Below are 144,179 nucleotides of genomic sequence, written 5' to 3' on the forward strand. Positions count from 1 at the left end.
CTATTATACATTCATAATATGTACAACTACAACAAGTATAGATAGATAGAAAGAAAGATAGATAGATAGATAGATAGATAGATAGATAGATAGATAGATAGATAGATAGATAGATAGATAGATAGATAGATAGATAGATAGATAGATAGATAGATAGATTCTTTATTTATCCCGAAGGAAATTTAGGATATGAGCATGTGTTCAGTAATTTAGGGGATGTTGAGCTACAGCATTAAAATATGTACAATTTATTAATTCAGTACATATTAATTATTATGTAATTAAGATGTAATGCGTAATTTAAGTTGAAGGAATGAAAGTTCGGGCCTGTTATGTTAAACCACATTGCTACAAGGCTGCAAATCTCTAAAACATGCACAGGGAATTGATCACTTGGAAACAACAGTGAATTCTCAGGTGGTTATCACACTGTTTTCATTACTCCTGAATGGGGTATGAAGGAGGAGTATGAGTTTTCATCTGGTTTGTGCCCTGTTAGCACTTTCAGATGCACTTTCCCCCAGTAAATTACTTGAGAAAACAAATACTTTGCATTTGATTGAATTCTTCACACAGAAAAGTAGTGTAATATGAGAGCATATTGTTTTCATCCATCCTTAAGCTGGGCTTTCTATTCTGTAGTGCTCGTAGTATTGAACAGTTCTTTAGTCAGCAGAACTTTGGAGCTCTGACAGCCATTTCCAAACAGCTTGGCTTGGATTCCTCCACATTCAGATCCAGGACTTTTCTATGTAGGTCACTGCACTTACTCTCTCTCTAACATTTTACTAACAAGGAAGAGCCCTAGCGGTCTATGCCTACACTCAGTTTTGAGTGGCTGCTGGTTTTGCATAAAGAAAAAAATTATGGTATGACACTTGTTATGTTTTGCATCTAAACATGAAAGCAAATTTGACTCAAATATTAAAATACATGAGCTTTTCAAAACACTTTATTGTTTCTTGTTGCTACAATGTAATATGTTTACATTTAAACTATGAGTACTATATATTTATGTATTGTGGTACCATCTGGAATGGCAACACCCACAACTAATTTCATTGGTTACTGCTAATGAATTTCCTTATTACTTGCCTTATTTTTTAGACAGTGCAATCTTGATTAGTAAAGATCACACTTTTCTCATTGGCTTGTGGCACTATCTATTTGCATAGTGGCTGTGTGTTTCTTCCCTATTGCTCACCATCAGAGTTTTGTCATTCCCTCCAGGTTATCATCCCCTATTGTTTTATTATAATCTATATATAAGAGCAAGTTACCATGTACTGTGACATTAGGTTGGCTGAATGCTACAGTAACCAAGTATGCACTAATGCAGATTTGTGCCATGAGGCGTTATAGAGGTGGCAATAGATAATATAGCTAATATGTTAGTTATTAATGTTTTTGTCACAGAAGGGTATTTTGTGTACCTAGAATCATTTTGAATTTAATTATGTGGAACCACTGTCTATCAATAAATTCAATTTGTTGAAATATATATTTTCTAATGGCAGTAACTCGTGCAATGAGGGATGCTTCCCTGTTTCTTTTCTGCTTTTGTGTATTATTGGGGACCTTGTTTTTTGGTCACTTCTCCAAAAGTAACTGGTTCGGTCCTGAAAGGTAGGCCCCACTGATTGTATTATATGCTGAGTAATGCACCCTAGTTATGCTGCCTAAGCAAGGCCTTAGAGAAGCAATGACTTTCAGATATTATCACGTGAAATATTCGAAAATATCGAAAGCACAAGTAAGATGATATAGATATGCTAAGTGTCTAAAAGATTGTGGAAACCTGATCATTCGTTATTATCATTTCTATCTATTTGTGTCTCATTAAATCAGTCATACACACACTACTGTCCAACTTCTATCTGTGGAAATGTTTTCAGGGTGTTCGGAAGAAAAAAATATGAAAAAAATGATGAAAATTAAAAACAAAGATCCAAAGGAATCAATAGCGAACTGGTTTTAGCAAACATTTTGAAAATAGTATACAATTATTGGAAGTTTTACCTGGAATGCAGTCAGCCCAGTTCCAAAATCAGATTTGTGAAGTAGAGTGGAGTCAGCTAAAATGAGACACTTTTTGGTAAAAGATTTATAACACCATCAAAAAGGTCTGTATTTGATATAAGGGGGAAAACTTTATTTGTTTTGCAATTATAGGAGTTAGAGTATCAGTAGGTTTCCTGTTGAGCTATGACACAATGTTCAGATTAGTTGGGCCAGCTGTTTAGTTTAGTGAAATTTGGTATGCCAGAGAGAGAACAATTGGCCATACTCTCTCTGGGAGGGTAGATGGTGCTCTCTCCCCACATTACTCCTATTGTGATACTGGCACAGGCTTCAGTTGGCTGATGTATTAGACCTGGAGATCCGACACTTTCCTCTGAACATGCTGACTGACTCGTCAGTCAAGTGAATCAGTGTGTTTATTGAAAAACCTAGGACTAGCTCACAAATTAGATTTTGCATATTATGCTTATTTGCAAAAAATAGGCAGTCATTTATGACTCTATTGGCATTTTTAGTTTGTGATGACTGAATGAAAAAGAAAAAAATTACTATTCAATAAAAATGTTTGATTATGGGATCTTGTACTTGCTACTAATTGACCAAGTTTCATGTCTCTAGGCCTTACAGTTTGGTCTGTGCGTTCCATTTAAAGGCAGAAAGGAAATAAGCATAATAAAAAAACCCTAAAAAATCATTCTGTGCTCAAGCCCCTAATAAGTGAAGTATCTAATGAATTGGATTGCAATTTTATAGCAATATACCAAAAACAGTCCAACACAAATCATCAACCTCTAGATATCACAGGAATCCTCTACTACTAGAAATCATTACCGCCTCCTAATTTGAACACCGGCCCTCATGTGTCCACACATGTAGGCCTCAACACTCACTGGCCTGGTGAGTTGAATTATAAGGTATTATTTTGTGGTTGATGGTTTAGTCCCATTACCCTTTCCTAAACCACTAAACAAAAAGAAATGACCCTGTGAGTATAGCTCATTGTGTGTGGTGGTCATGATCATTTGTTGTTCGCCTTTACATGCAATGACACCTTACGCTGTGGTTTTAGATGAAAAGGAGCGGATTATCTGGTCGGGTTCTGCTACTGGGGGACTAAAAATACGCTGAGGGTCACCTCTGAAATCTGAAAAATAAAAACAAATTACTCAGACACAGTGACTGTGCTGTTTGTTGCTCTCCAATGGCATTGTACCTCAGTGATTTGGCTCCTGGTGTGCTTCTTGGTCACGTGACCTTATGGATCATATGTCATTTGTTCTAGTTTTATGTGATCTGCTTGCCTGGGCTTGCAGCAGTCTGCAAATTCTTACATCTAGAGTTTAAGAACATGCTAAACATCTGTGTGTTTGATGCTTATTTTGAGTTTATTTCTATGTAAAATCGCTAAACACGGTCTCCTTTGCTTTTGCATCTGTTTGCTTGGCACTACCATGTGTTTACTCCTCCAGGTATATCATGTTTCTTCCAGAAGAGATTAGGCCTCCTAATCTGAGCAAAGTAAACTCTTGAATATGGACGAGATCCAAGCGAAAAGAGACATTACACAGGTGCGCAGAAATCAATACAGGTCAATACAGAAATCTGCAGAGTTCATGTGCTGCTGTGGCAGTGACTGAGACAGAGGCCAAACAAACCCGTGTGTTTGTGACACTGGAAGCCGCAGCACACGAGCAAACACAGGTCATGTGGTCAACCACTAAGCCTGTTAAGAGTGACCAAGCTCAACGGGGCTATAGTGCCGAGTGGAGCGGACCACACAGACAAACACAGTGAATCAGTAAATGCTTGTTTGAGTTATTATGAATGTAGAATCTGGAATTTCACAAAATACAGGACTGAAGGAACTCTGAACCATTACAAACACATTCACTCACACACTCACACACTGGAGTCCACACAGTATAGGCAAACAAATCAAAGGAGCTTCTGTATTCAAATCACCAGTTTATAAGGAGAGGGCTGTTTCTGTTGAGTCTCTTTAAGTGGTGTATGTGCGAGTACAGTAGACTACAATACAAAGGCCTACTGAGGTCTCTGAGGAGCTGCTGGGTGAAGTCCATTATCTGCACCAAGGGAATTTACTTGTCCAAAAAGATTACAGTACATACTATATATCATTTATAAAATACTGCTACTGATTTTTATATGTAGGAGAATTAAAGAGGTTGTTACACAGAAGATCAGTATTTCCAGTTCCCATCCAGCCCCTAGTTTATCTAATCAAAGCTTCATTAAAGTACAAATCGGGTGAGCTGCTGCTGCTGGAGCAACTGAATAAACCCATAAAGTGCATAGAGTTCCCGAAAAAAAAAGAGTTTTTTTTTACAGCGTTCTCAGTTCTATGCAAGTCAAAGACCACTGTTTTACATACAGCCATTACATACAATACCAATTAAAAGTTTGGACATACCTTCTTATTCAATATTATTTTACAATTCGTATACATAATTTTTTTATATAATACATTTTAAATAAATAAAAAATACAGAGCATATCAAAACTATGGAAGAACTATGGTGAATTTATGTATTAAACACTTAAAAAGTGTTTGTCCACCACATTAATCCCCTAATATAAACCTGATCAACTTGGGCTGGACCTTCACAGTGTGAAGGAAAAGCAGCAACTATTGTACAGCACCTCCAGGAACTCCTTCAAGACGCTGAGGAAACTATTCCAGGTGACTCTCCCTCATGAAGACACTGAAGATCACTGCAGATCTGTCCTCAGAGATACATGTGGTACTTAGAAGAAACTAAAGTATAAAACATATTCTGGCTTGTTTAAAACGTTTTGTTTACTAAATAATTCAGCATGTGTTCCTGTATAGCTTTAATCTAGTCTCTATAATTAAATTTACAATGTAAAAAAAATCATAAGAAAACATACTGAATGAGAAGATGTGCGTCCAAAAATGATAACTGGAGCTGTATATTAAATAAATAAGAGCATTTGGTGCATTTAAACTTAACTGAAATTGGGTGGATTAACACAACTGGGAAGTATGCTAAAAGTCTTGAGTATGAGAAAATGTAGTTTCGGGGTGAAAGGTGAGTTATGGAGATGTTTATAGTCTCTCTCTCTCTGAGTGCTGCTGTTATCTAACCCTCCCATCTGTCTGTCTCTCACTGCAGTACCGCCGCCGGCCTCCAGGCGCCGCTGTACACACCGCGCGCGCCGCCTGCACAGATCATGTAAACACGTGCACGTCAGCACTCCGCGCCGGGTCTGAGAGCGGGGAGCATGCGGCTAAGCGCTAATGCTGCTGTTTATTAAACATTTAATGAACGTTTCTGCTTAAAATGTCCATCAGGAGCAGCGAGCAGCCCGAGGACCCAGCACAGGAGGAGCGCCCGACCAGAGAGGAGCTCAACACCAAGGTGGGGTAACCAGACCACGGTGCTTCAGATCATTCAGCCTAGCTAACTAAATAGTGTCGTTCCAGAGTTTGTAGCCTGGCATAGCTTAGCTAACTAACTAACTAATCAACAAGTGTCCAGAGTGTGTAGCCTAGCCTAGCCTAGCTTAGCTTAGCTTAGCTTAGCTTAGCTAATTAACTAACTAACTAACTAACTAACTAACTAACTAACTAACTAACCAATCACTGTCCAGAGTGTGTAGCCTAGCCTAGCTAACTAACTAACCAGTGTCCAGAGTGTGTAGTCTAGCTTAGCTAACTAAGTATCTAAATAGTGTCCAGAAGGTGTAGCTTAGCCTAGCTAGCGTTAGCTAACTAACTAACTAACTTGTGTCCAGAGTGTGTAGTCTAGGCAAATGACATAACTAAATATCCCTTTATAAAGTTTCAGGGTTTATTTATCACTTGCTCAACAAGTCAACTCAATGATAACTTTTACGTAGATGATAAATTACCCCAGAAATAGTTATAGTAAACCTTAATATTGAAATTTTAAATAATTATCATTTATTAGCATATTAACTAATACATTTATATGGAGGTGTGAGAAACAAAATGCCCACGACTTATAAAAGTGTGGGAATGAGAACCTAATGCGTGGGAACGGGATAAGGCATGGGCATTTTTTTAATACATGATGTCACCTTAGGGGCTCCATACATTTACATAAAAAAAATTAATGAAACCTCTGTTTTTAAACAAATTCACTATTCTGGCTATTCTGGACTAGTGCAGTTAGATCATTTTTTAGAGTACTGAACTTTTAATTCCTACGAATGTTCAGACATTTAAATTGAAATACAATGTTTATAAAAAAAAAAATCACCAGTATATCGGCGTATGTTTTGAACTTCTGATTTCACTTTGCAGATTAAGGAGCAGAAGGTTTTAGTTGATGAGCTGTCGAATCTGAAGAAAAACAGGGTAAGAAAACCTGCATAAGTGGAATACATTATATGTACTGCAACTGTAACATGTAATGTAATGTTGGCTTCTTTTAAGCACCAAGTAAACATATGTTCTCTGGAACAACATTTTTTTTTTTTTTACAGAAAGTCTACCTTCAGCAGCCCAACAGCAACATATTCTTCCTGTCTGACAAAGGAGAGACCTTGAGCTCCTGTAAAAGTAAGATTTTCATCCTTTTACAGCTGTATGTAGAGATAGCATCACATTTTCATTTGAAATACCAAAACATACATCAAAACTCTGTGTATACACAAAAAAAAGTGTATACATACTTGTATACACCGAAAACCGCATTTACACACAGTGTTATATAGGGCTGAGAATCGCAGAGCATCTCACAATACAATTTTATCACGATATGTTGCTCGTGATAAAAATGATGTCATGATATTGTGATTCTTTGTTACTTGATGTATCACAATACAATCCTCTACGCTGATTAGCGCCACCTCATAGAGGAATGAAGCACTAACTTTAGTAAATTAAATTGGCGGGCGAGTCTTAAGGTGTTTAAATCGTCTGAGTTTCAATAAAATAAAAATAAATAAAATTTGATCCTATGTATACGATACAATACAATACAATACGTTGACATTGATGCATTGTCCCACCCCTAGTGTAATATATGTGTGTACTTACACTAATGTTGCATACATAAATGAAGTAGTAACAGTTGATTGCAGTACAGTATATAGCACACAGAATGGAACATAATGCCAAGTTTCATTTTTCCTTTTCCACAGAAGAACTGGACAAAATGAAGAAGGATTATCAAGATATGTAAACCTTTAAAAAAAAAAAGAGCTGTATTCCAGCCAGAATGTGTGGGATCTGCTGTGTGGTGAACCTGAGTGCGTCCTCTCAATGTGTACTTCAGAAACATGTGCGTGAAAAGCTCCAAAACAGAGGACCCCACTCTAGCCGTGATATTACAGAAACAGCTTCACGATACAGCTGCCTTTTTTCTAGCCATGTGCTTCATATGAGGGGAGTGTTGACTCCCCAGCCTCTACAAGATGATGATGGTAATACTCTCCTCTGGAACGGTGAGGTGTTTGGTGGGTTACCAGTGGGAGCTGAGGAAAACGACACTAAAGTTGTTATACAGCATCTGTCTCTTTGTAAAAACCCTTCAGACTTATTATCTGTCCTCTCTCAAGTTAAGGGACCCTGGTCCTTTATTTATTACAGTAAAGTTAATCAATGTATCTGGTTTGGAAGGGATTTCTTTGGGAGGAGGAGCCTGCTGTGGAGCTGTGGGTCTGAGGAGGGCTCATTTACACTGACCTCAGTGTCTTCTCGCTTGCCAGATTCTGATTCGTCCAAGTGGCTTGAAGTACCAGCAGTTGGTGTTTACAGGTTGGACTTGAAAAGCTGTTCACAGGGTGGGAAGTTGAAACTTGAGCTCTATCCATGGGTTTATCTTGGAGATGAGCCTTCAAATGACTTCAGCTCTGAAGGTCTTCCCAGTTCTGTCTCATTGGTTATGAATAATGCTGGACTCCAGCTCAATTTTCCTGTTAATCCAATGAATACATCCATACAAGCAGTTGATTCTAATGATGAACCTAATCACACATTTTCTCTGACATCCTCTGATGACCTAAAAGAGTTTCTTCTAAAAAGCACAAAAAAACAAGAACTTGTGAGGAGCCTTATAGATGTCCTTAGTGAGGCCGTCCGCAGAAGAGTCCAGTCACTGCCCTATACTGATAATGTTAGTCCAACTGAAACACCAAAGTCAGATGAAGCACAAGTTGCTATACTCTTCTCTGGTGGAATCGATTCGATGATTCTGGCTGTTCTCGCTGATCGCCACATCCCTCCTGACAAACCAATCGACCTTCTCAATGTTGCTTTTAAGCTTCAGGAGCGTAAAATGAATCAGGGATCCAAAAAGAAACAACACAAGAACAAGAACAACGGCGAGCATGTCAATGTCAGTGTGAATGACATCACATCATCAGATCAGCGCACCTCAAACTGCTTCGACGTTCCAGACAGAATCACGGGTCGAGCTGGTCTACAAGAGCTTAAAAAGATCAGTCCTTCACGAAAATGGAACTTTGTTGAGATTAACGTCACTCAGGAGGAGCTGAAGGAAATGCGGGAGAAGCGTATCTGCCACTTGGTGCATCCTTTAGACACTGTCCTGGATGACAGCATTGGATGTGCTGTGTGGTTTGCAGCTAGAGGAACTGGAATCGTATCAGAGGGAGCAGAAGAGAAGGATCACACTTCAAATGCAAAGGTAGCTGCTGTTAATTTTTCCATAACATGTTAAAAGTAAAACCCTGTTGATGTCGCACAAAAACCTTGTATTGTCAGAATGACAACTGTACAAAAAACAAATCCTAATTTTCACATAAAAAATAAGTGAAAAAAAAAAGTCTTATTGGAGCATGTTTATTAGTTATTTAAATGTGAATTTGTGACACAAAAAGGAACAGTTCGGATTAGGGATGCATGCAGGCTTGAAAAACATTAGCAAGACATTGCAATAATTATTTTTCTGCTATGTGTATTGCAATTTTAAAAATACAAGAATTTTCATATGGCAGGTGGTTCTGACTGGAATTGGAGCAGATGAGCAGTTGGCTGGCTATTCCAGACACAGAGTACGGTTTAAGAACTCAGGTCTTGAAGGCCTGGTCAAAGAGCTGGCCATGGAGCTGGGCAGGATATCTTCCAGGAATCTCGGGCGTGATGACCGCATCATTGGAGATCATGGAAAAGAGGCCAGGTAAATCTGACAGCAGTGATTTTGTTTTTAAATTATGGTTTTAAATTATTATTCTTTACAATACCCTGCATATTTCCCATAAAATATATTATAGACCAAAATATTTTTGCAAAACAGTCCAATAAAAGATCTCTGGCACGAGTTATAGTATATGTAACCATGTCGTGCAATAATTTAGTGTGATGTAATTTCCGAAGCAATAAACATCTGGTTCAGATCACACTGGTTCAGACTGCACTGTGGACAAGTTTCACTTGGCAAGTTTCACAGCAAACCACTCTTAATGCCTTCACTTGTATTCTAACCATTTTGTGAAAAATGTGTGGAATTCCTCTTAAAAAAAGAGGTATTACACACATATATATATGTGTAATATGTGTGTGATTATCATACACAGTAATATCATTATAATTTTGGAACAAAACATAAATCAGTAACATGATATTTTGTCTTGAAAGTGGTCTGTGTGCATTTGTTTTGAAGCTTAAATGCTATTTTTGTTTAACTGTTTGTTTGCATAAATATGTTGCATGTTTTCACACTATAAGGCTCAGTAAATAAAATTATGTATTAATTCTACCAGTCAGGTATTAAGGAGCAGTAAAGCCATTCCGCTAAAGTACAGCATTATAAAGGAGTTTCAGTGAAATTTCTCCAGCTCCAAGGCTGGAGCATTATTAGCATTAGCTGCTAAATGAAACATGGCGACACCCCTGTTCCTTACTAGTGTCGCTTAATGCTCCTCATAATCCTGTGCACCTTTCGTATAAAAATATCAAAGTGTGATAGTGTGCTTTATAATCCGGTGTGCATTATGTACTAAATATAATACAAAGTGTTGGGGTCGATTTTTTTTTTTTTACATTACATAATCTTTCACCTTTTTGTTTTGTCTTATTGCCAAGAATATTCTTTTTGCAGAAATATCCTTATCTCCCACCCCAAACTCAAAATAATCTGAAGTGTAGAACATAATCATTAATATTTCTGTGCTTCTGAAATGTCATAAGCGTGTATTTTGTGTGTCTCTCAGATTTCCGTATCTGGATGAGGACGTGGTGAGCTTCCTGAACAGTCTGCCGGTGTGGGAGAAGGCAGATCTGTCTCTGCCCCGGGGAATCGGGGAGAAGCTGCTGCTGAGACTGGCCGCTGTAGAGCTAGGGCTGGGCCCCTCTGCTGTTCTGCCCAAGAGAGCCATGCAGTTCGGCTCCAGAATCGCCAAGTTGGAGAACAACCATGAAAAGGCATCAGATAAATGCAACAGACTGGTCACCAGTTAGCGCAGGCTTTCAAAAATCATGTTTATTACACAAAAACTCAATCTGTACATGTTTATAAAAAAATATTTTCCCCCTAAAGCTGCTTGTCATCAGTGAATTTGGGTTCCATTGTTCTCCATTCAGTTCTTCATTTACAGGAAGTTTTTAATCTGTTTCTGATTGTAATGAAATCTATAATAAATAAATGTCTGGATTTTTAAGTTGTTCCTTGAAGTATTTGTCACATTCTATGTAAGATGGAAGATTTCCCACGTCAAAACGTCCAGATATCCTGTAGACGTGCACAGGCCTCCTGAAAAACAAATACAGGTGGATTAATGCCAGGATGTGACTACTACTACAAAAAGTATATTAAAGTTTTATTTAGAACTTTTTTCATTTGGTATATAGTTTCATACCTTTATTAGAAACAAAAATGTATTAACTTAAGCAAACTCGGGATCTTGATAAGTGTAACAAAATATGTACCGAAAATAAAGTGCAACATATTTATAATAAATAACCTACTCTAACATGAACCATATTCATAGAAACTAATGTGATTAAGCACCTCATATTGGATATGTTGGTAGGTTCAAGAAACGTTAAAATATACCTTGGTATAAGCCATGACAGAAAGGTTCCTGGTGCGTCCCTTTCTTCAATTGGCCCAGCCTGTGAGAAAAGAGTTGATTTGTTTGCAGCAAAGTAATTAAGTAAACAGCATTCAAGCAAAGATCTTCCACTGAATCAGCTTAAAAGGAACGAGCACTAGAACAAGAACTTCAATCTTCCAGGAACTGAAATGTTTTTTTTGCCCTTGAAATATGCAGCACAAGGCTTTTAGTTTATTGCAAGGTATCTGCAGATGCTTAAAAAGTTTGATTAACTAAAATAAAAAGGATGTGATTTCTTAAAATGTTTTAAATGCAATTTTATTAATATTTAATTTCCAAATTTTATAAACAAGTTATAACCTTTAATCTATGTTTATTTGAAATTTTGATATTGTTACATTCACGTTTTACGTCTACAAGTGGAATTACAAAGTCTTTTAAATCTTACTTTTAATTTACACTTATCTGCAGATGCCCTGTATTAGCAAAGTAACTGTCAGTAGTTGTAGTTAGCACAGGCTTTATATAATGCTGTTTGAGTAAAGGGCGGTTATAACAAATGCTAAGACTCCATTACCTCTTTCTCCTTCAGGAACGTGTCCAGCAGTGGAAGTGTTGATTTTGAAAACAAGTAGAAACAAGGACACTGAAGAAACGGACACAACTGAATTAGCACATCTAAACTATTAATTTCGCCATGCACTATCAAAGATAAGTGGAGAAGAGACTGATGTGGGGATGTGAACTTACAGCACTGCGGGAGTTTGTCTCAGTTGGGAGAGGTTTCTCTCTCATACGCTGCACTCTGAGATCTGGATCCACTTCCAGGATGCCGTACTTTGATGTTTCTGAGGATGTAAATGATAAGAACGTTTTATTTGTCAGTTTGCACTAAATTAACTAAATTAATATTTGAACATAATGCACAGTCCTATCAGTATATATTATGACCACCTCCTTTTTCTGCAACCATTATTTTTTTTTCAGCTCCACTGAGTATTTAGAAGCACTCTGTTGTTCTATAATTACAGACTATAGTCCTGTATATGTTTCTCGGCATACTTTATTATTCTCCATTTATCCTGTTCTTCAATGATCAGGACCCCACAGGACCAACCACCACAGCCCAGCTATTAATTTGGGTGTTTGGTCATTATTCTCAGTACTGCAGTGACACTGATTGGCATGGTGGTGGTCTGTGAGGTATTAGTATGTGTTGTGCAGGTATGCATAGATCAGACAGTGCAGCTGGAGTTTTTAAACACTGTGTTTAATCACTCCCTGTCCTCCACTCTATTACACACTAGCTAGCTGCCAAACCCTGTCCCACAGTAACACTAAGGTGTTTAAAAACTGCTGCAGCAGCACTGCTGTAGAAGAAATGTCATGTAATTATTCAGGAAAAACCTGAAGCTTAGTGTTTCAAACAAACCAGAAATATTAGAGTACAGTGTTCTGCATCAGTAGACTTTTCAGAAAAGTAACAGTGCCAATCAAAATGTTCCCTGAAAAGGCTAAACATTTGATGGGCAGTGTACACCATGCTCACCCTCATCCTTGCACTGATATGACAACACCAAGTTGCTTTCTTTATCCTTCCTCTGCAACTCAGCGAAGCGCTCTGTGAACGCCCTCAGACTGAAGTCCTCTTTAAACAGCGTGTCACTGGAGAAGAACACAGAGATGTTAGTTGTATTAAAAAAGTGGGGAAACTAATTACATTTACTTAAATACAAGTACAAGTTGTTTTCAGGGATTTATACTTTCATATGTATTTTTTATGAAATACATCAGTTCAATTGTCTGTCCATTTATGCCTAATTTTGAGATAAAATTATTTTTTTCCCCTATTTAGTTTAGGAAAGTACAAATTGTGTTTTCATCCATTTTTCCAGTACAATTTTCTTTTTATTTCTGCCGTTTACAATTTGAATTCTGGGAAAAAATAGAAAATTAATCTTTAATGGATTTTCAGATTTTTCCATCTTTTAATGCTGCATTATATATGCTGCATTATGCATATATATGTGTGTGTAATATTATTTTTTGGTGGCCTGTCCAGGGTGTATACTGCCTTCAGCCTGATGCTCCAAATCCACCTAGTTTTGGGCTTTAGGTGTTTTAATGCAACTTCACTTCAATCATGTCACAGAATTACTTTTACTAATATATGTGTTTAGATTGCACTAAATGAAAGCTTTACTGAGAAGACTCTAAAGAACATACCCTCCAATCACCATGACATCATCATCCAATCCAATGTGCTTCACTGCCAGCTGAAGGCAAGCAACAGCACCGAGACGTTCCTGCAGAAAAATAAGGACAAGGACACTTTATCAGAAACACCTGTACACCTACATATTAACATGATTATTTGTTTAAGTGTGGCATTTCTGTTGGTCCCAGAAGGGCTGTTAAGTGATGTGCAGAAATAATGGAGGACATGGGCCCTTAAAAGAAGTGACCTTCACAATTTAACGGATTTTTCTCTAACACACCACCCTTAACTCAGGTAGGGTTTGTTAGTTAGCTGATGGGTAAAGTGTGTTGGGTGAGCTGGGTAAACACTAAAATGTGCAGAGCATGGGGTCCCTCGTAAGCAAGGCCTCCGCACTGCATTAAAGCTCCAGATTCTGTACCTCATTCTTCCTTGTTCCATCATTAAGTGTTTTCACATTGGGGAATTCCTGAGCCCACTTCTGGAAAGCTTCATGGTACAGGTCATTGGTCTGAGGATTAAAGAGGTCATTGTATTAAAGCAGTGGTTAAGGAGAAACTACATAAAACCATACCAGATTACATGTTCATGTGGGGCCTCAATATAGGGCTGGGTGATATTAATAAAAACAAATAATAAATATATGAGCGATTTAGAATTGTTTTGTTTAGTTTTTTTTTTGTTTTTTGTTTTTTAAGTGGAGATGTGCCATAAATTGTTGTCTCTTTTACATTTATGTTCAATGGAGTCAACAATAAAACAATAAAATCTTTTTTTCAGGTATAGCAAGCAACCCCCTTTAACTTTACAAGTGATGTTTATACATAAAAATATTGAGTTTACAAAAGTTGTACGAAAAAAGCACTCAAAAAATGCACAATGTAATGCTTTTATGTTGTGTTTTAATATAGCTGAATTACAACTGAAATACAGCTCTGGACCACTTAAGTTTCTGAATCAGTTTCTCTGATTTTGCTTTGTATAGGTATATATCTGACTAAAATGAACATGGTTATTTTATTCTATAAACTAAGAAAAATATTTCTCCCAAATTCCAAATAGAAATATTGTCATTTAGAGCATTTATTTGAAGAAAATGAGAAATGGCTGAAATAACAAAAAAGTGCTTTCAGACCTCAAATAATGCAAAGAAAACAAGTTTATATTCATCAAGTTTTAAGAGTTCAGAAATTAATATTTGATGGAATAACCCTGGTGTTTAATTACAGTTTTCATGCATGTTCTTGGCATGATCTCCTCCACCAGTCTTACACACTGCTTTTGGATAACTTTATGCCACTCCTGGTGAACAAATTCAAGAAGCTTGGTTTGATGGCTTGCAATCATCCATCTTCCTCTTGATTATATTGCAGAGGTTTTCAATTTGGTAAAATCTCTTTGGTAAAAACTAATAATTTTTAAGTGGTAAGTGATGGTAAGACAGAGATGAAGCAGCAACTCACAACCACACAGACTGAATGAACACCTGCGGTGTGGGACAGAGCCCTGAGCCAGTGGGACAGCAGGGCGCAGCGGCCTATGGGCAGCAGGGGCTTGGCGATGCCCCCCAGGTGCTGAAACTCTCCAGTCTGGTCCATCTGGATGTCCCTCTGCAGCCGAGTCCCATATCCAGCTGCTAGGATTACTGCTTTCATGCTAGCTAAAGAAGCTAAAGCGCCAGCTTTTCTCTCTTACTCACGATATAAGACGCTCCCCGCTTTATGAGCGCGTCTCTCGAGCCGACAATATTCTAACCTGGGCTGTAAAATCAGTACAATTTGTAGATTTAGTGTACAACTCATGCAGATCACCGGTTTGTGATGCACTTTGGCCAAAGTTTGACGTCCTTTACACGCGTCACGGCGTAAAACGCGTCCCATTCAGTTACGTTCACCCTACACCCTACACCCTCGATCCCTAATGCCTTCACCCTAAACCCTTGATCCCCAATACAAACTCCGTGTTTTAAACCCTAGTCTTTTTAAAACACATTCAAACATATTTAAACACATGAGTTTTCACGTTAATAACATATTTGACTGATTAAGGATAAATATAAAATTATTTATAAACAATATAAATATTTATATTGCCTAATATAAGCCTAATATATTCATTTTAAAAACTGGACGTACTTACGTCACATGTACAGCCTCTAAAAGAGGATCTGGGTCACACTCACGCCACTATTTGGTTTTCTGCGCTACAAGTCAACACTCTCTATGCTTTTTAGACTCTTTGGCTCATTTTCCGTGCTACAACTGAACACTGTTGCCGCTTTTAGACTCTTTGGTCTGTTTTCTGCGCTACAACTGAGCACTCTCGTCGCTTTTAGACTCTTTGGCCCGTTTTCAGCGCTACAACTGAACACTCTCTCCGCTTTTAGACTCTTTGGCCCGTTTTCAGCGCTACAACTGAGCACTCTCGCCGCTTTTAGACTCTTTGGCTTGTGTTCCGCGCTACAACTGAACACTCTCTCCGCTTTTAGACTCTTTGGCCGTTTTCCGCGCTACAACTGAACACTCTCTCCGCTTTTAGACTCTTTGGCCTGTTTTCAGCGCTACAACTGAACACTCTCTCCGCTTTTAGACTCTTTGGCTTGTGTTCCGCGCTACAACTGAACACTCTCGCCGCTTTTAGACTCTTTGGTCTGTTTTCTGTGCTACAACTGAACACTCTCGCCGCTTTTAGACTCTTTGGTCTGTTTTCTGTGCTACAATTGAGCACTCTCGCTGCTTTTAGTCCGTTTTCTGTTTTTCTTAAAAAAAAATATGCTTAATTGCGGGCCAACTTTCATTTTATTTCTAAAGTATCTTGCGGGCCACTCCAAACAAGGAAACGGCCCAAATATAGTTTGGTCACTGAGTATTTTGGTTTGCTTAACAATTTTTAAGTTACTACATGATTCTTTGTATGTTATATCTATGTATATTCTGGTTGACTTCAATATTAGAGGAAAAATATTACATTTTGTATATTACTATTATGAGATTTTATGTACTGCTATCTTTGCCATTTCTGCACATTACTACTGCAATTCTGCAATCCATCATGTGCTGGAAAGGTCAAAACGGCTTGGTTATGCTGGTTGTTATTGACATCCATCATGATCAAGCTTGGCTACTGACCAGCTAAACCATCAAACATAAATAAAAATAGACCCTGACCTTATCAAGAACCAAGCTTAACCAGCTTGACAAGCTTGACCTGCTTGAGCTGTAAGTTTTTCTATTGTTTTTAATTGATTTCTATTGTTCATTTTTAATCCTATCCACTACATCTTTAATCCTTTCCACAACATCTTTAACCCTTTATGGCATATTATTGCCCTCAGGCAACATTTTTTTTGGTATTACACAATACCTTATTTATTTTTTACATATGTATTTGTTTATTTTTTTATAATAATGTTACAAAGCATATATACACCAATTACAATGAGACGTACAAGTGGGTAATAAAAAGAAGCAGTAATTATATTTGGCTTATGGTTTATATTCTTATATATATTATATATACTATATTTTCTCGTTGTAAACTTGTTGCTAAAACAGTATTTTTCAGATCAGGTACAACACTCCTGTATGTTTTGGTGAATTATTGCTCTAAAACATCTGATTTAAAGAACATAGAAAATTTCTATTAAAAATTGATATTCAAAATATAAATATATGTTTTATTTTATTTTATTTTATTTTATTTATCCACAGGGTAACAAGGGTCTCAAGCTTTCAAAAATGATATTTGTCTTCCCAAAAATGTAATTAATGCCATATAGTGTTAAGAATCTGAAGACACTTTTACATATTATATTTTTCATTGGATGTGTTATTCAAAGCTGATAAACGGCCCCTACCTGTATTAAGTTTGATGAAACAGTGAACCCTAGTGGCGTCTCTCAAAAACGCAGCCGCCCAATCAGCAAAGCGCGTCCTTGGTTACCAGGTGCAACAGCGTTCAAATCACGCCTCCTTATTTAACTTGTTTAACGACCTTTTTGAAGATATTAAGCTATTTATTATGGGTTTTATAGATATGGGCACCACGAACTGTAGAACTAACTAAAATACATATATATACTTTATTTTGACTACTTTACATTAGAGGATAACCTTCTGCATTCCATTACAAACCCATGGAGAGCCAACAGTTTAATTCCCATCCATCAGTCAGATCTACAGCTCAGCCTGGACCAGGGAAGATCACCAAAAACCTGGCTGCTCTGACTGCTCAGAGGAACGCCAGCACCTTCTTTGAGAAATATGACTGTAGGGAAATCCAGGAGCTCCTCAGTCTGACTACACACAGCTGGTTACTGGGAGCTGAAGACTTTGCTGTACCAGTAGACGTGCCCCCTGGCATCATCAAGCAAATGAAGAACTTCCCGCACACCAATGCCATCATCCTCGTGCCCTGTGACTCGAGTGTGCCACTCGATTACCAGGTTGTTCACCAGATTGTGAGGGAGCTGACAGTGGGAATATACTGCTTCAATCAGGTGCCAAGCATCAGCCTTGAACCCAACTTTGACCAGAGCACCTCCTGCCAGCTGTCACCTGCTTACTATGATACCAAAGTAGGGCAGATTTTGGTGAATATAGATTATACGATGAAGTCTCTCTGGCATGGGGCGTACATCCCAAAAGAAAAGCGCATCCATTTCACTGAACTGTGGAGGTCCAGCATGGGTGTGGACTCCAATGGATTTCCTCATACCAGAAAAGATATTCTAGCTGAGTTTCTGACAGCAGGTAAGGATAGTAGTAACCAGATTTTAAAATCTCAAATTCAAATAATTTAATTCACATGTTTATTATTACAGCCTATGCCTTATTAATGCTGAAAAATCAGCAGAAGGGCTCCAGACTGACATCGTCCCACTGTCCTGAGACTGATAAAACCAGTTATACTGTAAAGCTAACAGGTTTTTTTAAGGAGATCAGCATGCTCGTTAAAATATAACTGAGAGTTTTTCTATTGCTTATCATATAACATTTTAAACATTTTAAATCCTTAATAAAACTACTATTGAAACCATTGATTTTCATGTTTTTACCTTTAGTAAACCTGTAAACTGAATGGGTTAGAGAATTAAAACACTAGTAAGTTACTATTGTTTTATCATAGGCATGTTTTTTTAACTGCTTTAACTCTGAAACCATTTATAACCCACTTTTTACATTCTCTATGTATTAAAATATTGTATTATAATTTTAATTTACTGTATGTCTATAGGACTGAATGAATGTCTTTTTATTGTTAATAAGAACCATTGTGCCATATTAAAATGTGAGAAAAAAAATCTGCAATAAAAAAATATAAATGTAAAAAAATAAAAAAAATAATTCTCTAGCAGCACAGGCTCCAGAGAAACACTGTGTAACAATAAATTTTTGTGCATTATACAGTTTTCTTTCATTTGTAGTGGGGTTTTTGCCTTGTCTGCACTGGTTAATTTGAATAATTCTTGGGTACGTGGTTAAATAGCACATATATATATATATATATATATATATATATATATATATATATATATATATATATATATATATATATATATATATATATTATATATATATATATATATATACCTTTTGAGAACAACAGAAGTATGGCGTCACATCAATGTCAAAAGTCGAGGGTGCAAAGATACTAGGTTAAAAAAAATTAACCAGCATGTTTTAACATTTTGCATGTGTAAATTTCCCTCACGCGCTCGAGTTTTGAAAGGGGTGGTTTTGACAGATTGGGGGCGGAGTCAGGGTCACCTCCCTCAGCGAACGCTATTGGCTGATATCTCCAGGGTTTGTGACGGACCGCCTACCTCCATGAAAGATAGACGGCAGGAGAGTTAGCTAACTGGCTATGCTAACCTCCAAACAACCCGCTCTCCGGCGCGTCGGAGTTTAGTTCCTGGAGCGACCCGCTCTGTCTGCCCGGGCTCTCACCTGCTGTTCGCTCAGAGAGCCGGTTGCTCTAGGCGCTAACTCAGACAGACAGAGGCAGAGAGAGCCGGCGAGCGATCGCTCCAGGCGAGAGACGGCAGACAGAGCGGGTCGCTCCGGGCAGTAAACCCGTGCAGACAGCGCAGGGTTGTTTGGAGGTTAGCATAGCCAGCTAGCTAACTCTCCTGCCTGTCCTTCTTTCCCCGCCCTCCGGCTCGTGGAGGAAGGCGGTCCGTCACGAACCCTAAAGAAGCCAACTACTACTGACTGCAGCCTGCAGGAGGGCGGAGTTGGACGTCCAGTGCGTCCAGCCCCGCCGACATTGTTAGCGTCATGCCGTTCAGTCCCGCCCACTTTGTCAGCATCATGTCTTAGCTCCGCCTCTGAACGGAAGTAAACAATGAAATCAGAGTTTAAAGCAATAATCAAAGACGGGGTTAAAAAATCTGGCAGGACAAATGGGATAAGGAGGAGAAAGGCAGGCATTTTTATAACATACAAAAAGAGGTAAAAGAGGAAAAACAGGTCACTATCACGGCAGGAGGAAACCTGGTCCACCAGGCTAAGGTTAGGACATACAGAACTGAATAGTGGACTTCACATTATAGGAAAACATGAGAATGGAATGTGTCCTTATTGTAATGAATTAGAAACCGTAAATCATGTACTTCTTACATGCAGATATTATTCTAAAGAGAGAGAACGTTTTAACAGGGTAACGAAGAACTCAGTTACATTGGAAAAATTATTTAGTTTGTGTGGTACAGAGGCTACAGTTAAGCTGTCATAGAATTTATAAAAGAAACACAAATTGCAAGAAGACTTAATTTTTTTTTTTTTTTTTTTTTTATTATTTTATTATCCAGTAGATGGCGGTAATGCAGTAACATTGCAAACTGCCATAAAACAACTACAGAAGAAGAAGTAAACAATGTAAAGGGCAGTTAGCGGACTTTAAATATAATGTGCCGCATCGTCCGGCTTAAATACTGTGTATACACTACAAGCTTGCCAGACTGACAAGGCGTGGCGTGGACAAAGTGGGTGGGACTGGACACGCTGGACGTCCAACTCCGCCTTCCCGCAGGCTGCAGTCAGTACCCTCTCAAAGAAGCACCTAAAAGGAGAAAAATGAAGCTTGAGATCAACATTTTCTACAGCGCGCACACCATTATCTTTTTTGCTCCCTAATTTCACATTTGTGCTCACGAAAAATTCATTTACACACGCAAAATGTTAAAACACGCTGGTGAATTTTTTTTCACCTGGTATTTTTGCGCCCCCTCTTGTATCTTTGCGCCCTTGACTTTTGACATTGATGTGACACCATACAGAAGCTGTTATTTAATTATGAAGGTGAATAACTGTAATGTGTGGGTCTGCTATCAACGTTAAATATATATTTATTCTTTCTTAAATTTAATTTCTGTAGGTTTACAGGATGTGTCAGATGACCCGAGTTACCAGGGTATTTATGACAGAGATTCAGGAGACACTGACCCGACCTATGACCCTGACAGTGCAGAGGAGCAGAAGCTGTTCTCTCAGTTTGCAGAAAGTGTCCTACTGAAGATCACCTCCTACCTCACCTCCGTCCAGCAGCACGAGAACCTGTTCAGCTTTGAGGGGGCTCTCTCCCTGTCCAGCGTGTTCCGGCTGACTGAGGACTCGGTGGAGCTGAGCACCTACCAGCAGCTGCAGCAGAGACTGGCCAGACACTCCAGGCTGGTGAAGAAACACCTGGGACGCAAAGTGGAGCTGAGCCAGGACCTGGCCTACCTGAAGCTCATCAGCTGCCTTGTGCCTTTACTGGTGGCCCTGAGGAAGAAGATGAGGATTCCTGACCTGTCTCAGATGCTCCCTCCCATATCAGGTCTGCTCACGTGGCTCCACACCAGATATGTGTAGTCTAAGTAGTGGTGTCAATCGATTAAAAAAATTAATCTGATTAATCACAACACAATTCTATGATTAACTGTGATTAATTGCACTTGTTCTTTTTAAGACATTCGTTTTTTTTAGTGGATACTTAAATTATATTTATATTAGTGGTGTCAATTAAAGTAATAGTATGTACTTGTTTGTTTGAGGTGAGAAAACACCAACATGGGATAAACAATAAACAATAATACTAAATAATACTTACCTTTTCAAAAAAAAAATATCTTTAATATTAATTTAATATTGTAACATGATTATTAATTACATTATAAATTACATTACATTACATTACATTTGGCAGACGCTTTTGTCCAAAGCGACTTACAATAGTGAGGTACAAAAGTAATAGAAGGTAAAGTTAAAAACATCTTTAGATAGGGCCTAAAGGAGGTCAAAGGGAAATAATGGGATAGAGGAGTGAAGGAGGGGAAGAAGAAAGGAGGTTAGAAGTAGTTAGTCCAGTTTAATGTTGAGAAAATTAGGTAACATCATACTTTTAATTAGTCAGTATAAATATAGTATACAATTTCAGTTATCAAAGATCTAGAGTGAGGAAATTGATAATTTTTTCTCAGGGTCCTCAGTGTTGAGCTGCAGTTGGACTCCTCGTAAACAACCCATATTAATATGGTGCTCTAACAGCAAATTAATGTTATTTTCACAGAAGACAAGGTAAAAACCGAGCGAGAGCTTCCTCCTCTTCTCCTCGGACCAAAGTTCTCCTGCAGACACTTCTCATACCCACCTGACCAGTACTTTCACCTTCACGGAGGAATCGAGTTCGACACTGGGACTCCTGAGCTGGATGACATCACTGAGGAGATAAAAGTAAAGATATAATATGCATAATCGCTGTCCAGTGAAAAACACTTATCTCCATTTTTGTTGATTTTTAGTTTAAATCATAATTTGAACAGACAAACTGTCCCTTACGCTGTGCAAAAATTTCTTGATGAACGGACCAATAGAAACTCTTCAAAATTACCTGAAATAAACTCTTTTTACATTGACTTCCATTGAAAGTTTACAATGTTTTTTCTCTCTCCTGTAAAGTTGCTGTTTTGGAGAAAAGTGTTTTTCATTGAACAACGATGATATATAAATATATATTGTCTAGAATTATATATACACTCTAACAGAGCTTTTAACTCCTGTTTTATATAATTTCTTTTATGTTTTAACACAGCTGGCTTTATCAACGCTACAAAATCAAGCGTCAGGATATCTGAAAGACTTACTTTGGCAAGAAAATGCATACAAAAAGCAATTTCCTGTTCCACTGAGTGAGATTAATGGGAAAAGGTAAGATAAGAACAGCTGACAAACTTTCTAATAAATTTCTAGAACCTTGTATTCACTGACAAGCCAAACGTCATGAGATAGTAGATGGATGGGACATTCAGTTTCAAAAGTTGTGTGGGCATTTAACATTCCTCAATCCATAGCAACACATATGTACTGAGAATACTTAATAGAAGGCATTACCACCCACAGCAGTGCATGGTAATTGATTGTAAACAGCAGCATCTGGCTAGAACTGTCCATGCAAACATACAAGTGACTCTGTCAGAGATCACCTATATCCCACAGATTACTGCAGGGATATTTAGTTTCTATAGGATGTGGCAAAAGTGATGGGACATGACATTTCTTCCTGTTGTTTTGTAGGTACTGTGTGATCTGCATTGAGCTGGCATCCTTCTATCCTCAACACAACACGGTTCAGTGGTGGGAAGGCATGAGCACGGTTATAAAAACCCTGCGGGGGGAGAAACTTCCCTTAACAGACATTCAGCTGCATGAACTGTTTAAGAAGACATTTGGCTATGCAAAAGCCATAAAGTGCAAGGTAATGGCTTATAAGTGACCTTAATAATGTACATTGATTATCAGAGTTTTTAATATAAGATTTATTAATGCCATTTAAATATTTGGGTAACACAAATAACAGTATGTATGACTGCAACAAACATTGTTAAATGGCATTGTTAAGTAATGTCTCAACTAACTAGTAATAAACACTACTTAAGACATTATTAAACATAAATAATACATTTTAATGCAGAAGATTTGATTTTGAATTGTAAATAATGATAAATTGATCCATTAGTTGTAAAATGTTGTAATGATTAATATTGTCTTAACTTGTGTCAATGAATAATTAGTTACATACATTCTGTCATAAGTACTGTTTTAATTAATATACTTTTAATGTAAAGTGTTACCAGTATGAATAACTGAATTCATAGTGTGTGTTTTATTATTTCATCTTAGTTTCAAGTCTCAAATTGTTGATAGTGCTTGGTGTGGCGCAGTGGATAACACCACTACCTGCCAGTGAGCTACCCCATATCCATACCCAAATATCAAAATCACTTGTTGTAGCTAATCTTCATCAAATTACATTATTGGCTTTAGACATTGACCTGATATCAGTGCTCTGATAAATTTTGGTCACCTGACATCATGCCCTACATCGAACCAAATTACAGCATCTATCAACACCAGAGTCTAGCTGAGATTAGCCATAATTCCATCAGATCAGACTCAACAGATTGAGTGTTTGAGCTGAAGTGTTCTTGATCCACAGAGTGTCCTGTATGGCCTCAGGGCAGCAGCGGAGCGTGGTCTGTCAGCTGCGTTTCACACTCTGACCCGTAAGAACTCACAGTCCCACCTGATGATGCTGGATGAGCGTGGCTACTCCCTGCTTCACCACGCTGCTGTCTGTAACCACGCACATATCATTTGCCAGCTGGCAGCTGCTGGAATTAACCTCAACCAGGCACGCAGGTCCAGATTCAGTCACTCTGGTATGTTCACTATAGAAACACTCATCAGCATTTTACACACCATTCACAAAGATGCTAAAAAAATTTCCAATGATTTTATATCTATACACTCTTTTAAGAGACTAACAATTGCATGCCTAAAGTCATGGACATGGCAGGGAACTAGAAACTAGGCGAAGAATGCTTCATTTTCAGTCTTAAGGATGGACAATTCTGGCCTGATGCTGTCTGTCCTGATCATTACCTCCCACTGTGCTGTCTACTGGGGGTGGTAATACCTTTGTGAGCTATGATATGACACTGTTAAATTATTAATTATGAGGACGCCGAGTGGTCCAGCGGTCACTATGAGCGGGATGTCGCAGGTTCGAACCCACGCTCATGCAGCTTTGCCATCAAGCTGCCGGCGCTCAGAGGGAGAAAAATTGGCCCTGCTCCCTCCGGATGGGTAGATGGCGCTCTCTCCCCACATCACTCCAAGGGTGATGTCCACAGCACAGTGCGTCTGTGAGCTGATGTACCAGAACCGAGTCACTGCGCTTTCCTTCAAGCACGCTGTGATGCTGCTCGGTAATGCTGCATCAGCAGCAGCTCGAAAAGAAGCGGTGGCTGACTTCACATGTATCGGAGGAAGCATGTGTTAGTCTTCACCCTCCTGGTGTGTTGGGGCATTACTAGTGATAGGGGGAGTCCTAATAAGTGGGTTGGGTAATTGACTGTGCTAAATTGGGGAGAAAATGGGAAAAAAATAGAAATAAAATTATTATATAAAAAAGAATTAATAATTATAATCCATTTTATTGATGTTCACTGAAGGATTAACTTTTACTATTTGATTTTATGACTAAGGTAAATTGTAAGGCTGTTTTGCAAATGTGATCATATAAAGAAAAATTGTGTTTTTGTATAATGTTTCCTATGACAAAGAGAAGTTGCCCATACTCTTTATTCTCCTCCTAATAATCACAAGCTGAAATGAAGAAAAAAAAAAAACATGCATTCATTAATGCCTGTTCTCATTTGTATTATATTTTTTTATGTATATAATAACATGCTCTCGTTCCCCCAGGGTTCACAGCGCTTCACCTGGCAGCACAGTGTGGCTCTCTGGAAGCTCTGAACTGCTTACTTGCTCTAAAAGCAGACTACAGGCTCGTAGACCAGAGAGGATGGACGGCTGTTCACTTTGCAGCCTTTTATGGCCAGGTCGCGTGTGTTCAGGCCCTGTGCAGGAAAGATCCGACCCTGCTGGACAGACGCACATCTGCAGAGTAAGTTTTATCCACTCAATAAACATACAGGACCATTATCAAACCAATTGTTTTGGTTCATTTGTTTTCAATGTAATGTAATAATGAAAAATATTTCACTGAAGAATTAATTAATGCTCCTGGTCAAAAACAGCAGGTTTTAGGTAATTAAGCTTAAGAGTTTAGTTCTTATGTGTGTTTGGAAATTTAAGATTATTCAATTTTGAAGCATAAGTACAATAGTACAATAATAAAACAAAAGGTACAATAGATATATATATATATACATATATTATATTATAATATATGTATATATATATATATATATATATATATATATATATATATATATATATGACTAGGAACCCAAATAAAGTGGGGATCAGATGTGAATATGTGATTAGTAAGGAGATATGAAAAAATAAACATTGCTCAGCCATTCATGTGTTAGTTTATACTTATATTTATATGAATTCATTTGTTTTAATTTCATTCACTGCCCCAAACAAAAAACACATTTTAATAATGTTAAATTATTGGCTAATTTGAAAAGTAAAACTACATGTATGACACATAATTACTGCATAATTATTTTTTCAATACTGTGTAAATGGTTCTTCCACTTCAAGGATCTGGATTGTAATATACTCGCTCGCTCACATTTAGCAGGCTGAAAATCCTCCACAAGGGCAGCCCTTTTAAAATATTGGTCTAATTTGCACCAACATTTTCAGATTACATTAAATAATCAAACCCTGCAATAGAGTGGCATCCTATCCAGTGGGTATTTCTCCCCTCCAGACCCAAAGAGATCATGATAAAAAAAGTGCATAGGACGATGAATGGATGAATCGATGGAAAATGCCATTCATTTCATGATTCTCTCAATAAATCTCCCCCTTCTGCCTGCTCCTGATTTACTGTCCAGCTGATGTGTTGCAGGTATCACACCACCCCCGTGTTACTGTCAGCCACATCAGGCTCTGTGGAGGCGCTGGATTACCTGCTGTCCAGCGGTGCGAACTGGAGAGAGACGGACAGTAAGAGCAATAACGCCGTCCAGCTGGCAGCCCTGTATTTCCACATCAACATCCTGAGACGTTTCATAGAGCTGGATTTGGACGACCTTCCTGTGTGGAAGATACTTGTTGGTATGTCCACTGTTGGGGACAGAAACCTTAATAACCCTAAACTGTGTAACACAATACCAGTCTTTCCTAATCTGCTCTTCTGCTTTTGTTTAAACACTCAAAACTGTCTTTTTTCATCAGTACTTTCCACATACATAAAATTGACCTTATCCTGCAATCCCTAAAGGACATATTCATGTCCTTGCTTGTGTTTTGCGAGACTGTCTGTCCTGTTTTAAAGCATGTCTATAAATATTAGAAAAACAGTCATTATTATGCTGCAGTACATCTGAAAATGGCTCTGCTATGGCTATTAATATTAGTCCACTCAGTTCAGCACCATTACTTTCTATAATTATGGTTATAAATAATGGTTATGAATCAATGAGTAACTACTACAAATTATGCATTGTCTACTTCAAAATTATTCTGTAACTATAATGAAGTATTAAATATTATATATTCAGTAGTTGCTTTGATCTATTCTGTATCCTCCATGAATTATTAAGTGTCGGTTATGAATTATTCCCCATTCACTAGAAAATTATTCAGTAGCAGCTTTTATTATTGAGTATCTACAATGCGCAGTCAGTATAAATTCATTATAAATTACTCAGTATCCCCTATGAATTATTCAGTATCCACTATCAGGAACTCAGTGATCACTGTGACTAATGCAGTAACTACTATGCATAAATCAGTATTAGCTATTATCAGTATCCACTATGAATTATTCTGTAATTACTAGGGATATTTCTGTGTCCATTATTATTTTTGTCAGTATCAGCTATGAATTATTCACTATCCACTTTCAAGAACACTATAACTTATTCAGTAGCAGCTATGAATGACTTGGTATCCCCTATGAATTATTCATTGTCGACTATGAATTATTCAGTGTACATTATGACTTATTCCGTAACTACTATAAATTATTCTGTATCCACTATGACTTATTTAGAAAATACTATGAATTATTCTGTTTCCACTATTAATTAATGCATTTCCACTATCAGGAACTCAGTGTCTACTGTGATTAATTTAGTAACTATTCTGAAAAAATCAGTATTAGCTATTATTCAGTGTCCAGTATGAATTGTTCTTTAACTACTATGCATATTTCTGTGTCCATTATTATTTTGGTCAGTATCGGCTATGAATACTTCACTATCCATTATCAAGAACCCTATAGCTTTTTCGAAAATACTATGAATTACTTGGTATCCTCTATGAATTATTTATTGTCGACTATGAAATACTTAGTGTACACTATGACTTATTCTGTAAGTACTATGCATTATTCTGTATCCACTATGACTTCTTTAGTAAATGAGTACTATGAATTATTCCATATACACTATGAATTATTCAGTTTTCACTATCAGGAACTCAGTGACCACTGTGACTGATTCAGTAACTACTATAAATAAATCAGTATTAGCTATTCAGTAATTCAGTATCCACTATGAATTACACTATTACTACTTTACTACTATACATATTTTTGTGTCCATTACATATTTTTGTCAGTATCAGCTATGAATGATTCACTATCTTCTATCAAGAACACTATAACAAATTCAGTAACTACTATAAAGTACTTGTTATTCTCTATGTATTAATCATTGTCGACTATAAATTACTCACTGTACACTATCACTTATTCCATAACTACTTTGTATTATTCAGTATCCACTATGATTTATTTAGTAACTAATATGAATGATTTTGTATTCATTATGAATTATTTATTGTCGACTATGAAATACTTAATGTACACTATGACTTATTCTGTAAGTACTATGCACTTTTCTGTATCCACTATGACTTCTTTAGTAAATACTATGAATTATTCCATATACACTGAATTATTCAGTTTCCACTATCAGGAACTCAGTGACCACTGTGACTGATTCAGTAACTACTATGAATACATCAGTATTAGCTATTATTCAGTATCCACTATGAATTACTCTATTACTACTATACATATTTTTGTGTCCATTACATATTTTTGTGTCCATTACATATTTTTGTGTCCATTACATATTTTTGTCAGTATCAGCTATGAATGATTCACTGTCTTCTATCAAGAACACTATAACAAATTCAGTTAATACATAATACATAACTACTTTGTATTATTCAGTATCCACTATGATTTATTTAGTAACTAGTATGACTTATTATGTATCCATTATGAATTATTCAGTTTCCACTATCAGGAACTATTTAGTAACTACTATGAATAAATCAGTATTAGCTCATTTGTAGTGTCCACTATGAATTATTCTGTAACTACTAGGGATATTTCTGTGTCTATTATTATTAATGTTTTCAGTATCAGCTATGAAATATTCACTATCCACTATCAAGAACACTATAACTTATTCAGTAACTACTATGAATTTTTTCTGTATCCACTATGAATTATTCCCTAGCTTCTTTTAACTATTCAGTGTCCACTGTAATTTTTTATTTGTAATTGTACTAACACTCTTTATCACTTTTGTTTTTCCTCACAGAGATGCTGCGGAGTGATGAGCACAAGAGGCTGGAGATGGGTGTCAGGTGCCTGGAGGCTCTGTGTGTGAACACTGACTCCTTCTGGAAGGACATAATGGAAGCAGGTCTCACCCACAGCCACCTTTATTCTGTTGGTTTTTAATATAGTATAATGATTTAATGTTTTTCTCCAGGCTTTAGAGTAATGAACATAGTCTATGAGTGTATAAACTGTAGTAATCTGTAGAGTAAAGCTGGTCTGGCACAGATAAGAGAGTAGTGTTATCCACTTCACTACCTCACTAGAGGTAGCATGCCTGGACTGATCCAGTATAGTTTTGCTATATTTTACTGCAAAATTACTATATTGTTTGATAAATAAATAACCTCATCCTGTATGTGGTGTAATAGGTGGAATTGCTGCACTGGTGGAGATTCTGAGCAGTGGAAGGCTGAAGCTCCAGTGCATGGCTGCAGCAGTGCTGTGTCACATGACGGAGAACGTTGCAGTGTGTGAGGAGCTGGTTCGATGCAGAGCTGTGGCGGTGCTAATTAAACTTCTTGGTGGCCAGCAGCCTGAGATCCACTCGCGCTGTGCTGTTATACTGGCAGATTTGGCCGGCCACAGCGGACAGTACCAGACCCATATCGCTGACCTGGTGAGTTTACTCTATATATAGAGTCTTTTAGTCATGTAGTCAATTTGGCCTATTTTTCACACAGCAAAAAATCAGAGCACACCAAAAAGTGTCCCAAGAAACCATGTGAGACCATGTTCTCTCTGCTTATTGGTCAGACCTGTCAGGGGCGGGAGCAAGAAAGTAAATACAATGAGAATTTCCTGTGTTCGATTCCTGTGTTGCTTTTCTACTGTAAAACAAGTTAAACTAATTCTAGATGCAGATAATTAATATGTTGGTGTAGATAAACTAATGCTAATGTGTTGCTAGGTTGTTGCTATGGTATACAAAATCATGACTTGCTAAGATCTTGCAAGGTGGTTGCAAAGGTATTGCTAGGTGCATACAGTAAATATCTGTTTTATTACACTGCTGGTGAAATATATTTGCCATGTTTCACTTTCAACTCATTTGAAATTGTTATGTCTCATATTAGACAAAAAAAAGCTCCACATGAACATCGTGCCAAGAGTCAAACATGGTGGTGGTAGTGTGATGATCTGGGGCTTCTTTGACTCTGCAGGACCTGGATGACTTGTAATAATTAATGGAACCAAACCCAAAACACCAGGGAGTAGTTGGGGTTTAGGTTCTTTGCTTCTCTAACCTTTACATTATTATCCAGAGCGACTTACATGTTACAGTGTTGGGCTCATATAGTGTTATATAGTCATTAGTGTTAGTCATTGGTGTAGCACGGTATAGTCACACAGACCTGGAATTGAACCCCTGACAGGTGTTTGGTCTACTCTTTTCTCTATCTGTGTAGGGTGGAGTGGAACCAGTAGTGAATCTCCTGAGCTCTGATCTTCAGGACGTGCTGTTGAACGCTGTAAGGTGTGTCCAGGCTCTATGTGTCGGGTGCCCTTCCAACCAGACTGCAGTGGCTCGAGCTGGAGGAATCTCACAGCTGGTAGAATTCCTCACCGTGAACTCTGGTATGACACTTCGGTCAGGGTTTCAAACCTTCATTGCAATGAATTCTGTACTATATTTCTTTTATATTAATTACAGTATTTCCTGTTTGCACCTATTTCAGTTTGCATTTTGACAATACTGTTCAAAATGTTTCCCAAAACGTCAAAACCTATACTGATATCTTCAAAAACAGAAGGGATTCAATCTTTTTAACTTTAATGGTATTCAATGTACAATGAGGTTATTTCAGCTAATTTTGGAGAATTTATATTGGTCCATTCATCAAGTAATTTTGACACAGTGTAAGGTTTGTGTATTCACATTATGTAGTAAACTAAAAATTGACAGTGACAATATGAATTGTGTCTCAGTAAGTTAATACTGAATAAACTGAAAAACTAAATGACACTACAGTAAAAAAAAACATTTACAAAAACTAGAGTAAATATATAACAGTTGAGACATATATGCCTAGATTAAGCAAATTAAATATGCCTTAAAGTAAGACTTGAATATATTATATATTATATCTTAAATTTGGACACAAGAATTTGAATAACCTGAATTTGAATGACTGTGTTACGCCCTCGCTATGTTTACCTCTGTTTCCCCGTCTCCTAGTGTGTTACTCCTGTAATTTTCCATCACGTGTGTCTAATTTGTAGCTCCGCCCCTTCCCCAGGTGTTCATTGTTTCATGTTTAGTATAAATAGTACCTGTTAGTTTACGTTTGCGGTCGGTCTTTGCACCTTCCCCTGTTGTCTGTCTCGCCACGTTTACGTTATTGTTTATTCACGGTTTCGTTACGCTCTTGCTTATTTCTTGTTAGTTGTGTTCACGTTTATATTCTAGTCACGTTTGGTTCCTGTTTGTTTCCTTGTTTGTTTTGTATATATATATTTAAGTTGTTATCCCTGTATATATCCCTAGCCCTGTTTCTTTGTGATCTGTTTAGTTTAGCTTTCTGTTTGTTTGTTTATGTATATATTTATAGTCGTTATTGCCCTGTTTGTTTATTTGTTTATTTGTTATTTATTTAATAAAGTCATGTCTTACCCGTCTAAACGTCCGCCTCCCGTCTCATCCGCGCGTGACATAAAGACCGACCACAACATGGACGTTTATGCGGGAAACCCTTGGGTTGGATCCGGGCTGGCCATCCGTCATGCCCCCTTTGGGACCTCGGCGCAGGAAAATCCGAGGCCTCGAGGCCGGAGAAGGCCTCGGGCTGGGCGTTCTAAGAGGTCCCAAAAATCGGAGGATTTTCTTGGGGGGGGGCTAACGGTTGGGGCCATCGGCCTCGCTCCGAACCGCGAGGTAGGCAAGGCGGGCAGAAACGCAGGCTGTGAGGATCCCTATTTCTGGGATTACGTGGACCTCCTCGCAGCCGCGTCCAGTTCGGAGGATGAGTTAATCCTTCCGGCTCTCAGATGTCCTCCGTGTCTCCGGGAGGAGGCCGCCTACGTCCCGGAGCGATCTTCTGCAGCGCCGGCTTTCAAGACGCCGTCTTCCGTCCACCCGCCTCCCAGGGCGCGCTCCACCTCGGCGGCTCCGCAGCTAGCCTCTGAGGCTAACCAGCTAGCTCCTCCAGCGGCTGCAGCTCCAGGCATCCCCACGGCTCATGCTTCTTCGGCTGCCACGGCTCATGTTTCTCTGGCTGCAGCGGCGCCTGCTTCTCCGACGGCGGCAGATTCCGTCTTCACGGCGGCCGCCCAGCCACGCTCCGATGCGCTGGAATCTTCCGGCGAATCAGCTACTCCAGTCCGGGTTTTCGAGGCTCCGAGGGCGACAGCAGATCTCCGCTCCAAGGTCGCCATGGCAACGGCGCTACACTCTACTGCTCCTGCCGCCCCGGAACCTGAATACGCTGAGGTAAAATCAAGTCAAGTCTCCGTGCTCTCTTCAGCAGCCCAAGCCTCCACTCAGACACCTACAGCCCAAGGGTCCAAGTCGGTTCATGTGAATGTTCCTGTGCCAGCGGTGCCCACCGCCAATGTTCCTGTGCTAGCGGTGCCCACCGCCAATGTTCCTGTGCCAGCGGTGCCCACCGCCTATGTTCCTGTGCCAGCGGTGCCCACCGCCAATGTTCCTGTGCCAGCGGTGCCCACCGCCAATGTTCCTGTGCCAGCGGTGCCCACCGCCAATGCTCCAAGGTCAGCGGTGCCCACCGCCAATGTTCCTGTGCCAGCGGTGCCCACCGCCAATGTTCCTGTGCCAGCGGTGCCCACCGCCAATGTTCCTGTGCCAGCGGTGCCCACCGCCCATGCTACGATGCCAGCGGTGCCAGACACCGTCCATGTTCCTGTGCCAGCGGTGCCCACCGCCCATGTGCCGATGCCAGCGGTGCCCACCGCCCATGTTCCTATGCCAGCGGTGTCCACTGCCCATGTACCGAAGCCAGCAGTGCCCACCGTCCATGTCCCTGTGCCAGCGGTGCCTACCGCTCCAGCGCCGACCACGCCGCCAGCCCCAGCTGCTCAAGTCGCCGCGCCGTCAGCTCCTGCTGCCCGAGATGCCGCACCGCCAGCTCCTGCTGCCCGAGTCGCCGCACCGCCAGCTCCTGCTGCCCGAGTCGCCGCGCCTCCAGCTTCTGCTGCCCAAGCCGTCGCGTCGCCAGCGAGGCCCGTCACCACACCTATGCCAGTCCCTGCACCCAGGACTAAGTTTTGCCCTAAGCCCCGTGTGCCCAGGTCTACCCCAAGGCCCCCGGATCCCAGCCCAAGAACTTTGCCCAGGCTGGCTCCACGAACTTTCTCACAGACTTTAGCCAGTCCTGGGCATCCCCAAGTGGTTTTGGTACCCATGTCACTTCCTGTTCTGGTCCCCGTGTCTGTCTATGTTCCGGTTCCTGTCTTGTCTGGTTTTTCTGTGCCTGTTCCTGTCACCGTCTTCGTGTCTGTTCCTGTCAATGTTTTGGTTCCCGTTCCCTTGTCTAGTCCTGTCCAGTCACCCGTCATGTCTCACGTCCAGTCATCGTCCCCTGTCCAGTTTCCTGTCCAGTCTCCTGTCTCTCCCAATGTCCAGTCTCCAGTCACGTCCCAGGTTCAGTCTCCTTTCTCTGTCCAGTCTCATGTCAGGTCTTCAGTCCAGTCTCCTGTTTTGTCTCAAGTCAAGTCCCCGGTCTCGTCTCTTGTGTTTCCCGGCCTCTCCCCGCCGCCGGCCCCCGGGGTTCGTTTTTACGCGCCTCGGGAGCTGCGCGTTTAGGGAGGGGCTTCTGTTACGCCCTCGCTATGTTTACCTCTGTTTCCCCGTCTCCTAGTGTGTTACTCCTGTAATTTTCCATCACGTGTGTCTAATTTGTAGCTCCGCCCCTTCCCCAGGTGTTCATTGTTTCATGTTTAGTATAAATAGTACCTGTTAGTTTACGTTTGCGGTCGGTCTTTGCACCTTCCCCTGTTGTCTGTCTCGCCACGTTTACGTTATTGTTTATTCACGGTTTCGTTACGCTCTTGCTTATTTCTTGTTAGTTGTGTTCACGTTTATATTCTAGTCACGTTTGGTTCCTGTTTGTTTCCTTGTTTGTTTTGTATATATATATTTAAGTTGTTATCCCTGTATATATCCCTAGCCCTGTTTCTTTGTGATCTGTTTAGTTTAGCTTTCTGTTTGTTTGTTTATGTATATATTTATAGTCGTTATTGCCCTGTTTGTTTATTTGTTTATTTGTTATTTATTTAATAAAGTCATGTCTTACCCGTCTAAACGTCCGCCTCCCGTCTCATCCGCGCGTGACAGACTGAGTGGTAAGTGAGACTGATTAAAGGCTACTAATGTAACATAAAAATTCTTATCAGAGAAAAAAATATATGTTTTATTGTCTTAAAATTAGATATTTTTTCTTGCTATGATTTTTTACATTGTAACATTTTATAGTAATTCCAAACTTTTGCATATAATGACATGGAGCTGGTATCATGTACAGTGTCTTTTCACATGTCCCATAGAAGTAACAGAACTCGGCACTGATCTGTGGGATATGTATGTGGGGTCTCCTTTATTACATGTAGATTTCTTTGTCTTTTCACATCTGGCACCCACTATCAGGCCTCACTAAAACTTTTTTATAGATGTGGGTTTTTCAAAGCCCTCCTCTGAGGTCTCCCATGACTTGTGGCATGTCAGTGTATGTGTGTATACAGTATTTACTCATAGGTTTGTGTGTTTCAGAGGTCCTGCAGGAGGAGGTGTGTCTGGCTCTGGCTGAGCTGGCTCGTGATCACACTGAGAATCAGGAGCTGATCTGTGGGGCAGGTGCCGTCCAGCCCCTGGTTCAGGTCCTGCAGACCAGGAAGATGTCCACGCAGGTCAAAGCAGCCAGAGCCATTGAAGCCATAGCACACCAAAACCCTGCCATACAGACGCTGTTTCAGAAGACACATGTAGCCAGGTACCTTCTGCAGCTCTTAAAGGTAACAGGACAACAGCTTTTAATCAGAGTTGTTCAATTTGTTGCTTTCTGTGTTCATAGCTGAGTATGGGAAGGTTTGGATCACTGTGAATTTGTCAGTGTTAAATTAACACTAGGAGTGCTAAGATTTAGCACTACGCACTGATAGTAATTTAGTGGTGAGGAGACACACCCTTTATGCAAATTAATGATACCAAAAGAGAAGATGAATAGGTTAATATGGTGCATTATTTAAGTAAAATAAGAAAAAAAAAGAAACAGCAACTAAAATATACAGTACAGTACAGTACAGTCTGCATTCCTGAATTTTTTCTATAAAATGAATGCAGCTATATTGTTTGTTACGCACATGTTTATTTCCTTTGTGTGTATTGGAAAAAACACAAAACAAATCTGAGGAAAAAAGGCAAATTTTACATAATTTCACACAAAATGCCAAAAAATGTTTCGGATAAAATTATTGGTACCTTTTCAAAATTGAGGAAAAAGAACTAGGAGGACTTCACTGCTGACACAGAAACAAGCTAGAAAAAAGTTTGCCCGTCTGCAGTTTGCCAAAATTTGCATGAGTAACACATATGCAGAGATCTTAAATTGCTGTTCGGAGAAGGCACCTTTCAAATATAAGAGCTCTGGAGCAGTTTGCAAAAGAAGATTGGTCCAAAATTCCAGTTGAGAGGTGTAGGAAACTTGTTGATGGTTAGTGAATGATAATTTTGCCTTTTTTCACAATATAGCATGAACCTTGAGTGTATTATTGCGATAATACCACAGTTCCATTATTGCTTTAGTTTAAGTTAAAAAAGACAGGAAAATACGATCTGTTTGGTTATAAAAACACTGCGAGTTAAAATAGTTCCATTGCTGCTCTGTTTGTAGCTGCACTGTTTGGTTTGTAAACGCTGCATCATTCCTAGGAGCTTCGGTTACAGTGCATTACTGGCTGATAATGTCACTCATAAAACGCCTCTCAGCCAATCACATTGCAGGGTCGGGACTACAGCAACTGTGGTATAATACATCATAATCTTCTCGCTCAATCCACAGGTTTTCCATCAGACTTCGAGAGAGCAGGGAGCCGTGTCTCTCTGGGCATTGGCGGGAGACACTCTGAAGCAGCAGAAGTACATGGCCAATGTCATCGGCTACCACTCCATCCTGGACATGCTCCTGTCCAGCTCAGACAAAATGCAGTATGTGGGTAAGGTCCACAGCTAGTTACAGTCTGTACTGTTCTCCCCCGAAAAAAAAAAAAAAAAAAAACATTCACCCCAGGCAGCTCCTCTCATTGTCAGCATCTGGGGTGCTCATGAATGTAAAGTCAAACTTTCCCAGTGAAGCTGTCATCCAGAGGAGGAACGGGGGAGCAGCCTCCTGAGGTTAACAAAATGAAGCACCGAGCTCAGTAAAACCAGCGCTCAGTGACATGGTGTTGACAGCCACTGGATAAACTGCGCTAAAGGTTGATTGACTGTCCTTCGGGCTCGCGTCTGCTCGAGCTCACTCTCGGCTACTGTGGGAAGGGTCGGGTCCAGCAGGTAGGCGGCCAGGGCTTCCTGTCTCGAGACGCTACCTTTCTGCTAGACTCATAATAACGCGGACAGGCACGCGCTCAGGAATGCCTGGCCCCCTCTGGGATCCCCCGTAACACTCCTCTTACGAAAAGATGCACTCTCGCCTCTTGTTTTTGCCATTAGTGTCCTCTCTGTATATGACATGATCGCAGGAAATGATTCTACAACGAGGTTTTTACGCCAGGAGTGCTTCCTCTTTGTCCTGCTGTCTGGCGCCTGAGCGTGATAGGTCTGTTTTAAAGCTTCTGTCTAGCAGCTGCTGCTCCTTCGACTCCCTCTAGACCCTTTTCAGCCCGAGTTGTCCTCACATTAGATTTGTGAAATACAGCGCTTGGAACAGCACGTCTAAACCTTCTAAGTCCCACCTGAAGACGACAGTCTGGTCTGGTTATATTATTTGCAGGTTGCCAAGCTGTGATAGCCCTCAGCCGAGAGAGCTGTACCCACCAGAAAATCCTGTGCAGGGAAAACGGGGTGCCACCACTGGTGCGGCTGCTGCGCGGGTCCCGCTCTACAGAGAGGACTCTCCTCAGCGCCATCTGCGCCCTCCGTACCCTGTGTATAGGTAATATTATTAGGCCTAATTATGGAAAATTAAATGTTATAAGTGTTTGCAAATTTGGAAGGCTGTATTATATAAAAACAGGCCCTAATCTAACTTTAAACAACTACAGTACAAGTGTTGGACAATGAAACTGACACACCAGGTTTTAGACCACAATAATTGATTGTGGTGACGGACAGTTCTGGTGGAAACAGGAGAGTTGAGGTGCACATTGAATTCTGCCGTGATTTGGGCAGCCGTGGTTTTATGTTTTTTGGATACAATCCGGGTTAGCACCCGAACATCCCTTTCAGAGAGCTTCCTCTTACAGCGTCCACAGTTAATCCTGTTGGATGTGGTTCGTCCTTCTTGGTGGTATGCTGACATTACCCTGGATACCGTGGCTCTTGATACATCACAAAGACTTGCTGTCTTGGTCACAGATGCGCCAGCAAGACGTGCACCAACAACTTGTCCTCTTTTGAACTTCCATAATGTTGTGTGCATTGCAATATTTTGAGCAGAACTGTGCTCTTACCCTGCTAATTGAACCTTCACGCTCTGCTCTTACTGGTGCAATGTGCAATTAATGAAGATTGGCCACCAGGCTGCTCCAATTTAGCCATTAAAACCTCCCACACTAAAATGACAGTTGTTTCAGTTTCATTGTCCAACCCCTGCACCTGTTTATACTAATTGCAGAAACTGAACAGTAACAAGTAGCTGACTGGACATCAGTCATTTATGCAGCTTATTATTATTATTATTTTGTCATTTATTTCCCCTTATGTTGCTCTGGTGTTTTACTGCTCATAAACAAACAAAAAAAAACTAATTTAGGACAACTAATAACTGATTACAAAGTGTTTTTTGAGTTATAGAGAGTTGTGGTGTCAAACAAAAACTTTTGACCTAGTATAATTTCACAGCACTAGGGTGGCCCTACAGTCTAACTGCCGATCAAGAAGTGTAAGTAAATCCCAGCAAGGGTTAAGTAATTGGAAAATATGTTTTTGCTTGTATCTGTTTGTAGGAGTGGCCCACACAAACAACGCAAAGAGTCAAGCAGTAATATATGAGGAGAATGCTGTTGCAGTGTTGTTAGAGCTTCTGCAAAACCATGAATCTCTACAGGTTAAAGTAAGTGCTAAGTACACTGTACCTACTTAAACAGTGAAATTACAGGCTTTTTGCAGTAGATTTATTCAGGACCATCAACCTCTGATAAAACGTCTGTAATTATAACAGGTCCAGGTTGCTCAGACTCTGGCTTGCATTTTGATGGGGAACCAGAAGCTTCAGAAAGTCTTCTGGGAGAAAGAGGATTTCTCCTATGACACTGTTGTGGAGCTTCTTCAATCTGAAGACCCGGTAACCTCTACTCAACTGCAACAACTCAACAACTATAGTCATTGTTTTCTTTCTTGAAAGGTTGTGCTGTTAGAAATATGCTGAGTACATTTGACTTTGATCTAGATAAGAAAACATAAGATAAGATAAGATCATCAACTTAAAGAATCCTTTAAGAATGAGAGAACTATAAAAGAAGCCCACCCTCCACTCTTGTTTGATTTGTACATATATATGTATACGTATATATAGAGAGAGCTATAGATAAAGAAAGAAGATTTTAAATGGACTGGGACAGGTTTGGATAAGTTTGCTCTGTGAATGTTTATTCAAAATTTAATAAAACATTTAAATGAAACAAATAAGATAAAATAAGATAAAATAAGATAATCCTTTGTTAATCACCCAAAATTGCAATGTTACAGAAGCACAGAGGACACAATAGAACACGTCAGGAAATATACAAACATTACATAAAATCTGTATATACAAAAAATAGAAGAGAACATAAAAATACTAATAAAACCATTATTTTAAGAAAAATAAGAATAGAGGAAACATGGTTACCCAGTATGTATGTGTTGTGATATTGCACATTGGTTGATAGTAAATAAATAGCAAATAAATAGTATATTAGGTGTTGGTATTGCATATGCAGTAGTGATGGTAAACAGATTATACCATCAAAATAATAGAAGAGAACATAAAAATACTATTAAAACATTATTTAAGAAAAACTAAGAGTAGAGCAAGCATGGTTCCCCAGTATGTGTTGTGATATTGCACATAGTAAATCAATAGTACATTATTAGTCTTAGTGCACATACAGTAGTCATGGTATAGAGATTATAATGATTGACCTTAAAAGTGATTAATAGTGATGCCTATTATTATTCTGCATGCATTATTGGGTTAGGAAATCCGTTTGGAAGCAGGACATGCACTGGCCCTGTTTGCATGCAATAACCCAACTCAACAGACAGCAATTTGGAAAAGGGGAGGAGTTCCTGTGCGAACATATGAACACTTCTTGGACTCAGACGATGAGACTGAGAGGGCTAAGGCTGCATTTCAGGTAGCAGAACCACGTCTTTCCTACCACTGGATTTTTTCATAGCAGCTTATCTTGGTCTTATGGTATATAGTTTTACTTTGGGAAAAAAATATATTTTAAACAGACACTATTACACTTTGCACTGTAATTTTTCCTTTATTGAGTGAGATTTGAATATGAATGCTAATTATGCACAATGTATACACAAAATATTAACTACAAGACTTCCAAACCACCCATTATTATCTTCCTATGCCTTCTGATTAATGAAATTAAATAGGTTTAAGCGCTTACTCTAATAAAAGTAATCAATTCCATAAAATATGTATTTTCTGTAGAAAAACTAATTCTTAATGTCTGGTAATTCCTAATGGTCTTTTTAGTTATATACTGCACAAAATCCTCAGATAGACCTAAAAGCACATTTTTATCACATGGAAGTAATTTTTTTATTCTTATGATTTTATAGAAACACATTAACAATTTCTCCATTATTTGTAACTCTGTAATTGTGATATAATGTAAATCTTCCATTTAGTTATTTTTTTAACTTACTATTTACAATGTGTTGTAAATTTTGTGTTAAAATTTTGTGTTGTATAAAGAATGTTGAATTGTTCATTATTAGGTAATTGTGCTTGCCAATGTAATCACTGGCTCTGACAAGGTGACGCTCACTGCAAGAGGGATAACAGCTCTGGTAGCATTATTGCAGTCGGAAAAGCCCAACACTGTGGTCATTACAGGTGTGTTACAAACACATTTTATTGCTTTAAATAATGTAACTATACATTTTAATGTACACTATACTGCCAAAAGTATTCACTCACCCATCCAAATCATTGAACTTAGGTTCTGATCACGTCCATGGCCACAGGTGTATAATAAAATCAGATCTCAGGCTATATTTCGTGTTTTTTTTATTGATTTTATCTCCAGCTCAATTCCTGGCAACCCTGGCTCACACCAGAACTGTTTCAGATGCCTTAGTGACCATGAGAGTGGTAGAGCATCTCACAGCCCAACTGTACTCTAAGGAGGAAGAGGTACAATGTGTACAAATGAATTATTTGCATAATTAATACTTATAAAAAAAACACTGATATGCCAAAAGTCATGGTGTGATATTTTTCCTGTGAATGAACTGCAGGAAGCTAAAAGTGGATGGGATGATTTCTGCTTTTCTTAAATGGACAATTCTAGGAGGACCAATGTCCTCTATGATGCATTGAGACTAATACACACTTCTTGCCATACACAATCCAGTCAGTTTTTACTGTAATATCTTGTCATAAAAAATTATTTAAATTTTTCTTTATGTATAAACTGCTGAAAACTTTTGCTTTCATTAACATTACTGAGTTGTCATTCATTCTCCTCTATTCAGGTGCGAACAGCCTGTGCCAATGCTCTCGGCTACCTGACCTTCAACAGACACGCCCATCGTATCCTGATGGCAGAATGCAGGAACACGCCCCTGAAGTACAAACTGATGATGAACCATCTAGCAAAGGATGGCAAGATATGCAGCAGATTTACATCTGAGTTTGAAAGACAGAGGAAAGTGGGCCTACCTTCACTCAGGTAATCCGGCATTATTTACAGAGGGTGAAAACAGTAAAATTGCAAAACTTCTGGTGATAACAGAAATTTATTGTGGTTTGGTGTGCCTCCTGAGACCCAGAATTTGCTTGGTGTGCATTTTTGCTTGGTGTGCAGGTTGTTTACCTGGCCCACGTTTCTGTCTGGCCTGGCTGTAGAAAATTTTGACTGGGATTCCCGCCTTCCTGTTCTTAATCAATTGAGTGTAATGTTGTCATGTGACCACTAGATGGTATGGCAGTGTCTTCATATAAGGCCAAAGGGTCAACGTTTTAAAAACAGTATCATTGTGCAGAGAAGCAGTATGAAAATGAAATGTAATGTCCCCATATAAGAATGCAGGGCAACATGAGAATTGCACAAAATCAGGCACATTTTTTATAATTATACTTAATTTCTATGAAGAAATAAAAAAGTACTACCTACTACCTAGACTAAACAAACACAGATGTGTTCATTGTCTGTCACTTTACGAGTTACACTAAAGATATTTTCAAAACTATTTTGAGGGTTCAGACTGAGAAGCATCCGTACAAATCACCTGCCATATGAATTTCATGTGTTTTTACTGTCCAGTCTATCAAAAATCAGTATAGATATAATCTGAGTAAAAAATAAACTGTTGCTTTAAAAGCTTCAGCTGTCTCCATTTAGCAACAGTGTGAACTCTTCGGACTCAAAATCGCCCTATATCTAAATATTTAACACTAAATCACAGAGACAGACATTCTGCACATTAATAGTTGTTAGTCTTGTTTTGTTAGGTAGTACTGTAGTAGTAGTAGTAGTAGTAGGGTGGTAATATTAATTGCAGTATAACTGCTAAAACTGCTTGTTTCACTGTCTCTGACAATTTTTTTTTACAATTTTCATATTTAATGACAATTTTCTTCTAAATTTCAACAGCTTGGAGCAGAATGGGGGTCCACCTGTCCAACAGCGCTGTAGCAAAGGTACATTAGTAAACTTACACCACATCCCACAGCATTACATTCTGTAGTAAAGAGTTTTATCTTGAGTTTATTTTGAAATTAGAAGATTTTACACTCTCACATTAAATTTTTCAAAAGGCTAAAAATGGAAGTGGTAGTTTGGGCAGGGCACTGGGTGATGTATGGGTTTAGAGGTGGGGCAGGAAAGAGAGCTGATTGGCTGAGCTGCAGCAGTAGAGTGCCTCTGATAGCGGTAAAACACAGATGGTTGGACGTCAGCAGAAAGGGCGGAATTATTAATAATGAATGATCTGCATATTGTGAGTATGTGCGTACCAAAGTACATGGACGCATAATCCTCACTTATAGCACAGTTGATCCTGAGAGGGCGCTGCAGAGGCGTAAATCACCAAAAAAGGCTAGGAAATGTTTATAAAATTTTCTTTTTAATTTTTATTTCAAATTTTTCCCATTTTCTCCCCAATTTACACGGCCAATTACCCAACCCACTCATTAGGACTCCCCCTATCACTAGTGATGCCCCAACACACCAGGAGGGTGAAGACTAGCACATGCTTTCTCCGATACATGTGAAGTCAGCCACCGCTTCTTTTGGAGCTGCTGCTGATGCAGCATTACTGAGCAGCCAGCACACTTGGAGGAAAGCGCAGTGGCTCGGCTCCGGTACATCAGCTCACAGACGCCCTGTGCTGCAGACATCACCATAGGAGTGATGTGGGGAGAGAGCGCCATCTACCCACCCGGAGGGAGCAGCGCCAATTTTGCTCCCTCTAACGCCGGCAGCTTGATGGCAAAGCTGCATGAGCGGGGGTTCAAACCGGCAACCTCCTGCTCATAGTGGCAGCGCTTTAGACCGCTGGACCGCTCGGCGCCGTATGTTTATAAAATTTTAAGCAGGATTGGTATGTTTTATTATTTCAAAGCAACACATTTCAGCTATTAATGGAAAAATAGCTGAAGTGGCTCTTTAATGTTTTCATATCTATCCACTGATGTCACTTTCTTGCACTGGTTTGAGTATCTGTGAGGAGAATCCCAGTAATTTGGGTATCATTTGGCTATAACTCAGACTTCTCTTAACTCCCTCTAGGTGTGTCTAACAGAAGGAGCTCATATCCTGGATCACCAGCGATCAGAAGCAGCTCTGACAGCACCAGCGCAGCAGTGCAGCCTTACCGCTACAACCAGAGGAGTAAGACTGCTCTACCCAGAGTCCGATTCAGTGAGGAGTCTCCCTCCATTTCTCAGAATAACGTCACCTGAGTGCCCACAGAGCAGAACTTCCTAAATAGAGTGATGGGCTGGCTTTGTTCTGAATGAGCATCTCAGTGGACTGCTTTAACTACCCTCTATGTGTCAACTGTCCATAGATATAACAGGGAAATGATTGCACATGCAAAAAAAAAAAAGCATCACAAAAATAAGCATGGTCAATTACTGAGGTGTTTTTATTTATAAATATAAAATACATTGCTTAAAGACCTTTAAATAAACTATGAATACTGTATATCAGCATTTAATCTTCAGTTTCAGATGGGGAACCTTGATTGCAGCATCTCTCACCTCTGTAGATATATCTCTGCCAAGTGGAGCCCTATTTTAAAAAAGTGAAGAAAAAAAACAAAACATTGTAGACAAATCTTTAATAAACAGCATTAACTATACTGTCTGATTGTCCAATTTCCAACTATCCGTACATAAAATCAGAATTACCCTTAAATAACAGCTGACAATCGAGTTTAATGATCCACTAACTGTAACAGGGAAGAATGGGATCTCTATTATCCCCCCCCCCCCCCCCTACTCAGTAACTGCACTGTGTGACTTTGGTGGAGCTGCACAAGAACCCTCTAAAGATCTGCGTAACACAGCAGATCCATAGTCATATTTGTTCAAAATCCTATAATATTACTCTGACTCCTCAGTTCACATGCTTCTCTTACTTCAGGTTTTGCTTCTGTATGTCTCAGCTTGCCCAGAAATGCATGTGTACAGCTTTTCATGACAGGGGGCCCCCAAAAAGTGTGATTTGCATTTATTGTAGTGGAGTAAATGTTAAATACACCTTTCTAACTGTACGGGGAGCCCAGCTCATGTATCTGCACAGTGTAACTTTGGTGGAGCTGCATGAGAGCCTTATAAAAACTGTCTAACACAGCAGATCCCTAGTAATATTAGTGTAAATTCTGTTTACATGCTTCTCTTACTTCAGGTGCTGCTTCTGTATCTCTCAGCTTGCCCAGAAATGCATGTGTACAGCTTTTTTTCATGACAGGGGGCCCCCAAAGAGTGTGATTTGCATTTATTGTAGTGGAGTAAATGTGAAATACACCCTTCTAACTGTAGGGGGATACGCCCAGTTCACATATCTCCACCAAATGTGCATAGTGCAGTAGCAGAATTCTGGCCTATAGTGACCAAATTAGCATTCTAAAGCTGCTATTTTAAGATTTTAAGAACATTTTACACAATATTGCTTTAATGGGTGACTCACTTTGGCTCATAGCTGACATCCTGAGTGTAAGGCAAAATCCCCTTTCCTTCTTTTAGCCTCTCAACACCATTCCTAAAAACAAAAGCAGTGCCGTTTAGCAGAATTTAAACAGTGGATTCAACTATTAAACAAAGTAAAAAAAACATGTTAGAGCATATTCCTTCCATACCATGCAATCATCACTCCATTATCTGTGCAAAACTTAGATGGAGGACAGAGTAACTGCAGGCCGGTTGCGTCTGTGACGACTCTCAGCACTTCCCTGATGTATTGATTGCTCGCTACTCCTCCAGACACGACCTAGAGAGGGCAGTGTGCACAAAGCAGAGGTTTAACAGTAATGGTTGCCAATGGCAGGATACTTTTTGTGCCAAAATCATTGGAATTCGAAAGCAATTAAGCCAGTCTGGATTTTATTTTCATGCTAAATGCCAAACCACAGTCCTGTGGTGCGGTGACCTTACCAAAGTCGGGCTGTTCTCTGGTAGAAGACCTTTGGCCTTACAGAACAAAATAGCCCGATGTGTTCGCTTAGCTGTGTGCGAGGCTACAGTGTGCTGAGTGGCAGCAGCGATATCCTCCACGCAGGATAATAGCTGACCTTGCTGGATGCCTATAAAGAGAGAAAAAAAAAACTTAACCAAAATAACACCAAAATAATTAAAAACTTTGAATTAAAGCCCCCACCAAACACTGCACCAAATTAAAGTAGCAGCTCCTGACATTTTTCTTTTTAATCGAAAGCAGTACAATTCCTTTTTACTTTTTTTTGTCATTTATGCTCCTAATATCAGAATTGTTTTACTGCTTTATTTGGTTTTATTTTATTTTTCATTTCTGTCTCACAGTTCCACAGTTTTATTGACCTTTTAATATATGTTTTTTTATGATTAAATGTATGTTCTTGTTTTCTAAATGTTCATATTTAATCTCTTCTTCTGTATAATGATTAGTTACATTTTAAATGATTGGCACCCTTTTTTAATAAAGGTTCATTGATGTTCTAATTAATGGTATCAGTTTCTCTGCAAGCTCTAATATACAGGTCGTAAAAAAACAAGAGACCAATTCAGTTTCTGAACCAGTTTCTCTGATTGTGCTATTTATTAATATATGTTTGAGTAAAATGAACATTGTTGTTTTATTCTATAAACTACAGACAACACTTCTCCCAAATTCCAAATAAAAATAACAACTATTTAGAGCATTTATTTGCAGAGCTTTCAGACCTCAAATAATGCAAAGAAAACAAGTTCATATTCATGAAGTTTTTAAAAGTTCAGAAATCAATATTTGCTGTAATAACCCTGGTTTTTAAATCACAGTTGGCATGTTCTCCTTCACCAGTCTTACACACTGTTTTTGGATAACTTTATGCCTTTACTCCTGGTGCAAAAATCCAAGCAGTTCAGCTTGGTTTGATGGCTTGTGATCATCCATCTTCCTCTTTTTATAATTGTTTTAAATTTGGTAACATCAAAGAAACTTATCATTTTTAAGTCTCTTATTTTTTTCAAAGCTGTGTTTACTGTATAACAATATATATATATATATATATATATATATATATATATAAACAGAATTCTACACAGTAAGTTATGAATTGCTCGGTGCAATAACTCATTCTCACCAGAGGGGTCTCTAAATCCCCAAATCCTCAAAACCTACAGACTGCTGCTTTAAGTCAATAATAATTACCTTCCTCCTTCTCTTTTTTGATAATAGCCATTGTGACTTGATTACGCAGACCAGCGTATGAGAAATTGCAGTCATATTGCTTCCCCATTGGTGTTTTGAACTGGAACTGCTGCCGATCCCCTTCCTTCGCCAAAAGCTCTATCGCTTGTCCACCGCTTAGGCTGGAACACTTTGGATGCTTAATAAGAGATAGTCTTCTTGCTATCTGTAGAGAAAAATCATTAGAGGTTACTTAACAGGTCCATTACTTAGATTTTTCTTATATTGTAATTTTTACCGGATGTTAATTTTGATTTGTGAAAGTTTCAAAACCAAATTTTCATAATTATGTTTTTACATGACCATATACAAACTTTTTTTTTTTAATTTCTAATTTGTGTCCCATTTTCTCCTCAATTTACAAGGCCAATTACACAAACCCACTCATTATTAATGCCCCAACACCTGGAGGGTGAAAACTAGCCATTGTGAAATCAGACTCTGCCTCTTTTTAAACTGCTGCTGATGCAGCATTGCCAAGTAGCATCACAGCGTACCCTGAGGAAAAGCGCAGCGATTCGGTTCTGATACATCAGCTCACAGACGCCTCGTGCTGATCGACATCCCCCTATGAGTGATGAGGGAAAGAGTGCCATCTACTGTACCCACCCAGAGAAAGCAAGGCCAATTGTGCTCTCTCAGGACTCCGGCAGCTCATGGCAAGCTGCATGACTGGGATTCGAACCAACCATTACATTTATATATTAATGTAAGTAAATGTAAAAATATTTAATTACAAGTGACTTGGAGCATTCCTGTTGGACCCTTTATAATGTTTTTTTTTCCAGATTTAAAAAGCAGATACAAGGTTTTAGTTATTTCATATATCTGATACCTTGTCCAGTGTGTCTCCTGGGGCCTCATCCAGCGTTTGCCCTAAAAGTAAAAAGTCATCGATTCCTTTTGCTACTGCGAGAAGAGAATGTCCTCCAGACACCAGCAGCACTAGAAACGGAAACTCCAGAGGACTCAGCATGCGCACAGTCAGGGCGTGAGCCTCCATATGATGGATGGGGATGAAGGGCTTTTTGTGAAGCTTTACAAAATCCAGGCTGAAGTGCAGACCGACGCCCAGACTCAGGGCCAGGCCAGGTTTTACTGTGGTGGCCACAGCAGAGAGATCACTGGGTGCAACTCCGCTCCTGTCCAAGGCTTCCTGAACCACTCTGGAGATGTTTTCCTTATGGAGGCGCTGGGCGACTGTTGGGATGACCCCACCTGTTCTGGAGAAGAAACATAAAGAAGATTAAATAAAAGATAAAATAGATAAAAGGGCCACAAGCAGAGACCTGAGGAAAAGGCAGAAAACTAATGATTATTTGATGCATCATGACTGGTGTAGAGTAGCAGGTGACAATACCAACTCTGTGCCATTCTGTGTAATAAGATTCAGCTAAAAGTGTCAGCCACATGCCATACACTTAAGTTTATTTATCATGAATTAAAACCAAATCTATAACCTGCTTTGTATCAAATATTATTTTGGATTGAATATTATTAAATGATTTGCCTATAAATCTAATTTACCCAATTGTCTATTTATTCCAGATACAATTGAAATCATGTTTTCCATCTACATTTTGCTTTATTGATTTAGCCCTGAACATTTTAGGTTCACAAATAATAATAAAAAATGCTCAAAATATTACTTTCCATTAAATAGTTTATTTGGGGAAGGCATTTGAGATTAAGAAAGTTCATTTATTTTAGTAATTCAGCTCAAAATGTGAAACTCACATATTATTTAGATTTATTACACACAGTGATCTATTTTAAGTGTTTATTTCTTTTATTGTTGATGTGTTGAAACACAAAAGTCAGTGTCTAAGAAAATTTTAATATTATATAAGACCAATTGGTACTTTTGGCAGTACTGTGGGCAGTGTGCCAAGTCCTGCTGGAAAATAAAATCCCATAAATCTCCATAAAAGTTGTCAGCAAAGTGCTGTAAGAAAAGTCAGTGCAGAGTTTTCCAGGAAAATCTTACAGGACTTCATGCTTACCTTTTTTATATACAACTTTTATAGTTATTATTATTAGTATAGTTAGTTTTCTAGTGTATGGTTGGCATAAGCTAAGGTTGCAATGCAAAAACATGATAGGAGGTACTCCAGCACCTATTAAATATTGCCTATTAAATAAAATAAGGAAGAAATGTACAGATTGTGTTTTACATTCATGAAAAAAAGCATCCTTTACTTTAAGTGCACTTCTTTCTGGGAGTGCAGAGCTTCTCCAAGGATCCTCCCTGTCTCGTCCAGAACAGCAGCTCCTGTTTCATCACAGCTGGTCTCGATGCCCAGCACCAGCCTGGGAGTAACAGGCTGTGTATGAACATCCATGCATTGCTGCAGCCTGAATAGAGCAGTATACCTGAAAAACACACCACGTGCAAACCTTGCCATAACATTAAGTTCACCTATTAAACTGACTGTAATTTAAGCTTAAGTCTTGATGCTCTCAGATCACTCTCAATATAACTCACTGAATTTATTATCTCTCTGTCTGCACTGTCTACACTATAGCCTACACTGTGCTTCAGTCTGTGTGCTCCAAGTACAAGAATGTCAGGGGGTCAATCTAAATACATTACTGTACCCTTTATAGTGCACACTTGGAATAAGCACAATATTGTCATTTTTATTACAAATATCGCATTGTATGACCTAAATACACTTATATAAATCATAAATATCTTTATCTAATCTTTATTAGACATAAGTTGAACGCTAAAAGCATTATTTCACCTCCTACGCAGCTAGTGCACTACGAAGGGAGCATCGTGCGATTTGACATGGATCCACGCTGTGCAGCACGAAAATAACTCCGACACACATAAAACATTAAGTGTTCCGCTAAATTAGATTAATTCACTATAAAGAAAACGCCACATAATAGTAATTAATGAATAATAGTTAACTTTAAAGCGTACAATTAAGTATATTAATATATACTTAATAGATAACTTATATAACCTATATAACTAACACATGACATAAAACGCACGCGCTTACAGGTAGGAACATTTGTAAGCCAAGTTGTTTCCGTGGGAAAGGGATTTAGGTAGCGTTAGTAACGCTGAGCTGCAACATTTTTATTCAGAAGAGGTTATTTTTCGGAATTAATCGATTTTTTGCGTGTTTTAATTCGTTTTTTTAGTTTTCTTTGATGTAGATGAGCTTTAGTGTTTTATATAGATATTTTAAACATCTGCGTCGCTTGATATGAGTTAAAATAGGCTTTTTTGACAGTTGTAGAATCAACGTGGTCTGGGTTTCAGTTAAACCACCAAAATAATCTAAATAAGATAATTAATATATTTTACTATTTTTGGAGCATCTTTTTTTATTATTTGATTTGAGGTTCATGGTTTTTTTTTTAATCTAGAACAACAATATAAACGCTTGTGTTGGTATAATTGGTGCTGGAAAAGTTCCTTGATATTTTATATATAAACTAAACAGAAGAATAAAGAAGAGACTGGAGTCAAAGTTAGATGTTAAGCAGAGCTACACTGACCATAAGAGGTTTGTAATATTAACTTATTTTACTTCTTTCTATGTGTTCAACTGCTGTCTGGATTTTTTGGGGGGGTCGGGGGTTATGAATTTGAGATTTATAATACCTTTACTTCCGGAAAAGTCCAGAATTGTCTTATTCATAAGAATTAATTTTTATAAGAAATTATTTTTCATTACTGATTGTGGAAACTTCACACTAGACCTCAAGCAGCTGTGTGCCTCCCCACTCTTCCTTCCTTCCCTTGATTTAGTAATGAAATGCAAAATTTGCTGATGGTCAGTGATGGTTTGGACTGAGAGCCATGTCATCTGCTGGTGTTTTGGCGGATTTCATTTTCCAGCAGGACTTGGCACACTGCCCACACTACCAAAAGTACCAACAAGTCTTATATATGATTCTAATTTTCTGTAAGCCATAATCATCAACAATAAAATAAATAACACATCTATATAATGAGTTTCACAATTTGAATTGAATTGCTGAAATAAAGTAACTTTTCAATGATATACATTTTTTTTGAGATGCACTACTACATATTTTATTTATTATTTTATTAAATAAACAACACTTTTGCTTTACTGTTATTTTCAGGCTCTTCTACCCACCTCTGCTGACCATCACATGGCTTAGTTGCAGATTCTTCCACTAATTAACATGGAGCCTGATCCTAAACGAAGGAAAGGAATGGAGTACGACTCCTGGGATGTCGTCCCGGTTCTCTCAGATGAACAGTCTCAGGACCTTAAACTACTGGATGCTTATGCTGCTCCCATCATGGAAAAGAGAGAAACCTCACGCTTGGTCAAAGAGTTGGCCACGTCCTTCCCATTGCCAGATCTTCAGCACATCAAGAGGGTTAGAGCATGTAAAGACAAGAACACTGCTCATCCCTTGGAGGTCATTGTGTGTCTGGCTAGTGATGTTCCTGATCAGGAATGCAAAGGGCCTACTGGGCCTACTCTCTCTGACCTACTGTGCTCTCAAACCTTTGACCCCCGAGGCTTGGGTGAGCCGTTTCTCGTCCAGATTCCAGCCAGTGCTCCACTGACGAGACCACAGTTTGAGAGAGCCAGCAAGCACTGGCCTACGTCTTTCCATGAAGACAAACAAATCACATCTGCCTTGAAAGGACAGTTGTTCTCGTCCAGTGAGAAAGCTAAAATGCAAGAACATATGATGGAGGCTATAGAAGCTGCTAGATCTGGCCACACGCTGGGGATGGATGCTGTAGGTGCTGTGGTTGTCGACCCACAGACAGGCCAAAGGCTTGCTGTAGCTCATGACTGCAGACGAGGGACACATCCACTTCATCACGCTGTAATGGTGTGCGTCGACCTTGTGGCGGATAGTCAAGGAGGAGGAGCCTACCAGTATGAGAAGTATCCAGCCTGCAGATACTACGTTCCTGACCCTCAGGTCACCACCAGTCACATGGACGTATCTGCGTTAGAGAGCCACAGCACCTCAGACAAGGCCAAGGAAAATGGACAGTCGTACATCTGTACCGGATATGACCTGTATGTGACCAGGGAGCCATGTGTGATGTGTGCCATGGCGTTAGTTCATTCCAGAATAAACAGAGTCTTCTATGGAGCAGCTACTGCAGACGGTGCTTTAGGAAGCAGATATAAAATTCACTGTCAAAAGGATCTGAATCACCACTTCGAGGTGTATAAAGGAGTGATGCCACAGGCCTGTGAGGAACTTCTGGACTCTAAGTAAACATTGTTTTTTATGCTTTGTTTTAATCTGACTTTGGATCTTAATTAAAAATGTTTAATGACTTTGATTTTTTGACTTTTAATGCTTGCCTCTATGGTTTATTTAAGTTGATGATAATCAGACATGTATAAAGTAGTAGAGACCCAGACTCAGTAAAAAGTACATGTGTTCTCTCAAAAAAAGTGACTTGAGAATAATTTTTCTTTAAAAGGTGTTTTTTTTTTAAGCTCCATACTTAAGTATTGCAAGTAGTTTATTGTAAAATGTGGCAGTGAAAGACTGAATTTAAAAGTGACAGTACTGTGTTATTAGTGTAGTTATTACAGAAAGCAGTGGAAAGTTCTCAGAGTGAAAGGCAGAACAGGAGCAGCGAGCTCTTCTTTTAAGATCAGCTGGATCTTATGATTCACTCAGTAATGAGGAGCTTCATCAAACCCAGTGAGACAGTGCAGAACATCTACCACGCTGGCTTTAGTGATAATGTGGGTTTGGAATGATTCCAAACATTTTTTTTTTTTATAATTGTAACGAGTAACAATTGCTGCACATAGAAAAAGCATCAAAGTAATAAAAAGTAATAAACTGAAAAGCTGAAAGTATATCAACAAATACAGCATTTTAGTACTTAAATACAGTAATGAATTAGTTCTACTTCCTTACTATACATCTCTGATGATCATAGCCTCACTGGGGCATGAGAACCTATGACAATACCAAATACCAAAATGTTTCTACACACTTTGTTTCAATATTTTGTCAGCTCCACTGATCATACAGAAGAAAATTGTAGGTTCAGAATTACAGATTGTGGTCCTGTATCTGCTTCTCTGTTTCACCCTGTTCTTCAAGAGTCAGTACCCACCACCACAAGACCACCACAGAGCAGCTATTATCATTTGGGTGGTGGGATATTATTCTCAGCACCACAGTGGCACTGACTTGGTTGTGGTGCATTACTGTGTGCTGTGCTGATGGTAGGAGTGGATCAGATGCAGCAGTGCTGCTGGAGTTTTTAAACACCTCAGTGTCACTGCTGGATTGACAATAGTCCACCAACCTAAAATATCCAACCAAAAGCATTCTGTGATTGAGGTTTTTTTTTTATTAAACGTACACATTTTTGACACCTTTAGACTATGGGATTTAGGAAATTCTACAAAGCAGGCTTTTTCAGTACGCCAGATTACAGCTTAAGTTCTAAAGTAAGAACTGGTCGATACGAGCAAAATGAGAAGAGCTTTAAAATAGAATTGAACAGTCTTTAACTTGAATTTAAGTTACTGTGATTCAGAGCTCAACCAAGTTATTCTTACTTGGGGAAGTAATGTACAGGAAAGACATTGCTATTAACAGATACTCAAAAAGCAAATAAAATATTTAAATATTAAAATTTTCTTCATGTTTTAAACAAATAATTAGAACATCCACTTGTTTGGTCTATTTCTGATGGCAAATGTACTTTGATAAAATGTGGCAAGAGTTGCCTTCTCATTATGACATTTCATTATCTTGTTTGCTCATCTTGTTGTCTGCTCTTGAGCTGAAATTGCAGGACGGCCTGACCTTACCTGGCCTGACCATGTTGGCACTGATTGCATCATTTTACCACTTGTAAATTATTTAAAAATGGACAGTCGTCGACTTTTTCGCTGTTCCAAGATCTTTTTTTTAATCCTTTCCCAGACCCAACATTGATGTTCTGAAGGCTTCAGAGACAATATGGACAATATTTGTGTATTCCTATTAAAAACAAAAATCATAACAGAATCTTTGTGACCAGCATGTTAAACTGTGACTGCACCAGAAGAGAAAACACCACAGATGAGCACAAATGTTTTTTTAATGGACCTATATTACATACAGGGATCTTCTGAGCTCCAATAATACCATAAATAAGCAGAAGCCAAAAAGGACTAGCTGCCTTGGTAATGAAGGAGATTCACAGTTATGTCCTAAACAAGCACACTGTTGTAATGAATGAGTATATAAACATATCTGACTTGTGGAAGTAAACACTAAAGCCTGGTTAATGGATGTTTCCCTGTCACTTAGGTACTGAGACATCAACCCACCATATGACTGACTATATACACTATCAAAATACTTGATCTAACAAACTTTGTTTTTTCTTTTCTTCAGAAAATCATGCAAGGACATCTTTATTGTTGTTTTGTAAAGCATTGATAGAGGAAAGAATATAAAGAAAAACTAATAAGCTACACGGTCCAGTTCTTACAAAGAACTGGTCTTAAAAACAGCCTTTTATAACTGTGTTTAGAAATGGGACAAACAGAAAGCATTAGTTTCTCACAGTGTAGTGAGCACCTACAAACAAAAGCAAATATGTAGAAAGGGGAATCTAGGCCAGCCCAGATTCATTAGGACTGACAGGGAAGAAAGAAAAAAAAAATTAAATATTTACTTAAGTAATGCTCAAGGCATTATCACATACGCCTGTAATAACTTCAGGTGCATCTAAGCAAAGACAGACACTAAATTATACACACTGTACAAAACTGCCTCACCACACACACAGAGGGTTCCCTCCTCTCCTAACAGGTGAGACAAAAGCTCACTGCAGAGTCGGTCTCAGCACAGGTCCCTCTGATTGGTGAGCTTAATACTTGTTGATTCCGAGGATTCGCACTCCATGGAGCTGTGGCAATTTGGGGATGAGCACACTGAGGAGGGAGGCTGTGTTTATCACAAAATGAGCGGTGTCGTATTTTGTGTAGAAGCTCGCCAGGAAGTACCTGAAGGATGCAAAAACAATCATTAAGTGACTGCAGTTAATCCTGGAGACAGCATGTTTGTAGAATGTAGACATGTAGGCGTGTACATTTCATCTACTGGACTACATCTCAAATAGAGGCAAGGGAGCTCACTTCAGAAACAAGATACTTTTTTTATTTAAAACTACTTTGGTTTACAGAAGAGTTAGGGTGATCATCTATGGGGTAGTGGTTCTTAAACTGTGTTAGAGGTACAACTGGTGGCAAGTCCGTTTTAATGCATTTGGGGGCCACAAGAAAAACTGACTGCACAATATAAAGGATAGGTTGAGCTTTAGGTTTGTTGTTTCTATGATCTGAATGTGAAACTAATGTCAGGTATTAGCTTTATCTGTTCTAGTGTTAAACACAGTGAGCTGGTATAGTAGGGTAATTTACCACAGCAAGCACTAGGGTGCATGGATACTGCTGAACATGTTCCAGTCTGGTTATATTCTACTGTCAGCAATCAGTGGGAGGAAACCCCTTGAGGGGATTCTCATAACAGTGTTATCAGAACAGTTATCAGAAAGGTAATGGGAATAAGAGTTTGAGTGAGGCCTAATATAGAAGGTTTAGGATGGAATGGACTTCCATTTCACCAGCTAAATAAGGTGGTAAGCAATGCAGTTCATGGTTGTTTTCTTTGTTTAAATCCTTCTCCGATTCTCAGTGGGAATAGTGTGTTAACTAGAAACAATCAAACAACTAATGACGTGAATGAGAGTTTGAGTTAGGCCTAATGTAGAGGGTGAGGAAGAAACATTCCATTTCACAAGTTTTGGGGCATTTAACATTTCTCAAATCCACAGGGTCACTGATTAAAAAGTGTACTAAGTATACAAAGACATTACTGCCCACAGTAAACAGAACAGTGGGTGCAAATAATGATCGTAACCGGCAGCTTCTGGCTACAAGTGTCCGTGTTTAAAGACATTTTACATTTACGTTTACTGCATTTAGCTGATGCTTTTACCCAGAGCAACTTGCAAAGTTGGTCCAATGTAGCGTTAGACGTCTTGCCCAAGGACTCTTATTGGTGTAGCACAGCATTCAGTCACACAGAGTGGGAATTGAACCCCAGTCTCCCACATGATGTGGTAACTCACTGGCAGGGAGTGGTGTTAACCACTGTACCACACAAACACCAAACCACAGGACTTGTAGCAGACAAGTGACTCTGTCAGAAATCACATCCACGTTCATTGCAGGAGGCCCAACACACATATCCCACAGGTCAGTACAGCATTCCTTAGCTTCCACGGGGCATGGTAAAGGTCATGGGACACAATACTTGTTCCTGTCCTGCGTCAATTAGCAGGTCAGTGTTTATGGTCACTGTTCTACAAAAATTCTGTTGTTCTTTATGTTGTGCTAAAATGCCAAGGCCAATGAAAAATGCTCAAATAGAGATAACTGTAACATAACATGCCTGAGAACGAAGAAACATGTCAGGGTTTGTGAAACTGAAATTAAGTCACGCTTTAAGTTCTGCTTTAGTCGATCCCTCAGCACAACAGTAATAAATTAAATATAAACTTACAAAATGATTGGAGAGATTGTGAAGAATTTTCTGGATGATGTGAACTGCACTCCATAGTCCAGCTGTTCCCAGTGTGTGAGTAATCTGGCTTTCCCCTGGTCTGGAGTTTCAAACGGTGTGCCTTTTACTGCGTGCATGAACACGTACATACCCTGCAGAGAAACACAACGTGGTTCTTCAGTCACAGGATTTATTAGTCTTGGAACTGCTGCTTAAAAAAAAATGAATATAATTGAAAAGTTACTTTATTTCAGTAATTCAGTTTAAAATGTGAAACTTATATAGACGTCTTACACACAGAGTGATATATTATAATCATTTATTTCTTTTATTGTTGATTCTGTGTCTCATTTTTTTTATAAGATTATTTAAGACCAATTGGTACTTTTGGCAGTGTGGGCAGTGTGCCAAGTCCTGCTGGAAAATGAAATCTGCATCTTTATAAACGTTTTCAGCAGAGTGCTGTAAGGTTCATCTACAACAGTGGATCAACACCAGCAGATGACAGACATGTCTCTCCAAACCATCACTGATCATCAGTAAATTTTACATTTCATTTGGAAATCAAGGGATCAGAGTCTGGAGGAAGAGTGGAGAGACACACAGTCCAAACTGCTTGACGTCTAGTGTGAAGTTTCCACCAATCAGTGATGCTTTGGAGAGACAGGTCATCTGCTGGTGTTGATCCACTGTGATTTATAATCAAGTCTAAAGTCAGTGCAGTTTTGTTTTACCACAAAATCTTGATCTATAGATTATAATTGATATATATATAGCTAGAGAAAAGAAGACAATACAAGTGTCTTACACCATTCAAAATAAGATAAAGAGACCAAGATTATTTTGCATGGAGTGGAAGGTCCAGTTGTATTCAAAAATCCAGACAGCACTTGCTTAATTCATCACTCGGGCTAAAACAATGATAGTAGGATTATTATAGCCGGCTAAAAATGGCAGGAAATAATCAGCTGAACAGCTTCTCTTATCACTGCAGTGCAGTATGCATGGTGACTGCTCTCCAAACTCTGCAAATGATGTCATGCTGGTGACCTTGCCTCTTTGTTCAAGCAAGTCATCACCTAATGTGCTGTGTGGATTGAGGAAGCAACAACAAGGAGTTGGGAGTCAAACAAATCCAGGGCACTACAACACAGAGTAAAGAGTGAAATCGCTGCCTTCTCATGGACAACGACACTTGATCGAGTGAACGAGCACCACATGGAAGAGAGTGATTGTAAGACAATGGGTTAGTTCACTGCGAACACTTACAAAATTGTGAATAACATTTGTGAGGGTCCACACAACAGGAACGCTGAAGAAAGGAATGCTCAGCAGCACAATGTGAAGCATTCCCACACCTAGTGCGTACGTTAGCCAGATCCCCCGACTGTTCATAACCCGAGTGTTGGGGTTCACCTCACTGTGAGCCACACCAACGTTCATCTTGACGTCCTGAGGACAGAATGAAGAGGACAGACACGCAATGTGTTAAAAATTAACAAAAAATGTGTGAACAAATATAACAAGGCAAAGAATATCATCGCCAAGGATAGTGATAAACTTATTTTCACTAAATGTTAGGAGGATAGGTACGGCTATTTAAATTGGGATGATTATTTTCCAATGATCTGATTGCCAATGTGCAATAGAAGATTTAGACAATTCCATTTTCTGCACTTTTCTCATGGTACACACAAAAAAAACAGCTTTTAATACATATACAGTAGTGACAACACTGTCACACTGATAACACGGATGTAAAACAGACATAAAACAGTTAACTGTGTTGCATTTACTGACATTTACAGGCTGCTTCAAACCGTTAAAGTGAAATAAACAGAGGGGTTCCTTTTGAAAACTGAATACCAGAACAAAACAGACCAATCAGAATAAGCTTAAACAGATCTGTCAGATATCCACCACTTAAAGCTAGTCTTTATCTTTCAATTTTATTAATGCATTTTATTAATGATTTTCGAAAAAACAATGAAACTGCTTTAGACCTAACATTATAGTCTTTTATATAATGTAGATATAGTGTACATATTGCAAATTTATTTTAGTTTATTTACACAGAATTAATCTGTATTTATATGCATTCCTATGTATTTTAGGGCCCCCAAGGTAGAAACACAACATTTAGAAACCTGGAACATACTAATTATCCCCTCATAACACTAGAGCATTCTAAATAGGAGAAACAAAGTATTAAACTGAATGGCCAATTCAAAAGATTTAAAATATGGAAAGCATCATAAGAGGAATCATTTGATGACAGAATAGATTACGTCTCTAAATGTTCCAATTGTCTACCTTGGTATGTTGAAAGCGGCTCTGCAGTCAGTCAGTTCTCCGTCTGAGGTGTTCACTATAGTCCATGTCAGACTAACTAGTCAGCAAATTTCAGCTAAAATAAAAAATAAAAAATATATGTATGTCTTGGAAAAGCTAGCTACAGTTTTAGCTTCCTGCCGTGTCAGGTCCCTCTTTAAATCCTGCTTGTTTACTCTGCCAGTTCAGGCCAGTCCAAAACAACCATTTTTAGAGTCAAAGTTCAACTTTGTTGCCCAACTCACTCTCCCTCAGCATTACTGCTGCCTTACATAACTTTTGATATGATAAGATTAAAACTCCTGGCTGTGTTTAGCTGCCACGTCTCACACATTGCACAGTCCCCCCCACACTGAGCTGTTTAAATGTAGGTTAAATGAGGAGATAAACGGATACTTTCACTCTGCAAGTTCAACAGAAATGTAGGGCTGCATTTACATTTTCAACTTTTTTGATTAGTTGATTGGTCAACAATTATTTTTGCCATGCCGTGCATTGTACTTACATCATAATGATTAGCCAAGAAATTTATAGTCAACTCTGAATTTTGAAGTAGGCATATAGTGGACATCAACAGCTATGTCGACTAATTGACAATGCCGATTATAAAATCGTGTCAACTGAAAATTTCAATCTCAACTAATGGTTATAGAGTAACTACAATTAGAGGTGTGCCATATCATATCATACATGATAATATCACCAACATTTCTGAATATTGTAATCGAAAATTATCTTGAAATATCATCATAATATTTTTTGCCATATGGGTCGTCAGGGTACAATTTTTTTGCTGCAAAAGAAAAATTCACACTTTATATATACTAGAGATAGATTATATATGTACAGTATTCATTGTACTTCAATCCTGGATATATGGAGTGTATTACTAGTAGGGGTGGGCAATATTATATCGTATACAATATATCGTGACACAGAAATATCGTGATATTAAAAATCCATATCATGATAATAGGGCTCTTCTGTCTTAAAAGTACAGTAGTCTATTATTTACTGTGAAGCTTTAGGTGTATTTATTGTATAATTAATTGTTTTAGTTTGCAGTTTATATGCATGCTAATTATTCTGCAATTTTTTTTGCTGCATTATATTATTTTATGCTATATTTGTTTATTTTGCCACATTATGATTATACTGTTATACTATTATACTATATTCCTGAAATTCATTAATTATTTTTCCGTTTTCCTATATCGCCAAGTATATCGTTATCGCAAAAATACCCTAAAATATCGTGATATTATCATGTTGCATGATTGACTTCTGAAAGCTCTGCCTTTTTTATATATATATATATATATATATATATATATATATATATATATATATATATATATATATATATATATAGCTGAGATCCTGGTTAAAATTAAGTTTTTAAGTTTTTTTAAGTTGTTAAAATTATGGTTTAAATTAAGTTATATAATTAATAATAATAGTATATAATTAATAAGTTGTTTAGTTGACACATTTGTAACCTAGTTATAATAGACATTATATTCGATTATGTCTAATAATCGTAGCAGTCCTAACGTTAAGTTACTTAATTCAGAAGTACGTTTTGTTTTACAGCTTTAGGTTGCCTGTTTTAGGGATCTCAGCTCACACATTTGCCCATAATTAGTTAGAGATGTTAGCTAACGGTTCCTGAGCTAGTTTAAAGCTCTGCATGCCACTACTTTCTGCACAAGCCAGTTAGCTAAGCTAGTTACCTAGCCAGTTAGCTAGCTAGCTTGCTTACGTTATGTTAGCTTGCCAGCGTAGCTGTCTGGCTAATTCGCTTTAGCTGCTGAGCTAACGGGGCAATCCTGCGCCGTAAGTTGACCTCAGATTGACTATCAGATTGTGAACAAACACGTGCATGTTTCTAATGCAGACAGAGTGTAAATATATTTAATAAGACATTAAATGTTATTTTACTCAGTTATTTTCTCCACAAAACAGCCAAACCAGACTAATGACTAGAGGTGGACAACCTAGGTCCACAAAGTAAAATTCCATCCCAGGGTTTTGTAACAACTGCATAGGCGACTGAGCTGCAGCAGCGGGACTCCAATGCAGTTGGTACAAAACCCTGGCATGGATTTTTACTTTCTGGACCTGGGTTACCCATCGCTACTAATGACTGGCATAAAAACACCGTTACACACCAGTTGATCTGTTATGACGCGGATTGATATGCTGAGAAATGTAGGTCAAGATAAAAACATTACTATTTAACCTCACAAAACTGTAGATATGAATATTAACATACAGAAAATTCAGAAAATCCATAATATGCAACGCTTACCCCGCTTTTATACCAGATCCTCGACCCTGATCCGCTGCAGCGAAACGGCCAGAACCCGCTGCCCGTCTCTGTGTGTCTGTCCAAAGGGGAGGTGAATAGGAACGATATTAGCATACACATTTGCATCCCGCCTTGTGATTGGACGAAATGCGGAACATGCAAATAAACACGGCCAACATAACCAATCGCAAAGGACAATGCAAATACTCACTGATAAAAAATACTAGAGCGCTGAAGAATACCAGAGGATAGTCCTGTCTGCAGAGCACAACATCCAATCACAGAGCAAAATGCAAATTAGTGTTAGCATATTGGACCAATCAGCGAAATTCTGACGTTATCGACACACCTACGACCCAATCAGCGCAGAGAAAACAAGGGGGTGTTGTTTGGGTATTTGGGTATTGATAATACCAAAATGTAAAATGTTGAAAAAAGACGCATATGATATACTTCTAATCAATTATATTATATTTTTGGCTTAACTGACATTTTAACAAACAATCAAAACAAAGAAAAATATATTGCAATATTTTACAGCGCAAAGGGAAAAATATTTTTACAATAATTAATATGTTAAATCTGAGATTTATAAAGGTTTTTTTTAACGTTTAATTTTTAAGAGTGTAATGCAATTTCAATAATTTGTATATCCTGAATTTATTTAAAAAATAGACAAAAATTACCCACATTAGCACTGAGAAAACGTAATACCATTTTTATTTGTATATACTTACAATCAATTATAATATTTTTTTGGCTTGACTGACAATTGTAACCGCAAATCAGAGCAACACATTTTTTAAAAAGTAAAAGATAAAGCCGCCAATTAAAAACTTAAATCTGAGATATACATTTAGTGCAATTTATTGATTTTTTTTTCTCTTTTTTTAACTCTCGGGTCAGAGTTAATTTGACTTTTTTTCTAATTTTATATTAAAGAAAAACACAACTCAGCCGCACTTGCCTCTTATTAATGATAACTGATATTATGGTCAATGAACCAGAGAGACTTCTTTACCCCTTTATCTCTGAACCAACTTGACCTACAATAGAAACAGCCAATCAGCGCAAAGATTAAAAAGAAGGGGTCGTTTATTTGTACGGACTGACAAACCCATTCATTTTATTTATTTTTATTTTTATATAAAAATAAATCACTGTAGCAAAACACATAAATCACTGTGGCAAAATATTAACACGTATGAAATACATTTGTGGTCAGTTATATGACGATCTGAGATTGAGAGACAAGCCAAACAGCCAATCAGCGCAAAGACTGAAAAGAAGCGGGCGTTTATTTGTACTGACTGACAAAACAGTTCATTTTATTTTTTTATATTTCTGTATTAAAAAGTAGGTTATTATTAATCAGTGTAGCAAAATATTAATAAGTACTAAATATTTTTGTGGTCAGCTATATTACAGTCTGAGCTTGACAGACATGCCAAACAGCCAATCAGGATAGAGAATGAAGCTGACGTGAAAAAGGCGCCTTATTGTGATTGTTGCGTTACTTCCGCTGTAGCAGTGTGTGTGTGTGAGTGTTTGTGTGGAGGAGAGTTATGCTCTGTGTGGAGTTTTATATTTATGGATGGGTTTCTATTTATTTTATATGAAATATTAGTGTTCCTGTGCTTTGAGAGTCTGTCCGTAAGTAAAGCTTATTCCTGTATCAGCTGCTGGAGTGGTACACTGTGTGCATGTTACTGTATCTGCTGTTATAAGTCACTGTTTTCTCCATATGTGGTGTATAACTGGTCTCTAGCTCGCTAAGTTAACTATATTTAGTTATTTTTCCATAATAATGTACCTAATGTATCGTGGCCACGTTAGTGCAAGCCTTTTTAGACCAACAGCATAGTAATAGTAAAGCTTGTTAATTTAAATAATCAGGTTAGAACTTATTACACCACAATGTAGTTAAGTTTATAGTGGACCTGAATAAAACTATTAGCTAGGGGTGGGCGATATGGCTCTTAAATAATATCACGATATTTCAGGGTATTTTTGCGATAACGACATACTTGGCGATATAGGAAAACAGAAAAATAATTAATTAATTTCAGGAATATAGTATAATAGTATAACAGTATAATCATAATGTGGCAAAATAAATAATATAGCATAATATTGCAGAATATTTAGTGCATGCATATAAACTGCAAACTAAAACAGTTATACAATGAATACACCTAAAGCTTCACAGTGAATAATAGACTACTTTTAAGACAGAACAGCCCTATTATCACGATATGGATTTTTAATATCACGATATTTCTGTGTCACGATATATTGTATATGATATAATATTGCCCACCCCTACTATTAGCAGTGCATTTATACTAAAATCAGCTTAATATATAATGCACATTTTCAAGTAAAAGAAAATCTTATTTTAAAAATCACCCATTATTTTATTTTATAAATTATAAAATCTACATATTTTTGGACCACTTAGGAGTTTGAACACCTTCTCATTCAATGATTTTCTTTATTTCTTTATTTAATACATTTTATGCATTGTAGATGACTATCAACACTATGCCATATTACTATCTCATTTTTCCACTAAAAACACAAAAAACTTTTTGCTATGACTCTTTTAATTTTTGTTTTAATTGTTTAAGAGGAGAGTTAATCATACAGTCCAGTAATAGAACCAACCAGAAACCTAACCTATCCTAATTATTAAAAGAAAAAGAAATATTAAATGACAAGACATAAAGTTATCATTTTCATATTTTAACAGCCACTAATTGTAGAGGATTTCTAGGTAGCTGTATGGACTGAGATTTTTTTTTCATTTAATATTACCCTTTTTTTATTTATTTTTCCCTTTATTAGTCCCTTTGTACTGTACATGAGTGTCACCCTCATTTCTTAAAATGAACTAATGTTTTGAAGATTTTCAGGAAACACAAAAAACAAAAAGAAGTTGTATCAATTATATAGATCAGAACTTGTCTGACAATCCTAACAGCCAATCAGAACAACAGCAAAAACATGAGGTCATTATTGGGCATTTTGTACTGATTGTAATAGTAGTATATACTAAAGCTACAAGTATGTACCTCTGAAAGGGGTTTTTATTGATCATAATTTTAGTATGACATACTCTTAATGTTCATCAGCAAATTAATTTAGAGTGTTCCAAGTTAATAGGGACCCTAAGAGAGAGTTGACCACACTGTTTTTCTCTGTTCTTTCAGGTGAAAACGTCATGAAAGCACTTTCAGCAGAGACTGTGCGTCTGCTCTCCAGCTCGCAGGTGATCACATCGGTCTTAAACGTTGTGAAGGAGCTGATTGAGAACTCTCTTGATGCTGGCTCTACAAGTCTCGAGGTTAAATTGGTGAGCGTGTAAATTGTGCATTATGTACAGTTATATTAGTGGAGGAAACAGCAGTATTTGCATATGTTGTTAATGCAGAAGGTTTTAATTGTAGGAGAACTATGGTTTGGATCGGATTGAGGTGAGAGACAATGGCTGTGGAATCAAGTCTGCTGATGCTTCTGTTATGGCAGTGAAACATTACACATCTAAGATTTCCTGCCATGAAGACTTGGAGCATCTAGAGACGTATGGCTTCAGAGGAGAAGCTCTGGCATCCATATGTGCCATTTCTGAGGTACTTGCCATTTCCTTTTGTGTGTATCTGTTCCATATACATTCTTGTTTAATAGTATTTTACTAATGTTTAATAGACAAAAGCATTAGATTTATATTTTTAAAAGCAACCTGTTTTTATTAACAGAAATATTTAGTACTGTATAGAATATTTATCATTTTAAGAGACAAACAGTTCAGTTAAAACAATCTCTATCAGTTTTATAAGACTTTTATAAACCCAAACTCAAGAACTCTGTTTTAACTGTAAGCTTAAGTAACATCATGGTTGGTAGTATTAATATGTTTTACCAGTACATTACCTCACATTGCACAGACAGGCCTAAGTAATTTACACTACAGAACAAACTTAGTAATAACATTATTATTTATTATGTTAATATGTTATTCCGTTAGTGTTGCACTAAATATATGAAAATCCAGTAATATAATCCAATGTAATTTTATTGTTTTATTTTTTCTATTTTATTTTCCTATAGTTTTAGTTTATCCAGTGTTTTACTGACTGTAATGTTTATCAGTGCTTTACTGACACAGCTCTTACAACTTTAATAAACAGCAAAAGATATCATATCATACAATTTAAAGTAATATTAATATTGTAGTGTTTAGAGCTTTCCAGAGTTATAAAACAACAGCAATAATTGACAAGTTATCTGTTATTTTTACTGATGCCAATAAAATCACAGGCTGTCAGTAACACTGTTGGATCAGTCTGCATAATTGAAACATGTCCACTTTGCTAAGAGCTCTTTAGATTCAGATTCAACAACATACAGAAAACACACTTTTAGACAACTTTCCCCATGTTTATTACTGTTAGACACTTAAAAACTACACGCAGTTTAGAATCAGCCTGGATTAAAAATCACATATCACTTAAAATTAGTTTAATAAGTTTAACATGCATAACAAAATCTCTTTAAGCCTTCCAGCTCTTATTATATAAAGCTAAAGGTAAACTATATATTTTTATTCTTCTTTTTTCCTTTTTATATTGTTTTCTGTCCTTATCTAGGTGGTTGTTACAACCAAAACTGCTGCTGATGATGTTAGCACCCAGTATACACTCGACCTCAGTGGTCGTGTCATCTCTCAGAAGCCGTCACATCTTGGCCAAGGTAAGCAATCCTTAATCCACAAATTATTCAGTTTAAACTGTTAATAAAAACAAAAAAAACAATATGATTTATTATTATTGTTTTTTTTTTTTATATATACAGGTACTACTGTGTGCGCTCTGAAACTGTTCAAGAACCTCCCCGTCAGGAGACAGTATTACTCCAACTCTAAAAAGTGCAAAGAGGAGGTGAAGAAGGTGCAGGATCTGCTGATGGCTTATGCCGTTATCAAGCCAGAGCTGAGGATTGTGTTTACTCATAATAAGGTTTGTTATGAAACCTAAATTTTTTTTTCATGTCAGTTATAGGTAGTAGTGGGTCAGAGCGGTAAGATAAATCGTGCTTTAATTTTAATTTGTTATCACAGTATGAGCTCTACAGTAAATGCTTTGAAAGAGCGGGGATAATTCTGTGAGTAAAAGCAAACTCAAATTACCTGCATTACCTGCACACAGCAACAGAGGGAGCTCTTCATAACATAAGACTGGAGGCAGAGTGAGGTTGAGGTCCACAGTGAATTCACACTGAATGCACACACCAAAATTCTTTGGTGACTTCTCAGCTTTGGTAAAAATAAATACAGGCAAGCAAAGTGCTGAAAAACCTTTGGGAAATTTAAACAGATTTAAGATTTTGATTAACTTGTTTTACATTGATATCAGAATATCCATATATAATAACCCTGATATCTCAGATTGTGTGACTATATTGGCTGTATTTAAAGTGGCACTAAACCCTGATTGTAGCTGACTCCACCTTTAGCTTAAATTTAAAAAGGCTTAAAAAAAAATGGGAGAAGCATTTTGGAAGTGGCATTGGGTGATGTATGGGTTTAGAGGCCGGGAAGAAAGAGGAGCTGATTGGCTGAGCTGCAGCAGTGTACTTCTCATAGAGGTGAGACGCAGATGGTTGGACGTCAGCAGGGGGGAGGTTTTATTGATTGTCTGATTGTCTGATTATCTGCGTATTGTAATGTGTCTGTGTACCGAAGTACATGGAATCATCATCCACGTCTATAACACAGTTGAACCTGAGAGGGCGCTGCAGAGGCGGAAATTACCACAATAAAAGCATTTTCTTAAAGATTAAAAAATGTTTATAAAAAAATTAAGAAGGACTGATATGTTTCATTACTTTAAAGGAACACATTTCAGCTTTTAATGCAAAAAAATATATATGGTTTAGGATTTAGTGGCTCTTTAAGGGGGAACAGAAACTTCATAGTAGTATTCAATTAACACATGCAAGTAAATAAAGTACTTCACTTTTAAGGAAATTTGTAAGTGTATTGTAGCCTTTTGGGAAGTTTAATCAAGCAATATACAGTATAAATCATATAAATGTTCTTTTTTTTTCTGTGTTCAGTGAATCTTTTAAGGTGGAATAGTGGTATAGCTGTAACTATAATGAGTAAATACAGTAAATAATGTTATCTATATTTAAACAGAGCATTGCTACAAGAGTTTTGGGTTGATGCCAGTGTCTGATATTTTTAGATGCGAGGCACCTCTCTCTCACACCCTCACTCTCTACATAAATCATAACTAAATCATCACTAAAGATTTCACTTGACTTTCCAAAGCACATTCCTATTCTAACCTGTAAGGACCCCAGTAGGCACTGTGAGTGTTTTAAGGTATTGTTCCATTAGGTAAGGTGAATGCCAGTGTGCTGAGGGCTGAATGATGGGTGTGTGCACCTAAATACCCCTTTATTTACTTCAGAATTCTTCCTGCTGCTGCTGCTGTCTGCAGTCACATCATTAGTAAAGATGAGTGATGCCCATCTGCTGGCAGTCCTGCATGCCCCTGCCATGATGTTTTAAAAATGAGCTGATATGCTTTGAATCATGAGCCGTTTTATGTTATTTCCACACTTTCCTTTTCCATCAGCTGCTGAATGCTAATAATTCCTGGTCCTAAGTCCCGGTCTAAGGGCTTCTGATATTTTTAGTAAAGTGGTATTTGGTCTTTCTGCTTTTACCATGATCTGGTAATATGAACACTGCTTCTAATGAATGCTTTAAGCTAATTTAAGTTGCACCAATTTCCGACCCAGATGAACAAATGCACAAACAGCTTGTTTTGTCTCTGTAGAGAAAATAGGACTATTGTGCGCTAAAGAGATATGAACTCCCCAGCATCAAGCTGTGGGGCAGTGGATCTGTGTTCTCTGGAATGATGGTGCTCCATCCAGTACTTTTTGAATTAGTTATAGAGGATAGAGGTGGGCGATGTGGCCATAAAATAATATCACAATATTTCATGGTATTTTTGTGATAACAATGTTCTTGGCATATACAGAAATGTATTTCTATATATTTTATATACTACTGCAGCAAAATATATACTGAAGTTTTATTTAGTGTAAATATAACAGTTGCATCCATTCAATAGAATAGACATTTGTCTATTTTGTAAACGGTGACTTACTTAAAATATATATTAATAATATGAAATATGTTTTATATTAGATTTTTGGACAGTCATTATAAAGAAACACACATTGTATTGTTTGTGAATCGCAATACACTCTTAAAAATAAAGGTGCTTCAGGTGATTCTGTAATAACATGGAACTTTTGGTTCCATAAAGAAACACAATTATAGTAGAGTGTAATTATTTTTTTGAAGGTTTGATATAATTGTGAAGGTTCTTCAACCTCACAGTCTCTGTGGCAAAACATGAATCATTAACTGGTAAATCAGACATGGTTCTTATGTGGCATCAAATAAGCAACTGAAGCAGTTTTTTGTGAAAGGGGCACTAAACCCCCTGATTTTTGCTGACTCCACCATCAGTTAAAATTTGGTGATGTATGGGTTTAGAGGCAGTGCAGGAGGAAGTGCTGAGTGGCTGAGCTGCAGCAGCAGCAGCAATGTGCCTATGATAACAGTAAGACCCAGACGGTTACTATTTTTGCGTAGTAGAGATTATTTATGGTCTGTTTTTCTTGCATTTTTCAAATATCCACTTCTGTCATCTGCCAGGTTGATTACTATTTTTGCACACCAATACATTCCAAAAATGAACAAAACACATTTTACCACACCGAATATTTTGGCTCTGTTTAACATTTTGCAGCCTTATGATATTTTTGCATTATTGGCACTGACTTTTATTTCTCTCTCGGTTGAGGACCAAAGAACAGCAACAGTCCTAAAAATAAAGATGCTTCAGCTGGTTTGTTGAGTGATGGCATAGAAGAACTACTGCAGAAATGTGAAAGTGTTTAAAAAGACTAGAGCTGTCAACGGTAATGCGTTGACGCCCGTGATGTATCTGGATATTTTTACCCGACCTGACTAATTGAATTAATTGCATGAGTCAAGTCAAGTTAAGAGGCTTTTATTGTCATATCATCTGAGTACAGGTACACAGTGTAGTGAAATTACATTACTCCTGAACCATGGTGCAACATGGGACAACAAGCAATAGACAACATAAAGTGCAGGAGTGGCAACAGTGCAACATAAAATATAAAATTATAACACTAAATAACAATAAATACAAAAGACGAGACAATTTATAAGACAGGACAGTGCCGTACCGATACGGTATAATAAAGTGTATAGTGAGGATAAGGTGCAGAGATGTGTGACATACTGTAACATATAGAACATATATAATCACAGCAGTTACTGAGGTAGAGTTTATAGTTTTTGAGAGTGCAGCAAATATTGCTGAAGGAATAAAGACATTTTAGTCTCTGTGTGCTGAGTGGGTGTGTGTGTGTTGGGGTCAAGTTTAGTCTTTGTGTGTGTAAATGATGGTGGTGGGGCGTTCAGTTCAGTTTTGTGTGAGTGTGTTGGGTGTGAGATGGTGGGGGGGGGGGGGTTCAGCTCTGTCTCTGTGTGTTAAGGAGTCTGAGAACCTTTTATAGAGCTTGGATAGGCATTAGAGGTTAAATTTGATATTTTTCAGAAATTACAGTATTTTGATAGCATGGTTATCATGGGCAGAGTATTGAGATGGTATTGTTGTATCGTGAGAAGCTCTATGATTCTCACTCTTACTAATTACAGTGTCATAACTGTCTGTGTCAGATGTTTTACTATAAAAGAGTTACAGACGCTTTTCTATCACCATGTATATGTGCCATGTTCAGGAGGAAGGGCACAACATGCTTTTAAAGAGCTCACCTTTGATCCATTTTCCAGCTTGGCAAGCTCATATCATGTCAAATCATCTTTACTCCCTGTCGCTCCAACACACCAGAAACACACAGAGAGATACATAGGTAGATATAATTTCAACCAGTTTCCAGAAAGCTTTTTTGAGTAAAGATCATTGTGACTGTTGGAGAGGTCAGTGGTCGGTGTATTTGTGTATCAGTGTACCATTCACTCAGAACTCAGGACGTTATTGATGTACATTAAAACAATGAATAGACAAAATCTCATATTTGAAGCTGGCCTTAATATTACCCATTATGGTAATTTAACAAGAGGAGCCAATTAATGTGAATTAGCTTTTGTGTCAGCTTTAAAATAAGTGGTTTTATTTTAATTCTTGCTTTTTTATGTAGGATATAGTTTTTTTTATATATATTATTTACAGTGTCTGAATATTTACTGTTCTTGACAATTGATGTGTAATTGTATTATTGTGCTATTACATTATCATTTTATGTCATGATGATTATTTTTGCCAGAACGATATATTCTTGGACAAATCATTTCAATAAACAAACACAATTATTGTAATTTTGTCTAAGTTTAAGCCACTGATATAATAATAACATGGTAGCATAATAAAGCAATTGAACCGTTTAACAGAGCAATGCATTTTATTTTATTTTATATTATTAATAACTAAGGAATTGAAACTTGGAAAACTTGAACTTTTATATATCCTAAACCAAATAATAAGTATATACATATATCCTAAATAAGAAATATTTTTTTATTATAAAATAGGCAATATTAAGTTAATGTCCATATTTTATATGACAATTTAATAACAGAATTATTGTAAAAGGCATATCTTTAAAAAAAAAAAAGAAAACTTCATCTTCATGACAAATTTTTGCCTGCATCATGATGATTGGCCACAGGGTGGCCTCATGTATCAACGAATAGCCTACACTCCTGATCCCACTTTGTAAAACTCGTGCTTTACACCTAGTTATTTACTCCGCTATGTTGAGCCTCACATCACAACCCTGTTTCAGCCAACATCAATCAGCAGAGCTTTAGATTTGTTTTCATATGTGGGATGTTTTCTGCTGCTCGTCTGATTGTAAATTTGTTTATCGCTGATGATTTCTCCTACTGGTCGAGGAGGTCATAAATATGTTCTTGGTTCGATTTCAAGAGTCAGACCCTGTTAGCAGTCAAAGATAACATAAGACGTGCTCGTGTGCCAGGAGATAAATTCTGACAGCACAGCCGGACGGAGGGAATTTTCCGCCACCAATCACGGCCTTCCTGGAAAGCAGAGGCTGAGGTCTGGTACCCAGACATGTTTTGCATTGGACTTCCATCCATGAGAAACATTTGAGGAATGTATTAGTCGTATGCATGGGGTGCATATGGTTTAATATGTGGACCTGTGTCGGCATGCTGTAACGTTGTATTAGCTTAGACCCAGTTCTGAATATTGGTACAAAGTTTTTAATTGAATCAGTTAAATTAATTGTGCAGCTTATTTATGTTTTTTTTTTTTTATTGTGATAAGGTGACACAATACTTTCTGATGTAAATTCTAACTTGTATTTTAACATCTTCATGTAGTTCATATGAAGTTATTAAAAACATTAAGCATTCTGTTTTCTGTAGTAACTCATAACATGATCAGGGTATATCATCACATATTCACCCACTAACATTTCCACGCCCAGGGTTGGCAGGTATAGAACACAACAGCATGCAACCAATGAGCTGTAGCCATGGAAAAGTGCAAACTGGCTCTTTTCTCCTTAACAGGTAATCACTGAGCTCCAGTAAGGTTTGCAAACCATAGCTAGGTAATGTATCCCCACCTCTAGCATAGTATGGACAGGTATTTTAATGCAAAGAAATAAAACATTGCAGACATATGCATTCGCTGATCAGCGTACAGAATATGACTCGTCATTGTTTGCCACTGTTTCACCTGCGTGAATGGCCATTGTTTCAAATTTGGACTGCTGCAGCCATAAATTGTTAAAACAGTTGGAATAGACCTCTAGAAAATGAAAATACACTTTTTAAAGGAGCTAGTTTTATCTCCAGAAGTAACATTATGGAAGTAAGGTCAGATGAACACACATTCAGTTACTGGCCTGTGATGCTCTCAGGATGTTCAGTAGATATATGGATTTAGATTTAAAAGAACATCACCCTGAGCTTTTTTGGTTTAATCACCAAATTGTTAAACATTTGATTACTGATTATTGGTTATTGATTGAAGCCTGTGTTCATACTTATCCACATTAGAAGTCGAGGAAGGAAAGTGGCCGCCTTATGCAACAGCTAGATTAACCACTAAGCTTAATCATATAAGGCTATGGCTGCAGGCCTAAGGCTGTCATATAAGCCTAATGTAACAAGCAGAGTGGGTGTGAGGTTTACTGGCTTGATTTTAAGTGCAATAGCAGATTGGCTTTAAGAGCTACACAGCCATGCAAGCGAACGGTGTATGGAACAGGTGGTCATGTAAGTGATACTTATAGAGAGTTTTCAGGCTGTACGGCTGGGTTCACGGTGACCTCCGCCTAACTTTTTAATTAAATTAATGCAGGAGATCGTCAGGGGAGGAGCATAGAGTAATTTCATCCAATCAGCACTTCCAGTCGTATCTCGTATCACAAACGTTGCACTTCGTCCAGGCTTGGGTTTCATGAGTTCTCCAAAAGCTGTTTACTAGACTGATCCTTTTACGCTCACCAAATTGTGGATTTCATAGCCGAGATGCGTGCTGTGCACTGAATGCACTTCAGAAATCAACACCTTGGATATATATACGTGCTACTGGAAGTGCCAACGACAGGCAAGCGCAGGGGTGTGAAAATATGTGTCCATTTCTAATGCAACTGCCCTCGCACAGGGATGACGCTCACTGACGATCGAGAAATATCTGAGTCAGATATAATGTGGACTTATAGACATTACTTAGAAAGATTAATAGAAAAAATAACTGTATTTCTATAAATTTATTTTACCCTAGTTGCCAGTTGCTTTTTAGTATAATGTGCATCTGGCTGTTATTAACATTGTATTAAAATGTTATGATGAATGACAGTGGCAATATATTGTATATTGAATATTATTAACTATTCATCTAGACAATAAGGATGTTTTTCATCATCTTCATCATCATCATCATTGAGGTGGAACCCTAATTTACAATATAGCTAAAAGCCTCAGAGAGACTAGAAGGAAAGTAATGCATTAAAAATTCATATTAAATAAGCAACAATACAATATGAATAAAATATAAACTATTAAAAATAGAACAATAAATATGAAAAATAACAAATATAGGTACAAACTAAATTAAATATTTAGAGCTAAAATAGTTAGAAAGTTCAGATTTAAAAACGTACACTGTAACTAAAAGCAGTCTTACCAATCTCAGTAAACTGGTTAAGTAAGGTATATCTTTTACAGTGAGCAAAGAGGTAATATATGCTCAATGAAGTAATATATGCTTTAATTACACAGACAAAAGCCTTATAGATAAACAGCAACCAGTGTATTTCCCTTACAGAAAAAGAGGACCATCTGACTCTCTCAAATAGCACACTGTGATAAGTAATGTATGGGTCTTATTTGCATTTGCTTATTTGCAAAAACAGAAAGTTCTACCCTTTAAACATATTTTTGCAAAATAAATCCTCAAATACAAATGCGAAAAATCTGATTTAAAACTTTAATATAAAAACTTTAGATCACTTTACAGGATGCAGATAAACACAAAAAAACAGTAGAAGGAAAGAAGAATTTCTCATTTTGAAGTAAGTATTGGTAGTTAAGAACTTGTGAGCTAGTGTGAAGGACAGAGCTTGGTACCCACCTGTGTTCCAGTGGATGTGTTCAATTCCATCAGCAGCTCACCTGGTTACAGTCATTAATCACTGATTTGCCAGAGCAGATTTTGATCTGATGAGGACTATAAATAACTCTAGACTCTTATAAAAAGATGATTTAATAAATGCAGTGATGCTGATGATTGGATTTAAGTAAGTAAATGTTGTGGGATTGGTTGATGCTGCAGTTGGTCTGCAGGTTTAGGTTCAGCAACAGTATGTGCTTAAAGAATGAGGTCAGCTGACTACCTGAATATGCTGAATATAGACCAGGTTATTCCATCAATGGATTTTTTCTTCGCTGATGTTCACGGCCATATTCCAAGATAACAATGTCAGGATTTATGGGTCTGGAATTGTGAAAGAGTTCAGGGTTCAGGGAGCCTGAGATCATCATTTTCACACACGGATTGAGAGAGAGTTCACCACAGAGTCCAGATCTTAACCTCATTGAGAATCATTGGGATGTGCTGGATGGAGAAGAGAGGCTTTGTGCAGTGGTCAGACTCTACCATCAGCAATGCTGCTGCAAGATCTTGGTGAAAAATTAATCCAGCAACACTGGATTGAAATAAATCTTGTGACATTGCAGAAGCTTATAGAAACACGTAGTGTATTTTTTATTTTACTTGTTACTTACTATGTTATGGTATTTATTCTAGTGTTATACTCTGTGATAAACTTTTACTGGACAAATAGTGAACATTTTTATTCTTACTATACAACAACCTTTGCATTGTTCTGTATTTTTTTATTTATCTATTTATTTGTTTTGTGTTTTTAATTATTAGGTCTTACAATAGTCATGAATGTGTCTTGTGTTTTGTCTCATATGTCTGTGAAGCAGTTCTGTATATAAAGAATTAGTTGAAGCATGCAGGCACAATAGGAGAATTAGGTAAAGTTGCTGAAGAATGCAAGAGCAATAATGCCTGAGCTGACAGCGCAGATTTCTGTGCCTTTACACAGGTTGATTTCTTAATTTAATTTCTTAAATTTCTGAAATGTAAAGTGTGAAAGTGTCTAAAGCGTTAATCGCGGATCGAAAGGCTGTGATTAGTGGCTAGTGTGTGAGCACGTAATCCCACAGGTGGTCTTATTTTAGGATGAGAGAAAATAGCTTGACCCGTTTTACCGTGTTGTTTCAGGCCACGGTCTGGCAGAAGGCCAGGGTGTCGGATCACCGGGCAGCGCTCATGGCCGTGCTCGGAGCAGCCTCCGCGGCCAACCTGCTGCCTGTCCAGCATCGCCAGGAGCAACCAGAGGTCAGTGACGCTCTGAGAAAACATGGGCGAAGTTATGGTTTCCAGCGAGAGCAGTGGGGTTCCCGTGCACAGCTAGCGCCAGAGTTCAGAAGCTGTAAGGTTTGGGGGTGTGGGGAATGTTCGTTGCACTGTTATTTCACAGATTACTGTTTTTTATTTATCTATTAAAAAAAAAAAAACGATAAAACTTACGCTCATAACCTAAATTTACATCCCAGCTCTGCGAGGAGAAAGACAAATGTTTGGACAATCAACAGATTACTCCGACCATTGCCTCTCCCCGCGGTCACATCTTAAATTACTCCAAATGAATCAACAGTGAAGCCTTGACATGTCATGTTGTGCTGAATTTCGCTTTAAAACATCGCTGGGCTCCCGCTGAGCTGCAGGGCTCAGGGACTCATGTAACAGTTTCGTTCTGTACGGCTCTCCCGTCCCCGGAGTGCTGTTTCTCTTCCTTTTACTTGTGCATTCCGCAGCAATGAATTTTTGCATGAATGACTCAGCATTCTGCCCAGGTAGCCCCTTCAATAAAAAGCCCATCTCAGAGGGCCTGCGGGCAATAGCTGAACTTTGGTCATGCTTGGATTTATGTCAGCTCTGACCTACGCATGGCCCACTTTGAGATCATGAAAGCTATGAGGTACTGTTTAAATAGCCACGCTATATTTCACAACCATACACTTTTTAGAATATTGTGTATCAGCATTTGGGGCAACGTTTCATGATGAATAACCAATAGAAATAGACAAGCTGAGTAGCTGAGTGATACAGAACCAACAAGTGAAAGAAACATTTGGACTTAAGAGTCCACTTCAGTTTCTATTTATAGATATATGTTTGAGTAAAATGAACATTGTTGTTTTATTCTATAAAGTACGGACAACATTTCTCCCAAATTACAAATAAAATATTGTTATTTAGAGCATGTATTTGCGGAAAATGAGAAATGGCTGAAATAGCAAAAAAGATGCAGAGCTTTGAGACCTCGAATAATGCAAAGAAAACAAGTTCATATTAATAAAGTTTTTAAGAGTTCAGAAATCAATATTTGGTGGAGTAACCCTGGTTGGTTTTAATAACCGTTTTCATGCAGCTTGGCATGTTTTCCTCCACCAGTTTTACACAATGCTTTTGGATAACTTTATGCCTTTACTCCTGGTGCAAAAATTCAAGCAGTTCAGCTTGGTGGTTTGATGGCTTCTGATCATCCATCTTCCTCTTAATTATATTCTAGAGGTTTTCAATTTAGTAAAATCAAAGAAACTCATAATTTTTAAGTGCTCTCTTATTTTTTTTCAAGAGGTGTATATATGTAACCCACAGTAGATTATTGCATATTTGCACATTTTCACAGATGCATCAAAATCCTGCAACAAATGCAGCCGTGATTTAAAGCAGGCCCGCGTGGGCCGCAGTGCATGCGAAGGGAACGCATCAGAGGGACATAGCTGGGCTGTGCTGGCCCCGAGCCACACCCCTACTGTGCTGGCACCAATTATACTTTCACAGGGCAACGAACGCAAGGAGAAAGCATTCACTCACATGGCCGGCTGTGTGGCATACACATTCCTTATTACTCCTACAACCCTCACCGTCTCTGATTTCAGACCAGGTGATTACACTGGTACCTCACCAACATCGTCCTCTTCCCCTTTTCCCCTTTTCCCCTCAAACACACATGCACTCGCAGGCATACTGGGAGGATTTAATGGTTTTCTTCTTGGGAAAAGGTGCTGCACTGTTGGTAATTGAGCTGCTGTGGAGAGCTGGTTTCTGCTTGGTCACGGCAGGTGTAATCTGCTCACTCTGCTAATCCTGCCTGACAGATGTGGAGCGTGGTTCCTAGGCCATTTTATAAAAAATAAAAAAAAAAAAGGGAAAATTTGTTGTTTTTGTTTTGGAAACCCTCCTTCAGTTCGGGTCATTATATAAGCCAGTGACCTTTTCCACCTCTGATTCCCGTTGCGATAGTTGCGTGTTCTGTTTTCCCCAGGCTCCAGCGAAAGTCCTGGCTTTTTGCAGAAATTATCCTGAGCAGTGTATCACAATTATCATAGGGGTCATTTAAGTGTAAAACAGAATGACTCTAAACCCAGCATTTAGGCAGAATTGCCCTGTTGGAGGGGCAGCTATCGTTAGTGCACACATGGTGCCCTACATTCTTATCACCAGTGTCATGAAAAAATCTAGCATTTAATAACAAATAGCTAAACTATCCACTTTGCTTGGAAACATATTTTGAAAACGGGTGGGACCAGGTCACATGTTCACAATACAAGCCACATTGCTCAGATCCGATTTTTTGCTCAGATCTGATTTGGCTTTCTTGACTGTTCACATTCACAAATGTAAGTGAGCTGTATCTGTGTGTAATGTAAACGAATCTGTTCCTGAAACGCCTCACGTGCGCACAATGATACCTGTATAAACCTCACCTTCTTCACCAACAAAAAAATATATATAATGTTTCAGAGACGACTCGTAGCTTTACAAAGGGAAATTGATGCGTTTGTTAGCAGCTCGTATGTGGAGCATCTTTTGCTGGAGTGGGAAAACAGTAAACAGCTGGTCTGAAGTTCATGTTCAGGTCAAGGAGGAGATAAAAAAAGGACAGGTGGTTTGCTTTTGCTGTTTTTTTGCAGCTATAGCTGCACAGCTGCACCAAGAGAGGTACGAGAGAGAAGCACGTAGCACAGAATAAAAGAAAAAGAAAATGTATGGATTCCGATTTGACCATATTGCATGTCCGTGGATCGAATACATATCCGAATTAAGACCACATATGAAAGTGACTCAAATCTGCTTATTTAAGCATTTATTAACTGACAGCACAATTTACCACTACAACAGACGCCTACTCCCTATAGCTTCCACAATACAAGGCTTCTTTACTCAAACCAGTGCTGGAACACTGCTGTCAAAACATCTTGTCAATTACCAAACTGAAAGTACATATCTGACCCCCCATCACAGTATCTCATCCCATTATATTTGCCATGTCCCTTGGAAGCTAAATAACACTGCTAAATATCACTCGAGGAATATGCTTTTGGGGTGTCCTGCATTGAACATGACTTCTGAATTCTGCCATATGTATAGTTCTGGACACCTCCACTGTCTTTACCACCACCTGAGGGTGTAGATGGTGCTTCCTCACCTTATCACACCTATTGTGCTGCTGATTGGCACAGGCATCTCTTGGCTAATTTATCAAAGCTAGGGATGCAGCGCTTTCCTCCTATTGATGCTGCATTGGCAACACTTTGGAAAAAAGGTGGTGGCTGATTTCACATGTTTCAGAGCAAGCATGTGCTGCTCTTTACCCACCTAGTGACACAAAGCATTGTTAGTGTTAGTGATAGTGATGGTTATTGAAGACCACATTTCTTGGTCTAATTGAAATCTAGTCGAAAAGTAATCACTACACATTAGAGCTGCAATTAGTCGATATAATTGACAATGGCGATTAAAAGAAATTGTCGATTTCAAATGTTCACTGTCAACTAATTGTTCATTTGGCCTGCATCTCCAAAGGTGCCCGAGCACAACAGATTACCTATTTTCTCACCAAATATCAGCACTTTCCACATATAAAGGGCATTTAAAATCCCACATTCAATTGTTTCTATCGTTTTGAAGCAATGGAGAAAGCGAGAAACAGGAGCTCTAACCACTACAAGCAGGGCATAGAGAGCTAATCGTTGATTAACTGACTAATCGGAAAATAATTGTCAGATCATTATAATGATTACCAAAATAATCATTAGTTGCAGCTCTACTACACGTTTGAATCCAAGTCTTTCATAACTGAGTGAGCTGTGGTCCTGCAGTTGTCCTGGGATTGAATTTATAAACTTGTTCGCTTGTTAAAATTTAATACTAATGCAATTACATATAATCTAACAATAGTAAATAAAGATTTGGATGATATAAAACAAAGATTTACATAAAGCTCCCGAAGTTTTTATTAATTAGCTAGCTTTTTCCCCATTTCTGTAATTCGTCTGTTTAATAACTGAATCCCTTGTTTCCCAACCACTAGCCTGCTACGGTCATGTTGATATATAAATTTAGAATGATCTAAGGTCAGTTTGTATTGAGGAATTAGGCTCTTGTGTTTTGTGTCATTGTGCTTTTCCAATTACATGAATTGAATGTCATTGCCAAGGGCCGTGTTGGCAATGTGGCCCACATCCTGTTATCCTGGAATAATAGCTTCCATTCAGTATGCGAAACTCGAGGGACAGGGTCACCTGTGCCACAGTAATTGACAAATGTTGTAATGGCAAAGTATAGGTAACAGAAGCGCCTATTGTGGAAGTTACAATACCAGCAATTATAGTAGGAAGAAACGGCAATTAAACACGGCCACTTGCAAGCCAACAGCTGCGATTGTTAATTCATAACGCTGCGCTCCAGCGTCCCAATATAGGAGTCATTTGGAACCGTTTCTCATCTCAACACTTTCCTGGTGTATAACTGCGTCGTGCCAAGAGTGCTGTTTTCATTGCAGCTTGTAGGAGCCTGGCAAGTGCCTGGTTACGAGATGACAAATGTGTTCTGACTGGCCAGTGAAATCGTAATTAGGCACTGAGATGGTGTCAGAGGCTCAACAGGGTGTAATTTTGTTTGTTTGGAAAAAGCTCATGCGGGCCTTAATGTGCACTGACAATTTACGAGGACTGTAAAGGTCAAGCGGGAAGAGACTGAGGGAAGATTTGGTATTAAAATATGCAAAAACTGGATTTTAACCAGTTTCTTTCTCTCATTCAGGACAGAAAAACACAGAAAATGGGTTCTTGGAATTGAGTATTTTTAATAAATGCAGAGAACTCACTGGCCCTGAGATAAAGCTGCCCACTAGCAGCCCCTGCTGGCCACAACATCTTCTGGGGGGCTTTAAATAAGCTATAAAATGCCTTTATTACAAAGGGATGCACCAAATATTTGGCAATAAATATTATTTGATGATATTATTTTAATGTAAATTGGGGAAAAACACTTAAAAGTCTAAATCATTGTATTTATTTATCAAATCCACAACCTTGTGCTTAAGAACTCAGCACTCTAACTACTGATTTATAAATGCCCAACTATTTAGTGTCAACTAATTATCAATTAATTGATGTACTATAAACCTCTCCATGGCCTGAAATAACTACATCTGTATTTTCCTGTTTGATCAGATTGCCATTGAGGGATACTTCCCAAAACCAAACTCCGATCTCAACTCAACAAGCTCCAATACGTCGGACAAGACTTTTGTTTTTGTGAACAGTCGGCCTGTGCATCACAAGGACATCCTGAAGGTTTGATTACATGTCTTCTCTTTAGTTTATAGTTTATAAAATGACATTTCTGGTGATATTTTGGGGTTATTTTGTTGAAGTACACAGCGGCAGGTGCTAAAAGTAAGAGTAAAATTTTACATATTACATATACATTTACTGCAAACATTCATAAAACTCCCTTTAATAGTATTTTAGCTGAACGAAACAACTTTGTATTGGGAGTAGTGAAAGCTTTGCTTTTGCTTTTCTTTATTCAACCACAAGAACATTGATGTCAGACTGAGTATTTTTCGCACTACAGTGGGCTGAATTACCTGCTGAATTAGAAGGAAAACATGGCGACACCCTTGTTCCTTACTAGTGTAGCTTAAAATGCGCCTTATAATACGGTGTGCCTTATTGTCTGTAAAATACTGTAGGTTGTAAAGCATTGGCACCCTATTTTTTTTATATATATTTTGCCATGTGTTATTGGCTTTTTACCTATTTTTTATATTTTCTGCTCTGGGACAGATTCTTTTTTTTTTTTTTTTTTTTTTTTTTTTTTTTGTGTGTTGCATATGAATTGCAAAGCTTACACTACTCCCGGCCCTTTCTTTTAGAGTTTTACATCCTGTACCCCAGGAACACCTTTCTTTTTTGGCTCACCTTTATTACGTTTGCAGCACTTCTTAATTTCTGCATTTTTATGTTATATTTTAACTGCTTGTTTTTGTAGGTAGTCAAACAGTACTACGCTAATGCGGCTCATTCAAGTAATGAATCGGCCAGCCGCCGCTTCCCCGTCTTGATGATGAACATCATCGTCCCTGCCTCGAACGTGGATGTCAATCTAACACCTGACAAAACTCAAGTGATGCTACAGAACAAGGTGAAAATGTTTTTTCCCCCTAAATCTTCTTTATCTTGCTCCGAAATAAGCATATGACGCACGTTTGGCTAATGTTCGATCTTATTACTCTCTCCAGGACGCAGTTCTGTTAGCAGTGGAGTCGGTACTGATTTCTTTGTATGGTTCGGTGGGTAACGACAACCATACCATTGGAGATGGTCAGTCCAGTTCTATGGTTGGTCAGACTCTGAATCAGATATCTGAAAGCATCAAAGAGCCTCATCCTAGCCTGGACTCCCGTGCACCCACTCCACCTGCGACACTAGAACGTACCACTACAAGCAATACAGAACAGAGCAGTGAGGCATCTTTACCCAGTACTGCTAACACCAGCTCTTCCTCCACTTCGGAAGACTGGATAATCCACAGGAGCTCGAGCGATTTGGACAGTGTCAATTTCTCATCGTTTGTCGACAACATTGCGCTGAACTCTACAGTCGACCCCTCAAAAGATGACTCTGACCAAGGTCAAGCCAGTGAGATATCTCCTGAAAGCTGGGCCATGGGTAAGGCTTTCACAGATCAAACCACAGGACAGAGCCTCGAGCCCGTGAAGCTCCATTTACCCAAAGCCCACAGAGACGTGGACGGAGAGCCGGACCCCAAACACAAGAGCTGCAGTCCCTCCAAGAGACCCTCGAATGTGATCATGGAGAAAAGGGCCAAGCTGACGGCCTATGACCTGATCAGCAGCCGCTCGGTGCGTCAGCCCCAGTCTGCCTTCGCCCTGTTTGAGCAGGACAGCAGATCGTCCGTCCTCCAGGAGAACCCACGGGCCAGTCTGCAGGATGTCACTGCTGCTGTGAAAGAGAGATGGGAAAGCCTCGGGGAGGAAGGAAGAAAGAAGTAAGTTTCCAGATTTCACTCCCTAAGCAGCAGTTTCCAGTTGTTGTGATTCACTCTCTTGGTTTAGGAAAATAAGGGGGGAGGGGGGAGGGAATAGATCTGCCACTTGCGTGTATAAAATATGGCGTGGAAAGTCTGCTTGACTTGGTCACGTTGCTGTCCAGAGGAAGTGTGCTTGATATGAACTATGTTTGTGTTTTCCAGACAACTGTGTTTGATTACTTGCTCCAGTGGTCAATACTATTTTCCGCTGTAAAGAAGGTATTCTGGATTCTGAAGAATGCCGTGGCACATTTTTAACTCCACGGGATCTTGAGTCGGTCATAATGTAAAAGTTATGGAAGCTCATTCCAAACTGGACAACCTGAATATTTGACAGTGAGGTTGTGTTGGGTTTTATTCATTTATTTATTTAATTTCATGTATTTCCTCACGAAATGTTAAGAACCTCAAGGCGATACCTTACAGATATTTCAAAATGTGAACATAAATCAGTGGCTGAGCTGTAAAGAATGTGATACAGGATGGTGTGAAATGAGTAATCGAAGGGCAATATTATAACTATATTTTTTTTACTGTGGTGGATAATAATAATATATCCATTTTCTTTTACTACCCAATGTTTATAGTGCATACTTGTATTCCTACTGCATCTTCTATTAGCCTAATTTATATATCATTTATTTCAAATTTGATCACATTTTCTCCTCAATTTATAAGACCAGTTACCCAAGCCACTTATTTGGATTTCTCTTACCTCTGGTAATGCCCCAATTCTAGGACAGTAAAGTCCTACTGTATGTGTCCTCAGTTACATGTAAAGTCAGCCACCACCTGTTTTCATTTTTTATGCTTATTGTGCAGCCAATCAAAGGTTTGGACAAATCTTAAATTCAGTTATTTTTTTATAATGTTCTGCATTGTATATTAATACTAAAGTCACCCAAACTTTGAAGAAAAAAATGATAAAATTACTTCGTAAGTTTTTTAGATTTTAGATTCTTCAGATTAGTCACCTCTTGCTTAGATCACAGCCTTTCACATCTTGGTCTTTTTCCCAGTCAGCTTTTTTAGGTAGTCACTTGGAATGGCTTTTATTTAACAACTGTGTCTTATCAAGAGTTAATTACTTAAATTTCTTGCCCATTTAATATGTTTAAGAGCATCAGTTGTGTTGTGAAGAGAAGAACTAGTTAATTATGTAAAGAAAAAATCAAGAGCTTAAACTCAAGAAAGTCACCTCAAGTGAAGTTGCAAAGACCATCAAAAGCATTATAATTTGAATTGTTAAATGGTTTGAACAGATTTTCAAAATATATTCTCAAAAAATATACTTTAACAATGAGCTGTTTTTGCCAGCTTTGTTCATTTTGTAAATGAAGTTACATGTACACACTTTCAAAAACTGCCCTGTGACTGCATCCATGATGTTCTCTGTATGTTAAAGGTTTCCAGCGTCTATGCCGCATACATCACTATGGGCTGTCATGGGTTAAATTAGGCAGTGTATTATAACACCAGTTGTCCAGTCTTTAGTGTGTAGCTTGCATGTTCTTTCCTTTATTATTTGTTAATGACTAGTCTGATTATAATGTGATAAATAATGGAAGAAAATGTCATTAAACAGCTCTTTAGAGTCATTAGACTATTACAACATCCAAATGACCTTTTACAGAGCAGTAAAAGCCTGCGTAAACCTGCATAAACCCTGATATCTTCTGATCTTCATACCCGTCAGACTACACGTAAACTGAAAGAGCACGCATGCATTGTGAAACAAGACCATTAGTCGCCCCGGCCCCTGCCAAAAAAATTAATCCAAATTATCATAATTAAATGGATGGAAAATGTGTCTCAGCGTTGCCAGTGGCAGGGTAAGGTATGGAAGGGTGTATGGAAAAAGACATCTGTTTAAAGCGCTGTTGCGCATTACTGCTTTCTTCAGTAAGAAATGAGCCTGAGCTAATGCTTGGCTCGTTTTCCTGCCACCGTTAAGTGGCACAGACTTCTAAGAATCGCATTTACATGAAGTCATGTTGCATGGGTGCATCACATATGGGCCTGCTGTGCTAAGGGATTTGAGATTATTACCGTGGATGTTCAGGGATGCAAGGGTTCATAGCTTAAGAACCCCTCCCACATGCACACACACTCTCTCTCTCACACACACACACACACACACACATACACACTCTCTCTCACACACACTCTCTCTTTTACACACACTCTCACACACTCTCTCAGTGGTCAGATAGGGCAATAAAAAAACTGGCTCTCTTCCAGCCCCTCTATACAAACTTGGTCCCCATCCAAAGTACCCATGCCAAGCGAGCGTCCAATGCTTATTGCACACTTTATGTGCATTTGATCGTCGTTATGAATTCCAGTCCCGAAACGCAAACAGCGCTGCCCTCATGGGTTTCTTCACACATGTGCGGCTACAGAGGTGAAGGTCAGCAGGGCGAGAAAGGAGCTTATAGAACGGAGAATGTTTCTTTTATGTTAATATCTGTATAATATATATCACTGCTACATTCATTAGAGCCTCATCAGAAGTATGCTGTTTATTATAATCATGTTTTTATTTAATGAGTTTATATCTATTGTATTTTACACATTTATTATCATAGTCATGCGTATTTGAAATGCCTGTAACCTTGTAATCTCTAACTTGGAATCTGATCCCATAACATGCTTGATTTTAATAGTGCATCATACCACATTACCTTCTAAATATAAACCAAGCGCACAAGTTCATTCCAATTTACTGTAAAAATAGAGCATAGGGGAAGTGAACGCCGTGTTAAGCCTGAAATCCCGATATTTTTATCTTTAAACGGCTCAAATTGTGTGAAATTAACTTTGTAGAATCACTTTTGTAGAATGTTACATTTTTTACTATATGAGTTAAATATAGTATATGATAAACATGAATAAAGTTATGAAACATTACATTCACTCTCCAGTCAGTACAGTTCATATACTGTATGTATGTATATATAATAAAATGACAATAAAAAGTAATTGTTTTGTGATATCACAAAAAAGAACTATACATTAACATTTACGCTATATGAACAAAAGAACTAAAAATATTTTCATCAAATAATTATTCATTGATGCAATTGTTGGAAAACATGTTTAGCCTCTAGCGAAATGTTTCCTTTTAGTAATAGAGAACATAATTCCACTGCTCCACATCTTTTGTTATTAACCCCTGTTGTTAATAACTGATACAGTGTATATTTATATACTATAAACAACTCATCAAAAAGCATTTTTATGTTTTACCTAAAATTTCAAATATTTCAGAGCTCTGTTAATCATTCTGACACAGCTTCATCTTACTTATTCCTTATTTTTTCATCTTCCACTTATTATTTAACACTTCTGAGGCTCATTAGAATAATTTTCTAATTGTTCCTGCAATCAGGTACAATTTATTGTATTGAAAATACTAATTCTGGGCGCTGAGAGGTCCAGCGGTCTAAAGCGCTGGTGCTATGTTTGGGAGATTGCTGGTTCGAATCCCAGTCATGCAGCCTGCCACTCTTTCCTCGCATCACTCCTAGGGGGATGTCGATCAGCACAAGGCATCTGTGAGCTGATGTATTAGAACTGAGTCGCTGGGCTTTCCTCCGAGCGCGCTGTGATGCTACTCCTTGAAATGAATTCTAAATGTTTTTCTAAATGTGGATCTTTTGGAGAAGTTACTCAACCATTTGCTTGACCTAAAGCATCTGCTTCATGCTTTACCATGTGATCAGTGATGTAAACATTCAGTTATTAGAAACTTGCCCATACTTGTAATTTTACTGGCGTCCAGATGTTAGAGCTTTATCACTGAGGAGTCGTGTAAAGTGTTTATTATTGTAGTCATCCTGATAAAACAATCCAGTCCAGATTTGGGCTTTATTAATTTTTATTTAGTGATGTTTGGTCATTTTGCGTGGAGTTGATGGGTGACGGGTCTTTTGATTTGATGGCCTGTGAACTGCACGCCCTGACAGAGCTGTTAATTGGTAAATGGCTTCCAGTTCAAGGGCAGCTCTGCATGTTTTATGGGCCTTAGTTTTCTATTAGGTGACTCTTAGTGACTCTCTCTCACTTTAATTCTTCAGTTCTCATTTTCTCCCAGGTAGCAGATGTTTTTTATCTTGGTGTTTGTGTACCGTTTTCAACACAGTGACTTATAGCGTGTCACTTGGAGCCACTTAGATTCACAAGAGCAAATTAAATGAAAGAATATTTAATTAGTCACAACTTTTGACCTCTTTTCTCTTCCAAGGTTAATTGGTTCCAATATTTTGAGAAGGTCCAGCTTTAGACATCTACATTCTTAACAGTAAATGTACTTCAAAGGGTTGAGTGATGCCGTAGAAGAACCACGTTTGGTTCCATAAAGAGGCACGTTTGTAATAGAGATGTGTGAGTGTGAAACTTCATGTGATGTAAAGGTATTTCACTCTTATGTAAATTAAAAACATGCTAACTCCTATTGCCTCTCGCTAACTTGCGCTTTTTCTCTCTGACTTGCGCTCTCTGCCTCACTATTACTTGCTCTGTCTCTCGCTAATTCACGCTGTCTTTCTCTCACTTTCACTGTCTCTCACAAACTCTCGCTGTCTCTTGCTAACTCGCACTGTCTTTCTCTCACTCACACTGTCTCTCTCTAGCTCGTGCTGTCTTTCTCTCACTTTCACTGTCTCTCACAAACTCTCGCTGTCTCTTGCTAACTCGCACTGTCTTTCTCTCACTCACACTGTCTCTCTCTAGCTCGTGCTGTCTTTCTCTCACTTGCACTGTCTCTCAGTAACTTGCGCTGTCTCTCACTAGCTTGCACTGTCTTTCTCTTACTCAAACTGTCTCTCTCTAGCTTGCACTGTCTTCCTCTCACTCACACTGTCTCGCTAACTCGCACTGTCTTTCTCTCACTCACACTGTCTCTTGCTAGCTTGCGCTGTCTTTCTCTCACTCACACTGTCTCTCGCTAGCTCGCGCTGTCTTTCTCTCACTCACACTGTCTCTCGCTAATTCGTGCTGTCTTTCTCTCACTCACACTGTATCTCGCTAACTCGCGCTGTCTTTCTCTCACTCACACTGTCTCTCGCTAGCTCTTGCTGTCTTTCTCTCACTCACACTGTCTCTCGCTAGCTCGCGCTGTCTTTCTCTCACTCACACTGTCTCTCGCTAACTCGCACTGTCTTTCTCTCACTCACACTGTCTCTCGCTAGCTCGCGCTGTCTTTCTCTCACTCACACTGTCTCACTAACTCGCGCTGTCTTTCTCTCACTCGCGCTGTCTCTCACTAACTCGCGCTGTCTCTTGCTAACTCGCGCTGTCTTTCTCTCACTCACACTGTCTCTTGCTAGCTCGCACTATCTTTCTCTCACTCACGCTGTCTTTCTCTTACTCACACTGTCTCTCGTTAGCTCGCACTGTCTTTCTCTCACTCACACTGTCTCTCGCTAGCTTGCACTGTCTTTCTCTCACTCACGCTGTCTTTCTCTTACTCACACTGTCTCTCGTTAGCTCGCACTGTCTTTCGCTAACTCGTACTGTCTTTTTCTCACTTTAATTTCATTTGGTCAATGTAATGTTGATATTTTTTTTAAAAGAACTCTTAAAACTTTCAGAAATTCATAAAGCAATATGCATAGAGAAGTATTTGTAGTTTGGGCACAAGCAATGATATTTGTTCTTAGTAAAGCACCACAAACTTGCTGACAGTTTATTCCAAGATCCAAAAAGATGGTAAAAAAGAAGCCTCACCTGGTGACAGTATGAGAATGAGATTACTCATGTCGGTTGTTCGTATTCGTCGTTTTTTTGTATTTCTTGGTTACAATTTAGAAAAATGTATTGAAAAAAGTATCGTTTGGGTATCGGTATTGAATTTAAAGTATCGTATCAGTACCAGTATGGAAAAATCTACAATGATAAACCCAGCCATATTAATAATATATCTGCTACTGTGGTGATCCATCACCATGCACCATTCTGAGACCTGATTTAACATTTCTGTAAGTTAAGATGTGTTGATTTTTTTTTTCTGTACTCTGCCGCAGGTACGAAGAGAAGGCTGAAAGATCCCTGCAGTCCTACAACGAGCAGAAGATGCGGGCATCATGCGGGAATGATGACGCCAGCAGGGCAGATCTCCAGCAGAGGAAAGCTGACGCCTCCGTGAACAGACCGCAGGGCCTGAAACGCAAAGCCCCGCTCTCCAACCAGCAAATCCTGGACAAACTCTTTTCTTCTCTGCCTGCGAGCAAGAGGAACCCCTCAAAGCCGTCCAGGCCTCTCCAGTTCAACCTAGCTGCCCTCAGGCACAAGCTTAAGCTCAAGCTCCCCTCCTACCCGAGCGGCTCGAGCACGCAGGGCCTCAGGCTTGTAAACCGCTTGGCTTCTCACTGCGCCTGGGCCGTTTTATGTGGTAGAAAGCTTATGTTGTTAAATCCATTTCGAGTGGAGGAAGCCTTGCTGTTTAAGAGACTTCTGGAGAATAATATACTTCCAGCAGCGAGCCTGCAGACCCCTATACAGTTAACAGATGGGTAGCGTATCGCTTCATTTTCTCACCTAATGACAACCGTTTGGATTGAAGCAAAATGTTGATTTCAGCTCACTGATATTTAGTGAAATCTGTGGTGCTCAGAAATGAAGGGTGTAATTTGCAATTTTTTTTAATTCCTGATATTTTATAGAAAGTTATATTTTTGGATAACGTTTGGTTTAACCAATTGTCATGGCTTTTTCTGTGCAGTGTCTTGGGCGGCTCTGAGTATATGGATGTTCTTATGAGCATGGAAAAGGGCAGTCCATCTTTAATCGGTGAAATCTACTTTACTGACCCCAGACTGGTGGCCAATGGATTTAAAATCAAGCTCATTCCAGGTAAATGTTTTGTGTTCTGTATTGGTTTGCATACACAGTTATACATTTTTATAGTAACAGCCAGTGATGGCAACTAAAAAAAACAAGGAAAATTCTAGCTGAAGTATGGATGTAGTAATATTAACATTTTCCCTACTTAAAAGTAGTTAAAAGTAGTTAATTTATTAAATATTTCAGTTGATCTATAGTATGATGATTATGGCTTAAAGCCAATGAAAACCCAAAAATTTGTGCCTCAAAAAATTAAAGCATTATATATAAGACCAATTGGTACTTTTGGCAGTGTGCCAAGTCCTGCTGGAAAATGAAATCTGCATCTTCATAAAAAGTTGCAGTAAGTGCAGTGCAATATTTTGTGGGAAAACACTGCACTGACTTTGGACTTGATATAATACAGTGGACCTACACCAGCAGATGACATGTCTCTCCAAACCATCACTGATCATCAGTAAATTTTACATTGCATATGTAAATCAAGGGAGCCTGGAGTTTGGAGAAAGAGTGGAGAGACACACCGTCCAAACTGCTTGAGGTCTAGTGTGTAGTTTCCACAATCAGTGATGGTTTGGAGAGACATGTCATCTGTTGCTGTTGATCCACTGTGTTTTATTATCAAGTCTAATGTCAGTGCAGTTTTGTTTTCCCACAAAATCTTACAGCACTTCATGCTTCCCTCTGCTACTGACAACTTTTTTGGAGATGCAGATTTCATTTTCCAGCAGGACTTGGCACACTGCCCACACTGCCAAAAGTACCAATTGGTCTTATCCAGTATAATATTCAACTTTTCTGAGACACTGATTGTTGGGTTTTATAATATATGAGTTTCACATTTCTCATTTCAAACCGAATTACTGAAATAAAGTAACTTTTTAATTATATATATATATATATATATATATATATATATATATATATATATATATATATATATATATATATATATATATATATATTTAAATGCACTAGAATTTGTACAGTTGGACCAATTTCACTGTGCACAATATCAGTGGGTTGGGCATTTCCGTAAGCACTGTATCTTCATCCTCTCATGTATTGAGTCACTTGTGTTATGAAGTGATGATGCGATGATGAGATTATAAGGTGATGCTGTTGTGCAACACCTCCTACTACTATTGCTGCTGGTGCTGCTATTGTTGGAAAATGGCTACAGAACAAGTTGCATAATGATGGCTGACGAATCCTTGTTTAAGGTTTAGGTTTCCATACCACACAAATCCATACCAGCTGGATGTCGTCACTCACCCTTAATAAACGCTGGCTGTTGGGTCACTGTTGGAATAAATTTGGCGTATGGAAGGTGCACCGTCAGCAATTTCTCGTTCTCCGTGGCTCGGTGTAATAACACTTAACGGTGTAAGCTTGTTAAAAAGGGGGCTTGTTCTCAATTCATAATTTATCCTTTAGTCTTTTTTGTAGGCTCACTTAATGGCCATTAAAATATACACACTTATTTAACACCCTCCTGCCCTTGTTCCTGTTTTATAGTGCTGGAAATACAGGTACACAAAGTAGCACTCTGTGATCCAGAAAACAGGCCTTTATTATTCCTAAGGTCATGCTGTTTAAAGGTCTCAAGGATTGTCCGATTTGATTTAGCAAAGGTTGAGCCCATTGGACATCATTAATGCCATAGTTCACAAATCATTTAGAAATGTCAAACATAACGGCTTGAATAACAGGATTATGCTCAATTATTTCTGTCAGTAGCTTTGTCGGTTTTGGACATAATGTACTGTGTTTTTATTTCCTTAGTTAACAGATTTGTGAGTTTTAGAATGCAAATTTTAGATGTGTTGGCATGCTTATACATGCATTATTTATCCAACAGAAGGTGTTTAATGACTTGAAGGGGATAAGAATACAAATACAAACACATTGTGCTACAATTTTAAGTACTTATTCACTTGTGGCTTGTTAGTTTGAAGAGTGATAATGTGCTATTATTGTTGCATGTTTGTAACATTTACACTCGATTATAATGCTTATAATGATTATAACTGCTGTGAGACGCCTGTGACTTTTAATCATGAGTTATGTCATAGCATATTTTGATAATTGGCCCCCCATAACTAAGCCAAGAATTTCTCCTGTGGTTGGGCACTGTCTTTTTTTTTTTTTCACACACCAGAGTGTATCCCAGCGCTTGTTCATGGTTCGTTTGACCTTATTTCACCTCGCAGTTTTGGAGAGGCCGTGAGCCGTGAATGCCTGGCCCTGCTGGTTTGTGTGCTGTCCTGGTGCTGGTATGGGTCATATTGGTTTAGGTCGGCAAGAAGCCACAGCCTGTGCCCAACTCAGTGGGTTTGCACCATGGTGGAGTCTGCCCTTTTCAAATGAAGGGAATTCTTAAAAAACGAGCCAAGCTCCCAGCCAAGCTCTGCACCAGATTCCTTCCAGAACACTGTTTGGTAACAAATTTGAGTATGCGTGTATAAAAGCCTTTAAAACATTTGAAACAGCTACCTTTTTAAGTACGAGGGTTTTTATTTTTGAATTGCAATGAGATCAGGTTTGTTTAAAAGATGTGTCCTCAAACCACAGTTAAAAAAGAAAGTAATTTTTAGTTGTTGTTTTTTTTTTAACGAGAAAAATACTTATTAATAGTATTATAGCTATTTTATATCAACATGGTGGACAATTTGTTACATAATACTGAATATTGTGACACTCCAAGGTTTTTTCACATGTCCTTTGTTTGGTCTGGACTTTCAGACTTTTGTCTGACAGTTTGGCCCAACCAAAAAACAGGTGTGAAAGGTGCCACAGACCACAGTCCAGGCCAAAGAACCTAAAATTGTTCAGATTTTGGGCTTTTTCACACCTGTAGTTTATTTCTCTGATCTAAATCAGTTGAGTTTGTTCACTTGGAGTGTTTTCTCCATCTGTTTGGTTTGGTTTCACACAGGCATAAACCTAAACGCACCAAAATGTGCACCAATAAACCACGCAAGCACATTCTCTCCTCTGATTGGTCAGAGCTGTCTGGCGTGGTAGAAATAGGGCGTGCAATGCAGTGCAATGCAGCTCAAATAAAAGGAGTATATTTAATATCGTATTATGTTCTCACCACAAGCGATCCGCTCCAGAGTTGGTTTGGGACTGGACCGAGACCACCTCCTCTAGCAGGCCTCGGTCCGGATGTTTTGTTCCGCACCAGAGTGCGATTACTGTTTTTACATCTGCTCAATTGAACGGCACTTAGGGTACAAATGAACCGGAATCCGTACCAAATATTGCTGGTATTAAACCCCCCTTAAAGAGATGGTTCTTTTCAGTGAACCAATTAGTTTTAGTGGAACCGAAGATACGTTACAGAATACGTCCTCGCACTAAAGAATCTATAATTCTTTAATTTGAGCTGGGAGCAAAGTTTTTGGATTGCAGGACCTATTTTTGTTGTTGAAATTGTGCCGAATGGTTTCTAATCAGGTGCGTGAACCAGCTGTTAAGCAAGAATGTGGTGGCAACATGATATGGGTCTGTATTGCTACCAGTGGAAGTGGAACATTGCACAACGTTTAATGAATTAATAAAGTTGGAATACCCCAGAATTCTTCAGCACAACCTCTTACTATCCTATCAGCTGAAACAGCTAAAAACCTGAATACGCGGGACCCCACAACCCTATTGGAATTGTATTTAGTAGCTAATTTCTTGGCTTACAGTAGCAGCATGTGTTTTAATTCATCCTTTGTATCAGATCTTATCAGGATTTACAAGACAAAGATCTGTGAGATAATAAATTGAACTGCATGTATCCACCTCAGATTAATCATTTGAATCCAATAATGGTTTGAGTTTTACAGTGTAGTGCGGATATCTTCATTGTGATGTTTCTGGGGAAAAGAAATCATCCCCTAAATCATCTGCTGAAAACCTCTTCAGCCTTCGTGATTCTTTCCAGTCAGCGGTGACGTTGTAATAGTCATTTAGTGCTTAAAATGGTGCCGTGCCCGTTTGACTTGGTCTCCAACCAGAGTGTAAATCAAAATATTTATTTATTATTCTTTCCTGGAGAAGGATGTGCCTAGAGTATATTAATCCTCGCTCGCTGCTTTCTTTGGCCAGGTTCCTCCTCCACAGAGAAGTGTGTTGAAGTGACAGGTATGGCTGACTGCATGCCTTTCTACGGCATCGCGGACCTGAGGGAGATTCTAACTGCCGTGAAGGACAGAGACGCGCAGGAAGTTCAGCAGTGCAGGCCTCTCAAAGTCACAAATTACCTGGAGGTGAGAGATACTTCATACAGGTTGTAGTTTGCATGTTTTAAAATTAAATTATTCATTTTGATTGTTTTTGAGTAATGTGGTGCTCTGTGTAAATGAACAGTTAAAGTGATAATTCAGCAAAATGATTTTCCCAAATGCTGCAGAGGCTAATGCAATAAACAAATAACAGAAGCTTATCTCTTTATATCCAGCTATCTAGATGTTTCATAATCAGAGATGGGTTTTCCCAAGTGAGCGTTTCCCCCAGTGCTGAGTACTTTGTAACATTGTACATAAGAATATTCTTAAAATTACAAATATGCTGACCCATTTGTAACTCAGTAAGTACTTTTTAGATGAAACTACACTTTCAATTCACTTGCAGTTCTACCTCAAAAAACGATAGAGGAGACTAATCCTTACTGACATCTATACTCTTTCATGCATAGTACTATGATTAATATTTTTTTACATTCTCTGTGATGAAATTCTTGGGTCAGCAGTGATGATATCCTTGATACGCTTTCTGTGGATATGATTAGGGCTGGGTACCGCTTTAAAATTTTCAATACCGGTACTTAGAGCTGGGCGATATGGCCCAACAAAAAAATCTTCGATTTAAAAAAAAAATCTGATTTTCAATTTAAATTGATTTTTTTCCCCTACTAAAAATCTAATTAAAGATGATAAATAAATGGTTGAAAACTAGTTTTTATTTATTTAGTTTTCACTTAAATGTCCCTTTTGTGGTTAAAGTGCAACCAGAAACAAGCAAAAAAAACAATTGTAAACAGTGAGAACATCTTGTAGGTTTTAGAACGCTAAACATAGTTTAGGTACTGACTCAATGCACCCTCAAACTTAATAAATAAATAAATAAACCCACCCTCAAAAAACAAATACAAAGAAATAAAATGGTGCCCTTTTTGATAAAACTTACAAAATAGAAAACAAGTACAATTTAATATGATAATAAGTAAAGACTTTTCCCCATTGGGCTTAAATGGCAAAACAAAGCTTTTAAATACGAGCCAGTGTTCTATAAAATGAGATGATCTTTTCTCATGAGTATGAAAAAAAAAATCATAAACTGTAGTGCATACAGAAACTGGTACATGGTTGGAAGATGTGTCAGGTTCACGTCCGACGCCGCAAAACCGAAACACAAGCTCCGCCGTCATGTTGTGTATGTTTGCGTGTTGTGTGGGGTGCGCGTGGAAGGAAGGGATAGAGGGGCGGGGCTAAGCTCAGTCTGAAATACGGGAGCCCACAGGGGAGCGTCGGTGGTGAAAATTAAAACTCAGAGAAAATTGATTTTTATAAAAACACATCGTCCTTAACTGTAAATTCAAATTAATCGATAAAATCGATTAATCGCCCAGCTCTACCGGTACTGATATAATACTTTCTGCATGTGTGCGCCAGGGCAACGTCGGAGTTGTTTTTTCTTTGCTGTGTGCACTCTCTGTGTTTGGTGTGTTTATCCGCATTTCATGCAAAATATGGAAAACAGGCACCAAATTTTGGGACTTTTTGGTACTCTATAGTACATTTCAGTCTGTGCCTTTTTGGTATCGAAATTCGATTCCCAGACGTAAAAATGACAAGAAGATCCATAAAAATGGAAATACGTGCCTAATGACACACATGATGTACCATAATGAGAAATAATGAGAAAATGAATGTAAACTAATGAAGGCTAAAGTGAAGTTTGAAGTGTTGCAAGTCCCTTAAAGTCACTTATATTCATTATCAAGCTCCTTGTTGTACAGTGAAGCTGCGCCAGATTAATCTACTTTCAAATATTCAAAACTAAGAGATTTTGAACAAGTTGTTTGCAAGATACTTAGATAAATCATTATTGAAAAAAGTTCCTCTGATTAATGACAAAACAGAAAAATAGTTTACAAATCATGAGGAATGATGGGATTTTTCTTCTTTCTCTCTCTTGTTAAAGGGGGAAGCCGTAAGGATGGCTAGACAGCTGCCCTTGAGTTTGACCCGAGACGACGTCACAAACACGCTGTCTCGAATGAAACAAGAACTTGAAGAGAAGAAAGAGGTCTGTCTGCACGGACGGCCGTTCCTTCATCATCTGGTTGATGTTCCTGAGACTGATCAGGAAGCTCTTAAGATCATGTCTAGCACTAATAAAAGTTAATAATGCAAATCTTCATCATGGTTGTTTTGTGGAAAGGCTTTTTTTTAACGTTTGTAAAATATTGTAACATCTACATTTTTCAATATTATGATGGTTAGTATTTGTTCAACTCTTGGCTGGACAGTTCTCTGAATTCTTTGTATAGATGTAAAAAATTCTCTGCTTCATATACTGTGCAGAATTAACTTGATACACTTTGCTATGGAAAAAGTTTATATGCATACAGATTGAATAAATAAATACAAAAGGTTCACTTCTCCTGCAAAGTGTATGAAGTTTTTGACACTGTATGTGTGTGTGGATTTTTGCACACGCTGGGTTTAATCCGAGTTCAGTCATGGTCTGATACATATGCAACATCATATCACAAGTGTCCTGGTTTGTTTGTATGAAATGTAACGTCATTATGTTTATTATGTCAGACTGCAGGGGGCTGCATGAACAGGTTATCTTGGCTCTCAAAATCAAATCAGAGCACCACTTCCAGCCCAAAACGCAGTTCGTCACTCAACAGTTGCCTATAGTGCCATATTGACCTACTAACAATAGAGGTGAGCTTCATGTTCTGGGTTGAAACCGGATTCAGCATGAGTCTGCACCCGCTGAGAGCCATGATTGTTTGAACACATGCCAGATATACAGTGCAAGCATGCTCATCTCCCATAAGCCCCTGGGCTCTGTGACTGCTGCTAGGAAACTCAGCAAGCGGATTTGTGCTGAAGTGGATGAAAGATTCCTTGCCTGATGTGATGACCTTGCTTGTTTCTCATGCAGGAACATGGTCTGAGTTCAGTACAGAGAATCAGCGTTTTCTACGCTGCTTTGGATCATTCTGCTGGGAATAATCAGTCATAAATGACAAATAAATAAAACTTACTGTATTTTCAGCTAAATATTTGATAGATCAGTTCCTATTCCTGTGTCTTATTTCTGGATTTTTTTTTTCTGTAAAGCTGCTTTGCGACATTAGTTTAACCAAAGATTTGCCTTGTTTTTCTCTATGTAAGGCCTGCAACACATTCTAAAAACTGACAGTAAATGGGACACTACGTTTTTTACATTTTTTAAAAGCATCCATTATTTCTCACAACAATTAAAATATCTCTTAGTACCAAGGATAGCAAGCAGTGAAGTATTTCTTGTGTTACTGTCTTTCACAGCCATGCCTATGTGCAAGGTGTACAGCATGTGATTTGGCTTAGTCATGTTGAAAAATTCATGGATGGGAAAAAATAAAAGCAGCATATGTTATTCTTCTTAATGTATCTTAATGTATTTCTCTGGATTATTGTTGCCATTACAAATGCACACTGATACATCCCTGGCTTTAGGATTTGTAGCTTATAACAGTCTAGCTCTAGACTAGTCCTTTAGGTTGGAGCACATAGCACCCATTTCTTACAAAAAATGATCCAGAATAATAATTTTGATTGACCACAATACATATTTCCACTGGATGTTGGTCCATCTCAGATTGGCCAAATTCATCCGTTGCCCATGTGGTTTTCTCAATTTTTTTTTTCTATCAGTGTCATTCCAGGGGTTCAGCTTAGACATTTTGATTGTGTTGCAAGCCTGAAATGCTGGAATAGATGTATATTAACAAATGGAATGAGGCTGATACAATATGAAATCTCTTGGGTTTCTACAATCTGCAATCAAAAGTCAGGAAGGAATACTTTGTTGCTTTTTATCACCATTTTCCATAGTGTCCCAACTTTTCCTGATTTGGAGTTGTAGATCAATAAGTGCTGGGCCTCGATTTTATGCCTGTGAATGTAGTTTCTGAAAGGTTTAGTTCACTTCACGTGTCCTGTCAAACTGTAAGTATCGTTTTAGAGTCTGAAGGTCAAAGTCAAACTCTGCACCATTTATTGTACAGGTTTTATTATAGGAAATTAGGTCTGAGTTCTACATGAACATTTTAGTTGAATGAGAATGTTAGGATAGTTAATTTTATTTGACACTAGAGACTTGTTAAACATGAAAAAACATGATTTTTAAGAAAATAATAAAAAACCTAACTGGTTTTCCCTGGTGTCAGTGGGTTTCTCTCTAATGTCTTTTACATTTGTATTTATTTATGGTGGTAAACGGTCCTTTACCAGCAGCAGTAATTGAGGAAAGGTTAAGCACCCAGCCTTAAAAGGTTTGCCTTGTTGACGACTGATTAGAAAGGAAAACAAGCGCAGATCAATGACCCTTCAGTTGATGCCAGTGAACCACCAAATTTGCTGCAGCGTGGCTGTAAATCTGCTCTACCCCCAAAATCATCACCTTCAGCGTGCATCGCCAAAGCTGGCACTGGGGATCCATAAAACCAAATAAGATGGGGTCTGGGGTTCGGCGAGAAGTGCGCAGTCACAGTGAGGGACCTCCAATTACCAGCTGAAAATAAAGCTCAGATGCAGAGCAGCTCGAACCGTTGGCGCCCTATGGGCATATGGTTTGTGGTTTTCCAGCTCATAATCAACTCCACATGAACTTTGTTGTAGATGTTACCGTGAAGAGCATACATGTGGCCCGTATTCCTCAAAACCTTCTTAATCGTCATATAAAAGTGTTAGAATTCGAAATAGAATGAATATGATAATATTTATTGTATATTCAGTTACAGTTATATATTATTTGTACAACGATTAGCCATAACATTATCACTATTGAGAGGTAAAGTAAAAAAAATAAATATATTATCCATCATATCAAGTATAATTTTTCGCACTATAAGGTGCACTTAAAATACTTTAATTTGGCCAAAAATCGTCAGCGCGCCTTATAATTAATTTTACAGCAGTGTTTAGTGAAGTTTCTCCAGAACCGAGACTGGAGCAGCAGTAGCTACAGCATTACCTGCTGACAGCGCTAAGCGCTAGCTCTTTCACTGCTCAGAAGTAAGTATATTGGACTGTAGTCTGTGTGTTTACCGTGTTAAAAAAGCTATGTTGGAGGAACCGCTAGCTAATATCGCTCTGGCTTACCGGAACACTCAGGGTTCCTCAGTGTAGCACTGTCAGGCAGCATTAGCCGCTAACCGCTACTGCTAGTCGCTAATGCTAATGTTTTAGCTTCCGTGCTGAAGAAATTTAGGAATCTAAGCTTACTGTAAATAAACAGAAGCACTTTACTCACACGAATAAACAGTTTTCAGGAGAGAAATCTGTATAGATTAAAATCCAGCGCTCGTTTGACTTGGGGACACCACTGTTCCTTACTAGTGTCGCTTTATATATAAGAATAGACCAGAAAATAGACGTTTATTGATGGTGCTCCCTATAGTGTGAAAAATACGATATATATTATTTGAACACCGATCAGCAATAACATTATGAAGTAAAAAACATTCATTATCTTTGTCTAAAGTGGAAATGGCAAGACATAAAAGGATATAAAGTACTAGGGAGAAAGTCATTTTTTGAAAGTGATGTGTTTCCTGCAAGAAAAATGGCCAATGGCAAAAATTCTGAGAAACTTTGACAAATACAAAACTGTGATGGTTAGAGTTTATGGTAGTCCAATATAATATTAAACAGCCAGAAACCAATACAATTTTAACATTATAAATTAATGAATTATAAATGAATATACTCAAATAAACACACACACTGCAGCAGTGTATAGGATGTGGGCTACCCCCCTCCCCCAACCCCCCCAGCAACAACATCCTAAGTATTACTGATGCTTGTGTGTCTCCAGTGAACTCTTTTAAAAAAACAATGGTTTTATAAGTAATATAATATGTAATATTAATCTAATCCAGTATTTGTGCTTTATATATTGAGTCAGAGCATTTTTAAATACATTGTTTTATTGTAACATTAAACAATAAGCTTTAATCTCATTATAAAGTGTGCATTAGGCATTATTGCATGTTACATTGCTATCTCATGCATTCTCTACACCTGCTCTCTGCAGTCTCTTTAACCCTGACCGTGTTTTTTATCTGGTTGCAAAGCAGTTTTCACCAAGCGCAATAATTGCTGTGTTCACGCTAGTTGTGGCGCCATGTAGCTGGTTTATGGGAGAAGCAAAGTTAGGCCATAATTGACAGATTCAATCGAGGAGCGGAGTTCACCCGCTAATATGGCGTTTGAGGCCACCTGAATTACTTTGATGAATGTTTTCATGCGACCATAATCGGCCACTTAAGTGCCGTAAAGCAATTACCTTCAACGCTCGGGAACCTCAGAAACCTCAGAAACATGTGCTCTGTGTTAAACATCGCCGCTGTGAAAGCATGTTTGGCCTTTATTATCATTTAACCTGCTGGAGCCTTTGAAACAAATCTCTGGTCCGTCCAGTCTAACCCGGGTCCGGAGCTTAGCCTCTCTGACATGCTGGAAGCCCAGCTTTCCTAAGAGCATTCTGAATTCAGGCCACAATTAAAAGTTAGTGTTTTGCCTCTCTTGAGGCTGGCCGCTTTGTGCTTCAAGGGTCCAATTAACCCTTTAGAGAGGAAATTGTGGTGAGTGTTGAGTAGGTGTTGACAGCAGTCTCTAGTCTGCGTTGTGGGAATCTTTTATTTCCACTAAGAAGCAATGAGTGATTTCTAAAAGAGCTCAACAGCCTCTGCAAATTGAGGCTGTTTTGTTAATTCAGAACTTTCACATAAAGTCCTTAAAAACCCTGGCAGTGTTCGTATTTATACGCCTACCTGCAGTCATCTTACTGTGGTAAAGATATTCTAGTGCATCTAAAAAAAATTGAATATCATTGAAAAGCTTTTTTCTTTATTTCAGTAATTCAGTTCAAAATGTGAAACTCATATAATATATGTTTATCACATAAATTGATTTATTTTAAGAGTTTATTTATTTAATTGGTAATGCTGATTATTAAATAAAATCAGAATTAAATTAGAATATTATATACGACCAAGTGATACTTTTGGCAGTGTGGGCAGAGCACCAATTACTACTGGAAAATAAAATCCGCATCTTCATAAAAGTTGTCAGTAGCAGAGGGAAGCATGAAGTGCTGTAAGATTTTGAGGGAAAACAAAACTGCACTGACTTTAGACTTGATAATAAAACACAGTGGACCAACACCAGCAGATGTCTTGGAGACATGTCTCTCCAAACCATCACTGATTGGTGGAAACTTCACACTAGACCTCAAGCAGCTTGGACTGTGTCTCTCCACTCTTCCTCCAGACTCTGCTCCCTTGATTTTTCTAAAAGAAATGTAAAATTTACTGATGATCAGTGATGGTTTGGAGAGTCATATCATCTGCTGGTGTTGGTCCAGTGTGTTATATGAAGTCCAAAGTCATTGCAGTGTTTTATAACGAGTCACATGACACCATGCATCAACACCAACCTTGTGCCTCCATTTATCTACTGTATCTGTATATGCAAACCCTGGCACTGTATCTAAACGCCCACCTACACTCATCTACTTGTGGTGAGTGTGTGTTTTAGTACATACGTATGTATATGTTGTGTGTCGAGCAGCCCACAAAGTCAAGTGCAGTTGGGGGAGTGTTCGACAGGGCGGTTAAATATAAAATGGTTAAGTAACAGTGCCCATTGGGGCCGGCAGTAACTGCAGTAAAGGCTGACTAATGTAGACGCATGTGCCAAGTGGTGAGGGATGAAGTCATTTAGTGGGGTTTGCTGGGTCAGGAGTGGGATCCGGCATTTTCTCTGGGGACAGGCACGTCATATCCATGTATGGCATATGGGCTATGATGCACAGTTATGCAGATTGCAGCGATGACTTGAGGCAAAGCAGAGCAAATTATGATTATCAAGCCAAATATTTCCTTGTCTTGTGTGTGAGTTTTTTTATTTATTGGATCTACAGCTCTGGAAAAAATTAAGAGACCACGTCAGTTTCTGAATCAGTTTCTCTGATTTTGCTATTTATAGGTTTATATGTTTGAGTAAAATGAACGTTGTTGTTTTATCCTATAAACTACGGACAACATTTCTCCCAAATTCCAAATAAAAATATTGTAATTTAGAGCATTTATTTGCAGAAATTAAGAAATGGGCCTTAAAAAGACCTCAAATAATGCAACGAAAACAAGTTCATATTCATGAAGTTTTAAGAGTTCAGAAATCAGTATTTGCTGGAATAACCCTGATTTTTAATCACAGTTTTCATGCATATGGGCATGTTCTCCTCCACCAGTCTTACACACTGCTTTTGGATAACTTTATGCCACACCTGGTGCAAAAATTCTAGCAGTTCAGTTTGGTTTGATGTCTTGTGATCATCCATCTTCCTCTTGCTTATATTCCAGAGGTTTTCAAATTTGGTAAAAATAAAGAAACACATAATTTAAAGTGGTCTCTTATTTTTTTCCAGAGACATATGTGGTCAGCATAAAAACAGCATTCAATGATTTACCATTTTGTCTAAATCTCATGGTCCATCACATAGTCACCAAAGTCAATCCTTTTTATGGAATGGGTTTCCATGGCCGAGCAGTACCAAGTAAAAGTTTGGTGAAAGGGGGATTATGGTGTGGGGAGTTAAAGCTGTTATAGCTGCAAAGGGTTGGTTAATATCATTTTAAACCCTATGGAATATGAACATGATTTCAGGCAGGGCAGATGAGCAAATAGTTCTGAAAATACAGTTTATCTTGTCCCTCTTTTCCAAGGTTAGGAAATGTTGAAAAAATAATCAGGACTGGTATGTTTCATTATTTTAAAAGAACACATTTCAGCTTTTAATTGAAAAAAATATGATTTAGTGTTTAGTGGCTCTTTAATCTCACTAATCTCAATAAGACTCCTCACAACCTACATGGGTGTAAGCCCATGCCAAAGCATCCCTTTTATGATCTACTTATGTACTGCTTTCCCATGAATCTCAGTGTACAGAAAAAATATTTTTTGTCGTGCCTCAGGCCCTTTTACCATATTAACTATTAATGAATTATTATTTCATTTTGGTGTAGATTTGATAAGAGTGTTAAATGACTAGCTTTACTGTACATGCTTCCAGGATTACTGTACATGTTTTTGCCGTCCATGCTGAAGCACCAAGCATGTTCCCTGTAAAAGATACATGAAAACCAATACCATCACCTTATTAAATGTTAGTAAACAGCTTGAGTTTTGCTTAAGTCATATTTCTGTCGTTTCTCATTTAGCACTCATCGTCACATGTTGGCCCTGAATTGGTTATACGTTGTTCAGTTTTCTCACGTTACAATACAAAAGACTTAAAGCCGTAATGAGAAAGTTTGATGCCATCTGGTAAACTGAATCCAGTGTGACCTTTCTCACTGAGTGATCACATGCTCAGAAGATGATCATCAGATAATCCCAGCTAATCACCCTGATATTCCCTTGGTGCCAAATGCAGCACTTATAGCTCCATTCTGCTGCCCTGGCTGTTCTCAGTGCGCCTCGCTCACACATACCCTCCGCTTTAATTGAAGTCTCAAACAAGGGTCAGTGAGAAATGAGGTCCCTGTGTGCCGCAAACCCCACCGGCCTGCCTCCCTCGCTCCCTCCCTCTGCCTCTTTATAGAATTTGCACCCTGCAGCTATGTGAGAGCGGGCGCTGGAGCTCCAGCGTGGGGCCGTGAAAGCTTAGACGTGTGCTGCGGTTTGACCTTTCACTGTGCTAACTATAATATTATCATAAGATGAACGATTGAGTTGCATTTCTTTGGTTTATCAAATTCGCTATGGGCCTGAACGGTGACGGTTCAGAATATGGACACCCATTGGAAAATATTGGGACACCTTCTTATTTTTTGTTTATTTTGAACTTAACCTACAGTCCAAGGAAGGCTATATCCTGGGATTTTGGAGCATAGCTGTGAGATTTTGATTGTATAGAGTGACAAAAGCATGATTGGCAATAATGTCTACAGAGACTACTTAAAGAGAAAAATGCATTTATTTGAAAGGGTGTCCACAAACATTTGGAAATATTTAATGGTGCTGTCTGTTAATCCATCTAAATGATTGATTCTATATTAAAAACATAACTATACATGACTATATCTATATGTTTATAACCGTACATACCTGTAGTAGGAAAAATCATTCAATAAAGTCAGTGTCAGTGTAAATAATTAATTTACATTTATTTTGGAGCAGTTCTCTTGATTCATTTGGCATGACATTTTTACAGTTTTATATATATTTTTACATATATATAATCATTAGTCACTTGCAATCAATACCACAACACTTTACATGGCTTCATCTCACCATTCATATGGGAGCTTCCTAATACTGGAAATTAGCACTGTGTCACGGCTTTGCTAAAGTTAACCCCCGTGGTCAAAGTGCAAATCTCTGAAACATGTCGTACATTCAGGGACGATATGCAACTATCTGTCAGGTGGCATTCATTAATAAAGGCCTGGGTGGCTGAAGGGAAAGTACTGTGGGAGGATTTGGCCCTCAGTGGAGTGCATGGTGTAGTCGGGGTGATTGCCAGGTTCCCAGCCCTGCGATTCTACAGCAGGGGACAGAGGTCACAAGCTACTGTAGCTATTCACACTGCTATCTGTACAGCTTCTGCAGAGTGGTACCATTCAGGTACCATGAGTTTAGGTAGCATGGGTTAACTTTAACCATTAAGGTGATTGTTTGAATGATGTGTGGCTTAATGTGATTAAACCTTTTTGGTTGAAATACTGTGTACTGAACTACTGTATGTGAAAGGATTTTTAAGGGAAACAAACAAGCATTTTCCTACATACATTAGCATTTGTTTCGTGTTGTTTTCATAGAAAGACCTGACATATTTCTAGTAAATATCTACAGGTGATTAAACACTGGGCCTTGCCACACAAGAGCTCTAAGCTAGACATGCCTCTGTGACACTTGAAATCTTTTTGCCCAGTTCACATAATTTGAAATAATGGACATCATTGGACTGAGACAAGCAGAATGGTTATTTAAATAAATTATATTATAAATATAGACAGGCCTGTCAAATTTAGAGTAAATATCTGCAAGTGTTGTCTGATTAGACACTGAGTTTTGCCACACAGGGGGAATAAAAAGCTAAAAAAGGATCTCAGAGGCTACTATTTTGTTAGTGTACCTCCAGGTGAAAGATTGTTGAATACTAGACATTCCTCTACAGTGCATTTAAAGACATTTCGACCAGTTAACAGACTTTAAGAGGAGGCGCATCATTGGACTTAGACAAGCAGAATGGTTGATTTAATAAATTGCCTGCCATCTAGACTGTCTGTCAGCCAACTGTAACCATTAAAGGGATTGTTTCTAGTGTAACAGGTGAGAGATCGTTGACTGCTGGATATGCCTCTATGACACTCAAATACTTTTTGCCCCTTTGACAGACTTTGAAAGGGGGCACATCATTGGACTGGGTGAAGCAGAATGGTTGTAAAGCCCTGACAAGGTGCACTTCCCTCTTGCTTGGTATAAAAAGGCATAAAAAAGATAGCATAGATGGAGCTAAATGTTGCCTTCAGGCCAGTGTAAATCAAGCACATTGTTTTGCTTGAATTTAGCATAATGTTTTCAAATTTTACATGGATGCAGTGTATCATATCAGTTGTATTGGATTTGCTGTGTCATCTGAGAGTCATTAGTGGTGCACCAGCTCTGTTCAGATGCGTCAGCTGAACATCTGACCAGCAAACATGATAGGCCCAACTGGCCCTGTTTAGTATTAGTGTAAACTTATGCTGTTGAAAAAGTGACTCTCTAAGGATCTGTTTCTTGATTCATTTGGTGTCCTGTTAACTTCAACATCAGCAACCATCTTTAGGCCTAAGTCATAAGTAAGGCATCAAAATTACACTTGCTGGTTTTGGTCAGAGAACATTAAGTCTTCCTGATGTGAATCTGCATGTAATTTTGAGACCCTGGTTATTTTGTAAGGTTGAGTGCAGATCCAAAACATATGTACAAAGACACATTTTATTATATAATTATATTGTAGATACAATATAATAATGCTTACTTTACATCTTTGCCCTGTGTCCTCCCCACCACCACCAGTTTGCCCCCATCCAGTTGACCAGGGGGTTTGGTCGGCCCCATGAATTACAGTCCAGATGCTACTCATTTTTGAGAGTTGGATTAGTATTGGTTAATTTCAGCACTGATGCTGTCAAGTGGTTTTATTATCATGGCCGTGAATTTAGAGTTCTTCATTGGTCAATTAAATCCTATTTGGAATGACAAATGACACCAGGTGTCTTGTCAGCATGCTCTAGAATCTCATATGAATAGATCTGATATGAAATCTTATTAAAAATCCCTACCATGTACCATAGGCCATCAGTGCAAATCTGCATTATTAGTCATTTATTAAACAACAACCCACGTGGAATCTTAAAATCATATGCACACAACTTTTAAAAAAACACATCATTCATCAGATTTATGCTTCAGGTCCGTAAAATGCTTTTTAAAAAAAGGGTAATTGCCTTGATTCCTCATTACAATTTCCAATAATGCTACAAAAACTGCTTCTCCATATGACAAGACACTTTGCATTCCTGCAAATCCAGCTGTCTGACAGGCATAGTGATGACACAGGTGGGGACAGGTTTCCATTTTTCCAAATGATCCAGGCATCTCTCCATCTCCTCCGAGGAGCATCTATCCTCCATCACTGTCAGTCATTGGCCCAGTGGGACGCTTGTGGTTTATTGCCACGGACCTTTTCCACTTCAGTCATTAACAAGGCTTGTAAATGAACTTAAGCTTATGGACAAAACGTTTCAGGAATGACTCGTTCCAAACCCTAATGCAATCTCGAGTTACATATCACTTAACCAGGACACCTCGCTGCCCCTGGACACAAACATCCGGAAGCTTTACGATGTAATTCGTCAAATGGCAGTTCCACAAGGGTCAATACAGTTTTTCAAGGGGTGGGTGGGGGTGGGGGGGTTTTAGGAAGGGGGACTCTGATTTCTCAACTAAGTGAAAAAGCAAGTGGCGCTGAAGGCAGGGCCCGATGTGGATGCGCTGGATAAATCCATCAGGAGCTCTGACAGCCAGCCATCAGCAGGTACGCATCTGCATCCTGTGGCTTGGGGCTCACGGCTTTTTATTGCTTTTCATTGCTTACTTTGGATCGGAGTGCACTCACTACTACAAGAGTACACCTTAGTGAGGTGATTACTACATTGCAAAAGGTACGTTATGTCCGTGATTAAATAGCACGCCAAAAGAGAACACTGAGAAACACCTGCCTTCTGTCTGAAATACATGTGGTGGATTGAAAATGGTTCAAAATATTAACCACACCAATTTTCCTAATGGTTTCTGGTCTTGTTCCTTTTATATTTCATGTTAATTGCACCAACTAAATCCATGTAACTACATAATTGTAACACCTAATCAATGGGCAATAGATAAGTAACATCCATTAGTGTAAACTCAAAGTGTGCCATCTGCTTCTCTTGTCCATATTGCCCTGGTTCTTTATGGATGTGCCATACCTTTATCTCATTAGTGCAAACAAACATCTTCCCAGCTGTCTTCACTCTGAATTTTAACGTGAGGCTGGAGATTCTGAGAGCAACTGGCATCGTCTCCGTGGTGGTTTCCCTGATCCTCGAACCCAGCTCCCCTGCAGACTGCAGTGCGGATATGGGGAATCCTGCAGGCTAAGAAGAGTTACGTGTATCTCCCTTCGGGTTTAGCGGTGCCCCGGAGGAGTTTCTTATTTTCTCACACTCACTTCCTCACCTGTCAGCCTGGGAATGTGCTGGCAGTGGTCGGCACTAGCGAGAGGCAGACGACTGTTCCTGTGCGACAGATGTAACAACACTCAGACGCATCGCTCGCTGCTGTTCCTGTTTATCGCACCACGCTTGTGTTTAACTGGCACCAGAGAGAGTGAGGAAAGTCAAATGTACAAGAAAACAAATTAATCATGCTGATGCTGGAGACGATGTGTGATACGGGCCCTGCTGATGTCTACTTGGACATCATGGACACCTGTTATCAGTGATCCCTTCCTTGCATTGCTTGTGCCAAGGTCTTAAGGCCAATTCATGCTTTTCTGTGTGGAATCAGTGCCACAGCTTACATCTACACTATGCATAGCCATGATATGTTTAAGCAATAGAACACAAGAGGGAGTGTGTTATCACAAATAATGATGAATAGTGATGTTATTCTTGATAACACACGACCTCGAGTGTTCTATTGCTTTTATACAACAGTTTTTTTTACAAAATGAATAAAGAAAATAAATCAAATAACTTTAAGAAATTGAATATGCTTTAATGTGGACTGTGCCTTCCGCCAAAAAGTAGTTCCACAAAAACTGTAACAGAACTGAAACTTAACTACAAAACGCTGCATGGTTCATACAGACTAACATCACGAAAGTAAGTTTGAAATCAAAATTGGGAATAAGCAAAACGTTAGGTAACGTTGGTACCGTTAGGACCATGAAATAACACTAATACTCTCCTTTCCTGCTCAGAGGAGTCGTCTTCAGGTGAAAGCTGTGCATTTTTTGAGCATTTCTGCCTGTTTTGCTGGGTGGTATTGGTTTTAGCTAGCCGGCTGGACTGTGGTTAGGTTAGCGTAGCCTGCTTTAGCTCAGCATTAACTTAGCTTAGCCTAGCCTGGCTGGTTAGCATTCTGGCTCTCAGACGGCATTAGCTGAGCGATTTTCTTTCCCTTTTTTCCACTAAAGACGAGCCAGCGCTGCGGGCGAGCGTGCCGCTGCTGCGCGATAGTCTGTGCTAAAGTAACGCTGCTGCGGGTGTCCTGTGTATATACGCCGTTACTCAGCAACGCGTCGGCGGAGTGATACAAGTTTAGTGTGAGAAGGCCGTGATGTTATCACGCCTTTGTGGTTAATCTGCAGAGCAATGCAGACACACCAATGTATGAGTACAGTGGTGCTTGAAATGTTATTAGTTTCAGTTATATATAGTTAAAATAGGTATTTCACTCAAAAAAATATTATACTTGGCCATTTATTTATTGAGAAAAAGTATCCAATATCCCATTTTCAATTGGCAAATGTATGTAAATCTCTAGAACTAGCAATTAGTTTAAAGGTAAGATTAAAGTTTCTTTAATTCTTTAACTGTGTAAGTGGGCGGAGTCTGTTTCATTTACAGAAAATGGCTTTATCAGAGTCAGCTCTTCACAACACATGTTTGTGGAAGTATATCCTGGCACAAACAAAGGATATTTCTCTAAAGAGCTTGGACTCCACCAATGGGTTTTCTTTTTCTACTTTTAGGGGACATGTGTGGAAAGCTGATGATTTAGGTCATTATTAGGCTGAAATATAGAACATTATAGGGGGATTCACAAACTTTCAAACAACATTTCAAAGCATCAGCTTTTACAACCAGGTGCCACTTTCTCTAGTGCAGGTGTTCCCAATTTCAGGTCTAGAGGGCAGTGTCAAAAAGCTGGGAAAGGTAAGCCGATAAGATAATCTCTGCTGATATGGCAGATTTGGGATAAATTAAACCAGTGGAATTTAGTCATATTTGCAGGGGACTGGTCTGGCTGCATGTTTTCATTCTAAGCAACCAAATTCTTCAAAAGAACACAAGATGACATGCTTCTGATTGTCTGGAATGAACTGGTGGATAAGATTGGACACTTCTGACCCAGTGTTTTATTCTCTGAGCCCCCACTTCCTGTAAAGATAGAGGCCTTACCTGCCATACTATAGCAGATACAGATACAGTACATGTCTGGTACACAGATTATAAGAGTGAGTGACCTTCCACTGGTATTCAGATGTAGTAGGCATGGTGTGATTGCCATGGAACAGTAGGGCAAGAGGTCCCTGAGAATACAATTGCCCATATTCTCATCAGAAGGACAGTTGGTGCTCACCACATGTTATAGTCTGTCAGGCTTCTTCATGACAGAATGACAATACATGGCCAGTAGGCTTGATGGCACCTGTTCAGAGTTTTGGGAAGACATCTGGATACAGCAGTTTCACCATGCCAGAGGGAAAGCTGTTCATTATATTGACCTGTGGCATGGATTTCCAACTGTAGTCCTACTCCAGGATAGTTTGCCCTGCAGGGTTACAAATACATTTACAATTATAGCATTTGGCTGATGCTTTTAAATACAGGGTGACATACTGTACATTTGAATTATCTAACAGAGAGGTAGGTAAGGTTTAAAATCCAGTGCAGAATTAGAAGAAACTGAATTATAAGAATTAGAAGACACTGCATGTTCAGACTGCAGGTGAATTGGACTTGTTTCTTAAATCAGGTCTGAGGAGGTGCCTGTTTAAACTGTTATTTGCAAGTGATCAGATAGTATAGCAAATATGTCAGACAGTTTATACAAAACAATTCTTTTTTGCATGCTTTTGTTTTTCCGCTTGAGTCTCAACTGGTCGTATAAACACTCCAAGAAGAGTGAAAGAGTTTCAGGATATGAGTTGCTTGGCTCCTTCTTATTTTCTGATTTCACAATAAGGAAATCTGCATAAAACCATCCTGGCACCACCAATCACCTGTCAACCCCCACCAGAGCCAAACCCACGAAATCAGTTGAAGATCCATAATTTTTGTCATTTTGGTTAAGAACCTCAGAGGATTACAGTAGCAAGCAGACTTCGTTTGATAGGTGGATCTCTACCTACTGTCTGTGGCAAGATGAGGGAAATTTAGCTACAATCAAATAATGAGTTTTGTGCTTCTGTCGCAGTTAAGCGTAAACTGTTGGTCTCAACATGGCCTAATTGTTATAGTTTAGAGTAGTGATAGAGTAGTGTGCTCTGACACTGGGAATATGGTGTTGATACCCAAAACATTACACCAATTAGTTAACTTATCTGAGAACACTTTGCTTAATTTAATTGCATTATCATACCTTTTAGGTGTGTCTCATTATCTTTAAATAAGTGCATCCTGTAAAGCAAGGCCACTAGTTTAAGGTAAGGTTTTAGCAGTTGGTAAACTGTGGCAATACCAGCATCAGAGACAAGAACCAGAAAAATGGCAGCAGAAACATGGTCCCTCTTCAATTGGGATTCATCTAAAACTACAAAAGAATGAAGCAAATAAAAAGACACCTCTAAACGTATCGGTTTGGACCACAGACTACTGTGTAATCTTCAAAAAAACTTCACAAAACTTCACAAGACTCTCAAGACAAGGCTCAGCAATGGAGCAATGTTATTGCTCCAGGACCTTTAATCTCCCACAGCCCTCTGTTCATTTCTGTGCATGTCCCACCTGGTTGTCATGGCTGCTGTCCAGCTCACAGCAGGAAAGGAAGTGGATCTCGGCAGTTCTCCTCTCGCCCTCTTCTGGCCGGAAGTGAGGACCCGCTCCAATTAGCTTTGCTGTCAAAACATTCATGTGCTAGTCCTTTCTCTGACTCTGTGCCGTAAAGGTATTTGTTGGTTGTGCTGAACTGGCCCGAGTGATTTTTTTTTCTCTCTCGCTAAATTGGTCTTACATAACACCGCATCTCGCTCCAGTAACGAGGGTGGAACACTTGTGTTCAAGTTTCCCCTTTAGAAATACACAGATGAAGCAGCATTTGACTCAGCATGCAAGTGCAGGAGATGAAGCCAGATGATTGAAAGTGTCTATCTTTAGTCTCAGCATAGTCTAAAACACCTCAGCTGTGAAAATGCTGGTTGTTCAGTTATGCACCATGACTGTTTTGTTTCCTGGCCAAGACTGCTTTCAGAAGAAGCTTTAATCACAAGCTACTCATGCATTCACACAAGCAAGATCTGCTTTACTGAACATCGACAGTAATCTCCTACCCAGCACCAGCATGCCATTAAACCAAGCTGACATAACGACCTGAATTATTCATCTGTCACTGTTTTCTGGCTTTCAGAAAGTTCAAGATGTGCTGAATCTGCACGGATTCACCAAATGCCAAATGAAAAAATACAGCTAAACATATAAAGCAAGCACCTTTATTTGTTTTAACAGATACATAGATTTGATATTGTACATTTGTCACTAATGTGCTGTCTTATACACAAACTAACAGAGGTTAAAAAAGGCAACTGTTAATGGAAACAATGGCAAGTATACAATGCAATTAGCAAACATATCAAAATCAGTTTTTACAACATTTTTTTTAGCAACCAATTCTTTCTATTGGTCTGCCATAGTGCAAACTGTGTAGTTTGAAGACAGAGTTAAGTGACGCGGTATTAACATTCATACTTATTTTCAATAGTTCTCTGTCTTTAACACATTTCAATGTATAGACTGCATTCAAAGTGCCACTGGTTCAAGTCCTCCTGTCCAGTAATACTGATTTTCATAACAGTTCAAGTGTATAGGGCAGTTCGAACAGTTGAGTAATGGAAAGAGAGCTACATTTAAACGATTAGATCAGATTGTGCAGTGTGTGTGTTCTGGTTTTGACTGTAGACAAAGACTGGTTTCTTCTGACAGGTTTTCAAGCTTCCTCTTCTTTTGTTTCTTTTTTTATTTTTTTTTGTTTTAAGTGTCCTTGAGTCCCTCTCTGTTGCTCTTGGATTCCTTACTTAAACAAGCTCACTGATACTGTTGCACAGCTGTTGCAGCAAGAAGAGAACTAAATTAATGGATGTTGTGGAGAAGGTTACTGTAAATGTTACTGTAATACAATGTTTGTGCCAGGTGTGAGTTTGTCCTATATATGCGTTGATGACTGTTTTGACAAAGAGAGAGACACAGAGAAAGAGAGAGAGAGAGAGAGAGAGAGAGACAGACAGTTTAAATCATAACATTGAACAAGATGTTATGAGAGAATGCTGTAATTTTTAAGCTTGATGTCCTTTCCCAAGTCCAACCAGCATGACATTCCTCCTTGTGTATATCCACGTGACCTCTGGCCGCTGTGGCCGAGCCGTAAAGATTTAGGATAATGAAGAAAAACGAGTCAGAGAGGTGAGAGTGAAGCGGTGCTCGGTGAACGGATGAGCATCCTTGCTGCTATTCTGGTTCTATTGCACAGTGTTTATCTGTTTCTGCAGAAAGCTCTGATGATAATGGTCAACGGGTGTTGTGGTTGTGGGAGATCCGGTGGGAAGAGGGGGGCTTTGAGACGGAGCGAGTGAGTCCTCCTGCCTCGGGGAAGGCCTCACGAGCAGCCGCAGCGGTCCACCACCATGGAGGGGAGCTTGCCGTAGATGATCTGCTCTTTGCCGTTGAAGTAAAGCATGTTGATGGGCGACATCTTGGTGGGGGTGCAGCATGGGCCGGCTGTGCCACGGGGGTTGGCCTTGTTCACCAGGTGGGTGTGTGGGTACTTCTGCAGGTGCATGTAATCACACTCCCCCGAGCAGTAATTGGCTTTGTAGCGTTTTGGGGCAATAATCCAGTCCCAGCCAAAGTCTTCAAAGTCCACCGTGAGGGGGTACCGACAACAGCGCGACTCGGACGAGTTCTCGTCACAGTCCAGTCCCGAATCTCTCCTGGAGCGCTTGGGACCCTCTGAGATTTTCACCTCCATGAAGGGGAGCTGTTGGTGAAAAAGGGATGGAAAACATTCTGTGATCAGATTCTGCAAATATGCTTAACTATTATTTTGTGGATTCTGCATAACATCATGTAATAAGTTCAGATAGCATACAAGACCTAATTATTTAACTTTTTTTCTTTTTAAAAACTCCTTAACCTCTCGAACCCCAAGTGAATGATACAATGATTTTGTAGAGTCCCGCAGGGCTCTATTTTAGGGCCAATGAAACTGTAATAAATTTGAACTGTAATGATGTGTGGGCTTACATACAAGTTTGTAGAGTTTAAAGGGTTAAATTCTAGGCTTAGTTAACTTATTACTCTCATTAAGACTAGTATTGATTACCATAAAACTTTACTTTTGATGTTACAATCTATATGATAGCAATGAAAAAAAGGCATATTTGATTTATGTATGTATATATACTATCCTTCAATGAGCGTAAACTGATTTAAACATGCATCCACTAAATGCTTAATTTACTAAACTTAAATTAAACAACATATATGAACCCAAAGCAGCTTACCAGTCCCTCGTCGCCCACATCTGGCGAGGTGACAGCCAAGTCGTTTCCTTTAGCGTCGTAGGCATTTATCTCTATCCCCCAGTTTGTCTCCGGCTGCCTCAGCCACACGGTGAGCACCTGCTTTACATCGATGCTCTGCCAAGACGTGACCCCGGCTTTCACATCGATCTTCAGCGACCTTATTCTTATTTGCCTCCTTCCATCTGTAACGGGCATCAGGCGGGAGATCTGCAGGAAGACGGTGGTAGCTTCCTCCACGGCTCGCAGATGCACCCACAGCTGTGCCCTCACGATGCGATTCGTTTGGATCTTTGGACTAAAGGAGAAGAAGCAGCATTTGGGTTTGCGATCTACCTGGACGATGGGGTCAGCTGGAAACGAGAAAGAGATAGAGAGAGAGAGAGAGAGAGAGAGAGAGAGGGAGGAGAAATCTGTTAGACAAGCATGAGACAGCTTGAAGAGTGCATTGATAAAGTGCATATCCTACCTAGAACAACAATAACTAAATAATTGACTATTAGATATATAAAGACATACATGTCCTGTATGTAGCTATTGAAATAAGCTTCAAATTACACACTTAGCTACATAACCTACATTAATAAACATTATTAAAAATGTATTACTTTCACGCTGTGTTTTAAGAAGTGGGGCTCAGGCACGCCGGTGCGCTTTTACGCACGCCCGCGGCACCGTGCGTAAAGCACCGAGCGCACTGGGAAAACGTGACAAAATGTTACACTCGTCTTCACGAAGACAGTGTGCATCAAACGCACACTATTTTTACACCTCTCCTTTTCATGCTGTCTTGTTGTCTTCGTGCGTAATACCAATAATAGCACGTTTCTTTCTTGCGCAAAACAACCACCCGCTTGTGTCAAATGGCCACGCTACCGTCTGCTGAAGACAAGGGGGGAAAAAAAGCCCACTCACGCTCCGAAGCCATGGTCATGACAGTCTCCGTCGTGGCGTGGTCGTCGTCGTCCCCGTCCTCGATCACCCCGTCCTTGCAGTCGTCCCCCAGCACGTCGTACTGGTCCAGCAGCTGCTGCAGCGGCGGCGCTTTGGGCAGCAGCTGCTTCACCACGTCCCGGCTGATGTTGGGAGCCTGTTTGAGGCGCAGCTTGCTCAGGATCTGGGACTTGATGGCGTGGAGGCGCATCATTTTGCTGTGCTGCCTGAACTCGCACGTGGAGCAGTGCGCCTCGCTCTCCTCCTCGGTGCGCGCGGCTGCCGGCTGCTGCTGCTGCTGCTGCTGTTGTTGCTGCGGCTGCTGCTGCTGTGGCTGCGGCTGCGCTCCCGCGAGCTCACTGTCCACCGTTGGACCGAGCGCGAGCACGAAGCTGAGAGCGATCAAAACCTGCGCGAGATGCATGGTCCGAGGCGCGGAGGGGGGATTCACGGCTGCTTGCTTTTTTCCTTTTTTTGCTCTTTTTAGTCGCGAACGCGCAGTGCGCCATGCACCAGGGCACCAGCAGGTAGGTGGCATGCTTTAAACCCGCCAGGCATTTTTATACTGCAACCCACGGTGCTGGAGTCCGGGTCTGCCATTGGCTGGGACCGGCACCACTAAATCTAATGGACGGGTGCTGCTGGACTTTCTGGACTTAAAGCCTTAAAGAGATAGCACTGCTGAAATCAGCTCGTGCGTAATGCGCACTGTTCTACCTCACTGTTTTACTGGGTTCTTTTTAGCCTATTTGTGGCAGTTCATACACAAAGCATCTGTGCACACTAAAACGAAGGTACTGTACTATAAAAGTACTTTATTGTACACAAATGTTCATTTTTCATAATTGTATCCTCAAAGGTATATAATATTGCTATTTACAGGGTATTTCCTAACAGCAAAAGTACAGATTTGTACCATTTAACCAGCCAAAGCTTACATTCAGTATTCTGTATCCCTGTATTAATAAACAATATTATATTTTATTTATTTTAATTATACATTTTTCATTTAAAAGCCAGACAATTTTAGTCTGAAATGTACTTTCTTCTATTGTACTTTAATATAAGGTGCAGCCTCAGCAACAAGCTTTGTGCTCTTTTAAATAAGTACAAATTTGTACTAATTGTTCTTAGTTATTTTAACCAATAAACCCATTTATATTATTTTTCCAGTTTAGAACTTTATTTAAGATCTGACACTGATTTTCCATCCTTCTGATTTACTAACTTAACTTTTAACCCTTTGACTCTATCACAGGGTCACCCTCTGGTGTGTGTATATGTGCTTCTTTATGTTTGCACACGACACATGAGACACGTTTATGAGACTGTTTTCTACTGATTATATTACGAGCTTTTATAATATAAGACTGCCTGCCATCTACTGGCTATATCAGAAAGAGCAGGTATAGCGCCCTGGAGCAACCAGACATGAGATCGAGGACAGTGGAACTTAAATCAGCTTTAAAGCTTTTTCTGATGATGGAAAATGATGAAAATATGTATAAATAACTTGTTCAGTCCAAATGTTCCTGTAAAAATGCGTGATTATGCCTCTCTAATTGCTGTAAGAAGGCTTCCTGTCAGAGCAACAGTCAGATGGAGCTGTTATGTTAAAACTGTACAATGTCCAATGCCCAACTGTGACGAGGAAGAAACATTAGACCATTTTTTAATAGAATGTTAAAGATCACGTGAAGTTTGGAAATTGATAAAAAGAATGGGACTGAAGAGTCTTTTTTTGATAACTCTGTACCTAGTATGTTTAGTGATTTTTATTGGTACATTGTATGTGTCGCAAAGTATAATTTGAAAACTAGAACATGACACGAGACCAACAGTTTGTTCCTGGACACACAGTGTTTAAAAATATTGTAACAACTCTAAAAAACAAAGTCTTTAAATTTTATATTTAAAACCCCACATTATGAGAATCACTGTCACTCTAATCTGAAGAACTTTTAAGGAAAAACATGGACTGTGGTGATACCAGTGATGATAAATGGTTTATTAATATTGTATGTTCTTTTTAAATGTTTCTGCTGATATTGATTTTTTTTATATTGTAATTGACCTTTTTCTTTAATAAAGATCTGAAAAAAAAAAATACATTACTAAAGACCCAGAGTAAAAGTACTTTAAGTGCTCTTTCAAAATGAGGTTTGAGTAGAAGTTGGATTGTTCTTTAAGCTCCACACTTACGTGGAAGTACTAAAGCAGGGGTGTCCAAACTTTTTTTGTTGGGGGCCAGAAGGAGAAATATGTAATAAAACAAATGATTAAATATACCACTTATAATAATACATTTACACTATCATTTACACACCATTTTACTTAAGTTACTATCTCTATCTGTCTTTGACAGTGTTTTGTAAAATAAGATTTTTCTAATTGATGTTTTATGTTCGTTTCATAATGTCTCTTGATATTATACTCCTTCATTATGGCAACTGATTCCTGACAAATTAAACATTAAACACACTTCTCTTTGAACTCAGTTCAAAATATAGTAATTTTCCCAAAGTGCCTGACATTTTCTGCATTTGCAGTCCATTTTTTTCGTTTCTTTGGAATTGTCATGTTCTCTACAGCAGTCTGTAGCGTTTCTGAGTGGAGAAGGGATCAAATATTGTGTTTAATGGTACCAGTGTGCTGGAACAAACATCCCTGCTGAGCCTTAAATATTAATTATAAAAACTGTGGTGTCGGGTTGCTTTTAGCAGGAGTTCTTCTGGCCACCTCACGCATCTTTACGTACTTACGTTACTTGTACAGCCTCTGAAAGAGGATCCGGCTGTTTCTGGCCCGTTTTCAGCGCTACAACTGCACACTCTCGCAGCTTTTAGACTCTTTGGCCCGTTTTCCACGCTACTACTTGAGAACTCTCGCAGCTTTTAGACTCTTTGGCCCGTTTTCAGCGCTACAACTGAGCACCCTCGCAGCTTTTAGACTCTTTGGCTCGTTTTCAGAGCTACAACTGAGCACTCTCGCCATTTTTAGACTCTTTGGCTCATTTTCTGCATTACAACTGGGCATTCTCACAGCTTTTGGACTCTTTGGCCCGTTTTCAGCACTACAACTGAGCACTCTTGCAGCTTTTAGACTCTTTAGCCCGTTTTCAGCGCTACAACTGAGCACTCTTGCAGCTTTTAGAATCTTTGCCCTGTTTTTCTGCGCTACAACTGAGCACTCTCGCAGATTTTAGACTCTTTGGCCCGTTTCAGCGCTACAACTGAGCACTCTCGCCGCTTTTAGACTCTTTGGCCCGTTTTCAGAGCTACAACTGAGCACGCTCGCAGCTTTTACAATCTTTGCCCTGTTTTTCTGCGCTACAACTGAGCACTCTCGCAGATTTTAGACTCTTTGGCCCGTTTTCAGCGCTACAACTGAGCAATCTCGCTGCTTTTAGACTCTTTGGCCCGTTTTCAGCGCTACAACTGAGCACTCTCGCAGCTTTTAGACTCTTTGGCCGTTTTCAGCGCTACAACTGAGCACTCTCGCTGCTTTTAGACTCTTTGGCCCGTTTTCAGCGCTACAACTGAGCACTCTCGCAGCTTTTAGACTCTTTGGCCGTTTTCAGCGCTACAACTGAGCACTCTCGCTGCTTTTAGACTCTTTGGCCCGTTTTCAGCGCTACAACTGAGCACTCTCGCAGCTTTTAGACTCTTTGGCCCGTTTTCAGCGCTACAACTGAGCACTCTCGCTGCTTTTAGACTCTGGCCCGTTTTCAGCGCTACAACTGCGCTCTCTCGCTGCTTTTAGACTCTTTGGCCCGTTTTCAGCGCTACAACTGAGCACTCTCGCAGCTTTTAGACTCTTTGGCCGTTTTCAGCGCTACAACTGAGCACTCTCGCCGCTTTTAGACTCTTTGGCCCGTTTTCAGCGCTACAACTGAGCACTCTCGCTGCTTTTAGACTCTTTGGCCCGTTTTCAGCGCTACAACTGAGCACTCTCGCTGCTTTTAGACTCTGGCCCGTTTTCAGCGCTACAACTGAGCACTCTCTCGCTGCTTTTAAACTCTTTGGCCCGTTTTCCAGCGCTACAACTGAGCACTCTCGCTGCTTTTAGACTCTTTGGCCCATTTTCTGACACATAGCATTCAAACTTTGAATCTCACATTATAAAACATAAAAAATAACATTTTTAAGTTACATAATAACTACATAATTCATTATGCAATCCTTTATTCTCTAGATGACTTCAGTATTCATCACTGTATATACTTCCTCCAATTTTCATTTGAGGTGTGAACAATTTAGCTGATCTTTAACATTTGTTAGTGTCTTTTTATTTATTTTTTAAACAGTAATTTGCTGATCACTGCTACACAAGTTTAATCAGTTTTATTTCTTTGTGATGTCAAATATTTATTTATTAAAGTAGAATTATAGTTGTAGTAATAGTCTTACTCTTTTATTAGCTCTAATTGAGTATAAAGCCTCACGAAATATTTTATCTTGTATGTGTTCTCTACGAGTCCCAAAATGCTTGTCTTTAATCTGACTTTTACGGTCAGGTTCACTGTGTATCCTTCACTATATCAGCAGATCATTCCAGAACTGAGCACCGATTCTAAATTACTTGTACTTGTATCACTGCTGTCATCAGTGTTAGTGCTGGCGTGGTCATGGTGTCCTTGTTGAGCATGATGGATGAGGCAGCTGTAAGTCATTAATCAGATCTACTGATGGATGTAGTTCTGAGGTGGATGGAAAAAGCTATGGTGGATTTTTACCTGATCATTCTGAGAGACATTGTAGGTTGTAGTGGTTTTAAATAGAAATTGTATTATTAATATTTTTTTTTGTTTTACAATAAACAGTAGTTGTAAAAAAAAGTCACCAGCAGAGGGCTTGGACGCTGCAGTGGAAGAGCTGGTGGATCTGGACCAAAAAACTCCAAGTCCCATAATCCCCAGCAGTAATCAGCACTGACCAGGCTCAGCTGTGGGACACGCTGTAAAAAAGCCCCAGACAAACCACACTTTTCTGTCGGGTTGACTGGTAACAACGAACAGTGGGTAACGAGAAAAGAAAAGACAAAAGAAGACAAATGAAATAGAATAGAATAGAAAAGAGAAAAAAGAGAAGAAAAAGGTGACAAGAGGAAAAAAATAGAGAAAAGAAAAGAGAAAAACGTGAAAAGAAAAGAGAAACCAACCAATTAACAAGTAGTAGTACCAGAGTAGTACCAGAGCCATTAAGGCAAAGTAACAGCAAATCTTAACTAATTTAATGTGAGTTAGAACCCTTTTTAATCATGTTTTTTTACTGTTTAGGGATGGTTTATGAAAAAAGGTTAGCATGAATTTTAAAATATTTCACACAGGCTTTCAGTACAATGAAGTGGATTTTTAAAATTAGATTTATATTAGATTTATTTAGATTAGATTTATGCTATATAGATTTCATAGTAGAATATTAAAAGTCTCCTTTTCTTTGCATTGAAGACAGAAAACGGCATTTTTTCTGTCACTGGAGATCTGAAGTCAGGTCTGAAAGGGTGAAAATGATAAAGATTAGGTTTAGCCTGTTAATGTAAGATTTTTTTAAACCTATATATATATATATATATATATATATATATATATATTTAAATCTATGCCTGTTTTGTGTATATTGTAAAGTTATATTCTATATATTCTATTTTATTTTATTATTCTACTTCTTGTATATATTGTTCTCTGCTGTACTCTATGATGTGAGAATAATCTTAAATCTTGAATCTTTTATCTATCCTTTTTATCACCCCTGCCCCTTATCACCCCTTATCACACAGCCAAGTTCTAACATCTAGTGTAAAGCTTAGTGTTTTAGAAGCACATAGTGTATTACAGATTGATTTTAGACAAAACGTTGGATTTGATGGGGAGGTGACAGGGTGGGTGATTCACCTGAAATCACCCTGTCTGCTTTACGCAGTGCACCAATTCCACCACCAGGTGGCGCTGTTCTCACAATTAAAGTCCAACATCGCAGGCATTGGCCGTGGAAGCTGCAGTAACCCAGTTTTCCAACGCAGCGTCTCGCAAATATTTGTTTGGGTTGGAGGATAACTGGTGCTCTCCATGTTGCTGGTGCTGGTGCCCGGGAGCGCACACTGACCGCGCGGGTACGCGCTCGTCTCCACGGGGACTTCTGGCGTGTGAGGGGTGAACCTGTGCGCCTGGAGGATCTGGAGAAGGTCGCACGCACGTACACACTCACACACACATACACACACACACACATACACACACACACACACACACACACACACACACACACACACACACACACACACTCTGAGGAATGATATGCATATGAAACGCAATGATCTTCTGAGGGATGCTTGGAGTGAACCGCTCCAATTAACCAGCGTGAACTTTGGAGAGAGTCTGATGCGCAGAGTGCGCGGTGAAGACTTGGATACAGCAAGTTTGAGACGGAGAAGATCAACAGAGCGCGTGGAGAACCATAGAGCAATCTGATGGGGACGAAAAGGGCGAGAAGAGACCAGATTATGGGCTGCTGATGAGGATTAGACATCAGGTTGTCAATGGAGCTCGGTTGGTTCATTTGGGTTCACAGGCTTTCTGCAGCATGCCAGCAGGTATGTGTGTGTGTGTGTTTGGTGTGTGTGTATGTATGTAGCCACCATATCTTGCCTTATGTTTGTTTACAGACTAATAAATAAAAAATATATGCCCCTTAAATACAAAGCAACATGCTTTCCAATACAAGACATGTGCATGCAGCACAGTTTCAATGCAATGCAAAGGGTGACTGTGCTCTAAAGCACCGTTAATAACGTGCATATGCTGCTTTTGCGCAGCTGACCTTGAAGCACTGAGCACACGTGTTTCTCCACAGCGCGCGCACACTGGCCCATATGAACAGTGCTTCAGGTTCTGGCACTGCTGATCATCTCCTCAAGTCGTGGCTGAAGCTGAAGGATGAACTCTCTGTGAGAGGACCTGTGCTGCTCCAGCAGCGCCACCATATTATTCACCTGTTACCTCCATATTATGTAGGAGTAGTTCAGAGTCCAGTGTGTGACGTAAGCAGCACGACCTCTGGGCAAGTGTTGAGTAAACAGGGAGTGTGTATATATGTGTGTGTGTGAGTGTGTTCAGTTTGGAAATCTGAAAAAGCAACATACTAGTGCATATAAAATAAATCGAATATCATTGAAAAAGTTACTTTATTTTAGTAATTTAGTTCAAAATGTGAAGCTCATCTATTTTATATAGATGTATTACACATCGAGTGATCTATTTGTTTCTTTAATTGTTGATGAAAACCTAAAAATCAGTGTCTCTAAAATAAGATCAATTGGTAGTGTACCAAGTCCTGCTGGAAAATGAAATCCACACCCCCATAAAAGTTGTCAGTAGCAGAGGGAAGCATGAAGTGCTGTAAGATTTTGTGGGAAAACAAAACTGCACTGACTTTAGACTTGATAATAAAACACAGTGGATCAACACCAGCAGAGGACATGTCTCTCCAAACCATCACTGATTGGGGGAAACTTCACACTAGACCTCAAGCAGTTTGGACTGTGTGTCTCTCCACTCTTCCTCCAGACTCTGGTCCCATTGATTTACAAATGAAATGTAAAATTTACTGATGATCAGTGATGGTTTAGAGAGACATGTCATCTGCTGGGCTGAGAATGATCAACCACCTAAATAATAGGTGCTTTGTGGTGGTCCTGACCATTGAGGAACAGGTTGAAAGGAGGATAAATAGAGTAAGTTATGAGATAGATAGATAGATAGATAGATAGATAGATAGATAGATAGATAGATAGATAGATAGATAAACAGATAGAAAACAAAAATATATGTATACATGGAGAGTGAATGCTGTGGATATTATACACCTGCAGATACAGTGCAAACCAGTCTTATATATAGTGTGGTGTAGTTAATAAATAATAATTGTATCAACAGCAAAGTGATAAGGTCGAGATCAAACTTACGCCTAAGGTTTAAATAAGACAGACTCCTCCCAGAACCTCTCTGTTTTCTAATAATCTAATTACCATTCTAATTTTACACAGTTTAATTTGGTAATACATATTTTTTAAGCAATTCACCAAAGGCATTATCACCCACAGTGGACAGTGCAGTGGGTGGTAATGATTGGGTACCACTTTAAAATAAGACTACCTTTATGAAGGGTTTATAAATGGTTTACAATTAGTTCATTAATGGTTACTAATTAGGTTATAAATACCTTAAAAAATCATTAATAATCAGTTATAACACATACGTAGAAAGGGCAACAAAGACCTGTTGTTTGCCAAATAGTGAACCCACAGCCATCTATATTGTTGCCCTTTCTACGTATGTGTTATAACTGATTATTAATGGCATTTTTTAAGGCATTTACAACCTAATTAGTAACCATTAATAAACTAATTGTAAACCATTTATAAACCCTTTAAAAGGTAGTCTTATTTTAAAGTGGTACCAATGATTGTGCTTCCATAGGACTTAGCAAAAGTCATGCAACACAACAGTACTTCAGATTTATGCCATGTTCAATGTCCAATAGATAAGTAAACAGTGTCAGTATTTGTAATATTCAGTAAATTACTGAAATGTTTTGCAAGCACTGATTTGGCACTTTCTATTTTCTATTCTATTATCACTCAGGAGCTCTTGCACACTGCATGTCTGCTGATAAGAGCCAACAAGCACACCTGTCCACTGGTATTCCAGTCACTCACCTGTATCTGGGCTGAAGCACAGCTGGATAAACACCTCTATGCTTAACTCATGGGGCCATTTAACTAAGTTCAGGAATCGTGTAGAAAATGTAAAAGTGTCACATGACAGTATAGTCAAAAAAGGAATTTAGCCATAATTAGATTAGTTGATGTGCTGCACCTGACTCTCATTTTAGGCAGGATTGTTTGAGGGCAGGGGTTTCCTAACTTTTTATTTGTTTCTCTGAATACTGTCAGTTTCGTCCACATGGTTGTATAAGTGTCTAGGTGTAACTGCACTCAGGGCTAAACCACTGTAGTCCCTGAGGAAAAATTATATATTGGCACATGGCAGTCAGCTCTGAGCAAGGCGTATAAGTGATACTGTCATTTAGCTCAGACACTCAGACCTGCAGTACTGTATATGTTGGGCTTTTGCTTATAAATGTGAAAAATGTTGTGACTGTGCAAAAAATAGAAAAAAACTGACAGTAGGAACATGGTTGGTGTGGCATAGTGGATAACACCACCACCTACTTATGAGCTAACACATCATGTGGGAGACTGGGGTTAAATTCCCGGTCTGGGTGACTATACTGCCATACACATATAAGAGTCTTTGGGCAAGACGCCTAACACTACATTGTCCCAACTCTGTAATAGGAATAACCTTGTAAGTCGCTTTAGATAAAGAGCGTCAACTAACTGCGGTAGATATAAAAATAAATGTAAACTAAAAATGTTATTTATTTTAAACAAACAGCTGTGCAATAAACAGATTGCTTCATGTACTGTTAAATATTACAGTAGTACAGTAGTGAATACAGCCTGTACTGCATTAAGCAGTGAAATGTAAACTGTGAACATATACTCTCACATAGCTCATATATATATTTATATTTTATATCTAGTCTGAAAAGCAGCCTTTTTGTTTATTGAGCTGTGTAATAAGAGGAGGCTTTAATAAAGGCTATATTTATACAAAGCTTAAGCCAAATTCTCTCAAACAGAGGAAGGCAGATTTGGCGGTAGGTAGGGATAGCTTTCATTCTGCATACTCTCAACTTTAATAACTTTTATTATAGGAATAGAACTCTTATATCTAATTTATTAAATATTGTTATATGCAATATTACACTCTTCTGTATGTTTATGAAAGCTCACAGTGGGCTCCAAAGTGAAAAAAACATTCCTTGTGTTTGTAAAATGCAAAAATAAATTATGTTAGAATTAGTAGGTGGGTCGCAGAGTTTTTTTTTAATCAGCTCTGGTTTGGTTGTTGAGACATGTGGCGTTGAGTATGTGTTAGCTTTTTAGAGGTGTTTTAGAGGTTTTGAATGCTTATCGTCTTTGGTCCAGAGCAGGCGGCATCTGGAATCTGGAATACAGATTGATTTGAATTGATTTGATCACCTCTTGTGATGTGATAAACATGAGATAACTTGGGAATGCATTTTCAATGCTGTACCAGATTTTCTTTTTCTGATTTAGGGTTAAAGGCTACATTCACATTACAAACCTTGATGCTCAATTAGGGGGCGTGTGCCATATCGTATCGTATGCAATAATATCTCCACAAATTCTAACAAGATAAAAAACAACAACTCCATATCTTGAAATTGCAATATTCTTGAGTGCAGTCTTTTTGCAGTTTGTATTTGTTTTGTAATTTACTGTTTTTACTTTAAATAGTTTGTTTGCAGTCTATATGCACTAAATATATTAACCAAGGTTTTAGTTTAAATGTATGAAAATGTAATATTTATAATGTATGAAACTTTAATATTTCTTTTCTTGCAGCAGTGTATTATTGAAATTAATTATTAATTATCAGTTATCGCAAAAGTACCCGGAAATATTGTGATATTATTTTAGGGCCATATCGCCCACCTCTATGCTCAATTCCAGGTTAATTATCAGACTTCCTGCCTTTTCAGACTTTGTGTAAAATGACAAGTGACATATCTCTCATTAGCACGAGCACATCTCTAAAAGGAAACAGACTTTATCATAAAATTAGCATTACATATGTCCACAGTACTGTCCACACATATATTTAGCTCATAAATCCCATAAAGACAAAATAAATGTGCCATGTCAGTCATGTTGTCCTTTTGCATGGAGCTCAATTTGATTTATAGGAAATCTCAGTTCACAACAGCACCAAGGCCGGAGCTGCCAATCTTATAAACGACCGCTCTGGACGACGGTCAATGCCACAAGGTGTATTTATTTGGTCAGGTAAAGAGAGCACTGATATGATGTAAATCACTGAAACTGTCCTCCTGTGTGTTCATTCTTCTTGCAGGGAGAAGTCCTTCTTGTGAGTGAGCCGTGATTCGATCGTTTGATCACCGTCCGACACGTTTTGACGACGATCGGCGCAGGCGAACGTCCGCCTGCTGGGAACAACATCTCTCACCATCCTCCGGATCTGCTCTCAACCCAATGCTACATTATTTATATCATGGGATGTGTAAAATCCAAGCGCAGCGAGCCCACTCAGAACTCCGCCTCAGCGGAGAGAGTGGACGGCCGGCCGGGGAGGAAGAGAGGGGAGAAGGCCCTGCTGGTTTATGCGGAGACCGGCTCGGGCGAGGAGGACTCGCCTCGGGTCAACCCGGTGCTTCTGGACTACGCTCAGAGACTGTCCGAGGAGATCGTGGCGCGGGCCGTGCAGCAGTGGGCCGAGGTGGACAGCCGCTACAGTGACATCCCCTACATCGAGTGTGACGTGCCGTGAAGATGATAAATCCAGGCCACGCCAACGACACATGGTCAGGACAGCTGCTCGACCTGACCACGAGCAGACCAGTGGAGTAAACGTACGTACTTCAGCATGCAACAGCTGGAGGAAACACTGCTCAGCGATTGGACATCAGTTTCTACATCCTCGTACTCATCGTACTCATCCATACAGCCCACCGTCTGCCTGGGAATTGGCACTGTGGCATTATTCCGGCTTGGTCTATCTAGAACTAGAACTATAGCTAAAACCAAGTCAGTATGTGACATAACAAACAAAGCAAGAGAACTGATATCAAAGCACCAGTTTGCCTCCGCAGCTTTTTCTCTTTATCATTACGACGTGTCATATCCAGAGCTTGGTCTTTTTAATTGGCAAGCCGAGGCAAATGTGCAGAGGCCAAAATGACTCTGCTCCCAGGGACTCTATTAATAGGCTTTTTCTCTTTGGTCTCCCTGCTTTTATCATAGTCTCTCTCTGTGTATTGCTTGGATCAGCACACACACTCATACACACACACACACACACACACACTCCCAGATTCCACCAAGGTAGCAGTGGTGTTACTGAGCAGCAGCAGTACACTGGGAAAAAAGTAATGCATTGAATTTACTGGATCAAAAAAAGTGCTGTTTTGCAAAAAAACAAAAAAAAAAACAAACAAAAAAACTCCCTAGCTTCATATCCCAATTTTGACAGGACAATGTCATGACATGTTAATCTTGCAGTTTGTCTTAAGGTTGTGTCCAAATTCCAGTATGAATGAACTAATATAATTGCTTAAAAAAAGGGAATATATATTGACTTCTATTAAAATTTAGTATTAGGTTTTTTATTTGAAGATGGAAAGGTTTTTGCCCGACAGTGCAAAATAGAATTAAAATATAACACAAACTGATAAGAGATTAAGACCACTGAAGTCAGGTTATCATTCTGTAGTGTTTCATGTCCATATTAGGAACTTTAGGTCTTGGCTGAACTTTTAAATGCCTTTGAATGATACAATCCTATAAATGAGTGGGATTTTTCTGTCAAATAAAGGTGCTACAGATGGTTCTTTAAACGCTGCTACAGAAGAAAAGCTTTTCTACAATGTACCCTGCTTGTGAGCGAGATGTTTGACTAAGAATATCCTTAAAATTGGTTAAGAACCTTTACATCGAGTGAATTGCCTTTAAAGCAGCATTATGTAGCATTTTTATTCTAAAAAAACAGCTTTTAAGAAGTTGCTGCCTGTCTGGGTTTGGCATTACTCATTACTATTTGAACTATGAGGTCAATATTGAGCTGAAATATGAAACCATAGCCAGATGCCGGCTACCATTCCTGAACATTTAACAGACTCAGCTTCATCAATTTGCCCCAATCAAACCAGACAGATTAAGCTTTGGCTGGATTTTGGTTGGTTAAGGTGCTTTGGTAGTAATTTAGTATACTTTAAATAGCTGGTGCTGTTTTATTATAGTCTTAAAGGGGATATATTATGCAAAACTCAATTTTTCATGCTTTGGGATGTCCACTTGGGTCTCGACTGCCCCTTTAAACAATGAGCTTGAGCTTGATTCTGATGTCAGAGTAAGGATATTTGCGTAGAAACCACCTTGGCACCACCCCTTACCTGTCAACACCCATCAATGCCTCACCCACTAGATCTGTTGAATTATCCGCCATTTTGGTCATTTTGTTTGAGAACCCCATCCAAAAAGTACACAGCAGGATTAACCAGCAGACCTTTTCTGACGGAGGGATCTATACCCTCTGTATATGGCAAGACAAAAAATTATGTTTTGTGCAGTTAATTATGCTTAACTAGCTTTTTCCTGTTTTGCCATTTAGCTCAAACTAACAGTATCATGTGGTAAATGCTCATAGGGAGTGGCAAGCAACAGCTTATCACTTTTATTTGCATAAAAGTGACAGAGCCCTTAAATGACTCATTCTGAAAGGGACTGAAACTGTTGAGAATAGAGCTGGTGAGAGTGATTTTGTAAAAATAACTTCATGAATATGTTTTTATATAACCTAGACCTATTCTAACTTGTTTAAAAAGAGATATAATATGTCCCCAATGTTAGCTAGCATTTTTGATTTAGACTCCATTTGACTCTAAATTTGGAATTTGATTGGTTATTAACAACCTCATAACTTTGAAACTCTAATTGCATTTGAGGTAAAAAATGTACACAGAACAAATAATACTGAATTTGGTGTTTGTTGTATAGTGTATATAAGTATAGTGATTTTTAAACAATCAATTAGGAAATTCTGCTCATACCCAGAGTTCCCAATATGGACTATATATATATATATATATATATATATATATATATATATATATAAGACTATAGAAAGACCCTAAATATATCTACTTGAACTGTGTGAACATTAATGCATTACTTTATTTCAGTGTACTTGGCTGAAACCTTGCCTAAAATGAATCACAGCTTTCAAGAAGAGGTCAGTTCCTATGTTTTTGAGTAGGAGCGTTGTGGTACTAAATTAATGATCTCTGGGGAAGGAAGTTACTACAGAAGTACAAGTGTAAGCCATCTGGTACAGGAGCTGCCCTGTGATGTGACCCGAGATCATGAGGTAATAAGAGAGTACTGAAACTGAAGCTGTATGCAGTACTCTTCACCCCTGTGATTTTTGGTGATTTGGTATTTTACAGTGTGTCTGGAGCCAAATAATGCTTGATGCTGTGGGAAGAATGTCTTCTGCTGTCACGCACAGACTGCTGCAGCTCAAATATGCAAATCTCAGAGGCCATGCCATGTCCGAAGGGAATTCATGCCAACTTAAAAATAGCTTTGTCAGCTATTAAGACTGCCGAACTTAAACCATAACACTAGCTGAGATATGCTCAGATATGGGACCACAAGAAGCCAGTGTCCTTAATCAGTGGTAATACAAGCACAATCTGCTCTTTTGGGTGGGCGAGTTTTAGAGTTTAGCGTCCTAAAAGATGCCAACGTCCCTTTAAAAAATCCTAACGATGTCTACACAAACCGCAAGTGTTCTAAATCCAGAGAGGGCTGCTGGTATTTGCTTAAGATTTTTGCAGGTATTCTAATATTTATGAAGTTTGTGTCTACTAGAATCACCATTACAATGCTAGCCTGTGTGTTTGAAGCCGTAATATGATGTACACAGACATGCCACAAGTCATTGGTCATTAGAAAGGGATTTGATTGTGTCCCATGAATTTTGCCATCTCTTACGGAAGCTAAAGAACACTGCACTGGCCTGCAGGATGTGTGTAGAAGCCCTTCATTAAATTAAGTAAGAGTTGCCTGTCTCTTTACACCAGTGGTATTTGTTTCTATGATGTATTTATGTCTTCTATGAATACATCATAGAAGACATTACCACCCAGAGTGGACAGCTTAGTGGGTGGTAATGTCTTCTGTGAATACATAATAAGGGGGACGTCTATAAAAAAACATTTCACACTTCTACTCAGTGATAAAACTCTTGTATCCGGACTGCAATTATAAAAAAGGGGGACCAGTGAGATTTTAGGCTTTTTCTCGGTCACATGACATCGTGTTCAGTAGCTCCTCCATTTCCACTCGCTGTTGTGTTTTTAACATGGATCTCTGTGGAAACGAGCGCCCAGAATGTAATTATGGTGCGTAGCAGTGGACAAAAAGCTATTTTTTAAACAAGAGGAGACGAAACTCAGAGATGTGCTTCTAGACAGGACTAAAATTACTGGAGGACCACAGAGTTCAGCGAAAAACAGCAGATAATTAAGCCTGCAATTTCAGACAGGAATAAAATCACAGACGACCCCCACCTATAAAAAAGAAAATTACCCCAGGACCCCCTGAGAAACTAATCCCACCCGGATAGAGCTATAAAAGACATTACCATTCAGAGTGGACAGCTTAGGTATGTGGTAATGTTTTTTAAGATGTTTTTATATAGAGTTTTTTAATTTTTAAATATCACTCAGAAATTGACAGAGGTCCACTAGGCAATAAGCTGGAAGCTATGCTGGAGTTCTGAGCTTCATAACTGAAGACCAGATTTATGTAAAGACAACATACACAAATGATAGTAGATATAAAAACTCAGCTATTTTTTTAGCTCGGAAAAGCTGTTAGTATCGCCCGTTAGCCAATAGCTACCATTAAGCTGATAGCTGCATGCCGGTATTGTGAGCTTAATAACTGATCAAGGAATAAATCAAGTAAACTATAGCCATAATTCATAGATCATATCAAATCTACCCAATCTAACCAGCACAAAGATACCGATATGTCATTAAAAAACAGCTAGCATCACCACTTAACCATTAGCCAGCAGAATTTTGGTCAATGAGAATGAGAATTAGCTATATCGTAGCGACCGAAATTTAGAAATATATCGTGATATATATACAGTTTTTTGGCCATAGTGTCCAACACACTAAGAAAAGTAAGTACAGATTTGTACTTAAAAGAGTACAAAGCTCGTCGCTGGGGCTGTACCTTATATTGAGGTACAAAAAAAGTACCTTTCAGTGAAAGTCCTTTTTTTGTACCCATGTGTTTTGTACCAGTAAAGATTATAAACATCATCAGCTGAATATGTGTCAAGAACTTGATGATCCTTTATCGTCTGGCTTTCAAATAGAAAATGTGCAATTAAAATATATATTGTTTATTAGTACAGCGATAGAGAATACTAAATGTACCCTTTGGCTGCAGGTTAAATGGTACAAATCTGTACTTATTGCTGTTAGAAATTACTTTGTTCTTTATAGGGAACAAATCTGACCCTGTAAAGACCAATACTGTACCTTTGAGGGTACAATTATGAAGAGTGTACCTTTGAGAACAAAAAAGTACTCATATCGTACCTCTGTTTTTTAGAGTGTACACTAGCTGATACATCCCATCTTCAGTAATTCAGAAAGTTTTGCTTCATCTCTATAAGTTGTGAGATGTTGTCTTGTGAGTGGGGCTGCCTCACTCACAAGACAACATCTCACAACTTATACAGCTGAGGGCATTTTTCCAAGCCGTCCCCTGAGGTAACTTTTCTTGATCAATTCACATACATACTGCTTTCCTATGACTTTTGGCATGTCAGTGTATGATTTGTAATGAGATTGTCAGTTTGAGGCTTTTTGAGCACAAGATCAGATCAACAAGCAGCACAACCATTCACTGTAAGAACAAAGAGGATACAGGATACAGATGCTGCTGTATTAGATGATACAATGTTTTTTTTTTTGTCGTTTATGTTGTTTGTAATATGCATTAACCTGCAGGACTGAAGGACTGCAGTGTGATTTAATAATAATAATAATAATAATGCTGAACTCTTACTGTGTCCTCTGCTGAACTCTGAGACTCCATCTACCTGATTAACGGGAAACCTAAGAGGTGCTTTTGCAGGCGTGATGTGGTGTGTGAGGCGTGGTGGATGACTGAAGCAGATGCTGTTGTACCAAACTCTGTGTGTGTTGTGTCTGTGGTGTGCAGGGGCTCGGCCTCACCTCTGTAAATAAGGCAATGAGAAAAAGAGAACAACGTGACATCAATAAACCAACAGTGAACAATGTGATATCAATAAACATTGTTAATGCCTTCCACTGCGCTGCTGCTGCTGCTTCTTCCCTTATTTGTTTTGCTGATTACTGTGTTGTAACTCTGTCTCAGACAGACACAAGAAGATTTAGCCATAAACTCATTAAAGTTTTAGGACGTGCCTTTGTTACCAGGCTGTTGCACCACCTCAAATCTAAAAATGATGAGACAGTATGGAAAATGCACATAAAAGAGACAATAACATTACATTTACTTTAAATTTAATTCAATGCATACAGTATAACTCATGTTTTGTCTGCTCAGCTTCACTTAATTTGATCATTTACATCTATTCCCACATTTCCACCCTGTAACACACTGCAAAAAAAAGTTGGGACTTTAAGGTTAGGAATGAAGTAAAAATGATTAACAGTGATTAAGGTAATAATAGGTAATGGTTGGAGGTAAAGGTAAAGGAGTCTTTGACTTCTGAGACAAGATTTCTCGCTCTACAGTGCCCAATATAATTATACCATTCAAGAATATCATTGAAAAGTTACTTTATTTCAGTAATTCAGTTCAAAATGTGAAACTTTTATATTTTATAGATGTATTACATAGATGTATTAAACATTGCTTATTTCTTTTATTGTTGATGATTATGGCTTACAGCCAATTAAAACCCAAAAAACACAGTATCTCAGAAAATTAGAATATTATATAAGACCAACTGGTACTTTTTTTGGCAGTGTGGGCAGTGTGCCAAATCCTGCTGGAAAATGAAATCTGCGTCTCCATAAAAGTTGTCAGTAGCAGAGGGAAGCATGAAGTACTGTGAGATTTTCCAGGAAAACAAAACTGCACTGACTTTGGACTTCATGCTTCCCTCTGCTTTCCAGGAACATCCATGCTTTCTTTTTTTTTTTTACGTTCAAGACAATGCTAAACCACATGCTGCACACATTACAAAAACATGGCTGTGGAAGACAAGGGTATGGGTACTGTACTGATCTACCTGCAGTCCTGACCTGTTAACAGTAGAGAATGTGTTGAGAATTTTGAAACAAAATTTGTGTCCTGTTAGACACCTTAGGACGTGTTTGCGGGAAGTATGAGACAAAAAGAAAAATGACACCTAAAATCTAGAACACTTAATCGATTGGTATTCTCAATGCCAAAATTGCTTAAATGTTGTAAGAAGGAATGGTACAATTACAATGTCATTAATGCTTAATTTTTTTTTGGAACGTGTTGAAGCTGAATGGAGCTGACCAAACAAAATATGAAACCACTTGAAATCATAATGTCTGCACTGAAGTAAATGCAAGAAACCCTGTTTTTATTGATTTTTAAAGATCTCCTTCCTCTAAAATCAACTCAACTTTTTCCTGTTCTCTGAGTTGTATATGCATGCTGTGTATGAAACTGTTTCTCAGCCTCCGCTGTCTGCAGTAGCTAGTAAAAGAAAATCCTCAGAAATACAAGTTGATCAGAAGGGGGAGTGATCCGCCCGTTGACTGTGGGGGGAAGGCAGGGTGGCGTTCTCTGCTGCAGTGCTGTTAGCCAATATATTTGCATTTATGAATATTCATGAGCAAACGCCAAAACCTGTCTTTCTTCAGAGACCACTAATTCAGTGATCTAAAGCAGGGCTAAATTGAAACACCAGAACTTTTCTTTTCTTTTTTTTCACAAAAAATGGCTCACATGGCATTCATTCATACTAGAGACTGGACTGTAGAGACCATAACTGGACTGTTTAAAATGAATGAAAAAAAAACACACGATGTAATGAGACCTTTAATAACGTACCTTTTTTCTGAAAGAAACTAGAACTAGAAGCTGTGTTTCCTGCCTGGAACTGAACAGTGAAAAGGTGTCTATTCATGGTTGCACTGTGCTGCTTCTCTCTGGGTGTGTCGCATTAGCAGTGGACACAGTGTACAGCAGGGCACTGTGCCGGCAAGTCAATCATTAGATTAGCAGCTCTGTCGCCAGCTAGAGGAAACGTCTAATTGAATCGCTGGATCAATTCGTTAATAAGCTTTCTGGAGACGGAGGATTCACCACACAGAAACTGTCCAACGACTTGCTTTCCAATGTCTGTGAGAATCTGAATGAAATCACTGTAATTAAGAATTAAAGGCAAAAATTATTAGGCAATAAAAGATTCAAATATTACACAACAATGATTTATTCATTCAAAAAGTTACACACAAATTTAGAAATGCTCGGAAATCAACTATCCATTCAAACCATTCTCCGCCCACCTCCATTAAAACTGTTATCACAGCTGGCAGCCAGTATAAATATGGTGTTTTGAGACTTTAATTGATCTTTGATTTGATTTTACAGTGAATGCTGTGCTGATTACAGGAGACAAACATTAACACAGCAGCTGAAGCATTACACCAGTTCATGGCTCATTTGTTGCTAAAGGTTATAAACACTGGATTGGTGTGTGGAGCTAATTTTCAGCCAAAAAAAACCCCGTAAAATGTCAGAGAATGGTTGTGGTTAATATCGAGTGATTAGCAAATTGCTTTGCTAAGAGGCCACACAATAAGAGACAGAGAGAGAGAGAGAGAGAGAGAGAGAGAGAGAGAGAGAGAGAGACCAGTGCTTTAGCTAACAAGAAGGAAGACATTAAAGGCCAACAGGCAGGCAGACAGACAGAGCCTGTATCTCAAAGCAGAGAGAGGTGTAATTCTCTGCATCTACCTTATATAGAAGGTTGTTCTAAAGCGAAGGACTCTTAATGTACAGCTATACAAAAATACAATTCTTTGTATACAGCCGAGAAATATAGTAATGATCTGAGAGCTGCGACTATCCCACAATTCTCTGTAAGTGTACAACTCAAATGGGTGATATAGAAAAACAGATACCAAAAATGATATGAAACAAAACCTCTGGAGCAGAGCTCACTTTAAAATGTTTAAAAAGTTTTTAGAATAATATTTTATTTCCTTCACCATAGAGTCTTGTTAGACTCTTCCATATGTGCGACCGATAGGCTATTAAGGGCGTTTTCACACCTGTAGTTGTGAAAGTTTCTATGACCTGGATCAGTTATTGAGTTTGTTTATTTGGAGCGTTTTCTTCCTCTGTTTGGTTTGGTTTCACACAGGCATAAACCTAAACGCACCAGAATGCGCACCAATAAATCATGATTGGTCAGAGCTGTCTGGTGCGGGAGCAAGAAAGTAAATATGGTGAGAAGATTCCAGTGTTCCAGTGTGTATATATCTGTGCAGTGTGATGCTGCTTTAACACAGAACACTGAAACACTATTAAACACAGTGTTTTTAATAGGTAGGGCTGTGCAGGACTGTGCGTATAAAGAGCATGGAGCAGCAGTAAAGACAGTGTTTGTTCATAGCTGTGGTAATTAGCATTATCTGGCTAATATATCAGATTAAACTGAACCTTATCAGCAGTTTAACTCAAATAAAAGGAACATATTTGATAGCTAGGTCGGATCGAGACAGGATCACGTTCTTACTACAAGCAAACCGAGTTTGTTTAGGACCGGACCAAGATCACCTAAACTAGCTGATCTCGGTCTGGATATTTTGATCTACACCAGAGTGCAATTACTGTTTTCACACCTGCTCAATCGAACCGAACTAAGGCTACAACTGAACCAAAAAGTGATGGTGTGAAAACGCCCTTTATAGGACAATTTTATTAAGGAACAAACACAACTCAAATGAAGCCTAGACTTTCTTTATGTAATGTGTTAAGATGTTGAGATATCTTATGTATGGTGTCTTACTGTTTTTTACGTGAAGTGTTGTCAAAGAGAGTTCCCGTCACACTGAAGTAAATTTCACTTTAAACTTCAACTTTTTCAAATTTTAGCTCACCTCTACCAATAAGCTACAAAAAGGTGTTTTGGTACCACTTTATAATAAGACTACCTTTATAAAGGGTTTATAAATGGTTTACAATTAGTTTATTAATAGTTACTAATTAGGTTGTAAATGCCTTAAAAATCATTATTAATCAGTTATAACACATGCATAGAAAGGGCAACAATGACCTGTTGTTTGCCAAATAGTGAACCCACAGCCATCTATAATGTTGCCCTTTCTACACATGTGTTATAACTGATTAGTAATGATTTTTAAGGCATTTACAACCTAATTAGTAAACTAATTGTAAGCCATTTATAAACCCTTTATAAAGGTAGTCTCATTTTAAAGTGGTACCGGTGTTTTTATAGGACAGACCTACAGAAGACCCAATACCACAAGTCAATAGAAGCCTAGGTTTTAGAATAGAGCTATCAATGCTCAGTATGTAGAAGCTAATGAGGGGGAAAAAAAAAACGCTAAAAGGCCAAGGGGTCAAGAGAGAGAACAAGAGAGAAAAGGAGAAATAAGAGAGATAGAGAGAAAGAGAGAGAGAGAGAGAGAGAGAGAGAGATGATTTCTTAAGCTGTAGCATCACCCAGTAATGTAGCAGCCAGCAGAAAGACTAGCACTAAAAAAGGTTCGGTCCTTGTACACTTCAGGAACTCAGCATTGTACTTTCCCCCTCAACACTGACTCAGCGCAAAGTAGTTTATTAATAAATTTCAGGGATGATGAAGAAAAAAATGCACTTAAAATGTTCTTATTCTCTCTCTCTCTCCAGAGTGGTGCAGTAGAGCAGTGCTCAAAACACCAGGTCTCTCTCTCCCAGTGATCTGAAGCTTTCTTCCATAAACTCCTCCGTGACCTCAGCCAGAGTCGGGGGCTTCCATTTAGGATTCTGGTCCTTATCGATAATCACTGCAGGCAGACGAGAGAGGAGAAAACTGTACTTCATGGCTAATGCTGATGCGGTTTACTTTCAGAGGATCAATACAGTGTTTTAACAAGGACTTTTAGCCATTAAGAGTGAGAAGGTTTCGGGTCCAGTTTTCTAGACTGGGTTTCATTTCAATGAAAAGAAAAAAAAAAAGTCTGATCAAAGTACACCGACATGCCAAAAGTCATGGGAAAGCAGTAAGTACAGCTCTGGAAACAAATAAGAGACCACTTCAGTTTCTCAATCAGTTATATTGATAGCATTTGCTTGCAGAAAATGAGAAATGGCTGAAATAACAAAAAAGATGCAGATCTTTCAGACCTCAAATAATGCAAAGAAAACAAGTTCATATTCATAAAGTTTTAAGAATTCAGAAATCTTAAATATTTGGTGGAATAACCGTGGATTTTAGTCACAGTTTTCACGCATTTTGGCATATTTTCTCCACCAGTCTTACACACTGCTTTTGGATAACTTTATGCCTGTACTCCTGGTGCAAAAATTCAAGCAGTTCAGTTTGGTTTGATGGCTTGTGATCATCCATCTTCCTCTTGATTATATTCCAGAGGTTTTCAATTTGGTAAAATCAAAGAAACTCATCATTTTTAAGTGTCTTTTTGTTTCCCCCAAAGTTGTGTATGTTAATTGATCATGAAAGGTTATCTTAAGAAAGGCTTAGAAACACCCACAGTTGTTAGTTATCTTGGGTTATCTTGTGAACGAAACTGAACACTGGCCAACATGCTCATGGCAAAGCAACGTCAATTACTGGAACACGAGCTAGGCCTGAGAGTGGGTGCCAGATAAATGGATGGATGGATGACATCCCCATTCATTGCATGATACCCTGCATTTATTTTGCACAGGTCTTCACAGTGTACTTCAGCTTTCATGGGACAAGGCAAAAGTCATGGGACACAAAACTAGTTCCTGTCCCATGATACATCTCTGGAAAAAAACAAGAGACCACTTAGAAATTATAAGTTTCTTTGATTTTACTAAATTGAAAACCTCTGGAATATAATCAAGAGGAAGATGGATGATCACAAACCATCAAACCAAACTGACCTGCTTGAATTTTTGTACCAGGAGCAAAGGCATAAAGCTATCCAAAAGCAGTGTGTAAGACTGGTGGAGAAGAACATGCCAAGATGCATGAAAACTGTGATTAAAAACCAGAGTTATTCCACCAAATATTGATTTCTGAACTCTTAAAACTTGTTTTCTTTGCATTATTTGAGCTCTAAATGACGATATTTTTATTTGGAATTTGGGAAATGCTGTCCATAGTTTATATAATAAAACAGCAATTTCACTCAAACATATAGCTTTTAATAGCAAAATCAAAGAAACTGATTCAGAAACTATAGTGGACTTTAGATCATTTGTTTCAGAGCTGAATGTAGTATGTCATTGTAGGGTGTATAATCTAGTCCAGGACTAAGTTAAAAACTCAATGAAAGTATAAAAAATGTAAAAGAATCTTACCCGCTCGTACTCCCTCATAGAAGTCATGCCCTCTCTGTAAAAGAAGAAGAAGAACCTTTTAAAAATTATTTAATACCATTGGAAGTTCAGTTTAAAGACTTAATTATATGTTCTTACATACCATACAGGCCTGGGTGAGTCTGTACTCCATCACAAACACTTCCTGAAGAGTCATAGTGGCTCCAGCCTGCTGCTGTCTGAAGGTCAGCTTCAGAGACGTTGGAGACATCTTAGACAAAATCTACAAGTTAAATCAGAACACAATCAGTTTTGGGAGTTTTTGATAAAAATTCATTTAGAAAATGTCATTTAAATTATTCTGACATAACGCTACAAATATATGAAAAAGCAGTGCATGGTCGTGATCAAGCACAGAAAAAGAGCCTGTGGGCGATCCTGAGCCTTGTATTCACTGGTTGACTTTTAGACTCTTTGGCCCGTTTTCTGCGCTAAAACTGCACACCCTCTCCGCTTTTAGACTCTTTGGCCTGTTTTTCTGCGCTAGAAATGTGCACTCTCTCCGCTTTTAGACTCTTTGGCCCATTTTTCTGCACTAAAACTGCGCACCCTCTCCACTTTTAGACTCTTTGGCCTGTTTTTCTGCGCTAGAAATGCGCACTCTCTCCGCTTTTAGACTCTTTTACCCCTTTTTCTGCACTAAAACTGCGCACCCTCTCCACTTTTAGACTCTTTGGCCTGTTTTTCTGCGCTAGAAATGCGCACTCTCTCCGCTTTTAGACTCTTTGGCCTGTTTTCTGCGCTAGAAATGCGCATTCTCTCCGCTTTTAGACTCTTTGGCCTGTTTTTCTGCACTAGAAATGCGCACCCTCTCCACTTTTTGACTCTTTGGCTCGTTTCTGACACCTAGCGTTCAAACTTTGAATCTCTCATTATAAAAACCTGCTTAAAAGCGGGCCAACTTTCATTCTATTTCTAAAATACCTCGCGGGCCGTAGTTTGGACACCCCTGATCTAGACTGACTGACTACATCTGCAAGGGGAAACTGTGTCCCTTTGACATTTGTTTTGTTGAACAACAGTTTTAATTGTCTTAGCGAGACTTCAGTGTCACCCTCTGCCCACCCCCTTATTTACAGAGATTAAACTGAATGATTTCTTTGTATGCATCTCCTACTTTTAAATAAGAAGTTGCTCATCAAAACACACACATCAAATTGGCTTCAACGTCTACCAACATATTTCTGCATTAGCCTTAATGCTTATTCACACAATGAAATCTCTGTCAAGTGCCTTTGATGCATTTTTAATTGAAGCTGGAAGAAAGGGAATTTCTCTCAATAATTCATGCAGCAATAAAGACAACACGGCAGCACAGTCCGACAGCAATCGCACCGCACAGCAATCCTGAGAGCCGTGTCCATTTTGACGACAAGCTCACATTATCAGGGTTCATACACCTTTCAACTAATACATTTCCATTACTTTTTTATGACTTTTCCATACCTTTGCGGCAAATTTTAATGACTGTACAGTCTTTAAAATATCAGCGCAGACATGAACAATAAAAAATCCATGTCAAAACTGATTATAGTAGGCCTATACCTTACTTTAAATGTATTTAAATAAATAAAAAAATATATATATTTCTTTCAGCAATGCTGACAATCTTTAATAATAAAATGTGTGTCAAATCCTGAGAGCCCTCTTGTGTATAACTGAATTAACTCTGAGCTGATTCCATACACTGCTAAGCATTTCTAATGTTTAACCTGTAAACAGTGGTTTATATTATTATCAAAGAACATTATATAGAATCTTTAGTTTGAAAATGTTAATTTTTTTTTATAATCTGGCTGTTGGCTGGGATTTCTTAACCTGCGTCCCAAAGAAAGAGAGAAAGAGATGTTCATTACAGCCTAAAATATTCCTTAACACTCATATAAAAACACAAATTAGTAACTTGAAAGAGATTTGGATCACACAGTTAACCTGTCAGACACACCAAGAGAACTGAACAGTTTACAGTACAATAATCAATATTAGAAGCAAGCAGCTAATTATTTTTTTAGCTTTTAATTTTGGCACAAAAATAAAATATTAAAGCAGATTTTTTTATCATAGGGATTTTTTTATTACTGAACTATTTAACATGTAGATATATATATATATATATAGATAGATAGATAGATAGATAGATAGATACTTTATTGATCCCCGAGTAATATGGAAATCACTTACCAATTAGTAGAATGAACTAAAAGTAATAAAATGTGTTTAGAAAAGATAAGTAACCTGTTTTTAGAGCCACTCTAAAATATTAGTAAACAAAACTATACTGTTGCGTCGAGCTCTCAGGCTATGTTGTTGTTACAGGTACTAAAACAGATCTAGTAATTTTACTTTTAATTTTAACTTTTAATTTATTTTAAAAGTACATTATGAAAAATGTGGAGAGATTCAGTGAAGATATATATATATATATATATATATATATATATATATATATATATATATATATATATATATATATATATATGTCTATAAACCAACTTACACTGAATAAGCATAACCCCCTCCTTCAAACACACACACACACACACACACACACGCAGCCAGCTAGCTAACACAATGTGACATGATGGACTTGCCTAAACATATAATTACTTTTAACAAATAGCCGAAATAGGTTTTATCAGTCAAAAAACGAGACACTGAGATTTGTAGAGCAAATTTCCATGACTTTTCCTAAACTTTCTGGGTATTTTTATTTTTTCCAAAACTTATCAAGGCCTGGAATTTGCTTGTTTCAAATTCCATGACTTTTCCAGGTTTTTCATGACCGTACGAACCCTGCACTATAGAAAAAGCCTTCAGCTTCTAGAGATGAGGAACAGACTGCCACTGTTATATACTGAGTGACCTGTAATGCAATTGTAAAAGGACATTATGTAATGAGTGTTTACACACTCATGCAATAATGCATAAGGGTAACACCCACCTCCAATTCTTCCAATGAAGTGATAATCACAGTCCCCACCATCACAGTGATTGTGATTATAATCATGTTTCAGTGGAGAGAGAAAACAGACGCTCAGTAAGTGGCAGGAGAAAAGCCTAACCCTGTTAAAAGCTTATGTGCTGCTATCACTCCTGTAATGAGACACATAAAGACATCACACCCACACACCACCATTCAATGGAGGCTCAGACTCCACTTGGCTGGCGGATGCACTTGGGTCTCGCCCAGACAGCGCTGAGAAACGGTCAAATCAGATTTTCAGCTTTTTTTTTTCTTTACCTTATCAAATTCTCAGAGCTGGACACGCAACCGCCATGCAATCATTTGCTGAAGTGGCTGTGCTGGTGAATGAACGTGGTTCTTGCTGACGTAGAAAAGGTTTGGTTTGCTGAGATTTATTAGATTTTTTTCTAATGGAAAAAAGAAAAAAACAAATACCCATAATAACCTAGAATATATTGTACTATATAAGAGAACAGAGAGTACAGAGATAGACAAAAATTGCCACCCAATTAACCCTCCAGTTATGTTCTTTTGTCAGGGACAGCAATGGTGTTCCCGGGTCAATTTAATCCGGTGCATGTTTAAATATCCAATTAATATCCAAAAAAAAAAAATTATCCAAAATAATAATTATTAACAAAAAAATCCAAACAAGCAGTGTGAATATTTTATTACTAACTACATTGCTAACTATTCTATCAATATTCAGTGCAATGGTGCTCCTTACTTCTAACAGATAATATTTCAATCAGGATAACCACTCGTTTTTCAAAAAATAAAAAAATAAATAAATAAAAAAATAAATAAAAAAAATACATATATACATATATTTTTTTTGTTTCACTACTTTACTACTTTTTAAAAGACCAACATAATAGACATAATACATACAATGTTACATAACAATAAAACATAACTTGAACTGAATTTAGTTTTAGTTTTTGTTTATTGCAGGGGATTATATGTTAATTACACTAATTAAGGCAAGCAGAAAAAGTTTTATACAGAAAAAATACTTTTCCTACTATTTTTAGATCTTTAAACTTTTAAACGGGTCAATTTGAACTGTAGCATAAGAGGACGGTTAAAAAAATGGAGAATCAAGGCTATTTAAAAAAGGTTTATTCTGCTGTACTGTCCAGATTTTAAAGTACTGGGGTGAGTATTTGATTGTATTCAGCAACAAAAGCTATAGTGAGATTAGGATGTTGGATGATCACCACCCCACCTCATCCTCAACTCCTAACCCAAAAGTATTAGAAAGAGCTCCATCATTTCAGAGATCACACAGATCCACTGCTTTATACCCTTTCGATACTCAATAAAGGGGGAGCTCTTTTATAGTATACCCCTCGGAAAAGCTGGATTAGGCTAGAGATATACCAGAACTTACTATTTGGTCATGCCAGAAATGACATAAACAAGTCCTTTGATGTGCCTGCATGCATGCATTGACATTACAAATGTTCTTTTTAATTTTTTTTGTTATAACTAATCTAAGCAAGTAAAAGCTACATGAATGCTAATTTCCCATGTGTTCATATGTAGATAACAGGCTGCTGCACTGTCAATGTAGCTGTTCACATACTTGCCAATATGCTCCACATTGTACTGGAGGTTTCCAAAAAGGCCATGTGGAGGTAGCCTGCTAAAGAACGTACTAATAAGGAGTAGGAGCCACTAAACCCACCTCTAACTGCTTCTGAGCAAAAGCAGAGCCGTCCTTCTGCAGGTTCTCCATGATCTCCTCCACACTGCTGGCTGTAAAGAGCCTGAAACACAGAGAGAAATATTATCAGAAAACATTAAAACATTATATAAAGGAAAGTAATCAGTTAGCATAAGACTCGATGTTAATTATTAGTGTGTTTTCCATCCACCATATTTCAGGGATTTCTGAAAATGTGCATAAAAACATGGAATAAAACATTCAAAGCAAAACAAAGCACCCAGAATTCCAAAAATATTTTTATACTATTATTCACTCTCTATACTACTAACCTATGCTGCCCTGTACTGCCCATACTACCCTATACTACTTCTACATACTCCCTATACTACCCTATACTCTAAATATACACTCCAAATACTACCCTAAACTCCTTTATACTACCCTGTACTACTCTATACTGCCTTTACATATTCCCTACACTACTGTATACTACCCTATACTCTCAATACATACTCCATATACTTCTGTATTCTACCCTATACACTCTCTACATACTACCTATACTCCCTATACTCTTAACATATACTCTAAATACTACTGTATACTACCCTATACTACCCTGTGCTACTTTATACACCCTCTACACTCTCCCACTATTACTATTACTGTACACTACCCTATACTCTCAATGCATTCTCCATATACTTCTGTATACTACCCTATCCTTCATTACACTATCCTGATCTCCTCCATACTCACTCTACTACTCTATACTACCCTATACTCCCAATATATACTCCATATACTACTGTATACTACCCTATACTCTCAAAATATTCTCCATATACTACAGCATACTACCCTATACTTTCTTATACCACCCTGTACTACAGCATACTCCCTCTATATATTCCCTATACTATCCTATACTCTCAATACATACTCCCTATACTACCCTATACTCTCAATATATACTCCACATACTACTGTATACTACCCTATACTCTCAATACATACTCCATACACTACTACATACTACCCTATACTTCCTTATACTACCCTGTACTACAGCATACTCCCTCTATATATTCCCTATACTATCCTATACTCTCAATACATACTCCCTATACTACCCTATACTCTCAATATATACTCCACATACTACTGTATGCTACCCTATACTCTCAATACATACTCCATATACTACTGCATACTACCCTATACTTCCTTATACTACCCTGTACTACAGCATACTCCCTCTATATATTCCCTATACTACCCTATACTGTCAATATATACTCCATATACTACTGCACACTACCCTATACTTCCTTATACTACCCTGTACTACAGCATACTCCCTCTATATATTCCCTATACTACCCTATACTCTCAATATATACTCCACATACTACTGTATACTACCCTATACTCTCAATATATACTCCATATACTACTGCATACTATCCTATACTTCCTTATACTACCCTGTAGTACAGCATACTCCCTTTATATATTCCCTATACTACCCTATACTCTCAATACATACTCCCTATACTACTGTATACTACCCTATGCTTCCATAAACCTCCCTGTACTACACTATACTCCCTCTACATATTCACCATATAACTCTATACTACCCTATACCCAAGCCTATATATACTTCCTATAGTACTGTATACAACATTATACTTGTACTACACTATACTGCCTAAACATAGTTCCTATACTACTCAGTAACACCCTATACTCTCAATGCATATTTCTTATACTACTCTACACTACCCTTTACTGCCCTATACTTGTATGTATGCTTATACATACCCTCTACATTACCCTGTACTACCCTATACCAAACAAGGCTGAACAAACAGTTTCCATGATACTGGCCTTTAAAAACTAATTTATGTAGATAATTACTGTGAGATTAGGTTTAAGAGCTATGAGAAATACTGTCCAATCCTTATGCTGCAGTGATTTCAGAGAGCAGCACTGTTGTTTTTGGTGGATTTTAGCTCCAGAATCACGGTAAACGGATTTAACCACAATCATCTTATCCAATGTTAATCCCGTCTCAATCTACTACTACAGTGTATCCTCACCAGCAGAACCACAACTACGTAGCAGGTAACCGGCGGACACACAGACAAGCGCATCATTAGCTGTTCACTTTAACCTTCCTGCACTGCTGTAAACCAGCAGAACATGTCGAGCAGAATTACTCATCCCACTTACACAGCAGAGCAGCTCCATAATGCAGAGCCGCTCTTTATATAACACGGGTCTCGGCCCAACAGGTAAACAGGGAGGCTGTGCGCTCATTAATAATTTGTTCCGCTAAACGCTGGAAATCCCTGCAGCTGAGATGAGGCGATTGTGAGGCAGCGTCACAGTTCTGGAGATTTAGGAAGCTGTCAGCCTATCAGATAGAGCAGCGCTAGGCTTATCACAGAGGATCATTTAGGTCCTTTTATCAGAAGTGCAGGAGGAAGTCAGGAGGAACCTACTCAAATGCTGATCATGAAGTAATTTTTTTTTAGTCAATCAGAGCAATTAGAGTTTTTTGCAAAACTTTGCAAATTAGGTCTTGTCGATATTCTTAAAATCTGTATGAGACATTTTTTCCAATGTTTAAATTTATGTGTAAACAGTTGCATTAAAGCAAATTGTCCCCAAAAATCCACAGTGCACCTTATAATCAGGCGCGCATTATG

At 38.5% G+C, this 144,179-nt stretch overlaps 9 protein-coding genes across 14 annotated transcripts in view; 4 read left to right on the forward strand and 5 right to left on the reverse strand.

Annotated features, from left to right (window-relative positions):
* The first annotated feature begins 6,513 nt into the window (after window positions 1–6,513).
* On the forward strand, window positions 6,514–10,653 carry asnsd1 (asparagine synthetase domain containing 1). The gene is made up of 4 exons (XM_007253241.4): window positions 6,514–6,589; window positions 7,174–8,681; window positions 8,992–9,173; window positions 10,207–10,653. The coding sequence occupies exons 2-4, from the start codon at window positions 7,251–7,253 to the stop codon at window positions 10,451–10,453; spliced, it is 1,860 nt and encodes a 619-aa protein (XP_007253303.3). The 5' UTR covers window positions 6,514–6,589; window positions 7,174–7,250; the 3' UTR covers window positions 10,454–10,653.
* On the reverse strand, window positions 10,456–15,127 carry zgc:136439 (uncharacterized protein LOC678627 homolog). The gene is made up of 8 exons (XM_007253240.4): window positions 14,731–15,127; window positions 13,689–13,778; window positions 13,276–13,355; window positions 12,599–12,714; window positions 11,800–11,897; window positions 11,627–11,695; window positions 11,049–11,107; window positions 10,456–10,745 (listed from the first exon to the last, which is right to left on the reverse strand). Exons 1-8 carry the CDS (start codon window positions 14,920–14,922, stop codon window positions 10,625–10,627), a joined length of 825 nt encoding a protein of 274 aa, XP_007253302.3. The 5' UTR covers window positions 14,923–15,127; the 3' UTR covers window positions 10,456–10,624.
* Window positions 15,128–17,229: 2,102 nt separating this feature from the next.
* Window positions 17,230–45,414, forward strand: ankar (ankyrin and armadillo repeat containing). Of its 2 annotated transcripts, XM_022680082.2 has the most exons (22): window positions 17,231–18,018; window positions 20,645–21,085; window positions 21,818–21,981; window positions 22,340–22,455; window positions 22,822–23,002; window positions 23,744–23,966; window positions 25,015–25,216; window positions 26,138–26,346; window positions 28,851–28,955; window positions 29,242–29,489; window positions 30,280–30,448; window positions 34,596–34,837; window positions 35,884–36,037; window positions 36,814–36,975; window positions 37,988–38,094; window positions 38,203–38,325; window positions 39,221–39,379; window positions 39,987–40,104; window positions 40,298–40,404; window positions 40,746–40,942; window positions 41,867–41,913; window positions 43,004–45,414. In XM_022680082.2, exons 1-22 carry the CDS (start codon window positions 17,403–17,405, stop codon window positions 43,174–43,176), a joined length of 4,263 nt encoding a protein of 1,420 aa, XP_022535803.2. In that variant the 5' UTR covers window positions 17,231–17,402; the 3' UTR covers window positions 43,177–45,414. The 2 variants fall into 2 exon arrangements, 1 of the variants encoding a protein (XP_022535803.2); XR_007441150.1 differs by lacking the exon at window positions 40,298–40,404 and having other exon boundaries at window positions 17,230–18,018; window positions 43,004–43,093.
* osgepl1 (O-sialoglycoprotein endopeptidase-like 1) lies at window positions 43,344–48,725 on the reverse strand. The gene is made up of 7 exons (XM_007253242.4): window positions 48,344–48,725; window positions 46,980–47,367; window positions 46,106–46,310; window positions 44,872–45,020; window positions 44,577–44,707; window positions 44,408–44,479; window positions 43,344–43,507 (listed from the first exon to the last, which is right to left on the reverse strand). The coding sequence occupies exons 1-7, from the start codon at window positions 48,547–48,549 to the stop codon at window positions 43,423–43,425; spliced, it is 1,236 nt and encodes a 411-aa protein (XP_007253304.2). The 5' UTR covers window positions 48,550–48,725; the 3' UTR covers window positions 43,344–43,422.
* A 482-nt stretch (window positions 48,726–49,207) lies between these two features.
* On the forward strand, window positions 49,208–51,455 carry adat3 (adenosine deaminase tRNA specific 3). Its single transcript, XM_007253243.4, has 2 exons — window positions 49,208–49,671; window positions 50,258–51,455. The coding sequence occupies exon 2, from the start codon at window positions 50,321–50,323 to the stop codon at window positions 51,386–51,388; it is 1,068 nt and encodes a 355-aa protein (XP_007253305.3). The 5' UTR covers window positions 49,208–49,671; window positions 50,258–50,320; the 3' UTR covers window positions 51,389–51,455.
* A 1,755-nt stretch (window positions 51,456–53,210) lies between these two features.
* On the reverse strand, window positions 53,211–60,453 carry ormdl1 (ORMDL sphingolipid biosynthesis regulator 1). Of its 2 annotated transcripts, none has more exons than XM_007253245.4 (4): window positions 60,345–60,453; window positions 56,972–57,154; window positions 55,703–55,854; window positions 53,211–54,141 (listed from the first exon to the last, which is right to left on the reverse strand). In XM_007253245.4, the coding sequence occupies exons 2-4, from the start codon at window positions 57,143–57,145 to the stop codon at window positions 54,006–54,008; spliced, it is 462 nt and encodes a 153-aa protein (XP_007253307.1). In that variant the 5' UTR covers window positions 57,146–57,154; window positions 60,345–60,453; the 3' UTR covers window positions 53,211–54,005. The 2 variants fall into 2 exon arrangements, with proteins under 2 accessions (XP_007253307.1, XP_007253306.1); XM_007253244.4 differs by lacking the exon at window positions 60,345–60,453 and adding an exon at window positions 58,016–58,177.
* Window positions 60,454–61,876: 1,423 nt separating this feature from the next.
* Window positions 61,877–94,959, forward strand: pms1 (PMS1 homolog 1, mismatch repair system component). Of its 3 annotated transcripts, XM_022680079.2 has the most exons (13): window positions 61,877–61,997; window positions 63,557–63,699; window positions 63,794–63,976; window positions 64,994–65,096; window positions 65,199–65,362; window positions 74,255–74,371; window positions 79,561–79,683; window positions 80,384–80,536; window positions 80,634–81,403; window positions 87,472–87,960; window positions 88,170–88,300; window positions 92,393–92,553; window positions 94,490–94,959. In XM_022680079.2, the coding sequence occupies exons 2-13, from the start codon at window positions 63,568–63,570 to the stop codon at window positions 94,691–94,693; spliced, it is 2,730 nt and encodes a 909-aa protein (XP_022535800.2). In that variant the 5' UTR covers window positions 61,877–61,997; window positions 63,557–63,567; the 3' UTR covers window positions 94,694–94,959. The 3 variants fall into 3 exon arrangements, with proteins under 3 accessions (XP_022535800.2, XP_049341016.1, XP_049341018.1); XM_049485059.1 differs by lacking the exon at window positions 74,255–74,371; XM_049485061.1 differs by lacking the exon at window positions 61,877–61,997 and having other exon boundaries at window positions 63,611–63,699; window positions 63,778–63,976.
* A 15,570-nt stretch (window positions 94,960–110,529) lies between these two features.
* mstnb (myostatin b) lies at window positions 110,530–114,143 on the reverse strand. The gene is made up of 3 exons (XM_007253246.4): window positions 113,546–114,143; window positions 112,613–112,983; window positions 110,530–112,086 (listed from the first exon to the last, which is right to left on the reverse strand). The coding sequence occupies exons 1-3, from the start codon at window positions 114,099–114,101 to the stop codon at window positions 111,706–111,708; spliced, it is 1,308 nt and encodes a 435-aa protein (XP_007253308.2). The 5' UTR covers window positions 114,102–114,143; the 3' UTR covers window positions 110,530–111,705.
* Window positions 114,144–132,692: 18,549 nt separating this feature from the next.
* hibch (3-hydroxyisobutyryl-CoA hydrolase) overlaps window positions 132,693–144,179 on the reverse strand; it is a 62,310-nt gene continuing 50,823 nt past the window's right edge. For both annotated transcript variants that reach the window (XM_022680078.2, XM_022680077.2), the window contains 4 exons: window positions 141,481–141,562; window positions 136,929–137,048; window positions 136,808–136,841; window positions 132,693–135,300 (listed from right to left, as the gene is read on the reverse strand). In XM_022680078.2, coding sequence (XP_022535799.2) covers window positions 135,185–135,300; window positions 136,808–136,841; window positions 136,929–137,048; window positions 141,481–141,562 — 352 coding nt within the window. In that variant the 3' untranslated portion in view covers window positions 132,693–135,184. The remainder of the gene's footprint in view (window positions 135,301–136,807; window positions 136,842–136,928; window positions 137,049–141,480; window positions 141,563–144,179) is intronic.

Source organism: Astyanax mexicanus, chromosome 11 (genome assembly GCF_023375975.1).
Source record: "Astyanax mexicanus isolate ESR-SI-001 chromosome 11, AstMex3_surface, whole genome shotgun sequence".
Lineage (NCBI taxonomy): Eukaryota > Metazoa > Chordata > Actinopteri > Characiformes > Acestrorhamphidae > Astyanax > Astyanax mexicanus.

Bases quoted from the DNA above. Each gene is read 5' to 3' on its own strand.
- ankar (XM_022680082.2), top strand. From the start codon at position 17,403: ATGGAGAGCCAACAGTTTAATTCCCATCCATCAGTCAGATCTACAGCT. The intron at 18,019-20,644 runs GTAAGGATAGTA...TAATTTCTGTAG, and splicing joins AGCTGAGTTTCTGACAGCAG to GTTTACAGGATGTGTCAGAT. The intron at 23,003-23,743 runs GTAATGGCTTAT...CTTGATCCACAG, and splicing joins CAAAAGCCATAAAGTGCAAG to AGTGTCCTGTATGGCCTCAG.
- pms1 (XM_022680079.2), top strand. From the start codon at position 63,568: ATGAAAGCACTTTCAGCAGAGACTGTGCGTCTGCTCTCCAGCTCGCAG. The intron at 65,097-65,198 runs GTAAGCAATCCT...TTATATATACAG, and splicing joins GCCGTCACATCTTGGCCAAG to GTACTACTGTGTGCGCTCTG. The intron at 79,684-80,383 runs GTTTGATTACAT...TTGTTTTTGTAG, and splicing joins ATCACAAGGACATCCTGAAG to GTAGTCAAACAGTACTACGC.
- asnsd1 (XM_007253241.4), top strand. From the start codon at position 7,251: ATGTGTGGGATCTGCTGTGTGGTGAACCTGAGTGCGTCCTCTCAATGT. The intron at 8,682-8,991 runs GTAGCTGCTGTT...TTCATATGGCAG, and splicing joins ATCACACTTCAAATGCAAAG to GTGGTTCTGACTGGAATTGG. The intron at 9,174-10,206 runs GTAAATCTGACA...TGTGTCTCTCAG, and splicing joins GATCATGGAAAAGAGGCCAG to ATTTCCGTATCTGGATGAGG.
- zgc:136439 (XM_007253240.4), bottom strand. From the start codon at position 14,922: ATGAAAGCAGTAATCCTAGCAGCTGGATATGGGACTCGGCTGCAGAGG. The intron at 11,696-11,799 runs GTAAGTTCACAT...CCGTTTCTTCAG, and splicing joins AGACAAACTCCCGCAGTGCT to TGTCCTTGTTTCTACTTGTT. The intron at 11,108-11,626 runs GTAATGGAGTCT...CTTTTCTCACAG, and splicing joins CGTTCCTGAAGGAGAAAGAG to GCTGGGCCAATTGAAGAAAG.
- adat3 (XM_007253243.4), top strand. From the start codon at position 50,321: ATGGAGCCTGATCCTAAACGAAGGAAAGGAATGGAGTACGACTCCTGG.
- ormdl1 (XM_007253245.4), bottom strand. From the start codon at position 57,145: ATGAACGTTGGTGTGGCTCACAGTGAGGTGAACCCCAACACTCGGGTT. The intron at 55,855-56,971 runs GTAAGTGTTCGC...GTTTCTCTGCAG, and splicing joins CAAATGTTATTCACAATTTT to GGTATGTACGTGTTCATGCA. The intron at 54,142-55,702 runs GTAAGTTTATAT...TGCATCCTTCAG, and splicing joins ACAATCTCTCCAATCATTTT to GTACTTCCTGGCGAGCTTCT.
- osgepl1 (XM_007253242.4), bottom strand. From the start codon at position 48,549: ATGGCAAGGTTTGCACGTGGTGTGTTTTTCAGGTATACTGCTCTATTC. The intron at 44,708-44,871 runs GTAAGGTCACCG...TGCCCTCTCTAG, and splicing joins CAGAGAACAGCCCGACTTTG to GTCGTGTCTGGAGGAGTAGC. The intron at 43,508-44,407 runs GTGAGTCACCCA...TTTTTAAAATAG, and splicing joins GATGTCAGCTATGAGCCAAA to GGCTCCACTTGGCAGAGATA.
- mstnb (XM_007253246.4), bottom strand. From the start codon at position 114,101: ATGCCACCTACCTGCTGGTGCCCTGGTGCATGGCGCACTGCGCGTTCG. The intron at 112,984-113,545 runs GTGAGTGGGCTT...TCTCGTTTCCAG, and splicing joins CATGACCATGGCTTCGGAGC to CTGACCCCATCGTCCAGGTA. The intron at 112,087-112,612 runs GTAAGCTGCTTT...TTTCACCAACAG, and splicing joins ATGTGGGCGACGAGGGACTG to CTCCCCTTCATGGAGGTGAA.